Source organism: Erithacus rubecula, assembly GCF_903797595.1.
Source record: "Erithacus rubecula genome assembly, chromosome: 17".
Lineage (NCBI taxonomy): Eukaryota > Metazoa > Chordata > Aves > Passeriformes > Muscicapidae > Erithacus > Erithacus rubecula.
Window position 1 is genome coordinate 666,766 of NC_136669.1, and position 140,544 is coordinate 807,309.

Genomic DNA, 140,544 nt, shown 5'->3' on the forward strand with positions numbered 1-140,544 from the left:
TGCCTGAGGACCAAGGAAAAGTTCCTTTCTTTGTTACATGCTAAGTCAAAAACATCTTCCAGATTCTAGCACAAAGCTGAGAACTGGTCTGTCTGTGCTTGACTACATTCTCCTACTTCTTCCTGTATGTACAAGCAAGGTGCAGAATGTATTAAATTCAATCTTTTCCAAAGCAAGATCCATTTGGAAGGTGTATAAGGTGGAATGAACTTGGAAATACAGGTTCTTATTCCCTAGATCCAAACACCAGGACTAGTTTGAATATGGTAAGAATAGGTCACTTACAAGAACTAGTGAATAGACAGTGTGAGCTGGATCCCAGAACTCCTCTGAAACACAATGAGGAGAAAAATGTGGGTTTATATGAAAAGAACTTTTCAAAAGTGAACCTCTGGAATCTAAGGTTAAAGTTTTAGCAGCTTCTGACTAAGGAAAAAAAGGAAATGCAGTTATGAAGTGTGGATTAATGGTTATTAATAATTGAACTCATTTATTAATGTGCACTATTCATTTTCATTATAAAGGAAGGTCTTGCATCTGAATGGAAGGGATAGAATATAAGCTCCACAAGCTCAACTAAATTTGTCCTGGTGAGGACTAATGAGCTGCTAATGAGATGCTGAATCTTTCTGACTAATAATTGGCACAGTATCTTCTGGACCATCTCTGCTCAAGACTGCAGAATGGCACAAGAAAAGCAATCACAGAAACACTGTTGAGAGGAAGTTCCAGAGTTGTGCCAGTCCCACCTGTCCTGATCCATTTGTTGTATTTGTCTGACCTGCAGACCTGCAGGCTCCTTCCACTGCTCCCACTCTGGAGATATCTGGCTAATCTGCACTGTCTTTTCCCTTTTCATGTTCATGACAGAAGCTGAGTGCTGTCTTTATAACTGGGTTATCCTGAGTATATTATTTCAAGGATGAAATATAAATATTCCCAGGAAGTGTACTGTAATTAAAAGGTTATTGGCCAAGCAGAATTGCCTTCTGAGTCAGAGCTTGAGGGACCGATTTTCTCCTGAGGAAAAGATAAAAGACACTGCTCCCTTCCTCTGCAGGATGTGCATGTCAATATAAAACCTTATCACATCTGTACAGGGAATAATTATTGTAACAGAGGAACATGTAACTGATAATTTTCAAAAACCAAGTCCTGCTGTCATGAGCAGTTCCTATGAAGAGTGCAGCAGTAACCTGCTCTTGACTCAAACTGCATTTCTGGGGCTACAGTAATTCTTTATTATCATCTTCCCAGTTCCCTTTCTTTTACTTTTCCAGTACTTAACTGAATCACCCAACTGAGCACTGCTTGGAAAAAAACATAATCCAAAGATAATCTAGGGGTGAATCCTCACCTTGTGACCTTAACTGGAATTCCCCAGCATTGACAGCTCTGTTATAAGCACTGCTGTCAATCCCTCCTTCCACCTTTTTTTGGTAATGCATTCTCCATAAACTTCAATCAAATTGTCTGTAAGTGCCTCAATTTATAATAAAGTATTTTCACCTTTTTTAATGTGAGTCACTACATAACTCTGACTACACACTTGATCAGTTTCCTAATTTTCAAAAGAAATTGGCCCCAGTTATTGCCAGTGTTATAAACTGTAAAAATCAAAAAAAGAAGGGAAAAAAGGGATAAATTCTCTTTATCTGAAAAATACCAGCTATTTCAAATTCTTGCAGATGTCATTCTATTTACTAAATAAAATTCTGTATATTGATTATAATTCACAAAAAATCCATAATTTAACTGGACCTTGGAAAGCTGCCTCTAGCTCTTGGCTTCTCCTAAAATTAACATACTTAAAGCCACCAGATTTCCAGCTAGTGAGTCTCAGTGATTTCCAGAGCACTGGGATCTCTGCATCCATCCATCCCCACGCTGCCTTTTATGGAGATGTTCTGCTCAATACTCCCCGTTCCACAAAAATGTAATGATAACAAATTCAAAACAAATACCTTTTAGGGACTAGTGTGTCAATTGCAAATGAGATAATAAAACTGATTGTTTACACCCAGGGGCAGGGCACTAAGCTGCAGTGACAATTGACTCAGAGCTTTGCTCTGGGGTTCAGCAGCTCAGCCCTGCCTGGGTGGGGTTCAGCTCATCCCCCAGACAATCCTGACAGTGCCAGGGCACAGCTGGCACTGCAGGACAAGTGGGATGGTTTTCCAACAGGTGCATTTTAGAAAAGGTTCTGCTGATGTGTGTGTATCAGATCATGACAAGCCTGCTGATTCATACTGGAAATACCTCATGATGCTTCTTAATTCTGCAAAGCTATATGCCTGTCACATGAATACCAACATTTTTATAGGTGTGCATGCACACAGACACACACACACAGGTAAAAGAAGCCCATGAAGCTCTGGGATGGTGCTGGAGCTGCTTTCTGCACTGCCATCTACTGTCTTAATTTACTTATGGGATTGTCTCAGATGTTCATTGCTTTATTTTCCATTTAAAAAAAAAAGGCATGCCACCTTTGAAATTACTGCAGTTCAGTAAATTGCCAGATTAGTTTTGCTTCCAATTTGCTCCCAGCATATTAAAAACATATACATGTAATGCTGGGGCATATATGCAAAAGTGATTCCACTTCTTCTAATATTCAAGCATTTTTCCTGTTTGAAGAACAAATTACTGATGAACTGATTGTTTTATTTTTATTATTTTATATATTTTTTCCAACAGTCCTTTATTGGGACTGAGAGCTTAGGAGCACTTAAAGGAGATCAGCAGCTGGGGTTCTCCATTCCCAAATGCAGGAGAGATGGTTGTGTGCAGCAGGTAGCTGTGCCCACCTGCCCTGCCCTGGCTGGCTCAGAGCAGCACTCCCTCTCTGTCTGCCAGCAGTGACTGGCACAGCCCAGAACATCAGTCCCACTCTCAGGCATGCAGAGCCCAGCAGCAAGCACAAAGCAGGATAAATCTGAGCAGGCTGGCAGGTCTGTGCCCATCCCAGGTTAGTTCTGTGCCTGTGCCTGCAGAGCAGAGGGAGAGGGGACGTGCCAGGGTGCCCATCCCAGAGTGAGAGGCAGCAGGGAGCTCTGCCTGTACTTACAGGTGTCCAAGGGGAGCAGAGTGAGTGGAGACACAGCCACCAGCCGGGACAGCCCAGCCCTGCTGCTCTGCAGCCTCCCTATATAGAGGAGGAGAATCTTGCCAGGGGAGGGGCCCCAAACCACGTCCTGCTGGAGAATCCTTTTGGTACCTGGCTTAGAGAGCACAGCCTGAGCCAAGCACCCCGTCCCCAGCAGGGCCCAACCCTGGGCACGGCCCCTGCCCCAAGCCACTTTTTGGGGAAGCAGGCTGGTTCTGCCTTTCAAAAACATGTATGGAAGGGGTGCCCCTAAATCACAAGTTTCACCCTTTCCCCCTGCTGTTTGACCAGGCAAATGGAGCTTTAACTCCTTCCTGCCCTGGCAGTGTCCCTGCCCTCGTGGACCTGTCCTGGAAGGGCAAAGGACAGGTCACAGGCACAGGATGTGTCCCACCCACCTCCCTGCAGAGTCCCTGAGTTTGGGGGTCTCTTGGGCAAAGAGGGTTATTCCCAACAGCAGCACTGTGTGGGTGGGGGTGGCTCTGGGTGTCCCAGTGCTTGTGTCACATTCAGAGCTTGGGGCTGGTTTAAGCCTCCTCTGCCCCAGGGAAATGAGGGGCTTGTTTGTCCCTTCCAGCAGATTTGCCAAAGCTTATTTTGCAATCCAGTGTGCAGCTCAGCTCTTGAGAAAGGACTGTCACTACTTATAAAAAACACCCCCCTGTGCCTGTGGATGTAGAAGGGATGAGAGCTGGAGGGCACAGTCCCTGGGATGTAGGGACAGAGATTGGAATGGCAGCTGTGCTGGCAGGGACAGGGACAGGACAGGGACAGGGACAGGGACAGGGACAGGGACAGGGACAGGGACAGGGACAGGGACAGGAGCAGGGACAGGAGCAGGGACAGGGACAGGGACAGGGACAGGAGCAGGGACAGGACAGGGACAGGAGCAGGGACAGGGACAGGGACAGGGACAGGAGCAGGGACAGGACAGGACAGGGACAGGGACAGGGACAGGGACAGGACAGGGACAGGAGCAGGGACAGGAGCAGGGACAGGGACAGGGACAGGAGCAGGGACAGGACAGGACAGGGACAGGGACAGGGACAGGGACAGGACAGGGACAGGAGCAGGGACAGGAGCAGGGACAGGGACAGGACAGGGACAGGGACAGGGACAGGGACAGGGACAGGCTGCTGGGGGCCACACTGCCCGAGTTAGGGACTGATCTGCTCCTCATCAAACCCTCCTCACACCCCACAGACCTCCAGCCCCAGCTGTCCCCCCTCCCTCCCCCCAGTAGCCAGCAGCCTTGTGCAGTGGGACCTGTGGATGGAGATATCCCAAAAAGGGAAAGCTAGGATACTCCAGGAATTCCCATCAACGTGCCAAATACAAAATACCGAAACAACCCCCTCTCAGCAACAGACTAAATATGGTGTATACCCAAAGGATCTGAGCACAGGCCCCAGAGAAATTATTTCTCTTGACATCAACAGCTCTGTCCTCTCTGGAAAATAAACCCTCCTGGGGAAGATGGATGGAGCTCATATTGGTCTCATCATCCTAAAAAATACCTGTGAGGGGAGGCTGGCCGGAAACCTCTGCTCTCACTGGGTCAGGAATTTGCAGGTGTGATAGTCCTGTAGCCCCTTCTAGCTCCAGCCAGTGGTGAAAAAAAATGGACAAAGAGGAGAGAGGGAAAGAGCCCTGGGGTTTCTGCTCTGCAGCATTTCAGAAATACCAGATGCAGGGTCAAGTTTGGGTCTCAGATGGACAACACCACACTTGCCAGGGCAGTGACACAGCCCCAGAGGTGACAGACCATCCCGCCAGAGGGAAGGTGGGTGGGAAATTTTGGCCTCAAAATCCTGGAATACCCAGCCCTAAACCCTGGGAATTGCAGTCCCAAAAATGTGTGAATTTCAGCCCCAAAACCTGGGAATTCTAGCCACAAAATCCTGGGAATTTTGTGACCCAAACCCTTGGAATTGTGGCTCCAAAAATCTGAAAATTTTGACCTGAAAATCCTGGAATATTTAGCCCTGAACACTGGGAATTCCAGCCCCAAACCCCAGGAATTTCAGCCCTCACAATGTGCAGTGCTGTGGGGCTGCAGGGAGCTGTGCAGAGCCTTCCAGGACCCAGCAGCAAACCTGGCCATGTGTGACTTGGCTGGAGCAAAGCCAGGGAAATGATCACCTCGACATAAATCCTAGAAACTTGTCCTTGTTAGCAGAAAGTTCCTCACAGAGCAAGGTGGTTCACACTGTTTTACTTCAACCCCTCCCCCCCCCCCGCATTTTCTTGATTACCAACTTAGCTTTTAATTAGAAACACAGTGAAATGCAAGGGAACCCTCTGAAAAGTATGATCATTTCAACATTCATCAAAGTTATCCGAAGAAGTTCCTTTTAAACACATGCAGCTGTTTCACAAAACCAGACACATTATAATAGTAGCTTAAAAAGGAGTGGAAATTCTTCTGGCTGGTCTGCAAACCACTGCTCACTGCCCGAGGAGGGAGTTTAACAGCAGCAGTGCTGGGGGTGATAGATGATGTGACATTAAACCGAGCTGGGAAGTCCAAAAAAAAATATTCCTGCTGGGACTGAAAGAGTTTCACTCTCAAGCCAAGAGGGGTAGGAGCTGGTAAATGCAAGCACAGCTTCCAACCTTCACTTAAAGCTAATGTAAGAACATGCTAATCTGATAGTCGGGCTGGGGGATCCTGAAAGTAGAGGTGGTTGTTTTAAACCAAAGTTGCCTCAAAATGAAAGCTGTGGATTCCCAGTGGATGATGACTTTGTGACTAGAAAATAAGCTTTGTTTAAACCCCCTTGATTTGTTCATTTATTTGTTTTAATTACTTTTCTAGAAAAAAAAATAAAGTATCGAGAAGCCTACCCTTAAATATCTCCTTACTGAATTTGCACTGTAAATATTGTATTTGGGGAAAAGAAAAAGACCCAAGAAGGAAAGAAGTGAGTTTTTAACTGCCTCACCATGGTGTAACCTGAACATAAGAGAGGGAAAGGAAAAAAAAGCACAGATGGTGATGTTGGTTTGTTAAATAAAGCATCAGGTTTGTGCTCAGCCCTGGCTGGGGCTGGTCAGGTGGAGTGCAGGGCAGAATCAGCTGCTGCTGAAGGGTGAACAAACCTTTGGGGGTTTCTGTTCCTCAGGGTGATTAGCCAGCGCTAATCAGCCTCCGGAAAGGTGATCAGGGACACCGAGATTGGTGCCTGAGGCTCAGGAAGGAAAATGTAACCGAGTCCTCAGAGCGAGCTGATAAAGCTCCAAAAAACCTCCCCTGGGCAGGACAGAAACCAAAACCCTGGAACAGCACAGCTGCCCTGCAGTCCGCACACACAGTGTGCTCTCATTTCGGGGCAGAGCAAAAATTTGGTCTTAAAAGAATTTTTTATTTTTAAAAGTTGTGGGTTAAGTTCTTCCAAAGCACTTTCCAGATCTGATATCCACAGCAGACTGCACTGGCTCCTTGTCACCTTCACTTGTGATAACGTGCTCAGACAACTAACAGCCTCTTCTAATGGAATTCCCTCCATTATGCTCTTGGTTAATGTTCTGTCTCCGGCAAAATCCACAAATGCATTTTGCTCTTTAAAGATCTAAACTTCTATATGCTTGTATCTTTATTTTTGTTTTTCATTTTCTCTTGTCACTAGGAGTAAGGGCAGTTAATATAAGACATCCCCGGCTGTAATTATGCAGCTTCTGAAGTTCAGAAAATAATTGTTATGTATGCAATTTCTCCTAAAACCTGAACCTGTGAAATATTTTGATCTAAATATTGATCTCACCATAAAATTTTAAGGAATGCTAAGTGCATTCACCTGGGAAAGATTTTGCAATTCCTCTTTGCCCAGTGACAAGGCAGGCAGTGAACTTGCTATACGTCAGCATCTTGAAAGATATTCTCATATTTCATGTACTGTTCAGATAAATGCTAGACAATTAATACTAGGACTAGACCAGTATATTTTCACAGATATATTTCAAAGCTTTGTTGTAAATAAACATCACTGGAAATACACTGTAATTTGCCTCTAGTTTGCTTGTACAATGACTATACTTTGAAACAAGAGATGGTTTCTAACCCCAGATGTGGGCTGTGAGCTGTTGGAGAATTAGATGAAATGCAAGTTGCACCCAGAGCAAACAGGCCAAATTCCACCAACTGTCCCTACAGAGTGTCTGTACAATGGGTGAGTCCCCAGGGAAAATAGTCCAAAGATTCCTTTTGTTTGAAATGTCTTCTGTCTCTGATTTCAGACCCACCTTCAGCTCAAAGCCCAGGCAGGAGCCCTTTGCAGCTTTCCTGGCTGGGGATGGAGCAGCTCCCAAACATCCCTCTGCCTTCCTCAGCCTCAGAAAATATCTTTTAAATTTCTACCACTGAGAATTCATTTCCCAGGGAGCTCCATGGCACCTGGGCAGCATCTGAGTGATCTCTGGTGGGCAGACAGAAAGCAGAAGCAATGGCTGTTTACACTGAAACATTTACAGAGGTTTGAGCTCTTGTGTTTTCACAGCCTTTTCCTTTGCCCTTGAAAAGACAATCAGAATCCCAATCAGCACAACAATTTGATCCACTGCTTCACGGAAAGACGAGTCTAGCACTGAACTTGGGAAGCCAAATGAAATCTGAGGGGTGTGTGTGCAGCTGGAGTGGTGCAGGGGTGAGCACAGGGCTGGCCTGGGGCAGTGAGTGCTGCAGAGCCAGGGATGGGTTTGTGAGTTGTTTGAGGAGTCGATTTGCAGACACACATCCTGCCCTGGGATCAGCCCGGGGAGCTCCAGCACTGCCACTCACACAGAGATGAGCAAACCCTGCAATGCTAACTGCTCACATCAGGGCAGATCTCACTCTGCACAACCCGGGCTCTGCAGCTTCACAAACTGCAGCCTCTCTTCCTCTCCCCTCCACTCTAGCATCTATCTAACTAAGATTTTTATCGATCTGATCTAGAGATTTATTTATACAAAACTCCTCTCAGTATCACTGCATATATTTACCATTTATACATTTTGTTAAAATGAGAAGAGAAAAAAAATTGATGTTATTTTTTATGTACCCCTGCAAGTTTGGCTTTTAAAATAAATTACCATTTCAAAACATGTAAATACTTCAGCTAAAAAAGAGTTCTGGGAATCAGTAATCTACTATCAAATATATTTTTAGCTTTTCCAGACTGTGGGTTTTATGCTGTTTGGGAAAAAAACCCAGAAGTTCCTTCCCCTCCCATACACTCAGTGTTGCACCATACAATTTATAGCAACTCCAGATGGAAAAAACTTAACTCTTGTTTGTTTGCTGGCATGAAGATAAATATAGTCCCCATTTCTGGAGAATTAAAAACCACTGTCCCTCTAAATCACTTTGATTTTCTCTTAGAATTTCTTTTCCTTTACTTATCTGAAAGTTGCAGCCTCTTTTTAACAATAATGATTAAAACATATGCTTTGAACACCCTCAAAATAAGATACAGAATAAAACTGAAAACTTTTATTACACACAAAGACACACAAAGATACAAGTGCAGAGATGAGAAGTTATTATATAAACATTTATTGGATAAACTCAGTATGTTCAGGTGCAATTTCAGATTTAGGATTCACTAGTGTTAACTCTCTGTATGTTTCCCTTCTGTCAGGGGTAAGAGAAAGGCAAAGAGAGCTCTGCTAACCTTTTTAAAATTGACAGTAACTTGACCTTGTCATCCTGTCTCATGAGCAGATATTACAGGCTAAAATGGTCCCACTGGACTTATTGGAGAAATTTATGCAATAAAAAATGCCCTAAATTCAATCTGACAGACCTTGAAATGAGAAATTAGAAAACAAAAGATATCATCTCATTATACTTTGTAAAATAAGAGGCTCTTCAATGCTCATGCCAGCCATCCTTCCTGCTTCTGGAATTCTGTCTGAAAATGAAATACAAAAATATTCTCATCATCTGGAGGTCCACAATGTGTTATCTTCTACTATTAGCAACTTTGATCACAGTATCATCACAGGGAATTTAGGAAATTTTACAGATAAATGTTTCCATGCAGCTGTAGGAGATAAAAGCTTTACATCACTAAGATTAGATTTCAGACAAGTAGTGAATGAGGCAAAGAAAGATATTCCCAATCTTTTATCAGGATCCCCAGTCTGCTAGAAATCTCAAACATCTAAATAAACAAGATCATTTCTAAAATGAAAAGCAACTTAGATGTTAAATAAGAGACCTGGTAGGTTGAATTTATAAATGGACTTGATTACCTGAATATGCAGCCTAATGAAAAGAGTTGGGTAATTAGTATTTTAAACCCACTGCCTTTAGGTCCCAACTAACATACATGCAGAAAGTAATTTCAGAATATATTTACTTAGAGGTTCAAAGCCTTAAAACTTCTATGTTTTTGTTTAGTTCTAAAAATGCAATGTGCTGTTGTGTCTTATGATGGATACTGAGTTCTGTAACTAACTGTAACCAATTAAATCTCCATGTGAGGTTATATGTGAGTCAACAGGGCAGGGTGACCCTCTGGAGTCAGTAGAAACAAAAGTAACTTTAAAAACAATTCTCCTATACACTCAGTTTGTTTTAAAAATGGAGACATTTCTGATAGGAATAATTGTTTTCTAACAAAGAGGTAATTTACAGCAGTTTTGGTATGGAAATTTTGTTTCTTCAGCCCCCTCTTCTGGCAGAAGAAAAACATCATTGTCTCAATGAATTAACTTAAAAAACAGTTAGTACTTCTCACCCTTTTTAGACATCAGTAAGATCTCAGGCTCCATACTTCTGAAATTCTTGGATACAAACCAAACAGTTCATAGCATTAAAAGGAGAGTAATAAATTTTCACAGTACCAAATGCAGCAATATGCCAAGCTGACTCCTAGAAGGAAAAAGCTGGACCAATGAACCTTTTCATTCTCTAGCTGAGGTGCTGTTAATTGTAAGCAGTCCAAAAGCAGACCAGAAAAGGCAAGTAAGATTTAGCAGTGTTTACTATAGAGCAATGAACTTTGGGCTTAAGCTTTTGTGGCAAATAGGATATGAATTTCGTTCTCAGAAAAGATTTATGCCCATGTAAAGAACTGACAGCTAAAGAGTTAAGAACTTCCTATAGAAATGAGGTTAGACCAGATAAGAAACAGAGATATACCCATTATTTAATATATTTTATTGAGAATTTAGATTCAAATCTTGCATTGAATTCCCAGTATAGTGAGACTGTCTCTAGCTGACCCTTCTCAGTTTGGAACAATTCAAGGGAGTACAATTTGTGCAGTTGGACTTTCAGGGCAATGGCAAAGCCCCCTGGTGTCAGGTGAGAGCAGCCCCTGCACAGAGGAGGAGGTTCAGTGTCCAGCTGCATGGTCATGCAGGGCATAGCAAATCCAGTCACACAGAATTCAGCAAAAATGACATTGCACCCACCTTTTGCATTTCTCTCAGCAGGTGGTTTGCCCAAGTTCTGCTTTGGATAATTCAGTAAAGACACTTTTGGAAGGATGTTCTGGGTACCTTCTTCTTTACCACCATTTAAGAAATGAGAGAGAATTCCATACAGAAGAGGTCTGCTTAAGGGAGAAATTAAAAAATACTCTGTAAGGTCTATGAAATACTGAGCATTAAAAATACACCCTTCCCCCAGGACTTCTTAGATTTCAGTATTTACTTCTACAATATGTACAAATGTCTTTAATGACACAAACCACATCATTACATAAATAAGCACAGAGCTAAGCTCCCCCAGAACACCAACAGGGGGTTCTGAGACTAAAGACACTCTCCACTGAACTCCAGCTCTCCTGGCAGGTGAAGAAGGTGTGCATGTTTGGCACAGGAGCACATCCTCACCCATGGATCAGCAGGACCCCCACACTCACAGCACATCAGGCACTGGGGGGCTACAGGCCAGCCCACCATGGCACAGCTCAAACCTGGCTCTTCCTAAGCCAGGCTCAGACAGCACAAGCTACAGAGAATGCTGAATGTGTCTGAGCCTGCTTCAGCTTCAGCTCATTAATGCAGTTTTATTGGAGCACTCTGATTTTATATCTAATCTCACTGTAATATTTTTATTGCTCCACACAGCAACTCCCAGATATGCAAAGAGCAGATCTACTTTCTGTAGAAAGGCAGAATTCAGTGTTAGCCTGGAGTATGTCTGAACATGGCTCCATGTTTGGCACTGTGAAACTGAGTCCAGCATATTAGAACAGGCCTGGGATCAGCCACATTTCAGTTGGTGAGAACATTTACATGTGATTTATAATAACACCAAAGAGACAAATACATTGGTATACAGAATATAGAATATACAGAATATACTGTGCATTCCAAAATTCCTCCTTACACTGACTTTGCACTTGCATCTTCAACTATATTCAGCTCCTTGGCAAGAAACTGTCTATCCAAGGGGACTTCAGGCTGGCCAGATTCTGAAAAACAAAACCCCTGAATCTTAAGACCAGTAAGAAAAATGCCACAAATTAACAGATGACTTCAAAAGATGATGAGAGCACAAGCCTCCTTTTTGGATTATTAATAACTAACTATTAACAACTATTTTAATTCCAAGGAACCTATGTAAGCATTACTGTTTCATACTGGTATAATTTCCAATAGCATATCACAATACTTATCTTCAATATCTTAAGAAAATATTAAAGAAGTCTTACAGTATAAAGATAAATTCATCAGGCAAACAACTCTTTCTCTAAACTGGTACTCCCAGCCATTTCAAGAAATTTGAATTTGCAGCTGTTATCAAGTTTTCTTGCTCTTGCATCAACCACTGTGTCAAACAGTTTATCTAAAGGGTAAAGGAGCAGAGAGAGTAAGTTTCCTTAAAAATTAATGAAGTGATTAATGCTGCAAGTAGAGCTGTGGAGAGGTCGGTTGTACATGTTAATTCCCGAGGGAAGACAAGACGATGCATTTAGTCACGGTTACTATCTCCAGGATATCAAGGGAATTATTTAATGCCGATTCCATGGCAGCGGTACCTGCGGTGAGGACAGAGGCGCTGTATCTGTAGGCGTTGTACTCCAGGTACTCCCGAACGAGCTCGTTGATCAGCAGGTTCTCCCGGGACAGCGCCGGCCGCGGCTCGCCGCGCTCCTCCAGGGCACGGAACACCTCCGCTCGGATCCTCGCTCTGATCTGGCCAAGAGCGCCTCTTTTTTCCAGCGTGTCCTTTAAAACTGTCGCCACAAAAACCAGCCCGTGAATTTAAAGCCAAGCAGCATTAATTAGCCCCGATGCAAACAGAGTCTGGCGTACGCCACTGCCACAGCGATAAGGTATCAGCACCTGTGCACGCGCCGCCAGTCCAGGCGCCACACAGATAACCGTCCAGCCTCCACACAAGCCACAAACACAACTTTATTTTCAGTCGCCAACATGCGTCCTGGCAATTTAAGAAACAGGACGTTACTGCACCAAGATGCGTTTAATACTGAAGTATACTGAAATACAGCGCACGGTATATGAACGGGGCAGCGCCGGGGGACCGGGGGCAGCGCCGGGGGACCGGGGGCCCCCATTAGCGCCCGCGGCAGCTCTGAGACCCATCCCGGTGGCCGCGGAAGGCCGGGCCGCCCTACCACCCTCCTGGCAGCCCGAGACATCCCGAGACATCCCCAGCCCGGCCCCGGCTGCGGCCCCGACCTGCTTTGAGCTCCGCCACCGTCGCCATGGCCGCACCGCCACCCGAATGGAGCCGCGCGCACTGCGCAGGCGCGGGCGGGGCGGGAACGCTCTGAGGGGAGAGAGCGGAGCGGGGCGGGGCGGAGCGGGGCGGGGCGGGGCCGGGCCGGGCCGGGCCGGGCCGCTCTGAGGGAAGAGAGCGGAGCGGGGCGGGGCGGGGCCGCTCTGAGGGAAGAGAGCGGAGCGGGGCGGGGCGGGGCCGCTCTGAGGGAAGAGAGCGGAGCTGGGCGGGGCGGAGCTGGGCGGGGCGGGGCGGGGCGGGGCGGGGCGGAACGGGGCCGCTCTGAGGGAAGAGAACAGGGAGGGACAGAGCTGCTTGAAGGAACAGCCGGGGCTGGGGGAGAGCCCTGAGGGAAAAGCTCGGGCCGAGCGGTAGCTCCTTCAGGGGACACCGCGAGGCTGGGCACACAGGGAGCCCTGAGGGGACACCGCGAGGCTGGGCACACAGGGAGATCCCTGAGGGGACAGCGCCGCTCCCGCCCGGCCCCTGAGGGAGCGGCAGCCCCAGGGGATCCCTGTGCTGCCAGCGCCCTGCGGGAAGGGTCGTGCTGGGACACAACAAGCGGCACCAGCGGCGCCTCCGTGCTGCCCGTGGAGCTGCCCTCGGTGTCGCCCTCGGTGTCGCCCTCGGTGTCCTGCTGTGCCTGTCAGGGCTGCCGTGCTTTCTCCCTCTATAATTTCAGAGGTTGGCAAAGATCGAGAAGGGAAACGTGGAAAATGAGCGATAATTTCTCCCGTGTGTGTGGCGGAGGAGTTTTGCACAGTCCCTGACAGATGGACTGTTGATTAAAAGGACTGGCCAAAGCTGATCTCCTAATGGAAAGGCCTTGCCAAAATGTAACTGTATACGGGGTGTTTTGCAAGCCTGAGGATCCCTGGCGTGTCTGCAGGCTTGTGTGTGTGCTCCGTGTTGCTGGGATGAGTCAAGTGTTTATTTTGTCATTGCATTAAGTATTTCCCAAAGGAAATGCAGCCGGTGCGGGTGAAGGAGCTGCAGTTGCTATGGAACAGCCCGAAGGAAAATGTGAGTCGTCTCAGGCAGTAAAGCCTAAGACAAGACTTTAGTGTGGGGGTTAGGGAAGTTGTTAGGATTGCTTTCTTTTGTTTATTTTTTACATTTCCTCTCAAAGCAAATATTTACACGACAGTCTTCCAAAGCATCTCTGGTAGAGGCCAATAAATAAAATAAAATGTGGCAAAGTCAGTGGAGTCCGTGTGTTTCCGCAGCAGCCGCTGTCAGTGAGTCCCGGCGGTGCTCGCCCTGCCGCGGGGTGACTCCGGGGACAAACAGCTGCTTCTGTTCAAAGGTACATTTCGGCATTTTCAAGGCTAAACTTCTCCATGACCTTATGAGTCACTCTTCCATCACACCTGGTTTCCCGTTGATAAGTTGTTGCAGTTTTCCGCATTTCTCCAATTTCCTGTCCTGCTTCGACTAGTACCCTAGGAAAAAAAACCCCAACAAAACAAACAAGAAACATACAGAATTTTGTGTGGTTCTTTTTTTCTGCTTGCTAGGTAATCCCCTTTTAAAACAAGATTTCAGTTTATATTTCTTGTATTAATCTGTTTTAAAAGATGCTCTTACAACAATGGTTTGTGAAGTTCATGTTCAGTGACTTTCTGGTACTCTGAGACCTTGGTTCTGTATCTCTGCAAGCTTGGCCTTGTGTCAGCTCTGTTTGTTCTCCTCCATAATAAATATTTTGAATCAGTCACATTTTTCTTCTGAACTCTTTTGCTTCCTCTCACATTAATTATTTACTCTGTATTTTAACTGTGCTTTGTTTTGCAAGGAAATAGAATTAATTGGAAGAGAACTAGTTTGAGGTAGAAAGCCGGGAATCATTATTTGAGGCGAAACATCATTGACATGGAGCATGATGATTGGTGACAGTCTGAAAGAAAAGTATTTGGAATGTGAAATTTAAATTTTGTTAGTCTTTTAGCTTACATTAATATCTTGAGAAAAAATTGGGTTAAAATGTATCTAGATACTCCTTACTTCATGTTGCATATAAGAATAAAGGGAACCGTGTGAACATTTAGCTATTCTCTTGAAATAGTATGAGGATTTTAACATGATATTGATTAAAGTGTGGGTTAAACTGACAAACTCAGGACTTGTGACACCCACTGAGTGTGGTCTGCTCTTTCTGTGATGGTTCTGCTCCATTGCTCAATGCAGATGGGAGCTGGGCTGGGCTGGACTCTGCTGCTGCTGCTTTTCCACCTGACATCCTGAGAATGCAGGACCCAGGGGGACAGCCAGGAATGTCACACTCGGATGGACAATCTGACATCCTGAGAATGCAGGACCCAGGGGGACAGCCAGGAATGTCACACTCGGATGGACAATCTGACATCCTGAGAATGCAGGACCCAGGGGGACAGCCAGGAATGTCACACTCGGATGGACAATCTGGCCACCACTAGCACCGCTTGGAAAGTGCAGGTGTATAAAGAAACAGTCCGTGATATACTTTTTGTATGTGTGATGCCTGCTTTTAAGTTATATGTTAAAAAAACAAGACCTATCTCTTTTTAACCACTTTGTCTGTTACCATAATTGTCCTGGATGGGCAAGAGCATTTTAAAGTGTGGTTTGTGTGATTAAAGATTTCAGATGTTAGTGTAGAGTACTATGTAACCACCCTGCTATTTCCTGCAGCATGCAATGCCATTCCTACGTATGTCCCACCATTCTCCAGCTGGTCTATTCTGGTACAGTAGTCAGGCAAGCTCACTGTGGATTTATCTGGTGCATTTCAAATAGGATATGAAGAGCGCACTGTGAGACACAACCCAGTGCAACCACAGGGCTGTGCAGTTAGCTCAACTGCTGCACGTTTTGATGCAAATCTGGCTGTAGCTGAAGTTGCTTTGGCTCTGTTCGTGCTAGTCAACTTGAACTAGTTTAGGGCATTGAAACCAGTACGACTGGTTCACGCTGGAAGTGAGCTGCTGCAGGTAGCTTGGGCCTTCCAGGCCTTCCCCTAGGACCGTGCCTGGGCTCAGTCCCGCGGCGCTGCTGCGGTCGCTGGGTCCAGGTGCCCCGATCCCCGAGGAGCGGTGCCACGGCGCGGGAGATGCGTCACGGCCACCCGGGGCAGCGGCGGCAGGAGCGGTGCCGCAGGACCGGGCGCTGCAGGGGCGGCGGGGGGCGATCCCGCCGCTCAGCGGGCACGCTGCGGGGACGGCGGCGTTTCTGCGCCGAGCAAAGCAGGCGTCGCGCTCCGGCCGAGGCTCGGGCGGCGCCGGCAGCCCCGGGGACCCGGTGCCGCACGCGGCCGAGGCGGGGGCCGCGCAGCGCGGGCGGCGGCGGCGCCGGGCCGGCATCCCCGTGAGGCGGGGCCAATCGGGGCCGCGAGCCGCCGCCGCCGCTCGGGCCGGAGAGCCGCGCACGGGCAGCGCTGCCGCGGGAGCCCGCGGTCGCTTCGCCGCGCTCCATGGGGATCGAGAGCTTCTGCAGCGCGGACGCTTCCGAGCTCTTCTGGGTGAGCGGCGCCAGCGGGCCGCGGCGGCACGGAGGGATGGCGGGGAGCCGGGCGGGGCTGGGGCGGTGACGGAGCCCGAGGGGCAGCGCTGCCCGGTGCGGTGCGGGCCGGGCCGAGCCGGGCCGGGCCGGCTGCTCGCGGTCTCCCCCGGACGCGGTGTCCCCGCGGCTCGGCCGGGTCGCGGAGCGGGCGCCGGCGCGCCTCGTGGGCGCGTTCCCGGCAGGGAGATGCTCGGAGCGGGGAACGGCGAGGGGATACCTGCCCGGAGACCGGGAACGAGCTCCGGGCGGCCGCACACGGATCCGCCCAGGCTGCGGCCGCCGCGCCGCGTTCCGTGCGGGTAACAACAATAACGGTGCCTGGCGGCTGCCGCGCACCGGAGCCGCTTTGTGCGGCCCGGCCGGCTCTGCCCTGCCGTGCTCTGGCTCTGCCTCAGCCGCTCTGCGGCTGCAGGCGCGGCCTGGGCCGGCTCTGACCGGGAGAGACCGAGAGAAACGCACCTGCTTACATACCGCGGTGTGTAGAGTTTGGGTGGAGGGAGCTTAGGAAAATAAACATGGAGTGAGAGCTGCTGAAATCAACATAGGGGAAGGAACTACTTGCGTGTTCATCAGATGTTTGCCAAACAGTATTGAGCTAATGAGCTGCTTTACTAGTGGAAAAATAAAATGGAATCAGATGTCTCAATAATTACCATTGTATTATTTATCTCAAGAACCATTAAGATATTACTGAGTAGATATTTTTAAAATCATCAAGACGCAGACAGTTAGTTTATTCCAGCTGATCAAAAGTGACTCTGCTAACTTGCTTTTATATTGCTTGTACTAATATCTTTTTTCTGCTATTTCTCAGGTTTTTCAGAACTGGCTAAGTGATGAATTGTCATTGCACATATTTTTTTTTCTCTTCCCTAGAATGAGGCTTTTCATTTGAAGGGCTTAAGAGAATGCATATTTCAGAACGAGTTCATGGAGAAACTGACTTGCGAGATACTAGGATTGTGAAAAAGAGCTGCCAGCTCATTCTTTGAGCTGTGGAATTGTAACATCAGGTGGAAAGAAGAACTGCACATAGGATGTAGGGAGCAACTAGTTTATATAGGATTTCTGGCAGCAGATTCTTTTATTAGGAAAACTGTTCTCACATGTATTACAGACATTTTGGGTATTTTTGTAAAAACTACATACAATTTTTTCCACTAGTTGCATTGATTCCCAAAGTTTTGGGATTTATCATCCTCCAAATCACATGGACTCTGCCTTTCATTTCTTCCAGCTACAGATCCTATGGGTGTGGTTGTTTGATTTCTGGGTTCTTCTCATCCTGCAGAAGAATAATTGTGCATTTGAGTGAGAGATGTGCCTGGAAAAATCTTCGTGCTGAACTTGTTTTCATTAGTAACACTCTGTTTCCACTTTGTTGTTGCATCATTCCCAGTAGGGTAGAGTAGAAATGCCAATTTCTCTGACTTCTGCTTTTTCTGCCCTTTCCATTATTGCTGCTGTTTAAAGCTGAGGTTGCAGTGGATTTTCAGAAATTGCCTGTGTACAGGCAGTGCTTCTGGCTTTCAGAAAAGCCAGAATGTGCTCTGTGGTTGGGCTGTTCTCCTGGGCTGCACTCTGCTCCTCAGAGCTGATGGTGGATACACAGTGGCACGTGTTATTGGTGTTATTCCTGTTATTCCTGTTATTCCTTCTTGTGGTGCCTGCCTCGGCTGTTTTGGGTGCTCCTGAAGCCTTGCTGGGGGAGCAGAGGGATTTATGGCAAACTCGGATGTGATTTCTGCCAAAGGTGATCCTGAGTTTTGGGCAACTCCGTTTTAAATTGTGGGGGAGACTGGCTGAAAGGACCTAATGGACCCTTAAAAACTGTGTGCTAATCTTCTTAGGCTTTGCTGGCCAGGATTTTTCTTGTTTGCACACCGAAGGAATGTTATTGTTGCAAGTTCTTGTCTGAGTATTAAACAGTTTGGTTTTATTTAATACTTACTTTGAAAGGTCAGGGACGATTGCCATCTTCTTCACTCCATTTTTTTTTCCTTTATCACTGTCTAAGTTATCTCTGTGCCCCTATTCTGTGTGTTAACTTCATTGCAATCAGATTTTACTGCATATAGTTCTTTTATAGATTTTTTTCTGCATCTTGTTTCTCTTGAACTAGACTCCCTAGGCAGAGGGAGAGCAGGGTGAGAGCACTGAGCTTCCAGGTAAGCAGGATAAGTGTCACAGCAGATGTGGAACTCACTGCACACTCTGCCCTCCTGACCTTCCCGTCTGGAGATAGCTGCACATCGACAGGGCTCAGTGCATCTGCATTTTGAAATCATCTCCTGGTTTTTCTTTGGGTAAAATCTTGGTTTCAGTTTGGTTTTCTCAGAGCTTGAAAGCTCTGCAGTATCATGTTTGCAGGAGTCTTTTCATGTTTGAAATTGTTAAAGAAAGAGGTTAACAGTTTTTGTGACACTTGGAGATTTCAAAGCTCTCAGTAGGGTTTTATGAAAAAGTGGGAAATGTGCATCTAAAACTTTGGAGGTTCTTGTTTATACTTAAGGGAATGTGAGATAAATGGTTTATATTTATATAAGTTCCTATCATGTCGTTCACAGGCAGACACTGTGTCTTTTAAAGTTAATTTAGATAGAAGTCCTTTATTTCAATGGAAATGCAGATTTTTTTTTTTCCCACAGTTTTCTAGTTGGGTTTTTTGTTGTTGAGAAATGATTGAAAGCAAGTAATTGCATTCACTTCTAGGAGAAAAGCAAGTTGAGCTTCTGTTTTGTTTTGGAAGCTAGAGACCTGTAATGATTCAAGCTGTGTAAACCCTGGCGTGTTTCTTCCCTGCTTGCTCAGAAAGATTTTGTGAAGCCTCTTCACTGTCAGTAAAGAAATGGGATCCACACTCTGGGCTGGGTTTAGCACTTCTTTGTGTAAAAACAAACTGCAGGAGAAAGACTGGGTGAGGGAAGGTGAGGCAGAGCCTCACACAAAATCTGGGGACCAGCTTGGAGGGATTTGGCTTTGCTTCCTTTGCCATTGTGGAGAGTTCTGTCTGAGGCTTTGGGACATGTTTGTGTTCCTAAATAAATGTATTTTCTTAGTGTTTGTCCAAAGATGTTGTGTTTTGTATTTGGTTGGCATTGTAGTGGGAGAGACCCATAATGCAACTTGATAGACTTTTAGTAAGACAAACAATGTATTAATATTCTTGAATGCATTTGAATGATTAGCTGGCATTTGTGCAGTGATACTGTGTGACACAAACAGCTGCTGTGCTTATGTTATTTATGAGGACACTGGTAGTTTTACCGAAATAGACTTCTGAAGAAAAACCAGTCTTATGTAAGGGGCAATTCCATGTTTGAGATGAGTGGCTTGTGCTGTCACACAGCAGATAGGCAGCAAATGGGCACATCCCTGGCAGCTCTTTGCTTGAGATATGTCCTTTTTCTGTGCTGGGGCAGAGCTGGGAGCTGCTGTGGGAGGGCTCTGGCTGAGCTGGATAAAAGCTGTGAGTGCAGACCACAGAGCTGCTTGTGTTTGCTGACACAGGAAGGTCAGATGTGCACAGCGTTCGGAACAGTGTAGCAGCAGAGTGATAAACACGAAACCTTCCCACAAAATGGTGCTTTATTGGAATTAACAGCAGATTGCCTGATTCTCATGCCTTGGCTGTTGTGGTTTGTAGTGATGAAAAGCCAGAGGCTTATTTTTCAGCTTTCTTCCATTTATGAACCAGGGTCTAAATTTGCATAGAAAAATTAGATTAGAAATGAAACTGATATCCCTTGATCCAGAATAGATCAATTTAAGGGAAATACAGGGAAATTAAGTCAGATAATCAGTTGTTGATGGGGATTTTCTAAACAGATGACCTGTCATTGTACAGCTGGCAATTCAGAATTGCTCAGAAGAGTTCAAAGAGATGGCAAAACTCCCGAATAACTGGTGCCATTTCATGCAGTTACCGTGCAGTTCACCCTGAAAGCCTGTGCTATACTGGGAGCCAGTGCAGGTCAGCCCGGGCTGGCTGGAGTCACTCTGGGTCACGTCTCTGCAAAGCCTTGCAGGGCACTGACCTTTTGCTGACTCTATTAGAGTCACAGTTCCTTGCAGGGCTGTTTTCTCTCTCTGGTAGCTTCACATACAGTTTGTCCCAGCTGGAGCTGGTACCTGAGTCCCTTGGTGAGATTTTTACCCAAATTTGTCAGAGATTTGGGCTGAAGGTACAGGCTGTTGCATCATGAAGCAGAAGCCCTGTGAGATGGGAGCAGGAGTCTTTTCTTGTTTCCTTTTAGTGATTTCAGTGAAGAACTTTGCAGAAGGGTAAAGCCATCCTTATGTTCTGACACTAGAAGTGGTAAATAATTTGTTAAGTGGCCAAATGTTGTGTCATGGTACTTGCAGACGTGGCAGGGTATGGAAATGCAGTGTCTGTAGAGAGAGGCTAAATTTTAATTTTGCACGTGCTGATGTAATCTGCTGTATGTTTTCTGACACAAAAAATGAACCATAGTTTGGTGGCTTTTAGCTTCTTAGATTACAGAGCTTAGCTCTTGTAAATGCCACAGCTGCAGGTGCTCCTTTCTCTGGCAATTTGTCAGCACGTGCTTCTTGTTTTAGGATAATGGGGGAAAAAAAAAATCAAAATATGCTTTTTTTTTTTTTTTTCTTGGAATTTTACACACAGTTCCAGCTGATGCAGTGCTTTCTATAATAAAGGATCTCAACTTTTTGTAAACATTAGTTAAAAATTCACATGTGGGTTTGGGACAAGGAGGTACAGACACAGATTTAAGTTCAGGACCAGTTATTGGAAGGTGGAGGCTTTTTCCTGTCTGTGTTAACAAGTCATATCTGCATTATGTAGGTAATTACTGATGAGAACTTAAACCATTAAAATAATTTATAACTTGCTAAAACCATTTATAATAGAAAACATTATGAGAAATTAAGGGCATTTTCTCATCACTAGAAACATTGGTGTTGTTCCCCCCTAAATCTTTGTTATATAAATGATAAAAAAAATTTAGGACCCTTGTTTATTATGTGATTATTGTTTTTTTGTAGCTTTTCCACCTCCTGCTGTAGCAATCTTGTCTTTGACAACATTAAGATACTTCAAGAATAAAGCTTAGATTTCAGAATTTGAAATGAAGAAGAGCCATGGTGTCTTCAGTTTTCTGAGGTCTCAGTCTGCACATGATATTTTGGGAGGCTGGGCTAGAAAACTTGTGTAGGGATTCTGGAGTACTTTTCTTGTACAAATACCTGTTGCTTGTTTTACCATCCCTGTGGTGCAGCCTGGGCAGCAGAGCAGGTCTGATGCTGGTGGAGATTGTGCATGATTGTGCTTGTTGAGATGGAGAGCCTCAGCACAGTTTAATGATCTGACTCCAAAATGTGAATGGCAGAGCAAAGATGGCATATCAGGTATCAGGGACTTTCTACAGCCAGGTCAGAGTTCCTTCAGAGCAGCCTTAAAGGGAGAGGTCCTGTTGTGCACTTGCCTTACCCCCTCCCTCTTGCACTGATGCTGCTCATCTGAAGTGCAGGAGCAGGAAATTTGCAGTCTGAGATAGATGGGCTCAGCACAGCCTGAGAGAGGGAGTGCTTCAGGCAGCTCATGCTTCTATAGGTGCTGCACTGGGAAAATTTCACTCCTGTGTCTAGAGCTGGCAGACTGTACGACTTCCTATTTCAGTGGGAGAGTGATGAACCATTATAATGAAAGTAGTCAGCTGCAATTACAGTGTTAGTGCCTGAGAGAGCTAATTACTTTCACTCGACTAAATGTAAACATTGCATTAAACAGAAAGCCTTTTTTACTGTTGGGGAGATAAGACTGAGAAACTTTATCTTGGTATTACAAGGGAGGTGGTTCTTCTGTGGGTGATATTGAAGTAGTGGGTGCACAATGTCAGTGTCAAACTCCAGTTGGAGAATTGTTGATCATGGTGTTAAGATTCCGGTATGGTTTTGTAATTTCATTTTTTACATAGCTGTGTGGTAATATTTCAAGTCACTTTTCAGTCACAGTTTGGTTCATGCAGGTGGATTTAACAGTGTGGCTGTCAGCCTGCATCTTTAGCACACTTGCACACAGCAGGCATGAAACCCAGCAATTTGGGTCTCTCCATTTCTGCCAGTGAGAATTGTAAAATGTGCTGTGGGTCAAGAGGGATTATTGAGTGAGAACAAGCAGCCCCTGGCTGCTCCCTTGCCAGCCTTTCCTGGCTGGCACCAAATGCTCTGATTGCTCAGGTTAGCCCTGCTGGGGGCTTGCAGCTCTCCTTGCCCTGCCTGCCCTCAGCTAAGGCAGAGCAAATGGATTTTGTGTGGCAAACTTTGTCTTACACTTCTACTGCCAGTGCTGTTATCTTGCCTCTTCCTGGAATTTTAGATAGGAATTAGTATAGCTTGAAATTTTCCTAGGTTTTATGCACTCTTAAGTAAGTGGATTACCTGCGAATGGATCCACTTGGTTCTGGGGAGTGCCAAGGGTTTTTTGCACCCTTCTTGTAGACAGGTTTTCATTTCAGATGTGATAGAAAGTGTTTTTGTGCCATGAGAGAAAACATGCAACAGGGCACTGAAACTGTGGACTGGTATTTTTGAACCATAGTGCTGATGATAGAAATGAAAACTGAGAAGCAGGTCAGGTAAAGTTAAAAATACCCATCTGCTATTCTAGGAAACTTTAAAATTGTTAAGGAATTTTTGAAAAGAAAAACCAACCTGAAACTATTTAACATCTGAGATATGGTTCTTCTGGACTACACTAAAACTACACCAACATCCCTCCCAGCAGCTACCAAGAAAGGAACAAGGATCTGACTGATTCTGCTCCAGTGGGTTCCTGCAGTCACAGATTAAAATAAAGGCTGCTTCCAGATTATACAGTCCAACAGCTTTACCCCCTTTTTTCCTCCTCTTCTTTATGGCAGGAGGCTGCTAGTTTTTGGAGGCTTTCAGTGGTTATATCTGTCATTTGATGTGACTGCACAGTAGAAGAGTTAACTGATCAGTCATAGTGAAAATTGTTAATCTTTGAGCTGACAAAAATGGAGCAACTTCATGTTTTAGTGGAACTTGCTAAAACAGTATTTCTAAAACTTGAGTCAGAAAAAAAGTCATTAATTTGTTAATTAACGTCTGTTAAATACAAAGGTCTGCTTCAGTGAGTGTTTCTGCATTTTGTTTGTGATGAAGAAAAACCAAAACTGAAACTGGGTTAAGGCAAAGGAGAAGCGTGTACTTGTGCTGCCAGAACTCGTCTGGACTTGTGTAACTGAACCTGTAATTTCAGTGTGAGTGCATGCTGGTTGCATGATGAGAGTGACACGATTTCCAGCTGCAGGGAGTCTCCTGAAGCAGAATCTCCTCGGTGCAGAATTTAGGGTATGCCTGCCTTTTGTGGTGGGTTGAGTTCCTCCAGCTTTGCCCACTGAGGCTGATCACAGACTGAGTGAAGTGGCTCCTTCCTCTCACCTGTGTTTGCCATTTCTTCTGTGCAGAGAAGTGTTTGTAAAGCTCAGTGTGCTCCTGCTTGATAGCATCAGCCTCTGGATGAAACCCTGACAAGGTGAAAGAACTGATGTTGCTGTTGAATTCTAGCAATAGTCTGGCCCTAAACTGCCCTTTGTCCCATGTTTCTGTTCTGAACCTTGAAGTACCATTGCATTGTACAGCCCTGCCTTTTATGCAGAAACAAACACCTCCAGATATCTCATAAATATGACAGTCAAATGGAAGGCTGCATGTTTTGATTTTCAGAGTATCCTCCAGCCAGTGTGCGTAGCAGTCACACCTCCAGCACTTCTTGCTCTTGGTTTGCCACGTGGCAGTGACATGCATTACCTGCTCTGACCTTGCTGCTGTTTGCCAGACTCATTTTATAGCAAGCAGTTACAGAGAAAAAGGAGTGTGCAACTTTCTAAACAGCGTGTAGATCTCCTAAAGTTTACTCAGTAAAAAGATGTCAGTGCTTTTGTTTGTTTCTTGTAAAGCTGATCACATCCTGTTGATTTGCTTGTATAATCTTTCAACTATCTCAATTTGTGAATTGTAAACTGTTCTGCGGAGTCATGAGACTTTTCCTTGGCTGTTGTACTGGAGTGGAGCAGCTGGGGATCAGAAAGCCAAGAACGTTTGTGTGGTGGTGAAATGTAAGGATGACTCAGCTGAAATTTCTGATGAGTTATGCAGTCAGGAAATCCAATAAGTGTGTGGCTTGCCCAGAGTCACAGCTGCAGCCTTGTCACAAACAGCTTGTGACCCCTGCACAGACCCCCTCAAACAGACCTGGCCATGCTTATGTTCATCTTTGAATTTGCTGTAGTCAGCTCAGAGATTTCCTAAAAATGGAAAATTAAAAATGATACAAAGTGAGAAGAATTTTTAGACTGCTGGAGAATTAGAGGAGAAGAATAACAGCTGAGTATCCTGTGTATGCTGTCTGTCATATCAAATCCCAGATTCTGATAGAAATTGAGAGAAGTGGGGAAGGACAATTCCTCTTCAGATCTATGATCTCTTTGTAATTGTGTTTGAAGCTGTTTATTCAGTGGAACAAGGGGGCAAACAAGGATCAAAGTGTGGTGGTTCTGGGCAGTGGGATCTGCCTTTGGCTTTGATGTTGGAATAGAGGGAACAGGCACTACAGCTGCTTTTGGTTCTGTCTCCTCATCTATGAAATGTGGATAATAGCACCTGTTTCAGTGACCAGCTCAGGCTTTTATAAAGGAACAGCATTCTGTCCCAGGAGTGGTGCTGGTGTTTTGTGTAGTGTAAGCTGTGCAACTGCCTGAAAAAATGCTTTGCCCCTGAAAAGTTAACACTAGAGTCAACAAGCCTTTGGGCATGGCATGCTGCTCTTGGCTCAGTGACTTTTAAACAGCAGCCTGGGAGCAATGCTTTGACTGTTGAATAATTGCAGTCCATCTATAGCTGCAACACTGCATTACATTATTCTGTTGGAGAGTCAAAAATCTACAGCACTTGAGAGCAAGTGTTGCATGTGATAATTTTTCACCAAGGTCAGTGACTTAAAATTTGCTGCATGAGATTTTCCTAACTCAGAGCAATTGTAAATAAGGTATGAAAGCTCATGTTACTGCTAGTCTGTCATTGTGAATAGTCCTTGTGGCAGTAATTAGAATGGTCACGTTTTTATTACTGTGAACATCAGTTTTGGTTTGATCGTGTGGTGATTTACCTTGGGTTTGAAAGTTGTATTGAGAGAAGCAGGAAAACATTGAATTGTCAATTTACATTCTCTTCTTGTTGAGTAGGAATTGAGCTGCAAGGGTGAGCCTTGTACTTGGTTCTGTGCCTTGTTGTGGATTTTTTTATTCGGAGTTGCTGTTTTTATGGCTTTTTCTGTAACTCCCCCTGTTTTCCTGCCCCAGGACTGGAACCTGACCTGGCACACAGAAGATCCAGACTTCACCCCGTGCTTTCAGAACACAGTCCTGCTGTGGATCCCCTGTGCTTACCTGTGGCTGTGCCTGCCAGGGTACTGGCTGTACCTTCGCCACCATGACCGGGGCTACATCCAGCTCTCCACCCTGAGCAGAGCCAAAACGGTTTGTGCCTGTGCATCCCCCTGCCCTGCCCTGCCCTGACTGCCCTGCCCTGCCTGCCCTGCCCTGCCCTGCCCTGTACAGCCCTGCCCAGCCCAGCCCTGCCCTGCCCTGCCTGCCCTGCCCTGCCCTGCCCTGCCCTGCCCTGTACAGCCCTGCCCAGCCCAGCCCTGCCCTGCCTGCCCTGCCCTGCCCGCACTGCCTGCCCTGCCCTGCCCTGCCCTGTACAGCCCTGCCTGCCCTGCCCTGCCCTGCCCTGCCCTGCCCTGCCCTGTACAGCCCTGCCTGCCCTGCCCTGCCCTGCCTGCCCTGCCCTGCCCTGCCCTGTACAGCCCTGCCTGCCCTGCCCTGCCCTGCCCTGCCCTGCCCTGCCCTGCCTGCCCTGCCCTGCCTGCCCTGTACAGCCCTGCCTGCCCTGCCCTGCCCTGTACAGCCCTGCCTGTCCTGCCCTGCCTGCCCTGCCCTGCCCTGCCCTGCCTGCCCTGCCCTGCCCTGCCCTGCCCTGTACAGCCCTGTCCTGCCCTGCCTGCCCTGCCTGCCCTGCCCAGCCCTGCCCAGCCCTGCCCTGCCCTGCCTGCCCTGCCCTGCCCTGCCCTGCCCTGCCCTGCCCTGCCTGCCCTGCCCTGCCCTGCCCTGCCCTGCCCTGCCCTGCCCAGCCCTGCCCTGCCCTGCCCTGCCTGCCCTGCCCTGCCCTGCCCTGCCTGCCCTGCCCTGCCCTGCCTGCCCTGCCCTGCCCTGCCCTGCCCTGCCCTGCCCTGCCCTGCCCTGCCCTGTCCTGCCCTGCCCTGCCCTGCCCAGCCCTGCCTGCCCTGCCCTGCCCTGCCCAGCCCTGCCCTGCCCGCCCTGCCCGCCCTGCCCTGCCCTGCCCTCCCTGCCTGCCCTGTCCTGCCCTGCCCTGCCCTGCCCTCCCTGCCTGCCCTGCCCTGCCCTGCCCTGCCCTGCCTGCCCTGCCCTGCCCTGCCCTGCCTGCCCTGCCCTGCCCTGCCCAGCCCTGCCTGCCCTGCCCTGTCCTGTCCTGCCCTGCCTGCCCTGCCAGCTCTCAGCTCTGTCAATAATGCAGCTGTGCTCCAGCACCACTCTCAACCTGCGGCCACACTTCACACTTCATTTCTTTGTTCTGCCTGTGTTTGATTTCCCAGCCCTTCCTCTTTCCTTTGCCCTTTTATCAGCCTTCTGAAAGTTACCCTGGCGTAGCAACAAACATGCAAATCCTTTTAAAGACCAGTTGGAGACTATTTTAAGGCAGCTCAATCTCAGGGCCCTTATTTCTGTCATAAAAAGAATTTATTATCCTGTCAGCTTCTTTAGTTACACAGCATACATTTCTAGAGCTGCTGCAGGTGTTCTCTTATGAAATAGGTACTTAATGTTTCTGGGTTTTTTTCCTTCCCTGTAGAATAAGTGCAAACTTTTAAGAAGGGCTGTAATAACATGGTGTATTGGAGGGTTTTTTTCTCTGCAATTCAGGAGATCAGCCTTGTGCTGCATAATAGACTGAATTGCATGGTATTAAAAATCAGTTACCTTTTTTCTCCTAGTAGGAATTAATAATTAACACCAAATTGCTTTTCTTTTGTGTATGTGGTAGAATTGCCCAAATGATATGATCAGATTATGACTTCTGCTAACACATAACATCTAGTGTTCATCTATATATTGTGCTGCATTACCTTTGTGAATTGATGTATTAAAGACAATTCTTTTATTGCAGGCTTTGGGCTTAATACTCTGGATAGTCTGCTGGGCAGACCTTTTCTACTCTTTCTGGGAAAGAAGTCAAAATATTTTTCGAGCTCCATTTTTTCTCATTAGCCCTACAGTTTTGGGTATAACAATGGTAAGTTCTTCTGCATGGCCATTGTCCATGCAAAGCTGTCAGCAGTAACACCATCTTGTATTATTCACAGTGCTGTAATCCTTTCAGCTGCAGCCTTTACATAGAGACTTCTTCTGTAGCTGAGCTGTGAAATACTGATTGTGAAATACCTGCTTGCTTTTAATTAAAAAAAATAGAACAAACATCTAGCCTGAGCTAGAATCCATTCCATAGTTTGGCTCAGGCATGGGGTAGAGGAATCAACTCAAGAGATCTGATTCAACCTAGATAATACAAACCACTGAACTTGGGGGGAAACTGTTGAAATATCTCATTGCAAACTCTGATATAACATTCCTGTGTGTTATCTTTGATGGCACAGTGGGAAGTCTTGAAGGCCATAAGTCACACAGGTGTCCCCTTTGACCCAGATGTGCTGGGTTTTCTGATTTCACACCATATCCCTGCAACCTGCACTTCAGGGAAGATTTTTTCTTTTCACTTGCTGGCAGTTGCCTTAATGGTGGTGATTAAACATGATGCTCAACCCCAACAACAACCAAACAAAAACCCCAAACAGCCCTCAGACATACTGATAAATGCAAGAGCTGTTAAGCAGTTTGTGCTCATTTAATAATGCAACTGTCAAGCTTTTGTCAGGCTGATTGAAATTGAATGTTGCAGTAGATAAGTGAGACACACCAGCTTCCTAAAGGACTCTGGAAACACACAAAATACAGAAATAAACTTACACTTGTCAGTGTTTGGTGTTGGGGCTTGTATGGAAAGTAATGTATTTACTTTAAAAAGAACTAGTCAGGAAATGCTCTAATTCCATGTTGATTTGTGATGTAGAGATAGAAAAGTAAAGAAGGTTGGCAGCTTTTGACAGTACTTTTGTGTATGTGATCATTTATTTCTCTTTAATGCATATTCCTTTTTCCTTTTTTGTCCACTCCTTACCTTTAGTGATAAAGAGAATTTCCTATTTAAATTATTTTGGAATTACATTTAAAATTTAGAAAGGGTTTAGGGGTTTAAAAGGTGTGGGAGATACTGGATTAGAAATGTTAAATAAGCAGAATTTAGCACTATACCTTTGACATGTGCGTAACATCTTGTAAAACTTAATTTGTGAATATGTTTCCATCTCATTTATCTACAGTTGCTTGCCACATTTTTAATACAGTATGAAAGAATAAAAGGAGTCCAGTCTTCAGGTGTAATGACAATTTTCTGGTTCATCTCGTTGTTATGTGCCACAGTGATTTTTATATCCAAAATAAAACATGCCTTAAATATGGTAAGTGAATTTTAGCCTCACTCAGTTGAAAATAACCCCAAATGCTGCAGTGATAGAGCAGTTAATGATTCAGGTAGTGTACCTTCATTCCTTGGGCTGTAACAGCAAGGGAAGCAAGAATTGATGTGTGGTGTTTTGAGATGCTGCTGAGTTTCATAATGAGTTTAATGAGGTTGAGCAGCAGTTGCCAGAGAAGTGGGCTGGCTGCTGGAGGATGTGATGTGCACTGGAGTGCCCTGTGCTATCACACTGCTCTGGCTGCCTGCTCCCATCATCTTCCTGTTGACTCTGCAGTGCATTTCCTCAAACACTTGGTTCAGTGCTGCTGAGCTCTCACCTCCCTGGGCTAAACAAAGTGAAACATTTTCATGCAAACTTGCCCTGTATTGAGATCCCCTCAAATATCAGACTAATTGTGGAGCTGCCTGCAAGTGGCATTTTATTTCTTTAAGCTGCATTGGCAATTTTGAGAACTTCCAGCCAACTTTTGTCTTCAGCTGTTGAGAGTGGGATTTTACTGGGTGGGTGTGCCCATCTATACCTGTGCTCTGGTTTCTGTGGCTTGTGTTGTGCATCAGTCCCAGTCTAAAAAACTGAAAGAACCTCTGAATTTTACACACAGTGGAACAAAGTGTAATGTCAATTCTGCTCCTCTTCTGTGTGCATCCTCATTTTTAGAATTTGCTTTCAGTACTCCTTGCTACCCAGTGCATAAATGTCTTGCTCCTGTAAGGGATACACTGACTTCAAATTGGGGCTGTGTTGGCACAAACCCTGGATTAAAGAGAACTTTTTACATAAGAAATTCATGCTTGTATTTTAACGGTAGTGACTGAATAAAAATAAATGTCTTTCATATCCTCTCCCCTCTCATTACCTTCCCTTTACCAAAACAGCCATTGACTTTAATTTGCATGGGAGTGAGTAGTGTAGCACTTAGTTTGCAGAATTTACAGTAAGGAGCTGTTTTCTGTTTAACCATGTTATTTAAAATTAATTCTTCAAGGCTTCTAATTGGAATATTGCCTTCCTTTGCAGGGTGCTGATGAGGATGCATTTCGTTATGCCACCTTCTGCATCTACTTTGTCCTGGTATTAGTAGAGCTCATCCTGTGTTGTTTTCCAGAGCAACCACCTTTGTTTTCTGAAACAGTAAATGATCCTGTGAGTCTGTACAGTGCCAAGTATCATATGTGCAATATTCTGTGTAATGGGCTTCATAGTACCCCAGATGACAAATAATTAAAATTATGTTTTTTATTTGGTGATGCAAGAGAAGCCCTTAACATGTAAAACTGGGGGAAGGGAGGGGCTGTATGCAATAAAAAGCACAAAAGTTCTGTTGCAGTCACTGCTGAATAGCATTCCTGAAGGATAAGTTGCATGTATTTATGTTGTCATGCTGCTGGCAGTCAGTGGGAAATACTGGTTTGGAAGGCAGTGCTCCTGGTTATCTGATTTGTTCATAGGCTGTAACATGTGGGTTCATTTCATTGGGACATGGGGAAGAATTTAGACCTGAAAAGCTTTTGAACCTGGGCAGATGAGTTTGACTTCTGTTTTTACCTTTCTTATGTCAAGATTTAATCAGCTCAGATGCAAGAGCAGCTAATGTTAGGGGCTGATTTGGATGTAGATATTTAATTCTACCTAGGTGTGCCCTTTTTTGTGTGTGTTCTTAATTATCTGTGCCAGCTCTGTGGCCTGGATGTAAAGTGACCCAAGAGATGCTGGATCATCCTGTTCCAGCTGTGGGTTGGATGTTCTGGGTCACAGGGGGTGACACTGCCTGGAGTTTGGGCATGCTGAGTTCAGGAATTTTGTATTTCTACAAGGTCTGATTCTGGTTTGATGGCAGTTAAGTGACACTGGCTGATGAAGGAAGGTGTGAAATGTGTGAGGGGGAAATAAATGCTGCTGTCACTGTGGGAAGGGTCCATGGCTGCATTTCCTGAATGCCAGAGTTCCCTCTGCAGCAGTGCCAGTGTGTGTGTGTGTGCTGAGCCTTTGGTTCTTTCCATCTCACTCAGGAGTTAAATGTACTTCACAGGATGCTGTGGGTGTAAGGAAACCTTTTCTTCTTTGATCATGGTTGTAATAATTGTGAGGTGTTTTGAGACCACAGTGGTTTGTTTTTCTGTTCTGGGTATTTCTAGGAATTTAGAATGTCTTTTTCATTTGTGCATCTGTGTTGATGGAGTCCCAGCACTTCACTGCTAGAGCAGGAGAACTGAATTTTTCGTTCATAATTAATGAACTACCCAATTAAGATATTTGTGGCCTCCCATGGTGGCATACCTTGCACTGACCCTGACATCTGGAGGCCAGTCTGGCTGCCCTGGTCCAGCTGTTTGCTGTGTCCCAGAGCTGCAGCTGCTGGCAGCCCTGGGGCTCTGCCTGGAGCTGGACCAGCTCTCAGCAGCAGAATGGCAAGTTCTAGTAATGGGAAAAAATACTGTAAGCAAAAGGAGTTTCAAAAACATCTTTTCTTCTTTGCTTGTTTCTTTTGGCCCTGCAGTCACTTTGTGTGTGGATTCATTGCTTTTTCTCTCCTTTAGAACCCATGCCCAGAGTTCAGTGCTTCTTTCCTCTCAAGAATCACATTCTGGTGGATCACTGGGTAAGACTGAGCTGTTGCATAAAGAACCAGTTCAAGTTAGATGCCACTCTGGGATCCTGCTTTCAGAGTTACATTAACAAGAATTGTGCAACAATCATTCTGGTTGTTTTGGTTGGTTGTTTGGTATAGAGCTTAAATTATTATTATTTTTCCAACAACTTGTTTAATATTTTAAAATTTCCTTTGTAGGGTCTTTGTAATTTAAAATTTTGCCAGTCTGTATTTAATATGTTTGATGAAGGAATAAAATAAAAAAACATCCTTGGGAAATATAAGAAAGGAGAAATTGTCTGCTGTATTTAGAAATGAAGACATTGAAAACTGTGACCTCTTTTTGTCTAATAGACTCTTTTTTCCCATTAAATTAATTTTACTTGTGCTGTATGATTTGTGAGTTAAAACACAGAAGCATGTGAAATAATACTGGTGTATAGTTGTGGCTGGTACTTGGCCACAGTTCCAACAGAAAGCGAGATGAAAGGAATTGCCTTGTGAAATTAAAGGCTAATAAAGATTTTGAAACTTGCTAGGCATGGGAATATTAATTGCTTGGCTGATTTTCAAATGAGATCACATCATCCTTTCTTGTATTTTCCCTGGGATTTGAGTTCAGTGGCATGTCCTGGATCCTTAGAAGTTGTGGTGTCTAGTTCTCCCATTAAGGCAGGAGGATGTATGTGTTAGCATTGGACCTGTTTTGCTGCAGGCACTAATGCTTGCTTGCAGCTTTGTGCACAGCTGGCCCTGTTCTGGGGCTGGGTGCAGCTGTATCTATATTTATCTATTTTCTTTTGTGTGTGTGCACAAACATTTCTAGTGTTCTTAAAGTTGTGCTGATTCCTTCTGCTGCAGGTTGATGATCCGGGGTTACCGGAACCCTTTGGAGGCCAAGGATTTGTGGTCACTAAATAAAGAGGACAAATCAGAAGAAGTAGTGCCAGGTTTGGCCAGAAACTGGGCAAAAGAGTGGTCAAAGACCAAGAGGTGGGTTCAGCTATGCTGGCTTTCAGTTCTGCCAAAATGCAGAGGTTTAGGAGCTCAGGTGGCTCAGGCTCTCCCTGGAGGTGTTTGCCATTTGTTACCAGCCCTGCCTTTGTGGGGCTCTGTCTGTCCTGGGGGAGCAGGGACCAAGGAGGGCTCTGTGCTGCTGCTCTATGGACAGCTGGCTTTCCCTCAGTCTTTGATCTCAAACTCATTACTGGCACTTTTGATGTGTGGTTTTTTTCCCTGGGGAGGGAATGTTTGGACACAAAGTGATGTTGTGTAATTTAGGAGCTTGGGCTCCCTCTGTAGCTGGTGAAGCCTTGGGAGGGTATTTCAGGGTGTCAAAGGGAGCAGCTTATTCCTTTCTTTTGACTATATAGGGAGTCTGAGCATCTGAGCCAGATGGCTAAAATTAGAAAGACTGCATGCCTGCAGTCTCCATGCTGCTTTCATCATCCCTGGCTGCAGCAAACAGGAGCACCTTTTCATTGAAGGGGAACTGTGTGCTTGCTTACACAGTGTGTTTTACATACAGCTTGTCCTCAGAAGTTCAGAGCAGGGAGTTTAGCATAAGCCAGATGTAAGAAAAGAATGTGTCCAGTCCATTGGATGTGTCTTGGCATTAACCTGGCTCCAGTCTTTTAACTCTGGTGCTGCAGTGAAGCCTTGATGTCTGTTAAAGTTCAGCTCACTGGCTTCTAGAATAATAATGTCTCTGCTCTTCAAGCTTACAACTTACAGCTTTGTTCCTCATTCCCCAGGGCAGACTCGAGGGAGAGATGTACAGGAATGTTACCTATCCAAGCAAAGAAAGCCATTTCTGAACAGCCAGTTCATTTAATTATGTTGTATGATTAAAAATGTTTGACAGCAAAACTCAGCTAAACTGTTAAGAATCATGATAAGCAGCTCATTTACATCTCATTTGTGTAGTGTACATTTTGCCAGCTGGCTTTATGCTTGAATAAAGGCCACATTCTTTACCTAATCTTTTTTCAGGCAACCACTAAATATGGTATATGCACCCAAAAAGCAGCAAAAATCAGGAGACTCAAATGGTGATGTGACAGAAGAGGTTGAAGCTTTGATTATAAAACCATCTCAGAAGAGCTCTGAAGCATCTTTATTCAAGGTGTTATACAAAACCTTTGGGCCATATTTTTTCATGAGCTTCCTTTTTAAAGCTGCACATGATCTCTTGATGTTTGCAGGCCCAGAAATTCTGAGGTAAGCCCTATATACTTTATTACTGTATTAAAAGGATGTGAACAGGATTTAAAGCATGCTGGTATTTCACTCCCCAAGCTGCTTTGCCTTCAGCTGCTAAAATGAGGAAGAGTTGTCATACAAGGGAGAGACCATGGACAAACATGATTTCAGTCCATTGGTTTTCGAATTACAACATTCCTGCAATAAATGTTTGACTGCTTCTTTTCCTTTTCAGCAGCAGGAAGGCAGGGCAGGAACATCATCAGCAACAGCAGGAGAGTTTACTCAGTTCTGAGCTGATTATTCTGTGCTGCCCATCAGAGAGCTGAGGGCTGGGAGGGTTCTGTAGCTCTGAGCTAACAAGTCAAGGAGCTGCAGGTGGCTGTGTTTGAGTGGAGGGGACAGGAGGATTTTCAGTGCAGCTCCAGCAGAGTGCTGTGCATGCAGCTGTGTGTCACCTTGTGGTTCACATTGAGGAGGGAGTGATGGATGCTCACTCAAAATGATCTCCAGTTTCTGAGAAGTTGGTTCAAGTGTTTTATCTGAGTTTGGTCCATCAGGTGCTTGTGTGACCAGTACAATGTTTGCAATAACCTAAGGCTGCAACCATTGCATTTGGTTTTGTTTTCCATCTGTCAGAGGACTCATTTCTCTCCCCACAGATTGCTGCTCAACTTTGTGGACAACAGAGCTGCCCCAAACTGGCATGGCTACTTTTATACAGCACTGCTGTTTGTGTCTGCCTGTCTTCAGACACTGATTCTTCACCAGTATTTTCATATTTGCTTTGTGACTGGAATGAGGCTGAAAACAGCCATTGTTGGTGTAATTTACAGAAAGGTATGTGTTTCTTTAGTGTGCAACAATGCTGTCACTGCAAATATACACTCCCTGTGACTGTGAGAGTGCATCACTTAATTCTGAATCATGAGGTAGGTGACTCTGGTGTGCTGATTCCTGACTCTTCATAGGAGTAAGAGCATGTCTGTTTTAAAAATAAAAGCCTTTAAGCCACAGCAGTTTTTTAATTTGCTACGTAACATACTTCTCACTGCCAAGAAAACTTCCCTCATTTAGACTCAGAGAGTGTAGTGCTTCAGTTGGTGCAGAAATTAAAGATGCATCTGCATTTACAGCTTCATTTGGGATTTACCAGCAGTGCCATCTTAGAATAAGCTGGAACATTTTAGAAAGCTGAGGACTGATAGCTCTGTGTGAGGAAAATGTGTTGCAAGAAGTGAAGATTCCACTTCTACACTAAAACAAAAACACATAACAAACCAAGTAAAGGATACCCCCAAGCAATAAACCACCAGCCCATACCCCAAAGTTTGCTTATTGACTTTAATTCTGTATTAGCTTAAACCTGGCTGATTGATTCAAACTCTACTACTTGCATTTTGCAAGGGTAAACAGGGTGAACAGAATACAAAGGAGGAAAATGATTTCTTGTGATTTTAAAGAAGCAGTTCTGTAAAGTTCTTGAATTCTGTGGAGAAAATGCAAATGGCTAAGTGTATCCTCATGTTGTTCTAATTGTTTATTTTTCATCTACACATAGGCACTTGTTATCACAAATTCTGCCAGGAAAACCTCTACTGTGGGTGAGATTGTGAATCTGATGTCTGTGGATGCTCAGAGGTTCATGGACTTGACCACCTACATCAACATGATTTGGTCTGCCCCTTTCCAGGTGATAGTGGCCCTGTACCTGCTGTGGAGGGTGAGCATCCTGAGTTTGCTCCTCTGGCTTCTGTGGCTGCACAGAGCTGCTGCTCACACCACTGGGGTGTTGCAGCAGGGAGGGGAAGGTGCTGTTTGTCAAGAATCCATTCAGAGCTGCTTCTGTCCCTGCTGTCAGGAAGGAAGGCAGGAGGTTCTGAATTTGCACATCTGGGTTCAGATGGGGAGGCTGCAGAGGGGAACTGACCTGGGGGACTGAATATCCCACTGAATATCCCACTGAATATCTCATTGAATGTCCCACTGAATATCTCACTGAATATCCCACTGAACATCCCACTGAATATCCCACTGAACATCTCACTGAATATCTCACTGAACATCCCACTGAATATCCCACTGAATATCCCACTGAATATCCCACTGAACATCCCACTGAATATCCCACTGAACATCCCACTGAACATCCCACTGAACATCCCACTGAATATCCCACTGAACATCCCACTGAATATCCCACTGAACATCCCACTGAACATCCCACTGAACATCCCACTGAATATCTCACTTGTCCCTTGATTTGGATAAAAGTGGTCTTGGCTTTGTGCTCAGAGTAACCATCTGAGGTGTTTGTGTTACTGGCTCACACAGCACTGGGCTGACTCTTGGGAAGAACAGACAAATCAGCAAAATGGGAAAGTGTTGAAACATACTTGTGTGTGTTTAGAGATATTTGGAGAGAGATTTATCCATGTGTACTTCTCTATGGAATCTATATGTATGTTTGTTTCTAAAGTCAAAGTATATAGTTATTAATCTAAGCCCCTCCTTGATCCATCTCCCAAGCTGAAAACCTATTTCAGAATGATTTTAATGTATGCAGTGAGCCAAGATTTAAAAAAATTGCTGTGAATAAATTGCTTACAATTGTGTACTTTCCAGAATTTAGGTCCTTCTGTGCTGGCAGGTGTGGCTGTCATGGTCCTTCTGGTTCCCATAAATGCTGTGATGGCAATGAAGACAAAAACCTATCAGGTTGGCACCTCTGTGTAGTGTTTTTAAAAAACATCTCTTCTTTGACTTGTTCCTGGAGGTTTTTATTTATTTTTTCCCCCCATCCCTCTATTTATCCCTTAGAAATGGGAAGGAAAGGTCAGGTGTTGTGAATTCAGAATAAATCAACTCACATATTTTTCAGTCTTACAGCTTACTTGTAATGGTCTAAAAACCTGCAGTAGTGAAGACCAAGGTAGCACTTTAGCAGCTTCATGAGATGTTCAGTGGTTGAATTATTAGGAATTAGTTCAGTTTTTAACTTGCCAAAGAACTGAAATGCAAAGGTAAACTACTGTCTGCCTAATGACCCTAATGGCCACGAATGAAATATTCATGTTTCCAGGATGTGTGGCTTCCTCCTTTTTTTTTGTTTGTTTCCTGGAGAGATGAAGAAGTCTTTGAGTTGTTGGCTGTTTTTGATCCCTTGTTGATTTTATTCAGTGGGGATCAGTTTGTTGCAGAGGGTGAGGATAAGTCAGTGCAGACTCAAACTCAAGTTTTCTACTGCACTAAAACTACTTCCAGCAGCCTGACCACATGTGTTGTGGTACAGATTCACTCCTGAATGTCAGAGGAGAGTGATATCTCACAGTGAAACCTTCCAGCTCTAAAAGTTCCTTAAAGACACCCCAGCAGGGGAGAAGTTGGGCCACTTGCTCTGGGGCAGCTGTGCCAGTGCATTCTGCTGACTCAGCAGCAGCCCAGCTTTGCACTGCCCTCAGTGCAACATTTTGGGAAGATGGAAACTGAAGAATTGCTGGATGGAAAGCTTTTTGCCTTAGGACACCATCAGAAAGCCACTGATAGTGTTGAAAACAAAGCAAAATCAGGTTTGGTCTAAGGTTAGATGCAAACTGCACATCTTAGCCTGGCTTGTTTAACTGCACATTGTCCCTGCTGCAGGGTCAGTCTCTAAAACCAGTGCCACACTTGCTTGGTTTGGATTTATGGTTACGTGAGGCATTCTTTTAATTGGTTTAAATTTAATTCTGCATATTTGTTTGTTCAGATAGTATCTCAGATTTCCTGCTTGGGAAGCTAGTAAGCTTTTGATGATAATGAGGTAAATTTGCCATTGCAAAATACAAAGCTCTGAACTTTGAGGTTCTGCCAAGTATTGTGCTCTGTTAATTATTTTTTGCAATGTTGTTTTTAGGTGGCTCAAATGAAGAGCAAAGACAACAGAATTAAGCTGATGAATGAAATTCTCAATGGGATTAAAGTTCTGAAACTTTATGCTTGGGAATTAGCCTTTAGAGAGAAGGTATTAGAGATCAGACAGAAAGAACTCCAAGTCCTAAAAAAATCTGCTTACCTTGCTGCAATGGCAACCTTCACTTGGGTTTGTGCTCCATTTTTGGTAAGTGGAACAGATCTAGAAATCTTCTCTCCTTTTTGGGATTGTGCTTTCCAAGGCAGCACTTGAGGCCTTCTTTTGGTTTTGTGTTTTAATGAGTTGAACAAAATTGTGCTCCAGAAGGGTGAACACTGAGGGATACACTTCCCTATGGACAGGCACTGCTTTGCTTTGAAACTCAGTCACATCCAGTGTACTCTAGAAATTAATGATCAAAGTATGGGAGAATAAAAACCTCCTCTGCATCCTCTCCTATGAATAGAGTACTTGGGGAATCTAAGGTGCAATGTGTGGTCAGATTTAGGAGAATAAAAACTTGCCTCATTTCAAGGTGTTTGTGAGAGCAGCAGGTGCTTGCACAGTTCCTGACTGAATGGGATATTCCTGCAGTGCCTCTGGCTGGGACTCTCCCAGCATCTCTGTAGAGCAATGTGGGAGAGGCAAAATATTGCATAGCCTGAGATGGCTTCAGACTCTTACTTAAGAAAAAGAAAAATCCATGATATGCAAAACATCCCTGCTGTGTTTGTGGTTAGCTTACATTTCAGCTAATACAAGGGAGAGAAGAGTGAGATCATGTCAAAATTGCTTCAGACCCATCAGAACAAGGCAGCAGTGCTCTTGTCTGCAGAAACAATTAACAGCCATGACTAGATTAGGATAAAATATGTGCTGTTCCAGCTGAAGGTGTTTAAGTGTACTTTCCAGTCTCAGATTCCTTCCCTGCAAACATTTTCAGTGTTTACATTATGCCTGGGGCATGATGGAAGGCAGAGGAGCAGTGCCCTGGGAAGGAGGCATCAGCTGCATTCTTACATGAATGCTTTTCTAAAAGAAGTCTGAGATTATCTTTATATAAATACATTATTAAATGAAGTTTCTAAATAGAGCTCAGCAGGTGGACTGGCTGGTGTTTGGCCCCCTCCAAAGGCAAGGCTGCTCCTCAGCACCTGGTTGCTTGGATTTTTGGGGGATTTTTGTGTGTTCTGATGAAACAATTATTCCAAGTGCTTGCTTGAAAGCACTTTTGACCTTCAAAATTTTTATTTCCTGTGCTCCTTCCCATTTGCAAGGGCAGGGTTTCTGAGAGCCATGTCCAGCAGCAGTGTCTGTGCTCACAAGGTTCCTTTCAGGCTGATTGCTGCAGAGTGCAGACCTGCTGCTGGGGAGGTTGTTCTTTACACCCTGCCTTGTTTTTGGTCTCCATGGGAGGTTTCTCCCTGGGCTGGGCTTGTCCAAACTAAGGGCTGTGCAAACAAGCTACTGCACCAGGCACAGCTGAGTCAGCTGCTGCACCAAAGCAATACAAGTCTGCACATTTTAACAGAAATACTGATGTCTTCAATGTGCTTGGATGGTACTGTGGGGAAAAGCTGCTGGATCTTGTGACACACTGAGGTGTGAGGGTGTTATCATGGAAGAAAACACTATGAAGAAAGCAAACATCTGGTGTTACTTAGCTTGCTTTAATTTATAATTTATTCAACATGTTTAAAAATGAGTATATGGATTTTTTGGAGTTATTTTTATAGCTGATGATTAGTGGTAACTGGTTCAGTGGAGTTTTCTTGCTCAGTATGAAACTGAAACAGTTCATGACAGAGAAGGCACCATCTTGGTAATGCAATAGCATTTCAGGTTTCTTGTCCATGGTAAAGTATATTTGGAAATCTAGGGCTGTGGTAGTCTCTCCAAACTATAAAATAGGTTAGTATTGGGGTACTTCTAACTTTTCTGTCAATAGATGTTACTGCTGCAATACCTGGTGCTTTGAGGAGTGTCTTAGAACTGAAAGAGATCAGGAAAAAAGACCAGTGATGATCTCTATTTCCCTTTTCCTGACCACAAATAGCCTGGGACATTTGTGCTTTCCCCTTTGCCATGGGAGGAAAATGAGCACTTATCTCTTTTTAAAGAGGAGCCATCAACTCCTTTTGACAACAGCAGATTTTAATCATATGTTTGTTTTGCAAAAAGTGTTGTCAGGAAGGAAGAGTTATCAGAACATTGCTCTTTCTTTGATTTATGGTCTGATTCCAGTTGTCACACTGTACCTGGCTTGGCTTTAAGGCCTGACCCTCACCTGTGCATTGTTTTCAGGTTGCCCTGTCCACGTTTTCTGTGTATGTCCTGACAGACAAGAGCCACGTCTTGGATGCTGAGAAGGCTTTTGTTTCTCTGGCATTATTCAACATCCTCAGGTTTCCACTGAACATGCTTCCTATGGTCATCAGCAACATGGTGGAAGTAAGCCTTGAGCCATTCAGGGTGTTTTGGGTGCAGGAGGAGGCCCTGGCTGGGAAGATCCCATTCCCTGCCTGGGGAATGGCCCCTGGAATGTGGCACCTTGGAAGGGACCCTGTGCTAGGGGACAATCCCAGCTGTGCTGGGAGGGGTTCCTGACATCACCCAGATTCCCTGTGGGCTGGGAAGTGGAAGTTTGCCTATCTAACAACTGTGCCATGGATTTAAGCAGAGCATAAATAGCTTTTTGTCCTTTTTCCTGCAGGCCAGTGTCTCCCTGAAGCGCCTCAGGGTGTTCCTGTCCCATGAGGAGCTGGACCCAGACAGCATTGTCAGGGGGCCCAGCAAAGAGGGTGAGATCAGTGGCTGCAGCTTTGGGGTGGGCCCTTTGCTTTCTGAAACAAATTCACTGCATTTCTGGTGGGTTTTGCTGATAAATTTGAGCCAGAAAACAGGAGTTTGTAAATGAAAATTATCAAAAGGCTCTTCCTTCTCAGATGGTGTTTAGACTGCTTTGAATTGTGACAGCACAATTGAGCTGCTTGCATTGATGCTTTTATAAACATGAGTTTTTTCTTTACAGCTGAAGGATGCATTGTTGTGAAGAATGCAACTTTTAGCTGGGCCAAAACTGATCCTCCTTTGCTGAGCAGGTAAAGAGTGGTGCCCTTTATTCCACTCTGTAATCTTACTGCATCATAAATTATCTGTATTCTAATTATAAAGTACATATGGAGAAGAGTTTGTTGCCATAAAGAAAGAGAACAAATCATGTCAGTTCCATATATTTTTAAAAATTGTTTATTTATGAAGTAGAGATTTTTGCAGTTTAGTTTACAGTGTGCCCATGTCCCATTTCACAGCCTGATCCCCACTGTGCTCTGCTGGCCTGGATCCTGGGCTGCAGAAAGCAGCAATGCAGCCACAAGCTGAGCCTTCCCTGTGCCCTGTTCCCTTCCTTATTTTGGCTGCTTTTTCTTGGGCCTTAAATGGCAAAATGGGATAAAAATGCTGCATTTACATCTGTGTTCATAGAGCCCTTGAGAGAAATCTTGCAAAGATTGGGTCACAGTGGTTTTTTTCTTTATATTTTCATCCCCTTTTGAATAATTACTTTATGTTCTGAGTTCTAAGCATGGGGAGAACTAGGTGCTTTGGGAGTGAGAGGTTTGGATTTTCAAACAGCTCCATTTCAGTGCTGAGTCACTGTTTGCAGTGGGTGTTCACATTGCACCTGCTTTTGGACTGGTTCAGTTGACTGTTTAACTGCTGGGTGTGCCAGCAAGCAAGGCTGAATTCTGTGCACTTTATTTCAGCATTAATTTCACTGTTCCTGAAGGCTCCCTGGTGGCTGTTGTTGGTCAGGTTGGCTGTGGAAAGTCCTCACTGCTGTCTGCACTGCTGGGGGAGATGGACAAAAAGGAAGGCTACGTGCTTGTCAAGGTGTGACACGTGGAGAACTGTTCAGCTGTCTGTGGGTATTGCCAGAGGGACTCTGGATTCCAGGTGCTCTGAAAAGGGAGCAGCAGCCTCTCACATGGATCACTTTTTAGGCTGCTTTCCTGGCAAACCATGTACAGGGTTATCCTGCACTCTGTTAACCTGGACCCAGCAGCATCCCAGTCTGGGTATGAGGAGGGGAGACCCTGTCACATATTGTCACAGAACACACAGAGTTGTGTTTTACCTGCTCAGAGAATTGCAGGAGGGAGGTGGGAGAACATGTCCAGCTGCTCTTGCAGTTTGTTCTGTTTTAGACATCAGAGCTGCATGAAGCTAACAGAGAAAATCACCTGGAAGGAAAGTTACTTTAAGAGCAGAACAAATCTGCCACATTTAAAAGTCTGTAGATCTGGCCACCTTCAGAATTATTGTGGAAAAATAAACGAATCGAATGACTAATTATTAGTGCAGAAAGAGAAGGCAGAACTGATACTCAAATAAAAATCCTGTGCATTATCTCAGTGTCCTCCTTTGAAGTGACTTTGATATGGAAACCACTTCCTTTGCTTTCTGCAGAAACCTCTTGGCAGGGTGGGTTTGTTAAACACTGCATTCCAGATTAAACTCTTTTGTGCAGAACATAGTTTATAATTATATGAAAGAAGTAATGACTTTTGACATGCAGTAATTGTGCAAACGTTCTCTAAACAAATGTTTCCTCCAGGTTTATATTAATCGCATTTTGTTTGAAGTCCTTTATTTTCCACCAATGTACTTTGTTACATTCACTCGTAGAGAGGATTACAAAAATAACAGTTGGGAGGAGGCGGGAGCCCAGGAACTGCTTTGTTTGGAGTGCCCTGGGTGATTTGAGAGGCGATTAGCACTGCCTGGCTCACTGAGCCTGCTGGGCCTTGACTGCAAACTCTTAGTTTATACTGAACTTTCTTTTTCTTGCAGAGCTCTGTAGCAAACTCTTAGTTTATACTGAACTTTATTTTCCTTGCAGAGCTCTGTAGCAAACTCTTAATCTCAATACTGAACTTTATTTTTCTTGTAGGGCTCTATAGTAAACTCTTAGTCTCAATACTGAACTTTATTTTTCTTGCAGAGCTCTGTAGCAAACTCTTAGTCTCAGTACTGAACTTTCCTTTTCTTGCAGGCTCTGTAGCAAACTGTTAAGTCTCAGTACTGACCTTTTTTCCTTGCAGGGCTCTGTAGCAAGCTCTTGGTGTCAAACCTGACCTTTTTTCCTTGCAGGGCTCTGTAACAAGCTCTTAATCTCAAACCTGACCTTTTTTCCTTGCAGGGCTCTGTGGCCTACGTTCCCCAGCAGGCCTGGCTGCAGAATGCCACTCTGCAGGATAACATTGTCTTTGGGAGGGATTTGAGCGAGAGCCGCTACAAGCGGGTGGTCGAGGCTTGTGCCCTGCTGCCTGACATTGAGATTCTTCCTTCAGGGGACAAAACTGAAATAGGAGAAAAGGTATCTCAGTGCCCACTCCAAACAGGGCTCTTGGTGTGCTTGAGGCTGTGGGACTCTCACTGTGCTCTGTCTTGAAGCTGTATTGAATTTGAGACACTCAGAGCAGAAATCCTCTGGAATAAGAGGCAGATCTGAACAGTTTGTTTTCCTTCTCTCTAAGTCTCAAAGGGGAAGAACCCTGACCTCAGTTACAAATATAAAACCATCTTGTAGTGACAGTTTTTAATTGTTTCTAAGTTGCCACGGTTATAGAGCAGAAAAATAGAAACAGGAAGAGAAAAATCTTCTGAACACTTCAAAGCAAGCAAACCCTCCTCCAAAAACTGAAATAAACCCCCTGTGACTCATGTCTTTCATAAACTATAGGAGGCCATCTTTCAGCTGTAGATAAAGATTGTGTTTTCTTGTTTCCCCAGGGTGTGAATTTGTCTGGAGGACAGAAGCAGCGAGTCAGTCTTGCTCGGGCAGTTTACTACAATGCAGATGTTTATTTACTTGATGATCCTTTATCAGCTGTTGATGCTCACGTTGGAAAACATATTTTTGAAAAAGTTATTGGACCAAAAGGAATCCTGAGAAATAAAGTATGTTACAATGTCTCTGGAGAATGCTTTTTCTTGGCTGAGTTCAAATGATTCCAAGTTTGTCAAGTTGCATATTTAGACTTTTGTTTCTAACATCTGAGAAATGAAAGGATCCCTCTGCAATTTTAGAGGACTTTTATAAAGCACTGGTATTTTTGTAGTGAAGGATGCTTTGGTTTCTGTAATTGAAAATTATTTGCTGGAACAATCAAGACAATGTTCTCTTAAAAATGCTGCATGCCTGTCCCTCATTACTCTTCTGTTACATACAGAATTCAGGCAGTAAAGAGCTGCAGCCCAGCCATGGTATTCACTAACCTGAGATGACAGAAACCCTTTCTTTTCCTTTTTCCTTTTAGACTCGGGTTTTGGTAACCCATGCAATCAACTATCTGCCTCAGATGGACACAATTCTGGTGATGACTGATGGAGAAATCTCTGAGATGGGCTCTTACCAGGAGCTGCTGGAGCAGGATGGGGCTTTTGCTGAGTTTCTTCGTACCTATGCTACTGCTGAGCAAGCCATGGAGAGCAGTGGTGAGCAAATAAACAAATCACCTCTCCTGCTGTCTGCCATGTCAGTAAGGGAGCCCTGGTACAGGAAAAACAGCAGTACTGGTAGGAAAGTTAAAAGAAATCACTATTTCTTGTGATTGCCTGTATAGGTAGAGGTGCTTATTCCTTGGGGGTGTTGCAGGTTGTGAGGTTAAACACACATTATTTCTTAAAATCAGGAAAATGTGTTGCAGATCTGCAGTAAAATCTCCTGTCAGATGGCAGTGAGGCTGCTAAAGGCCAGCTGGGGTTTATACACCTCCTGTCTCTGTTGGGATGAGTCTTCCTTATGCAACTAATTCCTTGGGGGATGGGGGGAGGAAGCAGCTCAGTCTCCAGCTGCTGTCCTTGACTCCTGCTTTACAAAACAGCTGTGGAGCTGCACTGCTGCAGGAGTGCACTGCAGGTTTATTCTCCTTTTATCTGAAGACAGTTGCAGTATTGGATTTCAGCAGAACTCTAGTCTTGGCCTCCAGCCTGTTTCCTTCACTGGGTTACCTGTGGTGATTTCCTGATGCTCCTGCTGGGAAGTGCAAGGGTTGGGTTGGTGCTGCCTGGGGTTAAGGTGGTGACACAAGTTTGGGAGCAGATGCAGAGAATGTTTTGGGAACTAGGAAGGGCCTGAGCCTCCTTTTGCTTTATCTTCCATTTGGAAAACCACTGGTTCCTTCCCATATCCTGGAGTTTTTTGGTGTGCATGGGTGGGTGCCTCACTGTGGGAAGAGATTCTGTGCAGGTTCACTTCTGTGTATTTTCTGTGGCCCCTTGGGGCACAGTCAGACTTCCTGCAATCCTCAGTGTATGTGAAATTCCTAGGCAAATTGACTTTCTCTGTGCTTCCCTAGGCAGTTCACAAGTTAACTTTAATGTGAAGATTGCCCTCATTTAATAGCCCTTCAGCTCTTTGTCTCCTCCCATTTTCAAATGTGGAAAAGTAGGTTTTGAAATCCTTTTCATTAAACTAAATTACTTTATTTTTCCATATAATTACTGAATTTTCTTTTGGAAAGTGAGCCAGTGCTTTATCTTTTGCCATGATTCTCTGCAGTTTTCTAATGAGAGGCTCTTCAGTACCACCCTGGTGATCTGGAGGGGATTGCTGTATCACAGGCTTGGCCTGCTTGCAGCAGATTTGTTCATCTGTTCTAGTCAAGTGATCTTCTGCCAGGGTAAAAAGTGAAAAGTAGAGGCATTGTTTGTCTGATTCACAGGGATGCTATTAATGTTTATTGGATGTGTAAAAGGTCAGTGTTGCTGAGGATCACAGGCTGCTGGCTGAGCTGTGCCTGCACCCCCAGTTTTGGGGGAGGCTCCCCTGCCTGAGGCTGTGCTGGCAGCACAGGGAGCTGCTGCCTTCAGGCTGCAATAATAATAATCTGTGCAGACTGCAGTAATAATCTGTGCAGGCTGCAATAATAATAATCTGTGCAGGCTGCAGTAATAATCTGTGCAGGCTGCAATAATAATAATCTGTGCAGGCTGCAGTAATAATCTGTGCAGGCTGCAATAATAATCTGTACAGGCTCAATAATAATCTGTGCAGGCTCCATAATAATCTGTATAGGCTCAATAATAATCTGTGCAGGCTGCAATAATAATCTGTATAGGCTCAATAATAATCTGTACAGGCTGCAATAATAATCTGTGCAGGCTCAATAATAATCTGTACAGGCTCAATAATAATCTGTGCAGGCTGCAATAATAATCTGTGCAGGCTCAATAATAATCTGTGCAGGTTGTAATAATAATCTGTATAGGCTCAATAATAATCTGTGCAGGCTGCAATAATAATCTGTGCAGGCTGCAATAATAATCTGTATAGGCTCAATAATAATCTGTACAGGCTCAATAATAATCTGTACAGGCTCAATAATAATCTGTATAGGCTCAATAATAATCTGTATAGGCTCAATAATAATCTGTGCAGGCTGCAATAATAATCTGTGCAGGCTGCAATAATAATCTGTACAGGCTCAATAATAATCTGTACAGGCTCAATAATAATCTGTGCAGGCTGCAATAATAATCTGTGCAGGCTGCAATAATAATCTGTACAGGCTCAATAATAATATGTGCAGGCTCAATAATAATATGTGCAGGCTCAATAATAATCTGTGCAGGCTGCAATAATAATCTGTACAGGCTCAATAATAATCTGTGTAGGCTGCAATAATAATCTGTACAGGCTCAATAATAATATGTGCAGGCTCAATAATAATCTGTGCAGGCTGCAATAATAATCTGTGCAGGCTGCAATAATAATCTGTACAGGCTCAATAATAATATGTGCAGGCTCAATAATAATCTGTGCAGCCTGCAATAATAATCTGTGCAGGCTGCAATAATAATAATCTGTGCAGGCTCAATAATAATCTGTGCAGCCTGCAATAATAATCTGTGCAGGCTGCAATAATAATCTGTACAGGCTCAATAATAATCTGTGCAGGCTCAATAATAATCTGTGCAGGCTCAATAATAATCTGTATAGGCTCAATAATAATCTGTACAGGCTGCAATAATAATCTGTGCAGGCTGCAATAATAATCTGTGCAGGCTGCAATAATAATCTGTACAGGCTCAATAATAATCTGTACAGGCTGGGAGAGCCTCTCCTGCCCAGCCCTGAGCTCTGAGCTCTGCTCCCTCCCTCCCTCCCTCCCTCCCTCCCTCCCTTTGGGTTGGTGCCTCTGCCCTGCTGCCTGCCCCATCCTCAGCTTCATGGCCTTCTCTGGAGGGGAAACTCTGTTTGTGGCTTGGGGTTAAAACAGCATTTCAGCAAATCTGGTTTTGCCTTGGGTTTTGTATGTGAGGATGCAAAGATTGAAAATGGTAGAGTATGTTTTGGGAAAAACATTAATTATCTGTGCTTTTAGAGTCAGATTCATTAGAAGGACCCATCCAAGCTCTGGAAACAGGTAACTGCCATGTGGCTTTGCATTAGTGCTTGCCTTGCAGTAATGAGAGTAGCTGCAGTTTATTTGCAAGACACTGAGTCATTATCAGAAGATTTTTTCTGCACAGTAGGAGGTGTTTGCATGGTTTGCATGTCCTTAGTTGGTGAGTGGCAGCTTGTAGGTGACAGAGCAGCAGTTCTGCATCTCAGAGGAGGAAACTGCATCTTCCAGGAGGAAACTGGAACTTCACAGGCACACCTGGAGCCAGGAATGTGCTGGGTGTGCCAGGAGAGGCATCACTCAGGATTGAGCCCTCAGGTCCCTTTTCTTCTCAGATGTCTATTCAGTACTCACAGCTGTTCCCTTCTATAATTTTGGGTACTTTTTTTTTTCAGCAGAACCCTCATTAGGGGGGATTATACCTGCAAATGTCAGATTTACTGAGTCTTGAGCTTTTGCTCTCAGAGCTAAATGCAGTATAAGCAAGAAATCTTTAGTCTACAGAAAGAAATCAAATTTGAGCTTTTAGGGGAGGATGGTTTATTTGTGGTTTTGTTTTCTTCAGCAATGTTCTAGAGCAGAATGTGGCTGGAATACTTGTTGTTTTTCATGTGGGAACCTTTCAAAACAATGCAGTCCCATCTTGGTTTGATCTTATTCATGTAAATAAGAACTATGTAATCAAACTCTTTCACATTTTATGCTTTGTCTTTTTAAGGCCATGCTGAACAATTTATTTTTGGGTTTTTAGAGTAATGAACCAATATTCAGTTTGCAGATACAGAAGGGAGAGCAATCCACACTTAAGGTGCTGATGATCTGTTTTATGCATATATTTTGCTTTCATATAAAAACATGAAAATGTCAGACTCTAGATTTACACAAATTTTCCTGAATATATTTTGAGTATATTTAGGTTTATACCTTTGTATAAACTATGCATAGATCGTTCAAAAATGCAAAAATCCTTGTTGCAAACTCCAAAATAACTTCCATACATGAAAATAGATTTCCATTTACTGACAGCTAACTTTTTGGGAGTCAGACATTTGGTTTTTATAAGGAAAATTAACATAACCTGGACCTAGAAGTTTTGCTCATGGCAAAATTAAATGGTGCAGAAAAGGTGAATATTTCAAGCTGACAGGTTTTGTGGAGTGTTTTAGACACTTGTCTTGTGTGTGCTGCATCTTGGTGCAAGTGGGATGTTGTGGGATAACAATTCATGCAAAGATCTCTTGCTTAAAGTCATCAACATAAAATATCTCCTCATAATTATATTACATTATTACTGACCTACATTTGCTGGAAAAAGAAATGTTCCCTGTCTTGGCAATTAACTCTCTTGGGGGTTTTAGGGAACTAAACTGATTTGTTCAGCTGGTCAGTTTTCTGTTAGTATCTGTAAATACTTGTGCTCCCTGCTTTGTTTACATGTTAAGACTGCAGCTGACAATTAGGATTGAAATGAAATGTTTGTGTCTCTCTGCCTAACCATTTCCATATTTATTTTTCACCCCCTCAGACACAAACAGTCCATCTGCAAAGGAAGGGAAGCCTGTGGAAAATGGAAGCCTTGTGAATGAAGCCCCTGGAAGGCTGATGCATAGGTGTGTGTGTTCTCTTTTCCTTGTTTTATTTTTCCCTCTTGTCCCCCATCCAGCCACCCAGATGTGGATGAACAGCAGTGGGATGTTTATGGTGTTTGAGTGCCTGGGAGTTAAATGCCTTTTTGGGGGGTGGGTGCCCTTTTTGCACTCCAGCAGCTGCTGTGCTGGTGATGGGGTGTGGAAGGGCTGGTCTGGATGGTCACAGAGCATTTTCCTTTCTGGAGTGTGATTGTGCAAGCAAGACCTCTTTCCTGGGGACTGTTGTTGCCCCTGCCACGGGTGCCTGGAACCCAAAGCACCCAGGGAGGGCTGGGGACCCTCTGCCCCACAGTGGCAGCTCAGCAATCCCCTGGGACTGAGAGCCACTGGCCTGGAGCTGTCACTGCCCAGCCCGGGTGTGAGCTGGCACTCCTGCTGTGTCTAGCTGAGGTTAAAAAGGAAATATCTTCACACAGGCAGCTCAGCAACTCTTCAACATACAGCAGAGACACTGGGAGGCCCCAGCAGCAGAGCAGCACAGCAGAGCTGCAGAAGCCACTTGCTGAGAAGAATTCCTGGAAGCTGACAGAGGCTGACACAGCTAAGACTGGGAGGGTAAGGTCTCCAGTTCCCACTTCTGTGCCCTCTTGCAGCTTTGCAAAAATGTATTTCAGAAGAAAATAACTTCTGAAGCCCGTGTAACTGGTGTGAGAATGGGCTGAGGGAATTCTTGACCTTGCTTGTGTAACAGTTGATGGAAGTGTTGCTGTGCCCTCTGCTCCCAAACCTGAGCCCCATGCTTGCCTGTGGAAGGAATGTTGACACAAACTTCTGTGGGAGAGGATGGGCCTGGCCACAACAAAGTGCAGAGGGAGAGATGCAAACCTGCAGCTGTTTCTTGGAGAGGGGTTGCAATGAAAAGTGCCCTTCCTTGTGAGGATCTGCAGTTGACACAGATGAATTTCAGCCAAGTTTCCACTGTAGACATAAGTGTCTAATCCCAGGATATCCAGGGTTTTTTGGGAAACCTCAGACTGGGGTTCCTGGGAAAGGGGCAGTTATCCCTCCTAGAAATGCTGCTCAGATCCAGGCTGGATTGCTTGTTGTTGGTTCAAGATAGATCACAGGATGGAATCATGTGGAGCAAGGCTTGGTTTAAAGCTTTGCAATCTTGTGGTACAGGGAGCCAGAAGCTGGAGCTCCTCAGTGGAGTTCTTGGCTCTGCTGCTGATGCTCTGTGCTGCTCCAGGCAGCTCCCTGCTGCTCCTCCCTTGCCTGGGATGCCATGGAAGGATGATGTGTGCCTGCCCTGGGGCACTGCTGGCTTTGGCTTGTCTCCATGGAATGCTCTGCAGCACCAGTTCCCAAGCAGAGGCTCCCTGGAGTGCAGCTGCTGTGTGTCCATGGCCCACACAGGGATACTGACTTTAACTAGCTGTGGGACAAGGGGCAGCTGCTGGTTTTGAAACTGAGCTGCAAAATGAATGTTTCTTTTTGTCTTTTCAGGTAAAGGCATCAGTGTACTGGGAGTACATGAAATCCATCGGACTCTTTATGTCTTTCTTGGCCATTTTCCTCTTTATCTGTAATCACGTGGCCTCCTTGGCTTCCAACTACTGGCTGAGTTTATGGACAGATGATCCCGTGATCAATGGGACACAGCAGAACACAACTCTCAGGCTGGGAGTATATGGAGTACTGGGAATTTCTCAAGGTTTGCTTGCTCTTGTGAATTTTAAGATTTGCCAGCTCAGTGTTCCTAATACTCTTGGTGCCTGCAGCAGCATTTTGCAAAAGATTTGAGTGTGGGTTTTTATAGAAAAATGAAAAACTTGAATTTAAAAAAAGCAACATATACAATTAGCCAGTTACAGAATGTGTTTTTCCTTTCATTTGTAAATGAAATTTCTCAAAGTGAGAAGTATTTTGCTCTCTGATGAGCCAGAATTGTCACAAAATATCTGATTTGAAAGTGTGTCCTTGGCCTGTCAGCAGGCTGCTGTGGCTGCTCTGCAGGGGCAGATTGTGGCTGTGCTGCCTCCCTGCAGCCCCAGCCTGCCCTGGCTCTCTGTGGCTCCATCCAGGGGCAGGCTGCTTCAGGGATGTTTTGTTTTGTCTCCTCTTTGTGGTTTAGAGTTTGTTTGTCATGAAACCAAACACCCCAAGAACCCCACTTCAAAAGTGCCATGAAAATCCCACAATAAAAAACAAACACCAGGAGCAAAATCAGTGACGTTTGCTCAGGGAAAATGTTCAAATTCTACACCAGTTTTTATGATGGAGAAGCAATGAAAAGAAATGTGATGTTTTCACTGGTTTCTTTGTTTAATTCCTTGCTGAGTCTACCTGAAGTGAGCACGATGAGAGAATGAGGGAAATGCTTTGTGGGAGGGGTGGCAGCAGCTGACAGCGAGTCTCCTCCCCAGGCATTGCAGTGTTTGGCTACTCCATGGTGGTGTCAGTGGGAGGGATCCTTGCATCTCGTTACCTGCACCTGGACCTGCTGCACAACGTGCTCAGGTGCCCCATGAGCTTCTTTGAGCGCACGCCCAGCGGGAACCTGGTGAACCGTTTCTCCAAGGAGCTGGACACCATCGACTCTGCCATCCCCCCCATCATCAAGATGTTCATGGGCTCCACCTTCAATGTCATTGGGGCTTGTATCATCATTCTGCTGGCCACACCCATAGCTGCTGTCATCATCCCACCCCTGGGGCTGCTCTACTTGCTTGTGCAGGTAAAGGGTGATGCTTGGGGGGGCAGGAGCAGTGGTCACCTCCTCTGTCAGCTGGGAGAATTCTTGCCCTGCCCAAGGAAGGATTTTAATGTGTTACATTTGAGTCATGCTTGACTGGCTGTGCTTTGCATGGTTTACTGATAATCTGACGTTAGCACAGCATTTCCTTCCTTTGTCAAGTGTAAAATAACTTCTGTGCAGAAGTTAATCCTTTAATGCCTACTTTATAAAAATGGCATTAGATTTTGTGGCAAATTTTGCACAGCTTGTTGCTCAGAACTCAAATATGGAAATGGGCTTTTTCAAGACTTCTTTCCAAACATGAGAGTAGCCTTTGGAGGGGTATGTGTGCATTGCTCCTGTGCCTGTTTCATCAGAATATTGTTGACAGAGCAGGAGAGTGGATGGCAGCCTTTCACTCCTGTCCTGTGTGTGGGCAGGGTGTGCTTGATTCACTCTGGCTTTACTCCTGGAAACTGGTAGAGCCAGCACAGATGGAAGAGAAGCAGCTGGGGTTTGACTTTGGCCCTTGAATTTGTAAATCCTTTTGGCTCCATTAGTAAACCATCAAGTGGTGATATGTGTGTTTTATACTGTAGAGCTAAACTTGCTGATAAAAGAAAGAGGAGAACATGGCTGTGGCATGAGATGGGTTGATTTGCAGTTATTTAAAAGCAGCAGTGTATGTAATGGTCCTTTAGGCCTGAAAGTGTTGGGGAAGGTGTGTGTTCCCATGTGTGAGTTATTCTCTGTCTCTAGCAGCCCAGGTGGCAGGGAGCTGTTATGATTCCCTTGTCTCCCCAGCCCCAATCTGGCTGTAGGCACAGATTCCCCTCTCTGTCCCCATCCTGGTGATCCCAGTCCCCCTGTCCCCATCCCCATGCTGCTGATCCCAGTTCCCCATCCCCATGCTGCTGATCCCAGTCCCCCTGTCCCCATGCTGCTGATCCCAGTTCCCCATGCTGCTGATCCCAGTTCCCCAGTTCCCCATGCTGCTGATCCCAGTCCCCCTGTCCCCATGCTGCTGATCCCAGTCCCCCTGTCCCCATGCTGCTGATGCCCATCCCCATCCCCTGGCTGAGCAGGGTGCTGTCCCTGCAGAGGTTTTACGTGGCCAGCTCGCGGCAGCTGCGGCGCCTGGAGTCCGTCAGCCGCTCTCCCGTGTACTCGCACTTCAACGAGACCCTGCTGGGGGTCGGGGTCATCAGAGCCTTCCAGGAGCAGGCACGCTTCATCAGGCACAACGACAGCAAGGTGGATGAGAATCAGAAAGCTTACTACCCAAGCATTGTTGCAAACAGGTACCGGTGGGGCTGCAGCCACCCGGGGGGACGGGGATCTTGTCACTCACAGCTCCTGGCTTCTCCAGGGCAGGGAGTGTGTGGGGAAGTTAAAATTACTCCTGAATCTCTCACCTTTCTGAGAGTTCCTGCCTTGTTTCTGGGTTGTATTCTTTTAGAAGCTTTGATTTATTGATCCCTATGTTCAGAAAGCAGTTGTAGTTAAGACAGGATTTCTGCACCATTCATTCTGGATGCCTCTAAGTGCACATGCTGCTGGGGCAGAGCCTCACGTATCTTGCAGTCCTGTGTCGCCAGCAGGACACAGATGCCATATTATCAATCTTGCAAAAAGAAGGGTGTGTAGCAGCTGCTGCTGCCTCACCCTGCTGTGGGTGGGTGTCTGTGCCCTGCAGGTGGCTGGCTGTGCGCCTGGAGTTCGTGGGGAACTGCATCGTGCTCTTTGCCGCGCTCTTCGCGGTCATCGCGCGCACCAAGCTCAGCGCGGGGCTGGTCGGCCTCTCCGTGTCCTACTCGCTGCAGGTAACCCTGCCTCCCCTAAACCCTCTGAGCTGCTAGACTGCATTGCCTTTCTGGGAAAACAAACACAAGGAACGTGGCAAATAACAATTGCAAACAGTATCTGAGAAGATGCTGGGAGGTTGTTCTGTGCGTTCCCTGTGTGAGGGGATGTGGCCAAGGTGTCTCTTCCCATGTATCTCAACAGCATTTGGGCTTTCCCCCTGTCCAGCACTGATTAACCAAGGTATTGTCTGTGTTTGTGCATCCCATGAAATTGCAATGCTTTGCTTGTTCCATGTTTTTCATTTATTGCAGGTGACCTATTTAGTGTAAGCTGCTCTCTGACTCCTTTTCTCCTTGCAGATCACAGCATACTTGAACTGGCTGGTCCGTATGTCCTCCGAGCTGGAAACCAACATTGTTGCTGTTGAGAGAGTCAAAGAATACTCTGAGATGGAGAAGGAGGTACACTGAGCTGCCCAGCTCCCTTTGGGAGCCAGTGCCCTGTCCTGGGGTCTCAGCTGCCCTGAGTGGGCTGCAGGGTGGGACAGAGCTCAGGACCCAGTGCCTGCCAGGGAAGGGCTGGGGCTCAGTGGGAAGTTCCTGTTGGTGCTTTTTGTGGAGCATCCACTGGTGTTTACACAGGGCTGTTTAGGAAATGGGCTCTTAGTTCTGAGAAGTTCCTACTGCTAGGTTCAAGGCTAAGCAGTAGGGCAGCACAAATGTTTTGGTTTCCTAAGGCTTTAAACATCATGGTTTTATTTGTTTCTCTTTTTGCACTCAGTATGGGGAATAAAAAGGTTTTACTTTGTTTTGATTGAAATCACATAACTCATGTGCAGTTGTTCCCTTTATGGTTACAGAGTTCCCTGAGTCTTCTCCTTGCCTGCCTGTCACTTGAACCTTTCCTGGGTCACTACTTTTGCATCCAAACATGATGAAGACCCCTCCTAGAATTTTTTCTTAAGTTCTAGTAGCAGACCAGTATTTATACATGTAAAAGCCTTTTTATTTGGCAGTGGCAGGGAATGCAGTGGGGTGTGTTCTTCCCTTTCTCACCTCTGTGGGAGGCTGAGGCAGCAGCTTTTTAGCAGCTTATTAATGTTTTAGTCTCTAGTTTCACGTGAAGCTGCCCCAGAGGTTTCCTTGCCATGGTGGGCTGTACAGACAGGCTGTGTGATTCTGCCACTGGCAAGAGGAAAGTGTATCCAGCAAGTGGGGCTTGAGATAGCCAAGCCCTTGGCTACTGACACCATTTCATCTGTCCTGAGACAACTCTCTTCTCATGACAGTTCCTTTTGCACATGACCCCTGATAAGGATTGTTCCGAGTTGCAGAGTCCCGTGGGGCTGTGCAGGCTGGAGCAGCAGGTGATGATGTTTGTGTGGCTCTTGCAGGCTGAGTGGAGCATTGAGCAGACAGCCCCCCCCAGCAGCTGGCCCCAGCAGGGCAGGGTGGAGTTCAGGGGCTTCGGGCTGCGCTACCGCCAGGACACGGAGCTGGTGCTGAGAAACATCAACCTCACCATCCAGGGGGGGGAGAAGGTAATGCCTCCACCACTGAGCCCACAGCTCTGCAGGCAGCAGCAGAGGGTTTAACCCTGCTCTGTTCTGTGTCTGGGGCCCTTCTGGGATCAGCCCTGCTGCCAGTGCAGCTGCTGTGGGCTCTGTGTTCTGCATCCTGGGTACAGAGACACCTCTCTGGGGCTGCCACCTGTCATTTGCCTGGTTTCACTGGGAGCTGAGGTTTATCCTGTCTTGTCTCCCCTTCCCAGGGAATTTTGCTAATTTGTTTGCCATAAGCAAAGAGGAGTAGGTTGTAGAGAGATTGTTAATTATAATCTCAGGAAAATAGCCCACAGCAGAGGAGGGAAGCCTGATCTAGTGAGGCAGAAGTTGCAAGATGAGACTGCAGGGGAAAATGGGACTTTAGAGCAGATCCTCTGGATCTGGCCCAGCTGATCTGTGTGTTTCTCCTCCTGCTGCCTTGCCCATGCACTCACACATGTCCCACCCCTGTTGTGAGTGGATTCTCTGATGTCTGTTAATAGTGGGATCTTGCACAGCAGCATAAAAGGTACCTATGGCAGACCAGCTGTCCAGCTTCCTGACTTGTGGTACCAAACTGGGCATTTGTTTCCTCCTGAGTCCACACTTCTGCCTACAAATATGGGCAGAATGCCACCTCAGGTGGTTAGAATGGGCAGATGGCAAGAGATGTATCAGCCAACTAAGGCAGCAATGTTTTATATTTGAGAAGAATTGATCAAGACTTCAGTCTAAGTGGGAAGTAAAACATACAGTGTGAGACTGAATGCTTTTGGTGTGTGGATAAATTATGACAATATGTTGGTTTGAGGTGGAAATGCTTGGAAATACTTTTAACTCTTTCCCAGAATAAGTTGTTCTTGTGTTTCTTCCCAACAGATTGGAATAGTTGGAAGAACTGGAGCTGGAAAATCCTCTCTCACTTTGGGTTTGTTTCGGATTAATGAAGCAGCTGAAGGTGAAATTATTATTGATGGGATTAATATTGCAAAGATTGGGCTCCATGACTTGAGGTTCAAGATCACCATCATCCCTCAGGTAGGTGCCAAATGCTGCCAGAACTCCTGTGCTCTTTGCACTCCAGTGCTCTTTCCATAAAGTACTGAGGAGAAAATTGTTATTCCTCCTCTGATCTGTGCTCTGGAATTCACTCATTTCAGCTGGCTCTTTCATGTACTTGAAACCAAGCTTTTCTCCCTAGGCTGGTTTCAATTCACCTGTGCCAGGTAACAAGTAGGAGCTTGGCTGTGGCTGAGCCCTGTTGTGGGAGCACAGCCCTGGCCTCTGGATTGAGGAGCTGATCACTCACCAGCAGAGACAGCTCAGCCTGAGTGGGCAGGGCTGGTCCAGCCTGGGGTCCCTCTGGGACTGGGCAGCCTGGGGTCCAGCCTGGGGTCCCTCTGGGACTGGGCAGGGCTGGTCCAGCCTGGGGTCCCTCTGGGAGTGGGCAGGGCTGTCCAGCCTGGGGTCCCTCTGGGACTGGGCAGGGCTGTCCAGCCTGGGGTCCCTCTGGGAGTGGGCAGGGCTGTCCAGCCTGGGGTCCCTCTGGGACTGGGCAGGGTGGGCTGTCAGTGCTGCTCTTGCACACAAACCTGTGCATGACCATCCCAGTCTAGCCCAGCAGCTCTGGGTTTGAGTCCTGGATATTTGGGAATACAGCTCCATAAGCATTGGATTTAGTCCCAAGTGTTTTAGTTCTTCCTGTGTAGCCTTTATTGCCTGTTCTGATTCAGAGCAAAACTATAAAATGTGATGTTTTGAATTACCATTGCAGCACACTGGCAAAAACAAGTGATCTCACTGTAAATGGTTTTCTGCACCATCTCTTTTAGATATCCTGCAGGGAGGGAGCACTTTACTTTTCTTCTTTTGCTTGTTTTGCATCAGTATTTCCAAAACAGTATTTCTTCCTGTCTGAGGAAAAAAAGAGTAATACTGCAGCTGAAGAGTTTTGAAATATTTGCAGATGGTTAATTCCTTAAGAAGTGAAAATTTGACCTTATAGTCCCTGCTGACAGAAGGTTGAGCAGGGAGGGCTTCTTTTTTAGCCTAGAGGTTCAATATAAAGAAAGCTGGTTGGGGTTTGGGTGTTTTTGTTGGTTTGTTTGTTTTGTTGGGTTTTTTTCTGAATTCATGAAGTTCTGACTAATGGAAAGGTTGGGACTGCAGTAATCTGCAAAGGGAAGAGCTCAGGCCCCCCAAGAAGAGCAAGGAGTAAGAGTGAGGCAGAATAATATTAATTGGAAAAAAAATGAGCCTTCACTCCTAAATTCTGTGTATTAGCTTGCTTGCAAGTGCATCTTGTTTCCTTTTGTTATCTAACCCATATTTTTGGAGCACTTGCCCTGCCCTGTGCCCATTGTCAGTGACCTCTTTCCATGACAGGATCCAATATTGTTCTCTGGCTCTCTGAGAATGAATCTTGATCCTTTTGACCAACACTCTGATGAAGACATTTGGAGGTCTTTGGAACTGGCTCACCTGAAGAACTTTGTGTCATCCCTTCCTGATAAACTGAATCATGAGTGTGCAGAGGGTGGTGAGAACCTCAGGTAGGTCAGGGGGTGCTGAGCTGAACCATGAGTGTGCTTGTGGAAGTTCTGCTGCCCCAGCCCTGTGTGAGAATTCTTAGTGTGTGACCAGGCAATCAACCAGCTAGGTTTTATTCAACATGTTTTCAGCTCTTGAGTTGGGGAATTTCAAATAATTTAAGAAATACTTTGAATGCTGGGAGGTTTGTCAGCTTGGGCAGCCTTGGAAAGCATTTAAGCAGCAGCAGTTATTCTAAGGAAGCTGTTCACTTGCTATTTGCACCTTTATCAGTTTTATACATTCAGTTTGTGGGAACCAGTCAAAGGCCAGCCCTCAACACTGCAGTAATTCAGTGAATCAGCCTGATGCAGTTATGCTGAAACCACTTGTATTCTCTTACCACATTGCCAGGACCTCATTGGAGGGGATGTAGTTTCAGATGCTGTTGGATATTCTGCAGGGAAATAGCAAGACACACCTTAATTGCCAGGAATTGCCAGGTTTCCAAATGAACACTAATAAACCTGTCCTGACTTTTCTCCCATCCCAGTGTGGGACAGCGCCAGCTGGTGTGCCTGGCACGAGCTCTGCTCAGGAAATCCAAAATCCTGGTTCTGGATGAAGCCACAGCTGCTGTTGATCTTGAGACAGACAAGCTGATACAGTCAACTATCAAGTCTCAGTTTGAAGGCTGTACTGTGCTAACTATAGCCCATAGGCTGAACACAATCATGGACTACACCAGGTAAAATCTGCTTTTATCCTGCTGCTGTCACCTGCTCTGTGCTCCACTCACATGGCAACCTTTGTGTTGGATGTTTACTGGTTTGCTTTTAGCTGCCTCTGCACAGAGCTGCTGCAATCCCTGCTTTGGTGTTGTGTTCTGGCCTGGGGGCTCCCCTGTCCCTCTGTCACTGCTGCTGCCTGGGCAAGCTGGCAAGGGGAGAGAGGGGCAAGGACAGGAGTCTGTCCCTGGGTCCTGCCCTTGCTTAGGCACACACAGCATAGGGAGAGATCCTGCCCTCTGAAGTTTATTTGGTGTTTCACTTTCCATCCTTCTGGTTATAGTTCATACAGCCTCCCTCATGCTTGGCTGCCTGGCTAAGGTGTGGTTGAGAACAAGTTGTCTCATATTTCAGTTTTAGGCTCTCTTGTCCCTTTTCTGACAGGAGGCAGTGATCCCTGGGAACCCCCAGCTCAGCTGAGGCAGTGGTGCCACCTGCCAGGGGCTTGGTGACTCTCTGCAGTGCCTTGCATCCCTGGGGGCAGCTGGAACATGTTCTAGCACTGAGCTGAGCACTGCCTTGTGCCAGTGGCATGTTTCTGTTTTGTCACAGAAGCTGTGTGACAGCACTTGGGGTGGAGAGGTGTTAAGGGAAGGTTATCCCAGCTCCTGCAGGGTCTTGCTGCCCTCCCACACCTTGACAAGAAGTGCTGCCAGCTCACTCCTGGCTGGCTCAGAGCACAGTCTGCAGGAGGAGATGGGGAACGTGTGCTGCATGAACAGTGAGCACAGACCCTCTGCAGAGGGGTGGGCAGGACAGACCCTCAGCCCGTTCACACACTCAGCTCTGCCCTCACTTGCAATAGTGGCTGCTCACATGGATCCTTGTTCACTGCCTTTCTGGATCTTCTTGTGACTTCTTTCTTTCATCTCCTTGTTTTACAGAGTTTTAGTCCTGGAGAGAGGAGAAATGGTGGAGTGTGGTACCCCAGACCAGTTACTTCAGGAAAAAGGCATTTTCTATAGCATGGCCAAAGATTCAGGCTTGGTGTAGCACCTGGACTTGGCTGATTACTGTGGGGAAGAGGGAGGTGATGCATTTGCAGCAGTGTAACTTCCCCTGAGCTGGACTGAACCTGAACCATCCCACTGAGCTTCAGGCACAGTGAAGTTAACCAGAGCATGGCAATGGAAGCAACATAAAGATGCAATTTTTTTCTTATTTTTTTATTTCTCCTTAGTATTGATTTTAGCCACCTTTAGGAGAAGCTCATACACTGTGCAAGACACTTCAGAGACTCCTATTTTTGCCTGAAATCTGTCATTATACACTCCAATGTACGGTGGAGTGATTCATCAGAGAAATTCAGAAAAGCTTTTTCTTCTCATCTGCTCTTATGTTCTGAAGTTCCCTCCCCCCTTTTTGTTTTTTTGTTTTGTTATTTTTTCTTTTTTTTTTTTTTTTTTTTTGTTTAAAACATTTTTGCAAATGCTAATTATTTGCTTGTTTGCAGATTCCTCATTTCATGAGCCATCTATTGTGGGATGCACTTGGAACATTTTGTGGCAAATAGTACTAGAGTCCAAAGATTTTTCTTCTTGTGAAATAAAATGTGTGCCAGACTTTCTCATGATGGCATTTACTGTACATGGTTAATGCTTTATGCATTGTCCTACAGGTTTCATGTGTTTACAGCATGTGTTAGAGCAGCAAGTTCACAGTCAGTGAAAAAGCACAGTCAAGTTCCAGGCAGTATTTCAGCATGTCTAGAATGACAATCATTCCAGAAGCAAACAGTGCAGCAGCTGTGTGTGCAGTGCCTGATCTCACCCCAGCTCACTCAGGAGCTCCAGCTGGGTGCCAGTGCTGGTGACACTGTGGGGACAGGCTGGGCAGAGCTGCAGGCTCAGGGGGACAGTGGTGGTGTCACTTGGCTCTGGCAGGTCTGTGCTTCCATAGCAGCTCTGCCACATCAAGGACCATTAGCCTTATATCCAAGAAACATGCCCTTCATGCTGCTGCTGTTGACTATTAAATTTTGTGGGGAAATGTTCTGTTGCAGTTGTTTAATAAGAATAATTAGTGTTTTTAAAGTTGTGTGTCAGAAGGGTCTAACAATTAAAATGGCAGCACAGTCTGGTTTGCAAGATCCATGTTAAACTTTCATCTTTTTGTGGTAAGAAAAAAGTTACTTTTAAATGTTCTGATTAGTCTTATTTTAAAGGAAAATGCTGGAAGAAAGCAAACAAAGTCAGATGGATCCAGATACTCAGCACTGAGAATGTGGACTTCTGTGATTGATATTGCTGACCTTAATACTAGACAATTGTTGTCCTTAGAGTAAAGCTATTTATTTTTTTGTAAATTATGACTCTCTGAAATTGAATAGAATGAAAATTTCTTTGGTATTTTTTGTAATGACAATGCAAATATTTGCAAAGAACTTGCAGTAAAAAAAATTGTTTGAAAGAAAATGTGTTATTTCTTGCCTTGGGTTTGACAAAGGGTTTGCTTTGTCAGTTCAGGTTTTTGCCTTGAAAGTAGAAATTCTTGGTTCTGCTTGGCCTGATGTCTGGGGTTTAGGGTGGTGGGTAAGAAGCCACGAGTGCAGATAACTGTGTGGATGGATTTGTGGTTTGCTGAGCAGAGCAGGTGATGATGATGATGATGGATCAGCAGAGCAGGAGGTCAGAGCTGGTGGCCAGGTGCAGTTTGGACATGTTGTGTCAGTGTTTGGACACCCCTGCAGTGAGCAGCTGGCAGTGGCAATGCTGCAAGCCTGGCTGGCAGTGCTGGATGCTCTGCTGCCTGTCCAGCTGCCTCTGCTCCTGCACAGGAGGGGGTGGATCTGATCCTGGCACTGCAGCAGCCTCTGCTCTCCTGCCTCTCCTTCCCTCCTCCCCAGTGTTTGTGCACTTTGGATGATGAGCTGCAGCTGCTGCCTTGAGTCCACAGCTGTGTAAGAGCAGTGCTGGGGTGAGCAATCCTCACATACTGACAAAGATAATACAAAATACAACAGTGAAATTCTTTCTTGCTGTCCATGAAATCTTTCTGGCTTTTAAAAATAACTTGTGTAATCTTGAAGTATGATGGATATTTGGGCTACACGTCAGTATAAATTTGGAATGCTGTGATCTTTCTCTTTTGGCTTGTTTGCTTTTATACCAGAGAAGTATTTAAGTCCTGACTGTCTCATTTTCAGCAGTCAAATGAGGTTTTGGTATCTGGAAACATAATGAAAGTGGAATTGCTGAGTTTCCTATGGAAATAATGTGTATCCCAAGTTACCCCTTTCCATCTACTCACTGCAGTTCTGGCTCAAACCAGCTTTGGTTGAATGTCAGGCACTTTAGAGAGAATTCAATACTCAATTTTGAGGTCAATTGCTCCTGATGGTGGTGGTTCTGCTTTGGGATGCTCCATGAGTGAGTCATGCAAGGCCTGATTCTTCCATCAGTCTGTAGAACAGTCCCTTCTGAGCTATTAAGTGTTCTGGAGTATCAAATTCTGCTACCCGGCCATTTTCCAAGACTAAAATCCTGTGAATATGAAAAGAAGTGTAAGTTTGGGGTACACAGCACCTATAATAAATGTAGCAATTTCTGCTTAAAGTAGGTTTCAGTACTTGATGGTTATTCAGCCAAGCTTTCCAACAGCTTTTCAGCTGGGGAACACTGCTGGGATAGAAAGGGCTCCTGATGAGTGACTGTTCAAGTGCTGAGTTTGGGAGGAGAGGTTTTTGGCAGCTGAGGCTGGAGTGAGATTTGGAACAGAGTACTGGGGATTTCAGTTTCACAACTCTCAGGTGATGAAAGGAGCTGTAGTCATGGTTCTGCTGTCAGTGGGGGGAGAGGGCTGTGACTCAGCAGTGTGTGGGAGTAAAGGAACTCTGATTAACCTGCTGGTGCCCTGCTGGTTTAAGAGAGATCCTGCAAACTCTAAAGCAAAGCCTGGAGGTTTAGGCAGGAAAAGGGCAGAAATGGAATTGCTGTTCACACTGTGTCAGTGCCCCACTGCTCAGACATGCTGTACCTGTCACAGTCCAGGATGGAATTGCTGTTCACACTGTGTGTGTCAGTGTCAGTTCCTCTCTCCCCAGTCCTGCTGTACCTGTCACAGTCCAGGATGGAATTGCTGTTCACCCTGTGTGTGTCAGTGTCTCTCCCCAGTCCTGCTGTACCTGTCACAGTCCAGGATGGAATTGCTGTTTACACTGTCAGTTCCTCTCTTCCCAGTCCTGCTGTACCTGTCACAGGGCAGGATGGAATTGCTGTTCACCCTGTGTGTGTCAGTGTCTCTCCCCAGTCCTGCTGTACCTGTCACAGTCCAGGATGGAATTGCTGTTCACCCTGTGTGTGTCAGTGTCAGTTCCTCTTTCCCCAGTCCTGCTGTACCTGTCACAGTCCAGGATGGAATTGCTGTTCACCCTGTGTGTGTCAGTTCCTCTCTCCCCAGTCCTGCTGTACCTGTCACAGTCCAGGATGGAATTGCTGTTCACCCTGTGTGTGTCAGTGTCAGTTCCTCTCTCCCCAGTCCTGCTGTACCTGTCACAGTCCAGGATGGAATTGCTGTTCACCCTGTGTGTGTCAGTTCCTCTCTCCCCAGTCCTGCTGTACCTGTCACAGTCCAGGATGCTGCTCACACGGTGAGCGATGGTCAGCACGGTGCTGTCTCTGAACTGAGCTCTCAGCATGGACTGGATCTGCACATCAGTTTCTAAATCCACTGCTGCTGTGGCCTCATCCAGAATGAGGATCTTGGCTTTTCTCAGCAGTGCTCTGGCAAGGCAAACCAGCTGTTTCTGACCAGTGCTGCAAGGAGGAAGAGGGATGGTAAACTGAGGGCAGTACTCACCTTTCCTTGGGGTCAGAACAGATGATTCATTTGAAATCTCTAATGGATCACCCTTTCTCTGAAAGGGCGATTGGATTGAGGCTGGTGGCACTGCAGGTGGGTAACAACATGAACAGCCTAGGGAGGGGAGGGGAAGGTGTTGCTGTGGCACCCAAAAGAGCTACACCTGGAAAAAATGGCAACTGCACAAATGCAAACCACCACCATGACTAAGTCTGAAAGGTCTTAGTGTCTTATGATTTGATTTCATACTTCTAAACAGGATAGTAATGCAGCAGTTTGCAGTATGGGCATCATTAATTTTTTTTTTTTTTTTTTTTTTTTTTTTAAGGAATTGTCCTCCTTATCCCAGTTCTCCTAGGCCAGGGGCTGGCACTGCCCTGCCACTGTCTTTCTGCAGATAAAGGTACCTTAGGTTTTCCCCTTGGTCAGTGCATTTATATTCCAGCTGCTCTGGCAAATCTGCCACAAAGTTCTTGAGCTGAGTAAGTTCCAAAGCTGTCCAGATGTCTGCATCAGTGTGTTGGTTTAATGGGTCGAGATTCATTCTTAGGGAGCCAGAAAACAAAACTGGATCCTGAGCACAGAGACAGTACAAACAACTCCTGAAATTAATTATAAAAATGAGCTCTTGGGTCCTGCCTGCTGGGTGAGAATGTGTTGAATGGCAGATAAACATGGTATAGAGGTTATTTCCAGTTTGGAAACTGCTGAATGTCCCTTCTCTCACAGAATCTTTATAAACCCTTCCCAGGTGTTCAAGACCCTGCTCAAGGATTTTGGAAGTGGGTTTCATACCTGGGGAATGACAGTGATCTTGGTTCTGAGGTCATGGAGGCCTAACTGGGCAATATCCTGTCCATCAATTAGGATGGATCCTTCTGCAGCCTCCACCAGTCTCAGCAGCCCCGCTGCAAGGCTGGATTTCCCAGCTCCTGTTCTGCCAGTTATGCCAATCTGCAAAGTGCAATGGAAGGAGTTTGGGTTTTATTGTTTTCTCACAGCTGGACAAACATGTCATGTAGCTCCTCTTGGCCTTTTGATGAGAGACAGCTTTGCACAGACCAGATCCTTAGGGTTGTTTGTGGTTCACACAGGCTGGCACTGCTTTCTTAAATGGAAGCATTTACAGTTTGTAAATGTTTTGTATGAAAAGGAATCACAAAAGCCTTTGGGAAGAATAATTACAAGACTTAACAGTTTGAACTGAGCCTTCCTTTAGAACCAGAGTGCAAAAATGGAATTGCTGTGCTGCAATAAGCTGGACAGGGTGTGCAGTGTGGGAGCTGCCAGGCTGCTGTGCTGGGTGCAGGCAGGGCTGTGTCCCTGGCTCTGGTCAGTGCCCAGCACTGCTCACACTGCTGGAGTGGGTTTTTACCTTCTCATGCCCATTGATGCTCACAGTGACACCCCTCAGTGCTGACTCCAAACCTGGCCTGTAGCACAGGCTGTAGTTTCTGAATTCAATCCTTCCCTCAGTGGGCCAAACTTGAAGTTTGCTACTCAGAGTCCCAGGTGCCTGGAGAGATGGAAGCAAACAGCAGAGCTGAAGGCTGAGTTGAATTAACCCAATCAAGTGGCAATACCTGAATGGGAAGTTCATGAAGACATCTGTGCCAACTGCCCCCCAATCTCTTTGCTGTTTCCAAACCAGGAAAAGGCCTTTAACTTTTATACTGCAGATGTTGGCTTTTTACTTTATCTGAAGGTGCCAGTCAGATTTTCTTTACTGAAAATGGGGATGAATGTTTGCTTGCATGTCAGAGTTCTGACACTGAGTAGTTCAATAACAAAAATTTATATGCCTCTGTAAACAGGACTGTGAAAGCCTCCTCTCTCAGGGCAGCATATGGAAATACAATTTTAATGATTGCAGAACAAAAATTACTGCACTGGAGACTTTTAGCAGCTAAAAGGTTATCTAGGAGCCATTAGTCATCAGAGAGTTGCATCTGAAGTCACATAATAAATACTCCAAATATGGGCAGGAAATGTCTCATTCCATGAGTGTTAACAAGTGAAGCTATTTTAATGGCAATCCAGTGCATAACTATCTTAAGGAAATAATGATCAGAGGCTATAAAACAAGTCTAGTCAGTTGGATAAAACTCAAATGCTGCAATTCTTTAAAGGAAACATGACTGGCCTTTTAGAAAGGGAAAATGAGGGGAACAGAAGAGTTACTAATTGAGTTTGCAGAGATGCTCAGCCCCTTCTAGTAAGGTCAATAGTGGATGAGGTACCTCCTTAGGAGTGCTCAGGTATTCTCTCACTCTCTCCACAGAAACAATGTTGTTCTCTACGTCTGTCCAGGAGCGAACCATCCAGTTCAGAACACCAGTGATCTGACACATGGGGGAAGAAGCATTAGGGCACAGAAAACCAGCCCTGAGCTGCTCAGGAGTTACCTGCTCCTTTGTCTTACTGTTTATTTCTAAAGATCTCCTCATCAGCTAATTATAGCAGAAATTAGATGACATCAGAAAACCTTAAAATGCTAAAGTGAAAGCCAGGTCCTCCTATGGCCCCTTCCACATATTAATAGAGAATGAAATGCTATTGACTTGGATGCTACAACATAGTGTAGGTATTTTTTAGGCTCCTGTGCAACTGGGGTACAAGCAGGTAAGACAGGTACTGAAGACCTTGCTTCAGCTGCCCAGGGCTTGCTTTGACTTATATTTAGATTCAGGTGCAGGAGGAAGAAGATGGCCCATACATGTGTTAATGAGGTTCATTCCCTAAGGGGCCATGTGCTCTGGATTTCAGCAATAACAGCAGCATTTGGTAGGAAAAGACATCTAGAAAGGCACAAAAATAGTTCATAATAGAAATTAGAATGCAGCTGCTTTTGGTAAAGGCAAGGATGGTATTGTGGCCACACTGGATTACCTGGAGAGCACAGGAGATGGAGAAGCCAGCAGCTGCTGGGCTGAGCTGTGTCCTGCTCAGGGCTGCAGACAAGGCTGCAAACAGCACCAGGCCATTGCCCAGGAACTCCAGGTTGGTAGCAAGCCACCTGCAGGAGGAGGGACAGAGCTGTGCTGGGTGCCCTCTCTCTCCCTCCCTCCCAACACATGATGATTGTACAGATTGGTACCTGTCAGCAACAGCTCCAGGGAAGCAAAGGCGCTGGTTCTCATCCACGAGGGAATCACTCCTTGAGATAAACCTCTGCTGCTCTTTGTGAGCACGGATCACACTGCTGCCTTGGAAAGTTTCTGAGATGTGGGAATAGATGGGGGACCTGCTGGCAGCCTCCATGTGCCTCAGCTGGCAGGAGGTGCTGACATAGAAGTGCTGGCACAAGGGAGAAGGGAGAGTCATTAGAGGGCTCGTGCCTCTGTGGAGGTACTGGACAGGAAATTTGGAAGTGCTACAGTACATTTATCCTCATGTCACAAAACCTTATGTGCATGTAGGAGATAGCCCTAAAGATGAGGCAGTGTTCTTACCTCTGTCATGTCCTGTCTTTATTAGGAATAACCCTGTGGCTGGGGCAAAGGAGCTGTGAACCCACAAAGCTCTACACTCAGTTTCTCCTGCAGCTCAGGCCTGCTCCATGGAGAACAGAGATACAGCTGCCCTTCCCTAGTGCTCAGTCTTGGCTGGCTAACATGGATATATTAAAAGGTAGTGTAGGAATTCTGCAGGAAAGGAAAAATGCCTTAGTATTCATGTGATTTACACTAAAGGACATGAGGAATAGCCCTAGGTAGGATTTCTTTTAGACATCAAAAATGCACAAATCTCTTTTTGATGTCTCTGGGGTCCTTTGGGAGGTTGAGGTGATGTGGGAAAGGGACTGACATTACTCCTGCTCAGATGCAACATGAGATGATGAAACTAATTTCTGCCTGCCTTGACTGCTAAGAAATGGAAGGAGGCTTTCTGCAGGGACACGGCAGTGCTGCTGCAGCCTCTGCTGGAGCTGTGAGCTCCTACCTGGAATGCTGCATAAAGAACAGTCAAGGGCACTATGGCCACTGCTGCCCACGGTGTAGCCACCACAATCACCAGGTAGATCTCCAGCAGGTTGAACAAGAATCCCAGCACAGACTTGACCTTGTCAGGGATGACAGAATCCACAGCATCCATGTCCCTGGAGAAGCGGTTCAGCAGGTGCCCAGTGGGTGTTTGCTCAAAGAAGAGCATGGGGGATCTCATGACACTGCTCAGCAGCTGCAGGAACAGCTGCTGTGAGGCTGACACCCCCCCCAGCAGCACTGCTGCTGTGCAGGCAAACCTGCCAAGGGCTGCAAGAGGAAAGAAATCATTAGTACTGGGTCTGAACAAAGCCACCTTGGAGCTCTCCTTTGCAAGACTCTGATTTCCACTTAGTCCTGTGAATGCTGCATCTCTGTGCATTCAGGAAGGTGGATCAGGAATGAAACCTCTCTTCAGCAGGAATCAAACCAAGCCTCAGAGGTGCAGGGTAAGCTGCCCTTTCTGCAGGGTACAGAGTGACCAAAGACCTTCTAAGCCAGCTTGATGGGAGACATGGATCCAGGAACTTAAACATGCAGGACAAATTATTCATTCATCACAAAAGAAGCTTGACTTGGGATACTTTAAATTTCTCAGTGATATTTTTTTCTTTTTAAATAGAGTGACCAAAAGAATTGTGGAAAGAAAAGAATTTTAAAACAAGATAAAGAAAGGTGAAAGTTTACAAGTTTCTCTTCTGTTTTGCATGACCTAAGCCAAGATTTCATTCAGCATGGAGAAGAGCCTTGCACTTTGATAGAATTAATTTATACTGGAAGGATGAAAAGAGATAAAGAAAAACCTTTAGGGGTGGGGCCAAAAGCCCAGGAAGCTGAAAGCCCAAGGGTATGCACTTGTTTATATTCTGAGAAAACAGCCTGGATATGGAAAGGGAGGTGGGAATGGAGAGAAGAATGAAGTGAGCAAGTGAAGCAAACCTTGCAGCACTCCTAGTGCAGCAAAGACTGTCACTCTGAGCTGGGTGTGCTGCTGTGTCCCGTTGAGCACAGGGTCACCTGCCCAGAGGCTGAGCCAGTAGCCCCTGGAGAAGGCCAGGACCTGCTGGCACGTGAAGGACAGGATGGTGCACACACACAGGGCTGGGCCTGCTGCCTGCAGGTAGGCTCTATGCACCCCAGCACTGACCTGGAGACAGGAACATGGGCAGAGAAAGAGCAGAGCTTGTCAGCAAAAAAAAAATACATTTATTATGGCATTTCTGTTATATGCCCCAGCCACAGCAACAATGTTGATTCTTGTTTTGTTTTCCTCATGGATGAATAATGAAGGCATAATTAAAGAAATCATTAATGAATGATTTTTATCAACTGATGAATGTTATGCAAGAGGCTCATATTACTTTTGGAATGCATGTAAGGCTTTCTTTATGTCAGGCAGTGGTTTCCTGTGTTGTTGGAGTGAGAGATGACTGTCCTGCTCACACTGGCTGCTTGTGTGGGGTCTGCTGACCAGGAGAGGTGAGAGATGCCAGCCTGGACAGTGCTGGGCTTCCCTAAAGAAAAGCTGCCTCTTTTGGGGTTTCTGGCTTACTGCTCTCATTTATTCTCATATGACATGTCCTTGTCTCAGAGCTCAGCTGTGACTGCCTGGCTCTGGTTTAGCTGAGGCAGGGAGCTGACCTGCCTGCCAGGGGTGTTATCCCATGGAATGTGTCCTTGCTGTGCTTACCCTGCTGTGCTGAGTTCTCTCTGCCTTGCTGAATCCTCCACTGGTACAGTCTTGACTCACAGGAATGGTTTCCTTTCTCACAGCAGATTTTACTGACTCACCACTTCATGAAGAAAACAAAAATCCTTTCAATTTTTAGCCACCCACCCACCCCTAAATCCATGCCTGTTTTGAGGGCTGCAGTTTTCAGGGTTCTCCAGAGTGACCCAGGCATTGTCCATGTTTGCACAGGGACTGGGCTCTGGCACACCAGTGAGGAGCAGAGGCTTGAGGCTGGTCTGGGATGAGTCTGACCCTACAGCCCCCAGGGAAGTGATCACACCCAGCTGGATCAGGGAGCCTGGACCTGAGCTCTGCTCTGCCTCCTTGTGAAATACAGAAGTGTCAGTCAACTTCCACATTCAGGAGCAGGTTTTTACCTATTCTTGAGTTTTGCTTGTTTGCTCTTGTTATTCATTTGCAGATCAATCTCAAACCTGTATCATACTCAGTAAGAGCTTCCCTGTAGGCTTGTATGGGTTTCTGGAGTCAATTCTTCAGTGTCTCAGACTGCTTTAGCCTTACCTGAGGGGTTTCTCCTGAGATGGACCATTTCCAGTGGTGACAGTGCCTTTGGTGTCTCCCATTGCTGTGAAATAATGTATTTTTTTCTAAATGCTTTAGAATCCTTTTTTTTTTGTTCTATATAGCCTTTGAAAGACAGGTAATATGGAGGAAAGATCCACTTAGAAATTGTTTCTAAAGGTAGAAATATCAAGGTGAGGCTTGAAGATTAGCACATATAGTGGGTAATACTTTACTGCAGGATTATTGTCTGCTCCTATGGAGTCAAGAACCAATTTTGAGGTGATGAGTCAGCTGATTTGACAGGAATATTTTTCCCCACACAAAACAACAACCTTACTGTGATTGGACCTCTGCTTTAAATGTCCATAATACACCAGATATGATATGGGAACAATTGACTGATAGACCTAGGAAGAATGATTCCAGCACATCTGGGTTACCTGGAACACCAGCACGTGGCTTCTCCTCTTCACTGACATGGGAATGGAGAAATTCTGCAAAGGCCCCATTTTTCTGTAGAAGTTCTTGGTAGGAACCAGTTTCTGAGATCATTCCATCCACCAGAAAAACAATGTTGTCCACTTGAGGCAAAATGTTTATTGTGTGAGTCACCAGCACTCGAGTCTGCTTAAATAAAGAGGGAACAGTTACAATTGTTCTCCTGTCAGCACTTCAGTATTCCAGGATCAAATTTAGGCCTCAAAAATTCATCAGCTTGAATGGAATGGAAGGGAATTTCCTTTTATTTACATTTCTGAACATATTTGCACAGATAATTGGAAGAAAGGACAAAAGAAAAGTAATTTTTCCCTAGATAAATTGCAGTATTTTGCATTTCTAATATACAATCAAACCCTTTCAGTACACCTTAAATCTGACACATTCTTCTTAGCCAGCCATTCTGTTTCAATACAATAATTACATTCTGATACTTGCAACCAATCCTCATGGAGAGAAAGATATTTATAATCAGATATGTCTTTTTAAATTAGATTTTTAATGAAATAAATTGCCTGCTTCCTGTTTTCCTTCTATAATGGGAAACTGAATCATGTATTTCTAGGCAATTTATAGTATGAATCCCATAGAGCTGCCCTAACATCCCTTTCCATGTAACCATGTTTATTATCTATATTGCTTGACAGCAGAGGAATACCAAGGAAAAACAAAACATAACCAGTGTGAAAAGAATGGAGGAGAAGTGTTTAAGAACATTTGGGTGAAGTGTAAAGGTGCTACTGAACTATTCAAAAGTGACCAGGATCAGACTGATCATGGATCAGACAAAAAAGAATCAGAAATCATGGTGACAGAATTTGGAAGAGATCAGGCACATTCTGGGGGCTCTGCTAATTAGTGACTTTAGGGAATTATTTGCAGTTCAGGTCTATAGCACACCTTGTCTCTCAGTAAACCACTGGGTCCAAGCACATGTTCAAAGATGTGCTGGCCAACGTGGGCATCCAGAGCTGCAAGGGGATCATCCAGCAGGTAAACTGAGGCCTGCTGGTACACAGCCCGAGCAAGGGCCACCCTCTGCTTCTGCCCTCCAGACAGGGTGATTCCCTGGAAAAGAGATTGACTCATTCCAAAGCTACACCACATTTCCCAGCTGCTGACTCTCTTTTGCACTGAGGCTTTATGACTTCCTTGTTTTGAAATCAGATATCTCCCTCCCTCCCTCCAACCAGGGCTCTTGCAGAGGCAGAGTCTCTTGAACAACTCCTGTCTCCTGCAAAAGAGCACCCAAGAATGACTGGCTTAAATTAAATTAAACCATGGCCAAACTTTCCAGAAATTCCTGAGCACCTACCTCTTGTGAGTTCAGCTTTTTGTGTTTTCATCACAGCTCCCAGAGCTGTACTTACTCAGGGATAGATGTTTGAAGCAGGACACCTGAAGCTGTAGCTACTCTGGCCAAAGCTGGCCAAACCATAACCCCAAGGCAGTACCTTTTCTCCTATTTCACTCTTCTGCCCTGCAGGGAAGGTCTCCAAATCAGGGAGCAGTGCACAAGCCTCTGTCACTCTATTGAACCACGTTTCATCCATCTCCTTTCCAAATAGAATATTATCTTCCACTGAAGCATTTAGAACCCAAGCTTGCTGGGGAACATAAGCTGCAGTGCCCTATAAAAGTGGAAGAACGTTAGCAAACTTTTCCATGAGCTCAACTTGACACTGTGGGAACCCATTTTGAAGAAAAGCTCAGTTGTGGAGATCTGGAATGCTCATTGCCACTGACAGTTCTCAGGAGGCTTTGCAAAGTACAAGTCTGCACTGTTGCTGCCTTACAGAGGAGTAAAGAGAGGTGCAAGTGCAGGATGCAGGTTACCAGGATGGCACTTCAGCTCACTGGCAGAGGGGAAACAGAACTGCACCTTTGAAGTACTATTCCAGCTCCTACTCCCAAAGTTCAGGCTCACCTGAGAGGTCTGCAGCACCTGCATATAATGAAATGTGATAACACAGCCTGTGCTCAAATTCAGCAGTGAGTGGGTTTGGCTGAGGTACCTGATGGTGTGTTAATGCTTTTCAGCTCCTGCAAACAGCCTAATTAGCAGCCAGTCTGGGGGGGAATTCACCTGGAGGGTGGCAGAGCCATGGGTGGCCTGCAGCTCGCCCAGCAGTGCTGCCAGCAGGGAGGACTTGCCAGCAGCCACCTGCCCAACCACAGCCAGCAGAGAGCCCTGGGCCACGCTCAGGTCTATGCTGTAGGGAAAAGATCAGCCTCTTACACACCTTACATCACTTTCTGGAAAGAAAACAACTGTAATAGTATCAAAACTCTTGCTGGTGTTGGGTATGTATCAAGTAAATCCCCTAATTTCATCCCTTCAGACACCCCCAACCAGAGTCTTCATCCACATTCCCATCTCAGTTTATACCCAGATCCTCACTCTGGAGATAGGCTAGCCCAAAGCACTGGATCGAGAACATTCCTGAATATCAGAATTTTTCAAAGCTTTTCTAAAATATCAATGCCTTTAGAAATAAGCATGTAATGATGTCATATATAATATCTTTATTCCATCTATTCTACTTTTTTGCTTTGAATCACTGTAATTTCATACTTGGACAAGAAAAGTTAAAAAAAAAAACCCAGTCTCCATATAATAAAGCAACATCCAGATACAGGCACCTTCCCATTTATGTGCTCTTCAACATAATAGCAAAATTATGTTTTATCTGATTCTATAATTTTCAGAATTCAACATTGAAGATGAAGCAAACTTATAAGCCTCTGGATATTCTGCCCCGGTTTCACTTAGGTCCTGTGGAATTAGTTTATCCAGCATCCACCCTGACCTAGAGTACTGAGAGATGACTAAGGGTAAGTCTGTACCTTCTAAGACAAGGAGAAGTTTCTTTGCTCCAGCAAAAAGTTCCATTTCTTATGGTGATACCTGCCTGTACTAAAACATGAAGAGAGACAGACCACTCATAAATGCAGAGATGCTACAGAAATGTCACAATTTATATGATTTTATGTTTCAGTGTGTATTTAAAAATCAACTTTTGTTATGAAAAGAAGGGGTAAATCACCAGATGAGATTTCATTGTTAGAAATAATGAGGCCAGAGAAATAAAGTGACAGTAATTTGCAAATATTTTTCTCTTGACTATGGTAGACACTCTGAGTAGAAGCTGAACAATAGAAATTACTCCCCTTAGAAGATGAAAGTGCTAACATAAAAGCTCACCACGGGCAGAAGTGTTTTTGCCTGAGCTCTCAGGATTCAGCTCTTCCAGACTCAGGAAAGCTGCCAAGCGATTTAAGGAAACTCTGGCCTGAAATGGAGCAGCACAGAGAAAGAAGATTTAGAGTAGAAAGGAGCAAAAACCCAAAGTGAAGACTCAGCCTGAAGACCCACTTAGAATGTTGGCTAATGCTGTGCTGCAGATGATGCAGGCTTAGATGGCCAGGGGCAGCTCTTCCTTATGTTACCTGCCTGTATTTCTGCTTAGCTTAGAAAAACCTGCACATCCTTCCCTGTGCCTCTGCTTCAGTGAAATTGGTACTTGTCCATCCAATTCTTCCTGCAATCTTTCCAGTGATTGCTTCTGTACATGAAAATTTGTGACAGTCTTGGAGTGTAAGAAGGAAATGAATTTCCTCATTTCTTACTGAATAATGAATTGCTTTTCTCTCTGGCCTGGACTAGCAGCATCTCCCCTATGGAGATTTTGCTCCACTTATTCTGACTTCTGTGAGTAGAAACAGAACTGGAAGCCCCTCTGAGATCTAATGGTGCTTGTGCTGAGCTACAAAAGACTTAGGAGTAATTCTTGTTGACTATTTTGTCAATATAAAGGAGCCTTTCTGAACAGCAGTGCCACAAAGGACCTTCAGCTGCAAACCCTTGCAGTTCACTGTTTCACAGTGGCAATTAAATAGCTGGTGTGCAGGGCCCTGAGAAACCCCCACCTTACTTGTTAATGGGGATATGAAAGAACCCTGATGGCCAAAGGAACTGCAGCTAACCTGGACAGCAGCATTGATGGAGAAGGGCAGGAAGGAGTGGGCAGTGTTGAGGATGTTGATCAGTGTTAAGGACACAAAGGCCTTCTCAGCATCCAGCACATGTGTGTTATCCACCAGGGTATAGACAGCAAACATGACAAATGTGACCTGAAAGGGAACAAAAGACAACCAGACCACTTGCTTCACAGTGGTTCAAGGGTGACAGGCCCTTCAAGACTCTGGACCCATTTGGTTCAATGCAGGCTATCACCTCTGGGTGCCTGCCCTGCAGGTACCACAGGCACAGGTCTGCTGTGCTGGCAGCAGAACCAGTTTGGTCATTGGATCTTCTGCTTTAAGGAGGTTTTGGTGCAGCAGCCACAGCAACTCCTGTGACTTCCAGCTCCCCCAGGCAGATATGATCTTTAGCTGTCCATAGGAAAAATCTGTCCAGGCATGAGTACAAAGACAAAGGCAAGTAACAGCACAGGTTTATGCAGGAAGGTGATCCACTCACCAGGAAAGTTGATGAATGGAAAGAAACTAGGGATGCTGAGAAGAGAATCTGAGATCTTTTTAAGGCCTGAAGTTCTTGCTTTCTGATTTTGTGCACTTTCTCCATGAAGGTTTTCTCCCAGCCATACAGTTTGATTACTTTAATGTTGCTGAGAATGGCATTGGTGAGTTTGGCTCTCTCATCCTTATGTTTCATCTGGATTTCCTGTAATATGTTTGAGTTTTATCATTTAATAGGTTGACTGTTTAATAATGCAATTATTCTGAAGAAAAATACCTTATTCCTGCCTCCAAGTCCTGAATAAATTTCCCTGCAGTTGAGCTGTGTATACTGTTTTGCTTATGAATCTTCCAGGCTGGGAAATATTTTACTTTTCATCTTCAGAGCTTTACTTTTACTGGCAGTACATAAAAACAACAGAAAGTAGGGCAAATATAGTAAAAGGCTGAACATGGAAGAGCTTACTCTAAATTTCAAGAAACTTTGCAGGCTTCAAATCCTTCTATGTTACTTCAGACAGTCACGGTAAGCATGAATAATAAATATAACTAATCACATAACTTTGTTTTTATGAAGCAAAATGTACCTGAAACTGACTCCTCTTCTTGGTGATCACAAAATTCAGAGGCAAAAGAAGAAGAAATACAGCAATTGCAGTCAAAGCAGATGGCCCTAGAAGCTGCCAGGAGAGAAAAGGAAAGAGAAGGAGCTTCTGGTGATGACAGGAAAGACTGGTTTTTGTTCACTTAACTCTGTTCCCTCTCGTTAGAGCTCGTGCATCGCCTGCCTTGGCTGAGCCTGTCCCCTGCCCTTGCCCTTGCCTTTTCCAGGAGCTGTGCTCCAAGCCCTGCACTGCAACTCTCCAGGCAGGGGCACTGCTGTCACCAGGCTGAGCTGAACCTGTCTGCTCCCTTGTTAGGAGCTGGATCCTGCTGGAGGCACGCTGGCAATCCCAGCCACTGCCAAAATTCCCTGGCTGTGCTCACAAGGACATCTTGTGGCTGCCCTGAGTTAGTGACCCCAGACAGCACCAGCCTTTCCTTAAAAAACAAACCCAAACCCTCCACAAAGCACTCCTGCAGCAGAACTAACCCAGCGTGTCTGCATGAGATGAAATGGTGGCATTATCCTTGTCATTATCTTGGGACAGCTCTTGGATCCAAGGCCCATAACAATTATGTATCATCACTTGATTCTCATGGTTACATCCCCCTAGGGCTGGCTGGAGGGGAGAGTGCTGGTGGGCACAGACAGTTACAGGCACAAACAGTCTGTGAACACCAGCAAACAAAGTGCAGTTATGCTCCAACCACATTCAACTTGTCAACATCACTGGAATGGGATGATGACTTTTCACAGCCACAGCATCTTTCCAGGCACAAGGCACAATCCATCCTGGCAGTAAAGAGAGGCCTCAGAGGGCTCTGGAAAGCTCCTGTGAATCACTTGTCTCTACTGCTCATACTTCCATTGGCCAAAACCAGGGACTCAACCATAGGGCTCTGTATTGCTGAGAATACCCTACCTTGATAAGAAATTAGAGAAAATTCCATTATTTCTAATTCAGGTTTTGCTCTCTCCTTGCTAAACTCCTTGATACCTATGAAATTCTAATATCCACTACTCTTTCTGAATGGCATGTAACTTTGCTTCAAGCTGTTTCACTGATCTTGTGGTAATCAGGCTGCAGGATGAAGTATGTCAAGTTGCTGTTTCAGACCATTTTCCATTATGCTCTGGGACTATGCCAAGGAGCTGGAATTGGACTTTCAGCCTCCACTGTGTCACCACCTTTTGGTTGTGAAGAGAGGTGACAGGCAAACTTGAAGCAGAAGTTTATCAGTTAGCTCACAATAACCATATTCAGTCTCCTAAAAGGGAGTGAATGCTGGATACACAGGGGAGAAGATGAACTGAAGGATCAGACAAGGATTCTACATCAATAAAAAGATCTTTCAGAAAGAAAAGTGAATAGACCATGCTACAGACCTAAGAAAAACATGGCAATTTCATGTAATTCAAACCAGTAAGTGGAATTTTGAAACTTCCCTTTTCCTCCGGTGTTTAGAATGGAAAGGGATTGATAAATAGTGTCATATTTTACCTGCCACAAGAAGACAAAGCAGATAATAATCCGAATAGGAGCCAGCCAGGTCCCATTAAAATAGATAATCAGATCCATTAGCTTCTGCACATCAACAGACACCAGATTAACAATTTCACCTGTGGTTGCTTCTTTCCTTGAGGCATTTGACATAACTAGGATCTAGACAGGGCAGAGAAGAAGGAAAAGACATCAAACAACAGCTTTGGTCCAAAAGTCAAACAACATTCTTTTCCTCAAAGGGAACAAAGAGAGGGAGAAAAATGTCAAATCCCAGGTATTAAAACCATGCTGCTACCTGGGCCATGTGACTTCACTTTGAGATGAAGCATTTACTCCTTTTACCAACCATCATCTACAGCACAAGAGAGTTCATGTTGAATTTTGCTTTAACCTTTTTTTGGCTTTTCCTTCTTAAAAAAAAAAAATCTCTGAAAAATGCACTGCCATGTACTGCTAAGAGATGAATACAGCACAGCTACATCCTAACCCTGGTTTCTAATGCCATCTCCCCTGAGACTGCCATGAACAGTGTACATCATTACTGCTAAGGCAGGGCTGGAAAAAGGCCAAGCTAACAAGAGCTGCAGCCTCACCTTCCTGTACACCAGGCCTGTCAGTGCAGTTCTCAGCCTCAGCCCCAGAACAAGGCACCTGTACATGTAGTGCTGCTCAAACAGAGTCTGCAGGCAGCCCAGCAGGAACATGCTGAAGGCATAGAAATAGCCAAGCCAGCTTGGGGCTGCCTCATCTTCAATGAACTTCAGGAAAAGCCTGCAAGACAGGAGCAAAATGTTGCTGAGTCCACACAGAAAGGATGAAGTATCAGACAAACACAAAAATAAGCTGGCAGAAATACTGGTCATTTTTCTGTATTCTCTCTGGCTGAGGTTTATCAGTAAATAGCAGAAGAATTGGAACATATACTATCCTGATTTTTGAATCCAGCCACTCGTGGTTTTGAAGCAGTCTCTGATCTCAGCATCCTCTCTGGGTAGACCTCATTTTCAGTGTTAAAGGGGGCTCTTGATTTTCATGAATTTGTCAGAAATATGCAGAGTGGTAGCTGTAATCCAAGGGAGTCACTGACATTTCCAGAACTTCTCCTAATCTTAATGACTGAGAAAGGATTTTGGCCATGAAAATATAACATAATGCAGGTTGGTGTTGTACCAACAGAAACCACAAAGCACTTTATCAAACTGACAAAGCTGTTTGTGTAGGATGCACAGCTGTGCTCTTCATTAGCCAAGGTAAGTGATGTGACACATAAACCATCAAATAACTCCTGCTCCAGTGAAGCTGCCACAGGGCTTGGTGCACCCTGTCCTTCCCACTGTGGAGCACAGCAGTGCAGACAGTGTGCACAGCTTCACACAGTGGCTTTTATCTTTTCCTCCTGACCTGGCAGTGGGGTTAGCACAAATGACACCTGAACTCCTTTTGTCAGCAATAGATAATTTCAAAAGGTTTTTTGTGTGTCTGTGCTGACATACACATCTCTGAGCTCATGCACACTGCAATCCTACACAGGTGACAGAAATACTTTATAAATGTGCACATACCTCAGTACCCTTGGGGTGGAGAACAAGAAGACATCACAGATAACTAAGCAGACAGTGCTGAGAAGGAAGTAAGTTCCAAACATGCTCCAAAACATTCTCAGTAAGGGCCCACTCTGACTGTGCTTTGATTGCAGTAGAGCCTCTGTCTCTTCAGCTTCTGCTATGCCAGTTTCGGTTTTCTGACTCTTTTTAAATGTAGCAGACCCCATTTTCCTGAAGGAAGAAACAATGAGAAAGTTACCTACAACTGGAGAAAGCTTGGGAATTAATTACCTTCAAAAAAACCACTAAACATCTCACACTAGGTCTCATACCATATCCAATATAAAAGCTCATCACAAGCTGACCCCTCTCACAGAAAGTTACTTCTGTGCTTCCAGGAGTGGAAGGATGTTCTCCAGCAGATTTTAGCACTTCAAATCAGATTTTGCACAAAGGGACTCACACACTAGTACCTGTAAGTGTATTTGTTTAGATCATCTAGAACTTCCCATCATGAGCCCATGATGATCAAATACTCACTGCTGGGTTCTGCTCTGACACTTCTTCCACTCTCTTTCTGCCCAGGCAACAATTTCTTCAGAGGAGTCCTGTTTCCTCACTGGCCACAAGTCATCCACCCCCAGGGGCTGCTGAGAGCCTTTCCAGAGAAGCCTGGAGGGACAGAGTCAGGGCAGCACAGCAGGATCTGTGCTGTGTGGGACAATTCCAGAACAGGGGCATCAAGACAGTGCTCCAGAGAGAGCACAGGCACTGACATCACACACTGCTCAGGGCTGCCCTTCCCACAGTGAACAATAAATAATGCCCAGGAACAGCAGTTTTCTGTGAATCCCTGGGCTACCTTCTGTCAGCACAATGGGGTTTGCAAGTCAGCCCTAATTCCTAGTCCACACTGAGAGTCTTGGGTAGTGGAGAAGAAAGTTCAGTTTAACTTTCTCTGGGCTCCATGAAAGGCAGATGAGACCTGGTTACAGTGGACATTAAGGAATGTAATTGTTTTATTTCTGACTGCTCAGCAGCACTCTGGGCCTATGACCTCTTCAGTTTTCCCCCTCCCCAGCACTTGTTACAGCAAAGTCTGGCAGAGAGCTGTGGCTGGTGTACAGTGATGATGAGAGCTTGATGGGATCTATTTCAGGACTGGGTGGGCACTGGAGGGGTAGCTGGGAGGCAGAAGAGAATTACCTACAATCACAAATTTGCATTTTAAGCTATTTTGAGAAATGTAAATTGAATTTTTATAATTTGAACTTGTGAGAATACCTCACAAGAGAAATAATTTATAGAAATAATTTAAATCTTCCCTCCATAAGCTAACTCAGGCTGAGATATTTCCTACTGACTGCCAGCTATGCCCTCTCTGATCTCTGATGCTGTTGCTTTTTTCTGACACTGTAGCAAAACCACATCTTCTGTTTTCTTACCCAGAGAACCACCAGTATGTGATTTTGGAAAGAAAAGAGCTGCTGGCTTCTGGACACTGATTCTGATGGGAGAGAAAACACGTGTGATACTTACAGATAGAAAATGGCATGTGTCAGATGAATATAATTCCTTTGTGTGCTTCCCCAGGAAAAGCAATCAGAGTTACCCCCTCCCCATTCATTGAACCAGAGCAAGTGTATTGTGAAAGCTCAGTGGGATTGGGAGATTTTGGAGAATTTGACTTTGCATAACACCTCAGATGGAAGAAAAAGGAGTATAATTCTTCATACCCAAAGACATTTATTTTCTTAAGCACAGAGCATCTTACATCACCCAGATACTCATGTGCCTGTGTATCCCCATATACTTAAAATCCTGCAATGAAACAAAGCTTTAGGAAAAGCCACCTTATACTTACAGGATTGTTGTCAGCTTTAGAGAAGAAGGGAGGGTGATCAACTAAGCAGAATAACACAAGCTGTCCTAGCACCAGGCCAGTATAAAGGTAAGTTGTAACATGGTGGAAATGGTCTTCCAGGAAGCCCTAAGGGACAGAACACTGGTGAAAATGAGGTAAGAGCTTCTCTTGTTCTGGCTCTGCAAATAAGCATAGGCCACAAATATAAAGTGCCATGAATCATTTTTCTCAGCACATATTGAGCAGTCAGTGAGACAAAAACAGCCCTGTTGTTTAGAGACTGTGTAGTCTGCACATTAAAGATATGTGATCTCACTTACTTTTTCCAGGGCACGCTGAATTTTGGAACTAAGCATCACGAGTGCAGCCACAAATGAGAGCAGCCAGTAAATCAGTAGGACCCCTGAAGTCCTGATGCCCCTCATTCTTTCTACTTGTGTAAGAAACAAGGCAAGGACCTGTGAGGAAGTACAAATTTGTCCAAATAAATACTTGGTAAAAGAATGCCAAACATTATCAAATTAATGAACACAATAGAGAAAAATCAGTTAGCTTCTTGCCCAGACATTTCAACTGCTCAGAGTTGCAGTATGGTTCCTAAGAGGCTAATACTGAAAAGCTTTATGTGCAGTTTTGCACTCAAGAATGTCTACAGAGAAGGCAAGTAATACAATTACAATTGGGCCAACAGGCTGGAAGGGTTTAGGCTATGGAGATGCAATGACAGAAGGGGAGAATAGGCACTTATTTATTGAACAGAAATCACATTTCCTTCTCAACAATACTAAATCACATACTGTGGTGATGAGAAATGAAATCCTGTCTCGTTGTTGAGAGACCTGTTTCTAAACCCTGCTGAAGCCTCAGCTCCTGGCAGGTGTGCTCAGCCCAGAGTCTGCCCCAACTCCAAGCCCCTGATGTGTCACACAGCAGAGAGGCACAAAGTGCATCCCCAGCCCTCTACTCCCAAATCTGTGCTCAGGGACAGTGAGAAGCAGGGGAAATACAAGCTCTGTCCCAGGAGGGCTGAGCTTGGCCACGTGCAGACAAACAGAGGAATTACCATTGTGATTCCCTGCACTGCAGGGCTAATGAAGAATGCTGGAGTCCGTGGGATTCCCTGGCTTTTCTCCCACACCATGAAGAAGACATCAGAAAAACACAGTATTACCAGGATCAATCCAAGGACCTGGGGCAGAGAGAGAAAACTGGAATGAACTGAAATGCAGGGACAAGCTACCCAACTGAATGATCCAAGCTGCCTGGGCAGAAAGACTGGAGGGGTGGAAGATTAGGTTTGGCACACAGAATGTTACAGGAAGTTTCTGGGAATCAAATGGAAGCACAGGGGAGAAGCTCTCATGACATATCTTCCCAAAACTTTACTTGATTTATACTGGCCTGAGCCAGTAAATGTCAAAAAACCCCACAGAGGTGGATGATCAGGAAATAACTAATAATTTAGAAAAGTTAAGCTCTGCATCAAAGCTGAGATAACTTTAGGACCAAACCCCATGCTCTACCCTCACCATTTTGGCTTTGAAGATGCAGGACATCCTGATGTAGCCTTGGTTTCTGTGCCGGAGGTAGCAGTAGTAGAAAGGAAAAGAGATCCAAAGGTAGGCACAAGGGATGCAGGCAATGGTGGGGCTGTCGAGGCACCAGGGCAGTCCCGGGACGTGTGCGTGCCATGTCTGGTTCCAGCCCTGAAACAAACGAGGAGAAGTGAGCGCCAGGATGCAGAGCAGGGCTGGGGACAGGAGCCCCGTGATGGAGACCATCAGTTTATCAGCCCTGGGGATGGAATCTGCGAGTCGGGAGCGACCGGCTCACGGGCCCTTGGGAAGGTGTTTGTGCAGTGGGTCCGGCCCCGTGCTACTCGCAGCTCACCGCTTGCTGCAGCTGAGCATAGACTGCACATTTACCGTGCATTTACTGCACATTTACTGCAGCTGAGCACTTACCGCGCATTTACCGTGCATTTACTGCACATTTACTGCAAACTTACCGCACATTTACCGCGCATTTACCGTGCATTTACTGCACATTTACTGCAAACTTACCGCACATTTACCGCGCATTTACCGTGCATTTACTGCACATTTACTGCAAACTTACCGCACATTTACCGCGCATTTACTGCAGCTGGGCACTTACTGCACATTTACCGTGCATTTACTGCACATTTACTGCAGCTGAGCACTTACTGCACATTTACCGTGCATTTACTGCAGCTGGGCACTTACTGCACATTTACTGCAAACTTACTGCACATTTACCGCGCATTTACTGCAGCTGAGCATTTACCGCGCATTTACCGCACACTTACCGCAGCCTATTCAGCATTTGGGTAACAGTGCCGCCCGCCCGCCCCCAGTGTCACCCTCCCTCGGTGTCACCCTCCCTCGGTGTCACCCTCCCTCGGTGTCACCCTCTCTCAGTTCCATTCCCCTTCAGTGTTGCCTTCCCTCAGTGCCACCCTCCTTCAGTTTCACCCTCCCTCAATTTCACCCTCCTTCAGTTTCACCCTCCTTCAGTTTCACCCTCCCTCAGCGCCGCCTGCCCCGGTGCTGCAGCCCGCCCTGCGGCGCTCGGGCCCGCTCCGTGCCCGGCCCGGCTCCCTCACCGTGTCCCGGGTCCCGCACAGCGCCCTGCCCGCACCCATGGGCTCTCCCGGCTCCCTCACCGTGTCCCGGTCCCGCACAGCGCCCTGCCCGCACCCATGGGCTCTCCCGGCTCCCTCACCGTGTCCCGGGTCCCGCACAGCGCCCTGCCCGCACCCATGGGCTCTCCCGGTTCCCTCACCGTGTCCCGGGTCCCGCACAGCGCCCTGCCCGCACCCATGGGCTCTCCCGGCTCCCTCACCGTGTCCCGGGTCCCGCACAGCGCCCTGCCCGCACCCATGGGCTCTCCCGGCTCCCTCACCGTGTCCCGCACAGCGCCCTGCCCGCACCCATGGGCTCTCCCGGCTCTGCCGGCCTGCGGGGAGCCCGGCCCGGTCCAAAGTCCGGCCCCGGAGCGGCAGCGCTGCGAGGCGGAGCTCCGGGAGTGCGGGGACGGGAGCGCTCCGAGCTCGGACACGGAGCGGCTTGGAGACGAGACGCTCTTTATTCTTTCCGCAATTCAGCACGCCAAGGGGATAACACCAATACTTTTAAATACTGTAACATTTACATGAACACGCCAATCTAAGGCATATTCTCTACCTACCTAATGCATAACTATACAAATGACATAACTTTACGCAACGCTTGAAATACAAAATTCTTTTTTTTTCGCAACTTCTGCAGAAGTTATCTGACCTTACGTTCACAAAAGGTGAGGACATACAGGTTGAAGGCGACAACCCCTTTTATCGAAGTGATTTTACACCAGCTACGCCTACAAAGTGTGCCAAGGTGAAGGGAAGGATAATCCCGGCTGGAAGCATCGCCGGGACGGGCAGGCTGTGAGAGAAATGTCACATTTGTCTTTACCAACAAGCTGTAGATCTGCTGGGAGGTAAGGTTAGCACTCAGAGATAAAAGACACAATGGGAGGGATTCCACTGATCGATGAATGCGAAAAGATGTTTGCCTTTACAAACAAACTGTAGGTTTGCTGATCAATGAAACTGGATATTGGAAGATGAAAGAAGCAACGGGAAAAACTATGAAATCTACAAGAATTAAAAATTAAAAGGGAGGGTTGTACATTAGAGGGGAATCTCAGGTATCGGGTGTTTGGGAAGTCTGTGCCTCTCCTCAGCCCACGGGGAAAGAGAGAGGGAATTGCGGCCTGGAAATTGGGATGAAAGGAGGCAGCATCCTCCAAAAATCTGAGAGATCCCAGGGGAATGCCCCATGGCCTCTCCCTTTATTGGAATAAAGCAAAAGGGACTCCTCTGTCTCCTTTTAGGACACAAACCCCTGGTGTTTGTGGATGAATTTTCCTGCCACCCGGGACCGGGACCGGAGCGGGCCGTGTCCCGCGGGGTGTCCCGGCAGTGGCCGGGTCCTCCGGGCCGGCAGGCGGCGCTGTGCGCGGTGTGGCCCGCGGTGTGTCCCGGCAGTGGCCGTGTCCTCCGGGCCGGCAGGCGGCGCTGTCGCGGGGTGTCCCGGCTGCGGCGCGGCCCTTCCGGCGGCGCTGGCTGCGGGCGGTGGCGGCGCTGAGGCGATGCGGCCCCGGCCGGCGGCCGCGCTGCTCTGCGCGCTGTGCTGCGCCCTGGCGCGGGGCTCCGAGGACATCGTCGTGGGCTGCGGCGGGTTCGTCAAGTCCGACGTGGAGATCAACTACTCCCTGATCGAGGTGGGCGCCGCCGTGCCGAGCGCTGCCCCGGGCCGGTCACGGCTGCGGCTCCTCTCGCCCTGGCACTCGCAGCCTGCTCGCCATAAACCTGTCCTGCTGCTGCTCTAGGACAGCACTGGGTGTGAGTGCCTGCTTCCAGCGCTCCTCACCTTTAAAAAAAATATCTTTGTGTCTGTTTTGTTTGCTTCTTTTAGATTAAGCTATATACAAAACACGGTACTCTGAAATACCAGACAGACTGTGCTCCGAACAATGGGTATTTCATGATTCCCCTGTATGACAAGGTAAGGCGCACACACCTGGCTGTCCCCTCCGCCTCCCTCTGCCGGCACATTCAACCTCAGAGCAACACCACCCGTGAAACATTTCAATCAGGACATCCTTGAGTCTGGTTTGCATCAGAGTCTCACCCGTTCCTTTTTATAATTCATTTTCCTATGCTAATTATTCAGAGGAAAGCCAGCTGACTGTAGCTGCAGTGTTCCATGCATGTTTATTGGAATGACATTGGGAGTCTGAATTCCTGCCAGCAGCTGTGTGCTGTGGCTGTACAAATACTGCACTAAAAGTACAGGCTCATGCAGAGTGCAGATAAAGCTTTCAGATTTTTTACCTGGGGAAATGGAAATAAATATATATGAGAAGGTGTTTTGGTATGGCTGAATTGAAAATAATCTGAATGGTTAATTGCAGATATAAAAATGTTTTAAGGAAGTAATGATCCAGGAAGCTCAGAATGTATCAGTAATTTGATTCTACTTAGACTGGAAAGGTGGTTATCTTCAAATTTAATTAAATACAAGCTACACTTAGTCAGGGGTCAAGGTGTTTTGTTCTTTTAAGGAGCTGGTTAACTCAGGGTTCAGAAGTAGAAACACAAAATGGTTTGGGTTGGAAGGCAGCTTTAGACATCAACTAGTCCAGCCACCAAATAATTCCTTCCCTTCCCCAGTTTAGGAATGTAGCATGCTCTCTGGTCCTGGTGATTTCATTCCTAGGCCTTTGAGTCTTTCCAGAGATGAACTTCTCTGAAGTGTGACAGAACAGATGTGCTTCTCTGATACAAAGAGGGTCCCTGTATTGATTAGTACTCTTTTGGAGCAGAGCTTTGAAAAGGATTGGAATTTTGTTACCCTGTGTTTCGTGGTGTGTGGAGTGTGACCCAGTGCAGAATCAGAGGCTGGTTTAGAGCCCATCTCTTGGGGCAGGTGGAGATAGATTGGAACATTTGCTGGCACTGAGCTGTTTGACTGTGAGCCAGGTTTGGAAGCAGGATAAATGTGGTGATACTGAATTTCTGCCCGTGGCTGGGTGTGGGCCCAGCATCCCAGCCTGGCTGGGTAGGCAGGAGGAGAGGAGAGTGGTGGAGAATTCTGCACTTGAGCCTTGTGCTCCTCTCTGCAGCATGTTCTTGTGTTCTGACTTCCTTTTTCATCCTTTAGCTAAACTGAATTTAGATCAATGAAACAATTACTGCTTTTTATTTTTTAGGGGGATTTCATTCTTAAAATTGAGCCTCCCCTAGGGTGGAGTTTTGGTAAGTGCTTGTGTGTCTTCTCACAGTAGAACACTGTATCTGTAGTGTGGGACTTATCTCTAACCTGCAGCTGGCAGGGAAAGTGGGGCACTTTTCCAAACCTATAAACCATACTGCAGGGTTTAATAACTGAAATGTACTTATTGTACCAGGGGAGAGTAAAGCTGGGTGGTAGACACTGACAGAGTAACCCTTGAACTGATTTGAAGGAATGTGGTTTTTTTAAAAAAATGGCCACAGCTGGAGGAGGGAAAGAGGATTTTTAGCATCAGGATTTGGGACTGCTTTAACTTTACTGAAAAAAGCCTTCCAGAGCAACACTTGCCATGCTTGAATTAATACATTTTTGTGACAGTTGTGAAAAGCTGAAGCAGAGTTTCTTTGTGATTGCTCTCTCACTAACTATCATGCTGTTCCATCATTCTTCTCTTTCAGAACCAACCAGTGTAGACATCCATGTGGATGGCATTAATGACATTTGCACAAAGGGAGGTGATATTAACTTTGTGTTCACAGGATTTTCTGTGAATGGAAAGGTTAGACTCCTTTATCTTTATTTATTCTACCTTATGCTAATTCAGCCTTCAGAAAAACATTCAGATTCAGCTGTACACTTTATTTTCATTCATGTACACTTCTGTTTCTTTTTATTTTGGCAGGTTCTCAGCAAAGGTCAGACATTAGGTCCTGCTGGAGTTCAGGTTGTACTGAGAAATGCTGGCAGTGACATAAACATACAAGAAACTGTTACACAGCCTGGAGGAAAGTGAGTGTGGGTGGTGCATACTTATTTACCCATTCATTTGCACAAGATCCTTTCAATTCTTCCATACTGACTGGGACTGTAAGAGCTCTGAAATATTTTTTCTAACATGAACAGAGTCTGAATTGTTTTTCTGTGAACAAGTATTTGTGGCTGTTTCTGAAGAGTCATAATCCTTTTCTTGTCTTGCAGATTTGCTTTCTTTAAAGTGCTTCCTGGTGAATATGAAATCTTTGCATCACATCCTACCTGGATGTTGAAAGAGGTTAGAACCTACAGAAGTTCTGGTTTGCCTGTGTAGAGAGGATGATCTGCTAGGCCTTGTCTGGATCAGTTAGTGTGAGGAAGGGGCTTTGTGGGTGCACAGGGTTACTGGAGTTTTTGTACATCCAATTCAGGCAGTCAGGAATCTGCCTTGTACAGACCCAGTTTGGAGGTAGTGAAACCAGCCAGGGAAGGGCTGGCAAATGAACTTTTGCTTTCCATCTTCTGATCCTGTACATTTTGAAATAATATTGTAGCTCAAATCCTTCCCTCTGTCTCCTTGGTTTTTGAGGAGCTGTGGTATCCTGACCATTTCCCAAATCAGTGAAGCAGGAAAAATACTGTTTTAGAAAATATCTTTGCTTTAGTGTCCTGGTGTTTTGAGTAGCCTGGGGACCCCCTTTGAGTTCTGCTGCTCTGGCTTCTGTTCCTGTTGAGTGTTGTTGAATGTGCAGTCTCTGGTTGTTCTTATGTGCTGTAAATGAGACCTGATGGCTGCTGCTGTTGAGAAGTTTGTTTCTGTGTTTCAGTCGAGGACAGTGGTGAGGGTGACCAGTTCCAATGCCCATGCTGCCACCCCCCTGGTTGTTGCAGGCTACAACGTCTCTGGCTCTGTCAGGAGTGATGGAGAGCCCATGAAAGGAGTCATGTTTCTCCTTTTCTCTTCTTCTGTCTCTAAAGAGGTAATGCTTCATCAGTACCTACTCAATATGAGGATGGCTTTAAATGAGTACCAAACAGCTTCTAGATCCATATTGCCCTGATGCTCATCTCTCCCTCAGTGGCTTGTACAATCCCTTGAACTGTGTTTTTGGTTCTTTTGTGTGCTTTCTTTTTTTTTCCCCAAACAAGGCCCTTGTCATCCAACAGGACCTTCATGGAATTATTTCATAATTCACTGTACAGTAGCTGTAATTTGTCTTTCAGCATGATATCTTAATTACTCTTTGCCCTTTTGATGGGGAGACAAAGTTCAACAGCTTTTATTGCCACCATACAAGTGTGTTAAAAATGAGTGTGAAACATTTGTGTAGAGCTGAGCTCTGTTCTGCACTGCTAGCCCTGTCCACAGAGCTGAAGTTACTTAAGACACATGGTGGAGTTTTGGGGATGTTGAATTTCCCAGTGTTGTGGCTTTGTTACCATAAGGTTGATGATTTGCTTCTTTTTCCTGTTTTACCTATATATAAATTTTAAGCCATGTCATCAAACTTTGCCTCTAAAATGGTTTTATACTTCCCATCACTCAATCACAGCTGAGTTTTTGAACCCTCCTGTATCCATCCTCCCCCCACAATTGCTTTCTATATTCTTCTTTGAGACCAAAAGTTGTATTGCATTTATTACTACAGGATGTTCTGGGCTGCAATATTTCTCCTGTGGATGGATTCCAATCAAAAGATGAGTCTTTATCCTATTTGTGCAATGTTGTATCCAAAGAAGATGGATCTTTCAGCTTTCTTTCTCTGCCAAGTGGGAAATACACTGTGGTAAGTGACTAGAAATGCACTGCTTGTTTGTTCAGTGGGTTGTTAACTTTTGCTTTCTAAACCACAGTGTGCTGTTGCCACCTGCTCTCCTTTAAACTGTTTCTTTTTTTCCCATTCTCTTTCTTACATCTGGATGTGTGGGAACATGTTCTCTGTGCACTGCCTGGGGTGATGGTCCTGCATTCTCAGACTGTGTGCTCTACAAATGGGATTCAGGCTTCTCTCCTTCCTTTAATCCTTCTAGCAATTATACAATCTCCTGTCTGTAAGCTCTTGCCCATCCAAGTATGTTGTATTCTGACTAGGGTGATATTTCTTTTCTGGTAATGTCCTGGTTTCCATTAGGATTGAAGTATTGCCCATATTTGTGTCTCCATGCCTTGGAGTGATTTTTTCCAGGAGGTTTGCAGCTCATTTGACCCTTGGTAGAGTTGTCTGATAAGAACATGGAAAGTGGTAGGGGGAAACCATTCTGTCATCACAACTCAGGAGTCAAAGCCATGTGTCTTCTTTCAGATACCATTCTACAGGGGAGAGAGAATCACCTTTGATGTTGCTCCATCTAGACTGGACTTCCTTGTAGAGCATGACAGTTTACAGATTGAGGTAAGGCCTGCAGAGGGAATAATCCTTTTGTGCCACTCAGCCCTGTAGAAGCCTAACTGATTTTAGCAGAAAGCAGCTGAATTGTGGAAAAGCTTTGTGAGAAGTTGAAGACACTTGTTAATGCACAGGTAGAAGGCAGTTTCTAGTTCTGTGCTGTGTTTCTATACTTTGGTCCCTTTTACCAGGAAGAAACAAAACAGGGCAAAGCTGTGTGCTGTGTTCCCTTCCATGTCCATGTTGCAAGCAGGCACTAATCCTCCTGCTTGCTTATACTTCCTTGTTGAGATTGTCACATCTCTGCAGAAGGGCCTGTGGGTTTTTCTGGTTTGCAGAGTGCCTTGTGCAATGGCAATGTGCTCTGTGACTGCAGCCCTCTGAGCTGTACCAGTGCAGATAAATTGAGAATGTGTTTTGTACTTGGGGGAACAGTGTGACTGGAGATCAGTTTGTACTTTCACTGTGATTATCCTGGTACATTTTTTCCTAGAGCTGTAAATAAGTTTTCTTTATGTGTCTGTGGAGAAAAAACAGTTGGTACTGATTGCTGTGGGTGTGTGTTTGCATTTCCTGAGTAATGACTGATGTTAATTTTTTCCCATTTCAGCCTGTTTTCCATGTGATGGGTTTCTCTGTCAAAGGCAGGGTATTGAATGGCCCTGAGGGAGAAGGAGTTGCTGATGCCACTGTGACTCTGAACAATCAGATTAAAGGTATGCAGTGCTCTTGATCATTTTTGCTACAGGGAAGTCTTTATTAAACTCAAGTACAGAACTAGGGTATGATGTAGAATTAACCCTTCAGGATAATACCCTGCTTTTGTTGCAATTTATTTGAAATATTAAAGTGGATTTCATGCAGTTGATAAATTCTGCATTTTCTAGTTTAGATGAGAGCATTAAATGTTCATTTGTTTGGCAGCTGAAAATTTCTTAATTGCTTTCAACCATATGCCAGATTGTACTTTGAAATACAGAAATGAAGGTTCATCTAGTAAAAAACCATACAACTGTTTGGTATGTAATATGAATTAAAAATAGCCCAAAGCAGTGCATGCCCTCTGGACCTGTTGATACATAAGGTTAACATATGCTCTGGTTCTTGACTCCTGTTATTTTTTGCAGTGAAGACAAAAGCTGATGGCTCTTTCAGACTTGAGAACATAACAACAGGTACATACACCATTCATGCCAGGAAGGAACACCTGTTCTTTGATACTGTTACTGTGAAGATTGCACCCAATACACCTCAGCTGGCAAACATCATTGCAACAGGGTAAGGGCTTGTGTCAGGATGAAAATGCAATTTGATGTGTGGATGAGGCTGTGGAAATGGGTTATCCTTTCCCATGCCATGCCCAGACTTGGGCAGTGTTGTCAGGAACTGAAAAATGCTGAAGAAATTCAAGGTAAATGGGGCAGCATGAGTGCATGTTTTGTGCACAGTATTTTGCTCAATAATAGTTAAGGTTTAGAGCATCCTCTTAATAAGCTCTCCCTTGCAAATGAAGACACTAAGGCATGGGTAAATTAAGAATTTATGTGAACCAAAAAGCAACAGAGAAGCTTTCTACCACTTCACTTTTGCACAGGAGGAGGATATCTGGAGTCACACACTGGTGCAGTGTTGTACCAAACCTCTGCATTTTACTGCTCACTTTCAAGGTCATTGCTGCATTACCTGAATTGTCTTTATCTTGTGTGATGCCTTGACTGTGAGTCTGAGGCTGTGCAGTGGAGGGAGTTGAAAGGGCCATGGTTCTGTGTCCAGGACTTCAGAGGAGGAAATAGTGGCAGTGTTCTGGAGAAGTAAAACTTGGATTTTACTGAGTCAAATAGCAGTCAGCTCCTACAGACATAGCCAGCCAGTTAGAGAGGAACCTGTGTGCTGCTAAATGATGGGGTACAATTTGTTCAGTAGCTAAATACGTTGTGCTGTTGAAGGCAAAACTTACCAGCTTCTAATTTGTCACCTTGTCTTGTGCTTTCACAAGTGTAGGTGTACCAAGGTTGTGTTCCAGTGGATTACCTATCATATTTGAGGTTTTTGGCACAAAACATTTGAAACTATTTAAAAGCTGAGGGGAGAAAGTCCTAAATCCATTGCCTGCTTAGCACAAAGGAAAAGAAAAGTGATTGGGTTGGTGGCAGGGAAGAGTGAGCAAGTTGCTTGCAAATCTCTCTTTCAGGAGAAATCCTTTCCAATTCAGGTGTCATTACCTCAGCATAGTGAGGTTAACCTTTTAAAGAAGTTCTAAAACAAGTGGTTTTTTATGATCTTAGTCAAATCAAGGTATTTGTTCTGATGACTGGCTTTTATTTGACAGGTTCAGTGTGTGTGGCCACATCTCAGTGACTCGGTTCCCTGACACAGTCAAACAGATCAGTAAGTTCAAGGTAACCATGGTACCTGAAGACAAAGACAAAGCATCACTGCTCACAACAGAAACTGACCCTCATGGAGCATTTTGTTTCAAGGCAAAATCGGGTTCATACAATGTTCAGGTAAGAATGAGCTTTCATTTCTTCACTGTAGGACTGTCATGGTGTTTTGGAAGATTTTGAAATTTTGGGAAGCCTGTTGGAGAGGCTGATTGTGCTTTGCCTGAGATTTACAGTAGATTTCCATTTTCTAATTTCTGATAAATGCATTGAAGACAGCAGAGTGGGTTGTTGGACTGGTGTCTGCAAGGTGGTGATGCCTTGATGTCCTGTACTTACAGGTAATTATTCCAGAGGCTGAGAGCAGAGCAGGGTTGGCTTTGAAACCCAAAGTGTTCCCTGTTACTGTTACTGACAGACCAGTGATGGATGTGACCTTCTCTCAGTTTCTGGCATCTGTCTCAGGGAAGATCTCTTGTTTGGGTAAGTCCATTGTGAAAGTGCAGTGGCAGTGGGATGCAGAACTTCAGCACTGCATGTGTGAGTGAGTGTTGATGACATCAAGACACTTACTGTGGTTAGTCCCATCAGCAGATAAATAAATGTAACTTGCAGCATATGGAAAAAGAAACTCTTCTTGGAAGATGTGGCCTAGTAAGGTACTTTAATGAAATTTGGAGTAAAGTTATGTACCTACTTTTAATACTTGCTGGGGATAAGCAAGTCTTCCTAACTCAGAAGATGGGTGGCTTCTGGAGGGAAATGGTCCTGACTGCTACTTGGGATACTGTACATTAATCAGAGAAGTACTGAAGATGGAAAAGAAGTTTACCAAAAAAAGGGGAAAAAAGCAGTGCAGTGAAAACTGTAGGATAGATGCTCAAGCTGTTGGCAGGAGCTTTTGACCTCTATTCTTTTGTCTTTATTTTAGTCTAATGTTCCTGTTTCCTGCTATTTTCCTTGATTACCCACTGATTGTAGCAGATGATGATTGCTGCCTCATTTCTGTCATTTTTACCCTTCCCTTTTCCTCTGAATTCTCCCTGCACTTTGTGTTCTGCCTCTCGGGTGTTACTCATGTTTCAAATCTCTGCGGAGTGATTTAACGTTGCTATTGAGCTTTTTCAGTCCGGAGTGCTTTAGGCAGCGTGCCAGGAGTGGCGTTGGGAGCGTTGGGAGCGTTGGGAGCGTTGTGTGCGTTCCGTGCCGCGGGGCTCACGCCGTGTCTCCGCAGACGCCTGCGGGGAGCTGCTGGTGACGCTGCAGCCCGGCGGCCGCCAGGGGGACAAGCGCAGCCTGCAGCTGGCCGCCCGCCGCGCCGCGCTGCCCTTCGCCTTCCCGGCCGTGCTCCCGGGCAGGTACCGAGGTACGGGCGGGCAGGGCAGCCGCGGGGCACCGCCGGGAGAGTACAGCGCTGCCGCGGGTTTAGTTAATGCTGGGTGTTCAGCCCAAACCGAGGGGCACCGCCGGGAGAGTACAGCGCTGCCGCGGGTTTAATTAATGCTGGGTGTTCAGCCCAAACCGAGGGGCACCGCCGGGAGAGTACAGCGCTGCCGCGGGTTTAGTTAATGCTGGGTGTTCGGCCCAAACTGAGGGGCACCGCCGGGAGAGTACAGCGCTGCAGCGGGTTTAGTTAATGCTGGGTGTTCGGCCCAAACTGAGGGGCACCGCCGGGAGAGTACAGCGCTGCAGCGGGTTTAGTTAATGCTGGGTGTTCGACCCAAACTGAGGGGCACCGCCGGGAGAATACAGCGCTGCAGCGGGTTTAGTTAATGCTGGGTGTTCGACCCAAACTGAGGGGCACCGCCGGGAGAATACAGCGCTGCAGCGGGTTTAGTTAATGCTGGGTGTTCAGCCCAAAGGCTGCTCCCCTCACTTTAGGGTTCTCTAGTTCTGCTTCCAGAGTGCTGCTCCCAATAACAATGTGTGTTTTGGCCAGCCTGCCTTGGCCTGGGGAAGTAAATTATTTTCCAGGGAAAGGTGTATAAGGAGTGTATAGATTGTGCTCTTTGTCCATCTTTCCGCCAGGTTAAATTAAATAAGAAATATTTATCGCAATTTAGGTTGTGATATCTGCTAGGCTGCTTTGCCTGTCACAGTGGTAGTGCCCACTGAGGAGCCTTCCTGGCTGGCCAGGCTTCATTATTCCTTTTCACAGCACAGCTTTCCTGATACATGTGTTGGGTTCCTGGTGATGCTGCAGCTCTGTTACTGCAGGCATTGTCATGTATTTATATTTGAAGATTACTGTCAGGGAAGCTAGAGAGACACAAATGTTTTGTATCACAAAACTTGCTCTCATTTATGCAGTTTTATGTTACTAACATGCTTTGTGTGATGTATATTCTAGTCAGCATTGTACATGAAGACTGGTGCTGGAAGAATAAGTCTATGGAGTTGGAAGTCTTGGAGGAAGATGTGTCAGGAGTAGAATTCAGGCAGACTGGATATATGCTGAGGTGTTCTCTTTCTCATGCAATCACACTGGTAGGTGGGAAACAAATGTTCTTGTATGTTTTTAATGACCTTGTGTGGGTGGGTAGGATTTTGCTTGCAGTCAAGGCTTTCTCCTGTGTCTGGAGGCTCACAGAGCATGGGAACATTGATATTTACAGTGCTTTGAGATTTGTCTGTGAAGTTTGGTAAAATGGGCTTGTGTTACCTGTTACAAAAGAGATGGCATTTGTGTATCTTTAGGCAAATGCTGGTTTTGTTTTGTTGTTTGGTAGTGGCTGATAGTGAATTGTGCTTTGGCTTCACAGGAATTTTATCAGGATGGAAATGGACCAGAGAATGTTGGTGTTTATAATCTGTCCAAAGGAGTTAATAGATTTTGTCTTTCAAAACCAGGTAACAGCTTTAAAATGTTAGTTTAAGAAATGAAAAATAACCAGTTAGCTAATACTGCTGGGAACTAAAAATTTTGTAGTTATTTCTGTATCTGTGCTCTCATGAAATCTTGAGGATTCAGCCAATTTGGATTTCTCATGGCTCATTCTTTGCCTTGCTGTTGGTAGGTGTGTATGAGGTGACCCCACGCTCCTGCCACCAGTTTGAACATGAGTATTACACCTATGACACGTGAGTGTGTGACTCTTCTCACCTTACACTGGCATTTTCCACAGAGCTCCCTTCTGCTTTCAGCAGCACTGGGTGTGCAGAGGGAAGCTCTAGCAAGGTGTATCACATGTGTTCTCTGCCTTTTCTATCTTAAAAGTCATAAAAATCAACTAATGGTAGGGTTTGAAGATGCTTTAGTTATTTTAGATGAGTATTTTTGTCTGCTTGCTGTCTGTTTAGTGTTGGGTTTGATTTGTAACAGAGAAGAGTTATTTCAGTGAAAACTGGTCGCTTCTGAGAGCTGAAAGGAAAAAGGATAGTAAGATTACTGAGAGACACTTAGCACTATTGCATGTCACTGGTGCCATGACCCTCTGGTGATTTGATTCTGCTCACCCCCTTTCTTGCAAGCTGAATAAATGTTCACCCATTATAACAAATAAGCAGTGCTGATCTTCCTTGGTCAGGCAAGTTTAATTAGTTATTTATAGATTATGCTCTGGTGATGTGCTTAGTGACATTTTGAAATGTGAGTATGAAATATGAAATCAATCAAATCAGCTTCAGCTTGAGAGGAAGCAGAAGGCACAAAGGAAGGAATTGCTTTGGGGTTCAAGTTGGGAAATGCTCCTTTTCCAATAGATGACCATCCCAGCACTACAGCTTTGCTGTGTTATTTCTGTATCATCATTTATAAAGCATTTCAATCAGACTCTGCTAAATAAGATTTGCTTATTTAGCAAGGGGACCTTGAATTCCTGTCTCTGTCCCTTTGCTCTGCAGGTCCTCTCCCAGTATCCTGACTCTCACTGCAGTTCGCCACCATGTCCTTGGCACGATTGTAACTGATAAACTGATGGATGTAACTGTTACCATTAAGTAAGTACAAAGAAACTGTGGGGCTGTAAAACGTGGAGGAAAAAGACATTTCTCTCATAAAGCTTTACTCCAGAACTCAGAGCTTTTCCTGGGAATTGCTGGCTCTTGGAAGTATTTATTTGAGTTTTTTCTGGGCACTGCTGGCTCTTGGAAATATTTATATGTGATAGAAGTTATTTTCTTCTTGCATACTCTGCTCCTGAGAGGTGGGTTTTGAGACAAAAGTTCCTAGTTCTGGAAAAAAAAAAAGAAGCAAGCTTAGCAATTTTAAAATTTATTTTGTACAACTCATCCTTTCTGTGTTAAGCTTGTTCTGAGGTTTGATATTCCAGCCTTTCTCTTTTAGTTCAAGTCTTTGCAAGAGGTATTCTTGAAAACTGATCTTTTTGCCTAAAAATTTGCCATTTCTGTGCCCTTACCAGAATAAACAGGGCAGTTAAAGAGGGATGGGTTTAAAAAATATCCTGTGGCTTGTAAGTGGTGTAAGGGCAGTAATGAACAGATACAACAAACTCTTATCTCTGCATATGGAAGGAGATGATGTTGTTTTTTCTCCATGCTTTCAGGTCCTCCATTGACAGTGAACCTGCCTTGGTTTTAGGGCCCCTGGAGTCAGCCCAGGAGCTGCGGCGGGAGCAGCAGCTGGCAGAGATCCAGAGCCGGCGGCAGGAGAGGGAGAGGAGGGGCCAGGAGGAGGAGGGAGCAAAGCCCCCCGTGCAGGAAATGGTGGAGGAGCTGCAGGGACCATTCCTCTATGAGTTCTCATACTGGGCAAGGTAAAGCCAGGCTCCAGGGACCATTCCTGTGTGAGTGTTCATACTGGACAAGGACCATTCCTGTGTGAGTGTTCATACTGGGCAAGGTAATGCCAGGCTCCAGGGACCATTCCTATGTGAGTTCTCATACTGGGCAGGGTAGTACCAAGCTCCAATGGACATGGATGTTCTTTGTACTTTGTGTTCTTTGTACATTGTGTGGTGTTTCTGTCAAACAGAACTGTGATACAATTCCAGGCTGGGTGCCTTTGGTGAGCTACAAGGAAACTTAGTACTGCATAGTAAGAATTTTGCTTAGGTTGTTGTTGATAGTTTTTTCTTGGAGTGTTTAGATGCGTTCTTGCACTCTGTTCTGCATGAGGGCTGCTAATTCAATTTTCTTCTAATTATATCTTGTGTTTTATAGGTCTGGAGAGAAAATTACTGTAACACCATCATCAAAAGAGCTGCTCTTCTACCCACCTTATGTGGAAGCAGTTGTTAGTGGAGGTAAATATAAATAATTTATTGTTTGAAAGGATTAGATTTCTATGGTTGAAATGTATCAATGTAGATAAACATATGAATAACTTAAAAAGTAATATTAGGGAAGTTTCACTTGCAGCTGTTTCTTTGAGCCAGTTTAATTCTGGAATTTGGAAGTTATTTGATAGAGGATACAAGTACAGTTTTTACCAGCAGAATATTCTTCCAAGTGTTAAAAATCCACCTGGCACAAGAGGAAGGACAGGTTTCTGGGTACTACACCAGATTCTCAGAATTGGTCATAGTACTATTGCCTAGGAAAAGAGTTGTGAAAAACAAGGTTTCTATTTTGAATTTGGTTACAATTTCAAGTTTCTGTTAAAGTTTTTTTTTTCCCCACTAGATCCCAGTAATAAAAATATTCCCAAAAAAAGATTTCAGAATTGTTAGGGTTATCATCAGTTATTGATGCTGATTGTTGATGCATCTTATCATCAGGTTCTTAAGTGAAGATATTTTGTTTGCAATCACTAGGAAATGTTAAGTGCCTCTTTTCATGTGACTCTGTTTGCATGTTCTAAATGGATTTGAGGGAGGGAAATAAAATTTTGCTCAATGTCATTATACATGGCATATGTAGTTACTCATTTTGGTACTGTTCAGTTGTGAAATGTGTTGAGAACCATGAAATTGTGTGGATTGATCTTTGTTCTAAGATAAAAGGCCACCAGCTCTTTGGAAGTAGTGAAACTGTTGTAAACCAGTGTCAGGTGTATTTTTGACCTTTTCCTTTGTCTTAAATCCCCTTCACCATGACCAAGAGAGTTGTCCTGGGAAGCTGATAGAGATTCATGGAAAAGCAGGCTTATTTCTGGAAGGGCAAATTCATCCTGAATTGGAAGGGGTTGAGATTGCCATTAGTGAGAAGGGAGCAACTTCTGCACTCATCACAGTTTTCACTGATGCCAAAGGCACTTACAGGTAATGATCAGATTTGTTTTGAACCTTTGGATTCTTTAGTTAAAATGCAGTGGTTTCTTGACAATGTGTGTGTGATATCCAAGTGTTTTTTTTTTTTTTTTAACAAGTTCTGTTCTTTTATTTGAAGTGTTGGGCCACTCCACAGTGACTTGGAGTACACAATCACTGCTCAGAAGGAAGGTTTTGTTTTGACTGCAGTAGAAGGAACAGTTGGAGACTTCAAAGCTTTTGCTCTTGCTGGGGTGACATTTGAGGTAATGTTCTGAACATTTTGTGTTCTAAATGAACACTGTGTGCAGTTGGAGCTGGACAAAAGTTAATCTGTGTCTTCAAAGACAAATGGCTGTGGGAGTTTGGGGTAATTTATTATTATTTGGATAATAATTTTTGTCATGAGAAGGCAAATCTCAGTGGATGAGCTCAGTTGTAGAGCATGACTTGCCATACAGAAGATACTTTGCATGGTTTATGGAGTGAAAGTTAGAGCCTTCAGTCCAGAAGACTGGCTTTGTTTGCTTCTGTAGAGTTGTCTCACGCTGTTTTCATGAGTTTTATCCCTCAAAGTGTAGGTGTAGTCTGTGCCTGCTTCCAGTCTTTGGGCTGCTTTGTTCTGCCTCCCTGTGTGCTCCTGGAGTGGTGGAGGGTGGCTGCAGTGGTGGCTCATGGTGTGACTGTACAGATCTGCACACAGCTGAGTGCTCAGAGCCAGCCCACCTGTGCACCCTGCAGGGGCTTTTCAGCAGGATCCTTCTCTGTGAAGAGACCCTCACACTTCAAATTCTGGTTTTCCAAAACAGATCAAGTCAGAGGATGAGCAGGCTCTTGCTGGAGTTCTCCTGTCCCTCAGTGGAGGGGTGTTTAGGTCCAACCTGCTCACACAGGATGATGGGATGCTGACCTTTTCCAATCTGGTGAGTGGAAATGATTTTTCTCTGCAGGACTGTGTTACTTTGCTGTCCCAAACAGAGCTGTCTGGAGTGGCAGGTGTCCTTTGAAACCTAACCCATGATGAGAGATGCTGATCCCTGAGAACAAACAGCACTTAAAATCTTTGCAAGTGAAAGATGTGGAATCTCACATGGCAAGAGGTTTCTGCCCAGCAGGTCATAGATGATGTTGATTGATCTGAGTTACTAATTTGCAGTCTGTAAACATGGAACAAGACAATTTGTTGATGATCATTGGAGAGTCTTTAGGGGGAAGGAAATCTAATTACATTATTGATCTATATGTGTGTAGCCATGCTTGAATAGTTTCTTTGCAGACATCCTTCTTTTGTGGTCACTTCCCTGTCCTTGAGGTCTTGTGGTAAGGTTTTAGGGCTGTAGTTTCCTTTCTCTCTTAGCACTTTGTCTCCAGGTGGAATTCCATCAGTTTATTGTCCAATGTGCTCTCTGTTTTTCACTGCTCACATTTTGTGGCAGGTTTAACCTTGGAAGAAAGAGGAATTCAGCTCTTCATAGACTCTTGTTTGGAGTTGGTGAGGTTTTGCATCACTGTGAGTAAACAGCTCATTTTGTGCCTTTTTTGCAGAGCCCAGGGCAATACTACTTTAAACCCATGATGAAAGAATTTCGGTTTGAACCATCATCACAAATGATTGAAGTGCAGGAAGGACAAAATCTGAAAATCCAGATAATTGGTTACAGAACAGCTTACAGGTCAGTGGAACTGGAATCCATGGAGAATGCTATGGCTGTATCAGGATGTGTTGTGCCAAAATGTGTTTGCTCCCAGCACACCTCTGTTCTTGCAGGTCTGGAGGAGACTTTCCAAGTCTCAGTGTAACTTAAATGTGCTGTGTATAAATACTGTTTTTTGCTTTTGTTCATGGATGTGGATATATAGCTAAGCCCAGATGGCAGAGCTGTAGGAAGAACATGGCTCTCTCAGTGGCACTGGAAGTGTTTTTTGCTGTGTCCAGTGGGAGAGGAGAGGACTATCCTAGGTGTGGTAGACTAATTCAGATATTTGACTTCAAGATCCTTCCTTTCCTTGCCCTCAGGGATAAGAAAGAACTGCTGTCCATGGAGTTTAGGGAACTTGGATTCCTAAAGTTGTGCTGTGAGCTGCAGCAAATTCTGGTGATCTAAACTGTTTTACACATACATTTTAAATATCCCTTTTATTCTCCATGCTATGGTAAATTCATTGAGTACTTTTCCCATCAGTTATAACAATAAAATGCCTTCAAAATCTACATTAAACCACCATCTGCACACCTGTAGCAACTGGTTCTCTTTCTGCCTTTAGCTGCTATGGCACAGTCTCCTCTTTAAATGGAGAGCCTGAGCAGGGAGTGTCAGTGGAAGCTGTGGGCCAGAAGGATTGCAGCATCTATGGAGAGGACACAGTAACTGATGAGGAGGGCAGGTTCAGGCTCCGTGGCCTTCGGGTAAGTGCAGGGGGATCTCTGGCACTGAGCCATGGAGCTCTGGGAGGGCTTCTCTTCTGTGCCCTCTGGCTTCTGTTTGCCCATGCTGTTTGCTGGCTCAGACTCCCTTGGCTCTGGTCATGCAGTGAACATGGTCATGCAGTGAGCATCCCCTTGATAAAAGGGGAAAAGAACAGCTTGTGGTGTGACTGTGACCTGGCTGGCCACAGACACTGAGCAGTTGGTGTGACATGGCACAATCCCCTGGGCACTGCTTGGGTGAGCAGCAGGGAATTTCCACAGGCAAAAGAACTCAGGGAGGTGTTCAGTTTCTCTTTAATTTCTCTGTTTCCAGCAGGATATTGGGGGGCTGTGAGGATGTTGGTTGCACAGCATGTGTGTGAAGTAAGCTGTTCTCCTGGGAATGGGGAAGCTGAATTTATGATACCATTATGTAAGGAGTCAACAATTTCCTGAAGTAAAGGGCACTGTTTGATCAGGTTTTGATCCTGTGTTTTCCTTCATCACAGCAGATGATTATTTTTAATACTGTGATGCAACAAACTAATGAAAGTTCTATATAGCATTTTCTTATTTTCTGACAGTAAACACTCCTAATAGCGTTACTGAATTTTCTATTTGAGATAAGGAAAACTTTAACTGCATGGAGTTAAATCTGTTTGGGTTGTGTATCTTAAATGGAGTGTTAGAAAATTTTCTTTACTGCTTTCTAAAATTGAGGTTTGTATTATTCAGTATTGGGATTTATCATCTGAATGTTGCTTTCAGCCTGGCTGTGTGTATCATGTCCAACTCAAAGCTGAAGGCAATGATCACATTGAAAGAGCTTTACCACAGCATCGGGCAATTGAGGTAATTTTTTCTCTCTTTTTTTGTAGCAATGCTTAAATATGAAATGGGTCTGTCTAGGCATTCTGTCTGTTCTGTCAGCAGCAGTGCAGTGAAGGCATTCTGTTTAGACAAGTGCCTTTCAGCAAGTTAACTCCCTGAAAACAGCCTCATATTGTGTGTCAGCACCAAAGCTGAAAACTGAAGTGAGATAAAGCCCAAACAGTAAACAAGTGAAAAGGAAAGGATTCTTTCACAGTCATGAAAACTATGCATCCAGAAACAAGAGAATAAATGGATGGAATACCTTTCAACATTTCTCTATCAAGTGGAACAAGGCAGTGGTAGCTTGAGTATGACATCAATTGTCAAATTGTCCTACAGTTATATTTAGGTATGGACAGAGAGATACTGTTATGTTTTATTGGGTCCAGTCATGCAGTCTTGATGTAGGTGAAATTGTAATTTGGACTAGCACTTCTATCTTTATAAAATAAAGATAAAACTTTGCACTGAAAACTGTTGGAATCTTGTTAACTATTCCACATTAACCAACTGTATAAACATCCCTGTGCATCTCTCAGCACAGGTGCACAATACTGAGACCAGTGTTCTGAGATCAGGCAATCCTGTGGATGTACCTCAGCCTTTTCCAGAATAGTTTGTGCTTTTGAGGCTTCCATTTTTAGTTTAGCTCAGTGTCATGAGCCTCATGCTGATAATGCCCAAGTCTGCACTTGCAAGCTGTGCACTCTGGAGAACTCTGGGGAAGCTTTCAATCTTCATGTGCTTAGTATAGAACAAAATCCACTTTTCATTTCAAATGATCAGCAGTATCTGTGTGTCTCAACAGTTGTGTTGCTGTCCTTTGTTAACTGTTGCTCTGTTGGTAGCAGCCTGGGTCTGTTTTCCATTGCAGGTTGGGAACAGTGACATTGATGATGTCAATATTATTGCATTCCGACAAATTAATCAGTTTGATTTAAGTGGAAATGTCATTACAGCCTCTGAGTATCTCTCCACATTATGTGTAAGTTCAAGCCTTTCATCTTTGTCAAGTGTATTTGCTATTGCTTTTACAATGATTTTTTTTGCAGGGTCACTGGAAATGGTGCAGTAGCCAAAGCACACATTTAATTCAAATTAGAACTAATAGTTTAATGAAGGTGAATTTGAATTCCAGATAGATTGAAGATTGCAGTGCTTTGCTTTAATGTTTCCATTTTTCATGGGAATATGTTTAAGAAATACCTTCTCTGGTTTGCCTGTACATTTTGGGATATAATTCCCTGATTAGGGATGCTCTGTCTGTAGAGGGTGAAAAGGATCCTTTGTATCAGAGAACTGCATTAATTCCTGAAATTTTTGACTTATATGTCAAAAACCTGAAGATGTAGAGTTTATGTGAGTTTAAAAGTACATCATAATAGACAGTATGAGACAAACAGGAAAGCTGAAATTTTCAAAATTGAAAGCACTGTGCTGTGATCTGAAAAAGCTTGCTAAACCTCTGATCCTTTTGCTTGGGGCTCAAATGCTGAAAGTGTCTGCAAGAGGTGTTAGTGGGGTAGGATTTATGTATCATTTCTCAGGTTTCAAAGCTCCATAAAGTGTTACCTGCAAATATGAATGCAGTGCTTGGATTTCTTTCACACAGTTTGTTATGCATCTCACCTGCCAAGATCTCTTTGCTAAGCTGTTGGGTTTTTTGGGAGACATCCAGAGGATCCAACACTCAGAGCAGGTGTGAAGGGAAAATGAGTCACCTTACTGAAGAGCCCCTGAGCTTGTGTCCCATCTTTCTGGGGAATTTAAACCCTTGCAGTTTTGCCTAAATAGGAAATGATGTTAAAATTTGATTCTGTGGGAGTTGTCCAAACCTGTGCCTTCTTCATATTAGGTGGGGTCTTGTGCTGCATGTCCTGCACCTGGGCTGTTGATGGGTGCATGTCACCACCAGTGCAGACATTCTTGTTTCTGGAAGATGTGTCCAGGCTGGTGCAGGCACAAGTGAGAGCAGTTCTGTGCTCCACAGCACAGGCTGCTTTTCCTACACTGGGTGTGTGAAAATGTCAGGCAGCAGCTGTTCCTAAATTATTTCAAATTCTATAAAAAGATTCTTTCTGTGACTTTTCACATCCCAGATTAGAACATTCCCAGGTGTTCTTACTTGACAACTTTCTGTTTATATAAACACATGATGAATTTTGAAGTGCTTTTATCCCTGAAGATGTGGGATGTCTGAAGTATCTCTTGTGGTGCAGGCTTGGAAAAACCTGGTTTGTGTTTCTTCAATTACAGGTGAAGCTCTACAAAAGTGAAAATCTTGACAACCCAATTCATACAGTCAACTTAGGCCTATCTCTGTTTTTTCATTTCCCACCTCTACTCCGAGATGGAGAGGTAAGAATATTGCCTGAAAATTAGCTTAGATCACTTTCTTTTTTTCCCTAATGACACTGAAGTGCAATTTGTGCCTGCAGACCTGTGTTCATGCTGGACTAAGCAGTGTCTTGGAAGATTTGAAGCCTGTTTAACTGATCTTTGCTTTAAATGTGATTTTGTGTCTGGCTGCTCCTGGTGCTGTAGCCTGAGTGTATTTTTTACCCACAGAATTATGTGGTGCTCCTGGATTCTACATTGTCTAAATCACAGTATGACTACACCCTGCCTCAAGTTTCTTTCACTGCCATTGGGTATCATAAACACATTACACTGGTCTTCAGTCCCACTGTAAGTAGTAAATATTTCCATGTTCCAGTGTTCACCCTGGGAGCAGTATTTGGTGTTACAACCTGCATGGATTTTGTGCTCTCAGCCAAGCTTTCTATTAGTGTAAATCCAGTGAGGTTTCTGAGTGGCATTAGAGTGACAATTAATTAAGATTTGCTGTGTGTTCATTGCCAGTGGAACAGGGGGAGACGTGAAACAGCAGTAGGAACTGAAGGGTGCAGGTGTGCCTGAAAGGTTCTGTGCTGGCATGGCTGCTCTAGGGGGTGACAGGTGTGGCAGCATGGGACAGGTGAATGAAAGGACACCAGGCTGACCATCAGAGAATGGGCTCTGCACAGCAGCACACCTCAGGAGGGGAGTGCAGGAGTGACTGATCCAGAGAGTGGCTTTGAAGTGGAAAGTGAAGCAAATCCTAGAACAGCACTTGGAGGGAAGTCAGATGAGAATGGCTGGATGTGCCTCATGATCCTATTGCTGATACTTCTTAGAGCTGGGGGATTTCACAGTCAACTGGTAAAAAAAAAGCTGAAATCCCTGATGTGCACTGTTTGCAGAGAAAGCTGCCTGAACAAGACATTGCCCAGGGCTCTTACATTGCACTGCCTCTGACCCTGCTGCTGCTGCTGGCTGGCTACAACCACGACAAGGTGGGTCAGGGGGCTCTGCTCTCACCCAGATGTTCCTGTCCTGTCAGTGATACTGCACTGTGCTGGGGGGGGGTTATCCAAAGAGAGGTGCAGTCACAGCCCCCTTATGTGACATAAGAAGAGCCATGATGTAACCATGGTTTGGGACAATTACCTTCTTTGAAAAAACTTAGTGTGGAGGTGAATTCCTGTGGCTGAATTTTGGCTTCTCATTTAATTGCTCTGAGAAAAAAACAATGCAGCATCATTAAAATTCAGATAAACAGACTCAGTGATAATAGGAATGAAAACAATTATTTTATTGGCTTCAGGCACAGTCAGACTGGGAAAAGTCTTGCAAGTCTTCAAGCCTGGTGTCTTTAGCTTTATGCCCTCCCTAGTTCAGTGTCTCAAGAGGAATACAAATACCTGCTATACAACCCCCTCTGTTGTCAAACTGTGCTCTTCTGCTCTTTTCTGATATGAGAGGATTTCTCTTTCACCAAGAAGAGAAATTCATTTTGTCTGTGCAGTGTGATTTCCTCTCAAACAATCGCTGTAGGTTTTGCTGATCAGCATTTCCCATCAGTTTGGTTCGATCCATCCCAAGGTTTGCAGCCATATTCTGATATCTTTGTAGCCATGCCACCATGGGTTGGATGAAGAGGCATGCCATGCAGCCCATGGTAACCCCAGTTTCTCTCTCTCAGCTGCTGCCTGTGCTGCTGCAGCTGGCAGCTCGGCTGCAGGGCGTGCGCCTGGGCCAGGCAGCCGCCGACGCCGGCCCCGAGGAGGCCAAGAGGCAGAGCAAGAAACAGAAAACCAGGAGGACATGACACAGCCTGGCCTGCAGCTGGGGAGGCACAGCCACCACCACACTCTCCTCTTGAATTTCCAGCCTGGTTTTGCCATGTGAGCTCCATTTTGGTTGTAAATTTTCGATGGAGTCTCTGGATTTCCTTGTTATAAAGTGATTAAATGGATCTGCTGTCACTCTGAGTGCATCTCTCATACTTGAAGATAATTAATGCTTTTTTTTTTTTATTGGAACAGATCATGCTGTCCTTATTAATGATTTATAAAAGCAGTGGTAATAGATAATACTTGATTACAGTTTCAATCTCTAGATTCTGGAATGATTTTTCCTTACCCACTTTACAGAAGCAGCACAGAGGGATTCTGCTGAATCACTGTTTGAAACAGAATTGTAGGGGACATATCTGGGCTGGTGAATTATATCATTGTCACTTCCTGTTCAGCAACTTGACTGAAGAGTCTGATTTCAGTTCTTGTCCAGTAATTGTTATCTTTTTTAAGTTCTTGCCCAGTGAATTCTCAGTGTCAGGCAAGGTTAGTTATTAATATCAGGTAAGTTCTGATGTTCCCACAGCAATAGCAGTTTCAGCCTCAGTTTCCTGTCCAGTGTGATCTCTTTAGAGCTCCAGTATTCCTGAGGTGGCTCCAGCTGGCTGCACTCCTCTTTCCAAAGCTGTGCTGTGTCTTGGGGTCACCATTTACCCATCATGGTCACACCTCCTGCTCAGGCCATGCTCAGCCTTTTTCCCAATTAATGATTAATTTTTTTTTTTTACCTTTTTTTACCTTTTGGGTTTTTTAACTATAAGGAATGTGTATTTTTTGAAATCTCCAGCATGTACAGTCCCAGTAATGTAGTCTGTAATAAATAACTATTTCTTACAGGTTCTCTTTTGATTCCTGCTTGAAGTAGGTAGTTGGACATACACAGTTTAAATGTTAATGGGGCTTTTTATTGACAAATACTATAAAGGTTAACAGAGCATTTGAAGATGCACATAAATGCCTACAAACATTGCAAAGACATTGGTACTGCCAGTAAGTGGCAATGTTTCTCTTTTGCAGTGCTTGAAATAAAATTCCCATTTCAATGTTTAAGCTTACAAACCCTGCCATTTTTAGAAATTTGGATGCTGAAGGTTTTATGCTGTTTTGGTTGCACTTTGCAAGAATTTGGGCTGAAGTAATTATAACTTTGTTTGGTGATGATTCTAATCTCTCAGAGGGAAATTCTGTCAGGACCATAACAAGAATGTAGAATGTTGAAAAAGCATTATTGGTAGAGCTTGAGATGAAGCTCTAAATTATCCTGCTCTGCTTAATGACTTTGAATTTCATATTGCTGTGGTGAAATATGTGGGGAAAAGACAAGGTGTTCTAAGACTTACAATAAATTGTATGTTTTCAGTACATTTTTATTTTAAGCTGGTGAATGTTAAGAAAGTTATTGCTGCTTTGGGGAATGTATGAGAAAGAAATTCATGTATCCTTGTGCCTCAAGGGAGTTCAGATACTCTGAACTGTGAGACTGACTGATGATTGAATTAAACATTGGAACTGCCATTAATAAAAAGGAAAAAAAGAAAAGTGACAATTCTTGCTAATTCAGTGTTTTCTTCTGAATCTAGAATTTTCCCAGTGTCTCATCTCAGAATTGTCTTCTCTTTGCCTTCTGCCTCACACTTGGGACTGACTATGAGCCCCAAGTTTTAAGGTTTATTCTGCTGTTGAGATGAATGAAAAGACTCAGTGTTTATTATTCATTTTTGCAGGCACAGTAGTGAAAAAATGGTTAATTAATTTGCTTGATGAGCTAAATATGGGCAAATGGCTGAATTCTGTGGGAAATAAGAGAAAGCCCCTTTGCATAAAGATAGCATTGCATGTTACTTATTTTTTTGTCAAAAGTAATAGTGAATATTCCATATATTTGGCTGATTCATCAGAGATGCCCAAAACTCTATTGTTTAAGATTGAAATGGATCATTAATACTGAGTATTATAATTTCTTTATAGATGGCTCAGCTTAATTTCTATATTTCTTTATTAGATGTGTGTGTCTGTCTGACTCAAAGAACAAGAGTTTTTGATTAGCATGAGCACCAGTGTTAAACATATAGCAAGTTTAAAAAAACCCCCAATTTTTTCTTCTTTCCTTGCTTTGTATAGCATCTGTATTTTATTTCTGTCCACTCTGAAAGTAATATAAACTGGGCTCTTGCAAAGGTGATTCACTAATTTTTTTTTTTTCCTTTTTTTTTTCTTCTTACTTTGAAAAGAACATCAGTGAGTTGAATCTCTGTCATTCAGTCATTATTTAAACCTGGAATGGGCCCATATGGCCTTGTACAAATGAAGAACAGCTCAAGGCTGATTAGTATTCCCTGAGCCTTCCTGGATTATTATTAGCAACTTTTCCCCCTTGAATGTTTACAGAGCTTTTGTGAGCTTTTTACATCAGTTAGCTTGTCCTTTCAATTTTCTATTATACCTTTTGTAATTGCTTTCTGTCTATATTTGATATGTTGTTGCTTTACTCCAGTAACTCCCATTATCACTTTTAGCTTTGCTGTTGCTGGGATCAGCCTGATTGCATTATTTACTCTGTTTGCTTTAAATATCACTTTACCTTGTTCTCCCCCTCCTCTCCCAGCATCTTTCTGGGAATTTTTGAGCCCAGCAGTATAATGCTGTCTGAAGTGTTATTTGTTAGCTCCATAGCCTAGGACCATGACTGCTTGTGCCAAGTGATGTTATCACAGAGCACTGCACATTATTGAATTCATCATAGCTGTGAGTCAATTCACACTGAAAGATAAACTTGTTTTTATTGCCTGTGGAAGTCTGCAGGTTGATTCCTCCTTTAATTCTCATTTTTGTCAATACCAGAATAATTAAATCCCCATCCCTAAGACCAGTTTATTCACAGCTCTCTCACCACAGGGAGCCCAACTATTTTTATTTTTTGAGCATAGGGTTGTGGTAAAACACAACAAATTCCCACCCCATTCCTCTTTGCAGACAAACTCCAGAGTTCAACCTCTGAGGCTGTGGTGGGGGAATGTTGCCTGCAGATGTTTGTTAGTTTCTGGTTCCTTCTAATTTCCTTCTGCCTGAAAGAAGAAGACAGACCAGGCCATCTGCATATTTGTACTTCTCAGATGAGGATTATTTAATTTGCAAGGAGCTTCATAGAATTCCAAAGAATCAGCTTTGTTTGTAATCTTAGGGAATGGGACAACATTTATATTTAAAAAATAATTACTAGAACATAACACAGTTGTGAGACCTTGTCAGGATTGAGAAAAGCCCCATATTCCCAGGAGAGCTATTGGTCCTTTTGTCATTTGTAAAACTGACTTTAAAATGATAGCATTAGTGATTAAAGACAGGAAGTAAGAAGTCTCAGAATAACCAATGAAATCTCTGGCATATGTTAATATATTCTATTTGGAAAGGTTACTTCCATTTGTATTTCAGATGAAAATACTTGGTGATTCTATTGCATGTAATCACCTCCTACAGAAGCTGAATACTCTGGTTAGCACTGGGAATATTAATCCAAAAAAATGGTGATGAATTAAATTAATAAAGAAGTGTTGATTTCAATAAAAACACATTTTAAAAGATTGGAAACAAACATACTGATAGAGTAATTTAGTGATAGCCCAAGTGGGAATATCTTTAAACTGACAGAGGGTAGACTTAGATTAAATATTAGGAAAAAAATTCTTCCCTATGAAATTGGTGAGGCCCTGGCACAGGTTGCTCAGAGAAGCTGCCCCATCCCTGCAATTTTCCAGATCTGTGTAGTGGTTTGAAACTTAGAATGTTTTTATTCCTTTTCTAGGTTAGGACATAAATGAGACCTTTCTCAGTTTTTCCCTGAATTATTTTGCACTCCTTTACATTCAGTCTCACCTTTGTCACTTGGAGCACTCATTTGAGAGGAGGACATCATTCAGATTCCAGTCACTGCTCCCTGCTGGATTGGGTGGAGGGGATCTCAGCATCTCAAAAAGGTGTTTAAAACATAAAAATAGGAGATCTGGGCTGTGGATCAGCTGCTGCAGCATTTAACTCAGCACAGAAAAACCTCAATAAACAAACTGGGGACAGCAGCTTCAGAGCACCCTGCTAAAAATCTCACAGCACTGAAGGGAGGTGGTTTTGGGGAGCTCAGGCACAGCCAGGGCTGTGACATCCTCTGTGGTTACAACAACCCCAGGCAGGGTTTGCAGCTGGGTAGGACCAGCAACCCCCAAATCTCTGAACTGCCCAAGCAGCTGGAGCCACATTACCTGGGAAGAAGGAAATGGCCAGGTGGATTTCTTGCAGCTGGGAACACGACAGGCTGCTCCTGAGAGTGGGATTCTCCTGAGGAATGAGGAATGGTGGCAGGCTGTGTGCACAGGCAGCAGGGAGAGCCAGCACTGCAAGGACAGCACACTGAAAATCCCTGATTATTGATCAATATCTCAGAGAGCCACCACCTGTACCCTCCTCTTCCTCTCTCCTGAAATAACCTGATTTATGGCTTCACATCAAACTGATGCTGGCAGCAGCAGCTTTGCTGGGCTGCTCAGGGCAGGGCTCCCAGGCTGGCTCAGCAGTGGGATGAAGGGCTGGGATAACAGGGTCAGAGCTTGCAGGGGAGGTGATGGGGAATGGGGTTTGCTGGAGGGACCAGCCATGGCCAGAATCCCTGCACAAAGAGGTGCTGGGGGCTCCACTCTTAGAGCAGCAGACTCTGCTTGAGCCTCTAGAAACATAAAGCAAAACAATCCCTTATAGCCAAGATGGTAAATCTTGTGAGATGAGAGGTGTCCATTGTGTCTCCTGAAGAAAAGCTTTACCCTGGAAGGCTGCAATGCCAACTGAGTTTGTAGAGCAGGAGGCAGAGAGGAGACAGAGCCACAAACCTGCTCAGCAAGGGCAGAGACCCACGAGGAGCTGAGTGCTCATGGTGTCCACTGGCTCTGCCTGCTGTGCACACTGACTTACAGACCTCTGAACTTGCCCTGTTCACAGTGTCTGGCTGGAGACTCATTGGGAAGCAAGGAAGAGCCTCTAGCAAACTCCTGGCTTTGGAATCCTGGAAAAGCTCCCTCAGAGCAAACGTGTTGTGAGAGCTCCTGGGCTCAGCCTGGGCTCCTCGGGTGCTGCTCCTGCTGTGCTGCTCTGAATTCTGACTGGGGATCTAATTATTGCTAAACTGAAAATGTGCTTGCAAGGGAAGTGTTCGAGCTTGTAGACTGCTTTGGAGTTGAAAAATCACTTTTCTCCCCTGGTATTTTTTTGTTTTAATATTCTTGTTCCTTTCCAAGTCTTTCTGTTCCTGGGAGGGCTGAGGAATAGATTGTTTTCATTATCATTATTTCAGAACGGGGGGCAGGAGTGGATAATGATCCCATTTCACACTCCATGAGTTGCCATGTGGAGATGACATATGCCCTCCAGCAGGAAGTAACAAGTGGCTCTCAATTTGCATTGAGCCATTCTGCCATTCCCAAAACTTTGCATGTTTTCTGCAGTGTGTGTAACCTGGTACTCCCTAGACCTTTGTAAATATTGCTATTCAAAATTGCAATGCAGTAACTTGGGGATTTTTACTGACATCTCTCAGATGTTCTGCCTTCGACCTCCTCCCTCTTCTTTTGGTCTCAAAGCAGAAGAGGTGTTTTAATTGGCACCCCAATAATACATACCCCAAAACAGACAACGAGGTCTACATGGCAGTTTAGAGGACTTTTATTAGGATATAATTATGGATAAATCCCAGACAGCACACTAGAATTAAAATGTAAATTTTAAATGAAAGTTAATATTTCATCTTGTGTGTGATCTAGAGCATCTGGATCTAGAACTTGGTCTCTTTTTCTGAATAATCCTTAGTGTGCCCATGTTCCCTCCCAGGACTGAGATCTGAGAAGGTGGGAGCCAAGCAGGATATTGGGGTTGGCTGCTTTCAAGGAAGGAGAGTAAAGCTTTGCTGATACAGTGGGAACTGAAGTGCTCAAACACATCTGATCCTTGCTGAAGCAGGAGGAAGAGCTGTGGGATACTGGAGTAGGAGTGCTGGAGCTGTGCAGAGTTTGAGGGCTTGCTGTTGATGTGGGCAGAGCAGAGGATCAGTGCAATGAGCCAAAGGATGGATTAACTTGGAGGCAAAGCAAAACTTGCATCACTGAATTCCTGTTGGATGTCTCCATTGCAGCTGTAGTGGAACATCTCTGCAGACAGCACTGGAATTACTCATTACTCTGAATGTTGACTGAAAGCTCTGAGCCTTTAAAGGATGATAAATGTGGCTTTTAATTTTTTTTTCAGAGCTGTTAGAATTTCTCCTACTCTTACACTTTTCAACAGGGGCGAAAAGTGCAATCAGAAATAATGCAGAGTTACTGGAATGCATCCTTTGAAATGATGGAGACAAACAGGAAAAGAGCTCAGAACTGCCAGCTGGTGCTGTTTTCTTCTTCTTCTAGAGCTAAAGGACAGAGTTGAAAAAAGAGAGTCAGGTTCATTAAGAGTTTAGGATAGGGACACAGATTTTTTAATAAGATCTTGGCTTGTATTTCTGCTCTCCCATATAACCTGAATTGGCACCTTCACTTCTGTCTCTGCTTGCCCTTCATGTGCTTTCCCTTCTCTGAGTTTTGTCTCACTATGTTGGATAATATTCCTTTTGCTTTATTTCACTTTCTGCTCTGAGGCACTTCAATATTGCAGTCTTTCATCAAAAAACATAAACAAAAATGTCTTCAGTTTATTAAAAATAAATTATTAATTGTATGGAAAGTTGACAAGAAACCTGGAAACTTGGCTATTACACCAATCATCAGCTGGATGTAGTGTTAGAACCATTTTGAGGATGGGGTGAAACTCCCAGGTGTGGATCAGGTTTTTTAAGACATTTTCCTGTGGCTCAGAGTGTGAGAGCTCCTTCAGAGGTCCCTGCTCCTGACCTTTTGGTGAAGGTCACTCATTTCCAGCTTGGTGGTGAGGTGTGTTCTGCTGTGGTGCAGGATCTGATCTCACCAACCCCTTTGCTGGTTGGGTCTGCTCTGCAAGCAGGGCTGGGGCAGCAGTGTCTCTGCAGGCTGAGAAGCCCCTCTCTGTGAAAACTGGGGAAAAAAAAAATAATCTGTCTTGCAGGAGTGGAGTTAATGTGCAAAACTGTCCTATTAGTTCACTGATGGATTTGCTTCTGCAGAATGGATAACTGGAAACACATCCAATTTGTTTAATGGGGACACGGGAAGAAGATAAATCCTGAAGTGGGATCTCAATGACTACAGTAATGAATGGTTTAATCTGCAGCCCTTTGAGGGTGCTGAGTGTCCCAGTGTCACACTCTGGCTGTGGCAGCAGGCTGGGGTGACAATAACAGGTTTGGATTCAGATGAGCTCTGCAGGGAGAGGGGGGAGCTCTGGCTGCACCCACAGCTGGAGCTGGGTCTGTGAGCTTTGCCTCATGAAAATCAGAATTGCAGGATGCTCTGGGGGGGCTCTCAGCCCTCCACGGGACACCCCAAGCTCATTTTCCTCAGTTTTCACCCTCCCACACTCGGGCTCTGCTGCTCCCCACGGGATGTGCCTCCAGTTCTCCCTGGGGATGTGGCTGCCAACCCTCTGCACATCCCTTTTGCTGACCCTTCTGGCTTTGCAAATAGGGCAAATATTGTGTGTTATTTTCCTTAACCTACCCCTAAAACTGTGCTTTTATTGCTAAGAATATTTAAGTTGGTTGGAGAATTCCTGCGTAATCCTGACATTTGCTCCTCAGCATCCTGTGCATCCTGCCAGGCTGCAAACATTTATCTCATGGATTTTTGGAAGTTTGTGGTGTTTTCCCTCCCATTCTTTCCTTGTGGGCTGCACCAGTGCAATCCAGTCCCAGCCAGGTTTTCTGTGCTTGCTCACCAAACCTGTTCATCACTGAGCAAAACTCTGTAACAGGATTTTTGATATCCCTCCCTACTGAAGGTTCCTTCAGTGGGCTGAATCTGGGGAGCTCCTACCTGGAAGGTTTCTGTGCTGCTGGTTCTCAGGGTGCTTGCACAAGGTCACATCTCCATCGGGGTGGAGCTCTCCTGGAAGAAAGCACCACTTAAAATCAAAGGACTTTATCTATGTAAATCTATTTTACTATTGCACATTAAAGAAGCAGTTAACCTTAAGTCGTCCTTCTGCTTGGAGAGAGCTACTGTTAAGTTTTTTTTAGTTTTTTTTTTAACCTGTGGGCTTTCAGAAGTTTTAAGCAGATATTAACACAATGTGTTCTGAAGAGGAGAGTGAGCAAGCTGCCAGTCATTGCTGTCATGAAAACCAGGCTGAAGCAGCAGCAGCTGGCAGCTTGAAGAATCTCTGACAGAGTGATGATAACCTGTCTGTGCTGTCATCATTTGGGCTCAGCAGGACCAGAAGAAATCCTGATGATCTAGGGATATGGAAAAGCTGGGAGTTTGTTTCCTACTTTATCAAGGCATGGTTGTTTTCCTGCAGTATGAAGGGTTGTTTTGGCATCTGCAGAAATAAAGTTGGAGCATCTTGTCTGCCCTCTAAGGCCACCCTGACCTTGGTTTTACAGCTGTGTTCTTAGTGGGAAAATAGAATTGAGTTTGAGCATGAAGTTTCTGTCAGAAATCTGGAGCTGCAATGAGAACTGTGAGGTGTTCATTGGGAGAGGAGCACGCCAGACAAACCCATTTCTGCATTTAATATGGAGAGAAGACACACATTGTATTTATCCTGAAAAATGAATGAAGCCTGTCTTTTTTCTGGTGACTGTGGGAGGTGCACCAGAGAGATTTATATATTCATACCCACAGCACTGAAATGTTTGTGGGGCTAATCAATCCCAATACAGGATATTGTCCTAAAAAAAAAAAAAAAAAGGCATGTGTATGGCAGAGCTCTTGTATCTTGGAAATCTTGACAATCTTCACAAGAATCAAAAGTTTTGGGGTTAAAGACACTCTTGGGAATCATGGGCACCTCTTGAATTCTGGAGCAAAGCTTTGTATTTCAGCTCAGTCCCGTGCTTTGCTCAGACAACTATTATTTCTCATTAGCAGGTACCTAAAATTGCTCTGGAAGCTGTCTTGTACAAATGCAATAAAGTATGTTCTGAGTATTTATACAGTGCCAAGTATTAATTAACATGAAAGATACCAGCAATTGACTGAACCCTCTGCAAGTAATTTTATTAATGTTTAATCCTTATTACTGGCATATTATAATTATTTGGGTGCATGTTTTCCTAGCACATTTAGCACTCTCAGGCTCCATCATTTCCTTCACAATAGAGATAATCCAAACCTCAGGAACAAAGCTGAGCTCCACTTTTCCAGCCTGCAAATTCTCCTTAGAAGGAGCTGCTGCAAAGGAACAGCAGAAAAAACCTCAAAAGTCCCCAGGGAGCTCCTGAGTGCAGCTGTGGATTTGGAGCTGGGGAGGGAGGCCAGGGCTTTTCTAATAAAAATAAATCCTGTTTCAAGGTGTATGTCTGACTCCTTGGAGCCTTAAAATGCTGTCTGGGAAATCTGCCTTGGATTGTTTTTAGCCAGATTTGATATTCCAGCACCTTGATTATAATTTTCATGGTGGAATGAAAGGATTCCCAGCCCCTGATGAGAACTGGGACTCTGGGACTCTCTGGGGCTGCAGCTGGGCTGCAACAAACACCTGAGCTACAGCTTGGGCTGCTGTGCCATTAATTCTATTTCCAAGGGCACAGTTCCTTTTCTAGCCCCCCAGTCCTTAGGTGGAGAGATGGAATCTTCACTGAGTGTGTTATCAGCAATCTCTGAATGGGGGTGATAACAATGGGATCATCTAACAGTGATAAGAGTTGCAAAGACAAAAACAAAGGGGCAAAGAAGGTAATTTGCACTTGCAAGGAGAAAATGTACAAATCATATCAGAATAAAGAAATGCTCAGCTTTATGAGGATGCTGTTTGTTCTATTGGTGTTATCACAAGATGCTGTAGCTACTTGATCTTGCATCTAATATACAACTAGATGTGACTATTAAAAAAAAATCCAAATCAAAAGAGCTTGTGGGAATTAATTCTGCTGTGGGCTTTCTTCTTTTCTTGGATGAAAACAGTGAGGGCTGAATCAGAGCAGTGAACACTCTGCAGCCTGTTGGCAGCTGCTGCCTTCCTGGTGTTTTTTTATTTTTTCTTTTTGTCCTTCTTGGCTGTTGAGGCAGGACCAGCAAATTTCAAGCAGTTATTAGCAATATTATTATTATTAAATTAAATATTATATATATATATAAATAATATTATTTAATTAAATATTAAATAAATAAAATTAAATCAGCCTTTGAGAGTGTGCAGCTCTCCAAATACCTGAGTATCATTGCAGTAAGTGTTAAGGGTTGCACACACTGATAGAATATTTTATTTTGGTTCTAGAATAATGGCTTGTTAATTTATGGAGTGAATAGAAGTGGAAACAATAAATGAGCAATGAGTTTGGTTCCTGAAGCAATGTTTCATTAACTGGGGGAAAACCTAACCCTGCTTAGCTGCAAAGTTTGCCAGTGCAAGCAAATAATTGCTTTCTACCCGATACATTTTGATTTTCAATAATTACAGGAAACACAAATGTTTCTTCTAGGAATTGTTATTTTTTCCCCATTACTGTATTAGTTGAAAATATTTACTAATGGCTAAATATAATGAATATTACTTTTGACTATCTTAATTTTCTTTAAAAGGAGCTTGCTGAAGGCACTTTTCTAATTCATCCCAATTACTGTATCACACAGCTCCTGCTAAATTCCTAATTAGCCAGGATGATTTCAGAGTGCAGAGCAAGCAGCTTGCTTTGCTAATAAGGTGTGATTTCCCCAGCCACCTTTTCAGTGATAAATGTTTATTAGCACAAGATCTGCAGAGCAGAGGAGTTAAAGGAGTTATTTCTGTAGGGCAGGGGGCTCCTGGCAGCCACTGGTGGCAGGAACCAAAGTTCTGGCTCATCAAAGAATATCCAGGGTCTCATGCAGTGGGCACCAATCTAAATTAAATCGGCCCAACAACCTGAAATACTCAGAATAACAAATATCCCTGGCCACAAGAGGCTTGTTTTGCTTAATTCAGAAATATTAAGCAGTTTGTATAATTGTTCTTGGAGCACATTATGAAGGATCCACTGGAAATGAGAATAACACCCTGTCACACTTCAGAGAGCAGCATCTTCTCCTTGCCCACAGAACTCACCTCTGAGTCCCTATTCCACTCCTATTTATGTATTTCACTGCTATTTATGTATTTCACTGCTATTTATTTATTCCACTCCTATTTATTTATTCCACTCCTCTTTATTCCACTCCTATTTATTTATTCCACTCCTATTTATTTATTCCTCTCCTATTTATTCCACTCCTATTTATTCCACTCCTATTTCTATTCAGTCTTTTGCTGTATTTTTCTTAAGGTTTGATAAAACCTTTGGAATTCTAAAAGTGAGCATCGTTTCTCACACCCTTAATTGTATGGATGAGATTAACTGGTAATTAAAAAGCTATCAAATTTGAGTTAAGAGGTGGATTAATTAGATAAGACACTAGGAAATCTAATTTGCTCAGCCATTTATTTTATATTATTTATTTTTATTCCAAGAAGATTTTATTGTGGCTTCTATGAACCTTAGAGGAGCCCAGTCAGATTTAACTATACTCCTGTGTAATGAACTACATCTTTTAAATTTTCTATGTGTTATAATTTATTTTATTTGTAAATAAAAGTACACTAAAACTCTAAAGAGAATATCAAGACAATTCCATTGGCAGTTTTGGTGCATTAATGTGAAGCTGTAGAAGGAGGCAGAGTTTCAGGTCTCATCCCTGAAAATACAGCTGGTGACCTAAAGTGGTTCATTTTCATAGTTCCCCCCATTTGTAAAAAATATATTTCTCTGTTCATGACATTTCAACTGTCCTTTTACCACTGGGTACTGAATTCTTTACAGAATGTGTCAGGATGCAAATGCAGCTGCCCTGTCTGGTTAAATATGCTTTGAAAGGCAATTATTGGCTTAAGCACCTTAACACACACCTTAGAAAATCCAAATACCCAAAATTCAAATTGCTTGGACTGGAGCAGGGAGGCATTGAAGGCTCTGCTGAAAACCAGATTTGTGAGGGATGAGATGGAGCTGGGCAAAGCTGGAGCTTGGCAAGGCTGAGTTTTACTGAGTGCCCTGTACCTGGAAATGAATTTAATTCCTTGTGCTGATCTGGAAATAGGAATTCAGCTTTGTGTTATTTCATACAAGGACATGAATATTTTATTAATGAGGGTTCCAGGCTGGGGAAGGGTTTGGGCATTTCTCCCCATCCATCCCCACCCAGCCTGGGGCTGGCACTGAAAGCAGGATCCAGATCTGTGCAATTGGAACTGGGGCATTTTTATAGAAAATGAATTCGCTGGATTTTTTTAGGGGACATACCTTAAACTTGGGTTGTATCCTTTTCTTTTTTTCTGGTATTCTATAAGTGGCAAAAAGCATTTCAGGAGTGCTGGCTGTTAAACCTTTGAAATGGGTATTTGCAATTAGGCTCTTCTTAAACTTCTGGTCCTCAAAAATCCTTCAGAGTTTCAAGGGAAAATTCTGCTTCTGAAGAGGGAATTTACTTTTGAAATCCTTTAAAAAACCTTAACATTCTACTTTCTGCATGAGTCAAATAAAGTTTTAATAGATATTTTGGTTCTGTTACCAACCCAATATATACATTATTCATGCAGATCTGGGATTCCTTTTGCCCTTTACCAGCAGAGGGGATGTTTTAACCCAGCCTCTCCTGGAAACATTTTGGGCACTGAGCTTTCTGCTGCATGCAGCCCTCCTGGTTCCTCAGGTGCATTTGGCTGGTCCTGCCTGGCTGTGGGTGCTGAGCTGAGAGTCCTGAACCCCAGATCCCAAAAGGATGAAACACTGCACAGTGTTTCACCCTGCAGGGATGGATTTCTCCAATCCCCCTGTGCGTGGATTAAATCAGGGAAACCTGGCAAAGCTGAAGCACCAAGCTCCTCCCAACAGTGACTGCTCTGCTTCTACAATTATTCAATTCCTTTGCTCACTCTGATTTCACTTTACTCCAGTAATGGCATAGATTGGATGGAAAGTCAAATGCTAATTAGCAAGTTTACTGATCACTGCAGCACATTAATTGTTTGTAATTGTAATGCTGCTGGGCAAAACCCACATGGGAAGAGGGTTCCCTATGTCATCATTTTTGTTTGTTTGTTTTTGTTTTTGTTTTTTTTTTATCCTGTCTGTGCAGCACTTTCAACACTGGCAGTCAGGCTGACTCCAAAAACCTACAGTTTTAAGTCTGTATACTAAAATAAATGCAGAAGTTTCACTCTGAATTTAGGACACTTATTCCTGAATGTCTGCCTATAAGAAAATTTTATCTGTGCATTTGTGTCCAATATTTGATGTTAGGATTTTATAGAAATAGGTGTTATAAATATTTTTAAGTAATCTCATCTTATTGCTAAAGTAGGTAGGGTAAAATCTACCAAGGGTATGTGGGAGAACAGGAGAAAAAGCATTTTCCAGGCTGCTGAGCTTATTTTCTGTTAGTTTGCTTCCTTTCATTTGATGGGAAAGTGGTGTGAGTGGAAAAGAATCAGATCCATTTAGGGAAACCAAATACTTCATGTTGCCCTGTGGGACAAAGGAATAATTTTTTTAAGCAGAGAGGAAGTTCAAAAGTTCTGTCAAGTCCCACACTAAGAATTTAGAGCATTCTTGCTCATCTCTCCTACTTTTGCTCGAGAGCTGATTTGTGTTTCATGTGCTTGTAATTGAAATTTGATGTTGTTCATATTATAATATCGTTGGTATGCAAAAAGGCACACACTGACTGTTTGATTTGTAAATGGCTGCTTTAAAATGGATGATCTTGAATATTAATGAAGTAGGCTTTCAAACAAATTGCCATTTTCTTCTCCTTCTCTTGTCCCTTTTCTTGATGTAGGTGCAAAGGGTTTGACAGTATGGAAATTATGAAAATAAGCAAATCCATTTCATCAAGTGCACCATCAATTATTCATTAACTATTTGAAAAGCAACATCTCAGCTCTGTGTGTGTGTAAATATATATTGTGTCATTCACCATCTACTCTATATCAAGTTCTCTGCCTTGGTTTCATTAGGTGTTCGTTATTAATTTTTATCATAACTTAGTCAAAAGACTCTGGTTCCCTTCATCAGATGCTTTGAACTGATAAAACCATTGCTGCTCCTGTTCCAGGGGCATTTCCAGGGATGTACTGTGTGCAGTGCAAGCCTTTTATCAAAGCAGGATACAACACAGCTTTACAGATAAATGAGAGTTGCCTTCACACTTAAACTGAACATTCAGTTCATCTTGTGCACCCTGTTCTGTAGAGCAGATTTGTTTCATTCCACATTGATTTATATTCTCAGAAATCTGTATTCCAACCCTGAAGATGAGATTAAAAATTGCCTTGCAATGAACTTCTTCAAAAACACCAAGTTCTGTCAACTAACGGAGTAAAAGAAGAAGATGAAGTAGAATTTGTTTAAAAGAAAATTATTAAATAGTCATGAAGGTTATCCTGTCATTACTAACAAGGTATAAAATGAAAAAACCAGCACAGCAAATGACTTTCAGCCCCTGGATGGAACCAGTGTTGTTTTGACTGTAAATCCAGGTGTGAGATCTGGGGTGTCATTCTGAGAACCTATGTGAGCTGATTTGCTTTACTTGGAGCACTAAAATATTATGTACATATAAGACTGATGGAAGTGGGTTTTTCTGACTTTTGTTGGACTTTCAACATTATTATTTTGACCTCATCTCACAGAATATAAAACTTCTTACCTGCAGGTTCTGGGTGTCATGCAATTAGATACAACTGAAAATCAATAATGTCTGAATAAGTGATGTTGAAAAATTATTATCCAACAACCCATCAGCTGGACAATGGAATCAGACACTGTACTAAGCAGGAGGAGGGGAGGCCAATATCACCAAAAGTTGTGCAGCTTTCAAAGAGAACAGATGCCCAAAGACAAAGTTAATAAATCAGAAGCATCCCAATCCATGTAATTTATTCACTTTACTAAGCTCTTGATCCAATTTGCCATATGCTGTGGGGTATAAATTTTCAGTGTGTGTTCTGTTTTCTCCTATCCACTTGCACAAAACCACGAAAAGCTTCACCAGGAGAATGTCAAGGACCTGGAGAGAGCAAGGGCATTGCAGAGGTTCCTCCTTTGGTTGAGTTTGGGCTCTAGGGCTGTGAGTGGTTCATCATTTGCCAGCAAAATGCTCTGTCTGGAATCTGAGAGCAGCAAAGGGGAAGGAGTGCAATTCTTCAGGTGCTAACTGGGGACAGCAGAGCTGCTTTGTGGTTTGTGTCCTGAAGGGACTTTCCTGTCACAGGATTTTGGAAGGTGGGAGAATCATGTAGGGATGGCAGGGAAATAGTGAAACATGTTTATTTTCAAATAAACACTCACCCAAAGTCAGACAGTCTAGAGGTGTGTTCAGAATGCACAACTCAGCAGACACTAAGGAATAAGACTTGAAATATGAAGAAACAAAGGCTGCAGTTAAGTTAAATATCCAATTAAGCTATCTGCTTGGCTGCAGAACATCATCCTGACAGACAATTTGTTCTGGGCAAGTCAAAACATTTCAGCTATGAATTTATACAGGGCAATTAAAGAAACTAATCTATATTTGATGTGAAGAAGTGGTAAATTGGAAAGCTGCAGAATTAATGTGGAAGTTTAGGCTGTGTGGACTTCCCTGCAGCCTTGGCACAGCATGGGGAAGGAAATTGTGATTTTCTAGATGAACCCATGGAAAGCAAGATTGTGCTGAGGGAGGATCCCAGAGCCAACTTTGCACCTCCAGCTGCTTCTAAGGAGCAGGAGAGAGGAACAACTGGAGAAATGAGAAATGACAGTATCTGCTCCTGTAGGACTCATTTCAAAGGCCTGGAACTTATCAAATGTTCAGCCTGAATGAATGTGCTACCACTGCATGCTAAGTGTTACAGAATGCTCCTGACTTTCTCTTGAAAAAATGTCTGTTATTAATTTTTATGAGATTACTGTTTATATGCAGTTTCTGAGATAGGGCTGAGAGCCTATTGGTGCTTTTAAGATTTTTTTTTCTGCTTCATTTACCTTCTATTTCACTTAAAAAGCTGCTTTCAATTCCTCAACTTCTAGTGAATAAAATTTTGCACATATGGGAAATTCAGGGCATGGCCTCCCTGTCTAAGCTGTAAAATCATGGTACAGTTTTATTCCCAGTACATAAATAACTGGGCTCATCTCTTCCCCACTGCCCCTACTTTTGGCTCCATGGGTTTTGCTCTAACCAGCCTAAGGATCTGTTCCATTCCTTATCCCTGCAATGCCAGAAACACTGAGAACCTTGGAAAGGCTGTGATATTTCCATTGCTAATATTATCTTTATAATTTATTATTATTTATTATTATGGTTCACGTGCTCCTGGAAGCAAACCTTCCACTCTGATTCCCTCTCCCCAAATATATCCTGATCCTAAAAATGAGTTTTAGCCATTTGAGGCATGGAGAACTGTATTTGTGCTGATAACTTGTCGATAAGGCAAATTTTAGCTCAACACAAGCTGGAATTGCTGAACTCTATGAAGGTCTTGAAAAGCAGAATTTATAATGGAAGTGACAACTGACCAATAGGTAGTGAGGTTATTGGGGTATTGCTATAATAAATTGTTTTGACTCTATGAAAGGGTGACATAAAGAAAGCCCATTTGGTTTTAGAGCATAATTATCCCATTATTCTACTCCCTAAATTTTGTTTTACTGCTTTCTCCTAAAATAAATTTTATGACAACCATGAGCATATTAAGCCATAAAGCAGCCTGTCCCAGGGGCAAGTGTTTGCAGTGCTGGTGTGTGTGAGACAAGCCATAGATTGTGGGACATGTGCAAGGACCATAAATTCCACAGTGACTGAAAACCTTTATGAACCACCACAGTCACAGCAAAAGCTTGTACAGGTTTCCCCATTAATCCATTGCTGAACAAGCATATTCAAAGCACAGCTGGGAGATCTCTTTCCTTGAAGTCTGGAAAAGGAAAGAACTGGAGGGTTGGTTTGGTGGCTTTTTTTTTGGGTTTGTTTTGTTTTTTTTCATTTTTAGTTCATTGAATTAATTATCTACATTCTGGTTTTTTGTAACTTCAAAATACCATGTTTATTGAGGAAACATTTTCCATTCCTGTGCATCTTGTAGCAGAAATATTACCCATTTCTGAGAAAATGCATAGGTAGTGTAACTTGTTTAGTCAATGTGAATCTCCACCAGGTTTCCTGATTTTCAGCTGTGTTTTTTTTCACAGATATGGTTTAACAGCTGCAGGTGCCAGGGAGGGTTGAATCCCTATTGTGACTGGAGATGTGCCATTAGCAAACATGGCTTGTCACTTCTTTCTGTTTATTAATTTCTGACTCATTGAAATAATCTCTCTGTGGGTAAGGATTATTGGAAGACAATCCTCTTTATGCTCATCCAAGCAGGGAATGCCAGATAAAGAACAATAAGGCTCTGCTGGAGCAAGGTGCAGAGGGTTGTGATGAGCTTGGCCACTCAGGAGCTCTCAGGTTCTGCCTCTGTTTGCCACCAGGCTCTGAGCCCTGTGCAGGGATGAGATTAATTATTGCTTTCCCCACAGAGCTCTGCCTCTGGAAAATACTGGTGTTAAATGTTATTTTGCAGCAGCAGCTTCTCATTGCAAATCTGCCTGTTTTTCTTTGTGAGGGGGTGAAGGGCCATGAATCTCTGGCTGCCCCCTGCCTTGGATCTCATTTTCCATCCCATGCTGGTTTCATCTCTGCACATGCCCCCCTCCCATGTGCTGCCTGCCCTGAGTGTGGCTCTGGACTCCTCCTGCCCTGCAGGGATCCCCTGAAATCCCTCCTGCCTGTGTGTGAGCACTCCTATTGATCAGACAAAATGATGGAGCAGGTAGAAAAAAGGAGAGAGGCATGAGTGATACCAGCTGTCTCCTGTGTGATGGAACACAGCTCTTCCCCTCTCCCTGATCTCCAAATATATCAATTGAGAGACAAATCACAGCTCCTGTACTGCCCCATCTACTGAAAAACTTATGCTTGTGAAAAATGTTTATTCACAGTTCTGGTGGTTATGAATTCATATTGTGATGATGTCCATCTGAGGAGTTGAGGTACACTGATATTAAGTGTGTGTTTAAAGCCACTATTGAAAACAAGCAGTAAAATCTTTGTAACTCACAAAAAAAATGAAAAGGGAGAAGATTGAGGTGTTATGGAACATCAAAGAAGATAAGCCCCCTTCCTTCTGTGTTTTGTGTAAATAGATCCTACCTAAAGCTTGTTTGCTTAAGTTAATTCCTGAGAGGTGGGAGGGAACTGCCAGTGGCCCAGCTCACAAGACAAATCCATTATTCATGGGCAGGTATTGACTTGTGTACTGCCCTGCATGTGCTCTGCCTTACATCTGGAGAGCCATCATTTATCAGTCTGACATTTTCTAAATCTTACCAAGCACTCTAATCACTGCCTGCCTGCTCTCTTTGGGGTTCAGCTGGGCATTTGACCTTGCCAGCATTCCTGACCTTCTCAATCAGGCAAATGGTGTTTGAAAGGGGTAATCTGCTGTAGGTATCCTTCAATGATGAATGCAATGGAAGAAAAAATAGTGGAAGGTTCTAGGGAATGTGTTCAACATTTTTCAATTAGGGAACATCTTAAACTGTTTCATCCACTATCTGTTTGGGTGTGTTGTCATCTCTTAATATTGTAAAAATTAATATAAGATTTTTTTTTTTTAATGCATGCATTTACACATATGTAAAAGGTTTCTGCTAGGGGTGCCCTTTTCTCACTTATGTCTCATGTTTTATCTTGAACAGAAACATTTGTCTGATACACACTTGGAAGTGAAACACTGCTTGCTTTGTTCCCCTCCATTTGGTTGCTTAAGGGGAAAAGTGTGCCAAGATGATCTATTGTGGGCAGTTAAGTAAATCCAGCACCAATTTGTATTCTGCACTTTTATCAATAGAACATTTCTCATGGCCTTATCAGGGCAATTTAAAAATATGCAAACTATTGTCAGGTTCCATGGAGAAGAACAAAGGGATTGCTGAATAATTCAGAGTGAAGCTCTGGTGGTGGTTCTGTCATTTTTCACCATGCTGTGCATAAATGAATTCTGCTCAGTCCTACTCTCAGATCTTGACCTTCCTGTACTGACAAAGAGATTCCTCACTCCTCTGACAGTAACCTTTCCAGTGTGATCACTTCTGGGCCATGCAGTATTAATGGAGCCACAATGAATAATAAATGCTTTCCAAGCCAGCCTGCTTGTTTCAATTAGATCACTGGATTTCCCAGGAGTGGCTCCCATTTCTTGTCAGGTGTGATGTGGCTGCTCCTGCTGCCAAGAGCAGCCTGCTGCTGTAAGAAGAAAAGGTAAATGGCTTTGCTTGAGCATCAAAGGACCCTGTGTGACAGATAACAAAGATTTTATGGATTGGTGCTTGCCATGCAGGGGTACATTTGTGTGCTGTGGTATGTGAAATAGAGCAGGGCTTTGGACCAAATGTATGTGGAATCTCCCTCTAAACAGTGTCAACCTTTGTGCAAAGGTAGCTTGGACCTGAACCTCTGGCATGTGTTGAACATGATAAACACAGAGTTGGGTTTTTTTAAATTTTTAGCACTGCAAATATCATTTCAGTAGACAGCAGCAATGTGATATTTGGTTAGGAACCAAAAGGATTCATAACAGGATGTGGTTCCATGCAGGACTGGGCTGCCTTGGAGGAGCTCAGCCCTGCATTTCCCCCAGGGCTTGGCAGAGGTTTTGTGTTCCTGGGCAGCTCCCTGGGGAATCCCTGGGGATTCAGCAGGTGAGAAGCTGCACAGAGCCAAACAACTGAGGTTTAGCTGAAATGATGGGTGGGGGCTGTCAAATGGGATCCAGCACTTCAGACTCCACACTGATGTGGCTCCACACCAAAATAAGTGATGTCTGGGAGAATAGCTGCCTGTTCTGTCCACAGAAAGGAATTCCTTGTGATGTTTCCATCAACAGACATTGGGCACAAGGGTGAAAATCTGTGCATCCCTTACCTTGCTTTAATTTTGGTTTGACTTAGATTTATTTATGTATTCCTATTAAACTGCAATAAGGGGAAAAAATTCTCTCTTGTTTAAGTAGCTGAATGAACTATGGCCATTTATGATTATTTTTTTTAGCTGATTATAAAATCTGGCAAACCAATTAAGTGGAAATTTAAAATGAAGTCCCTCTGCTGATAGCTAAAGTAATGTATTGTTAACAAAACCTTCTGCAGGATTCCTGTAGGCATTTCTCACAGGGTAATAAGCAACCCTGAATCTCCTCCTGTGCAGCAGAACAAAAGCTCTGCTTTTATAGCCTCGTGCAGGGTTTTATGCTTGGTAATAACATGAATTTGTTTCCATTGATGAATTATGTGAGAAGAAAAATCCTGTTTTCTGGTATATCTTGCCTAAATACCTTGGCTGGCTGACTGCCCTGCAGGCTGCCTTGTAGGGCAGGAGAGTCTGAAAATAGACTAATCACAGTATTTTAGTGAATCTGAAATTATTTATTTCCCTTTTTTTTTTTTTTTTTTTTCTTCTCAAAAATGTCTTGCAAATGCAGTGCATTTCTTGTGGCTCCATGTGGGGTTTGTTCAGCCTTTTCATGCTTCAGAGAGGGAATTGCATGTTTTTCCTAGAAAGGAGAAAGAGCCATGGTGCTGAAGCAGAGGGAACACACAGGCTGGTGACTGAGCTCCTCTCTTTATCTCTGCCCTTCCTGAGGCTGAATTAAACTGAGCACACATGTCCCAGCTGAGGCAGTGCTACCTGTGTGAGTGGCACATCAACTCTGGAGTGAGTCTGTACTTCTGGGACAGCACACCCTGTTCCAGCCCAGATCCTGGTGTTAAATACACAGAATGTCCCTGTCCAGGGCTGGTCCTGCCCAGACATTGGTGTTAAATACAGAATATCACTGTCCAGGGCTGTTCTTGCCCAGATCCTGGAGTTAAACACAGAATATCACTGTCCAGGGCTGTTCTTGCCCAGACATTGGTGTTAAATACAGAATATCACTGTCCAGGGCTGTTCTTGCCCAGATCCTGCTGTTAAATACAGAATATCACTGTCCAGGGCTGTTCTTGCCCAGATCCTGCTGTTAAATACAGAATGTCCCTGTTCAGGGCTGTTCTTGAGCTTGGAGACATGAGTGCTTTAAGTGAATATGAGAATGTTTTAAGGTGAGTATGTTTGAATAACTGCACCTGTTATAGTGGGGAGTGCAGCTGGATTGTGAAAACACAGATTTTCCCGAGGAAATCCTTGGAAATCTTGGATCCTGCTCCTTCAGCTGCTGTCCAGGGGATCCAACGAGAGATTTTTTTTATTTTTTAATGGTTGGCAGTGCAGGACAGGTCCCAGCAGCACCCCTTTGATAACATACTGCCACTTATGCACCTGTGGCCTGTGATTACCTGTGATGACATCACATATTCCCTGCAGGTGTGATTCTGCAAGGCAGATCCAGCAGCCATGGAAACACCCTGGCACAGCCAGGGAAACATCCCCTGGGGCTGCTCTGCCCCAGGGATCAAACATGAGTGCCTTCCATCACCCCTAACCTGGGACCTGGGGTTGTAGTGGAACAGCTCCAGGCTGAGCACAGCAGGAATTCTGAAGGATCCACAGGGATAACAGAGGACAGACTTGGCGTGTAATTTTCCTTTCAGTGGTAGCAGGGCTGAAGTGATTGACATAAACTTATTGCTCTCCAAAAAGGTGTCTTAAATTTACACTGAAATTGTTACAGAAGAAAAAAAATTAAAATATGGGCATAGAATAGTTTGAATTTTGCTTTATCTTTGTCACCCCTCTTCTTCCTCTTTCCATGTGTCTTCTTATGACTATTCTTTTCTTTCTGGAATTTCTCCCAAATTCACTTTAGCCTGTTAAGTTTGTAAACATTTACCTAAAGGGGTTTTGCAGCTTTGCTGGGAGGAAGGGAAGTGCCAGGACTGTTTGCAAGGTTGTTTTTGATCCAACCAGCCTCATGTTTGTGTAATGAAAAAAAGGGCAACCAAACAGAAATAAAATCCAAAATGGAGTGGTTTTAATTATGTTGCACATAGTAATTTGGCAGGGAAATAATTTTTGGGGAAAATCTATTCCCAGAGTGACAGTGAACCAAAAAAACAGGTAATGAAGGAAGAAGATTAAAAATGAACATTGTTGGGAATATTCTTCATCTCCTGCATGACAAAACCAAAGTGATGAAATATAGATATACAGCAGGTAAAGGCAGTTCACAGCATCTTTAGCTATACATCAGGCAGTCTTTGCCATAAATTTTACAGCACCTTTTGCCACTGTGGATATTTAACTTGCAGATGAATTACTTTTGCTTGCATCAAATGCATCATATGTGGGTAATATTTATGCAAATCACAAGCTGGTTAAATATTTGAAATAATGTCTTTGTATGGGCTTGATTTTCTGCCTTTGACTTGACAGCATTCTTCTGGGGGAGAGGGGATTGGATGCATTTTGATAAACAATGCTGAAATGACAGATTTAGGCTTTAGATGAAATTGTGTTCCATAAACTGTGAAACAAAGAGCCATAATTTACCCTTAGCTACATACATTTCAGGGAAAATTATCTTTCATGCTTTAATCTGCACTGTATCATTTTACTGAGTGGCCTCATGTGCTGTATCAATCAAATCCACTGAAGATGGGCGAGATATCATTTAGAATCAGAGAATACAAATCACAGATTCATCTGCCTGGTGGAAAGGAAAATGTTCCATGAATCCCAGCTTCTCCAATTACGGCTGAATTATTTTTGTAAAACTCCAGAGAAGAAAATCCTGCAGTCTGGGTTCTCGTGTGTTTATCTGTTTGCTTTGGCTGCTGCTGAGAGCCCTTGGCTCCTGTCCTGAGCACCTCCCAGCCTTGCTTGTCCTGCTCCTGAACTCCTGAGCTGGGAAAAGCAGGATGGCAATGCTTCACTTTCCAGTGGGGTGGGTGTTTTCAACAGCCTTTGCCCCAGGATGGTTCTCATGTGTCCTGGTTTGGAGGGCAGGTGTCTGCTAATAAAAGCAGAAGCTTCTCTTTGAAATGGAGAATGTAAACCCCCTCCCTCCAAATTATTGTAGTTTTGAAATTAAGAGGCTCTCAGGCAAAGATATGGGAATTAGGAATAACAGTTCTTTACTAGGAAAATGAAAATAGAAATGCAGTATTACCAAGAACAATCCCAACCCTGCCAGAGTCAGAATCCAAGCTGGCACAGTCAGTCAGTCAGGGTGGTGGCACAGTCCCATTCCATGGTGCTGCATCCTCCTGCAGGGGCAGATGTGGCTCAGCTGGAGCAGTGCTCCTGGAGAAGGGGCAGTTTCCTCTGAAGCTCCAGGGATGATGTGGAAGGGTCTGGTTTTCCTCTGGAATCCAGTGGAAAGAAGGTCCCTTGGTGTCCAAATCTCAGTTTTTATCTGGGTAGGAAAGGCTTGGCTCCTGCCCTGGCTGGAGCATCTCCCAGTGGGATGATGGAATTTTATCAGCCATGCACTGGGACTCAGTGGCCATGAACAGGAGATATCTCCTGGAGGGAGGATGGGCTGTGGGAAGATAAAGATGATTGCCCAGCTGGTTTAAAGCTGGCCCATTAGCAGATAATGTGTGCCAGGAGATCAGGGTCACTGCCACACCCAGTTTAAACAATGGCCCATTAACAGGAGATATCTCCCACAGGGATAAGAATCACTGCCACACCCAGTTTTAAACAATGGCCCATTAACAGGTGATACCTCCTGGATGAAGGGTGGGTCATGGGAAAGGTAAAGATGATTGCCCAGCTGGTTTAAAGATGGTGATAGGATACATACCTCTAGTTATATCATGCATTCTCACCTAACACATCATGCCAGGTCACACCTGGAGAGTTCACACCTGACTCTGTGTCAGATCCTTTAATTATTATCACTCACGCCCTGGTCAGGGGCTGGATCCATTGGTAAGACTGGAGAAGGCCAGTGAATGAGGGATGTTCTCCTTTCCAAACCCACCCCTTTTACTTCCAAGTGCTGCTGCCAGGGAATTCATCCAGGGCTCTGGATGCTGAAGGACTGAGCAGTAGACTCCCCAGATAAATAATTTCAGGTTGCCAGTTCCCAAATTGCAATGCATCTGCCAGTCTATGCAGAGGGGAAAATACAGGAACAACATTTGTCTCACAGAACAGTTTTTAGAGCTGGAGTGAGAGATGTGTTTCAGATGGGGAATCTTCATGCAGGGCAATGCTCTCTAAGTACAGGTCTCTTTTCCAGTAATCACTTATTGTCTCTTGCTTGATATTTGTAGCTCTGTCAGGGTGTTGACAGGGCAGTAAGGCTTCTGATGTGATAAATTTCAGGCTGGAACTTCAGTCCCAGGATAAATGAGATCATAGACTTGAGAGGAAAACACTATTTTTATAAGCCAAAGGAGGTGCTAATAGGAAACTGGAGAAGACTTAACTCCTGCAGGCAAGCTCTGATTTTAGAAAAACATACAAGGCTACCCTTAAACAGTTTTCATTTATTTATATTTTTTAAGAGAAAGTTTGGAGAGTTTTCCACATTCCCCCTCTACTCCTGTCCTTGATTTTGGACTTTGATGAAGAAGGCTGTTCTACCCCTTCTGCTCTATCATGTCTCAAAATCTCATTTTCTTTTCTTCTTTAGTGTGCAAGGGCAGTAAGGGAGGGCAGTGTGATGCTGATTAGCAATGGCTCTGATATTGGCATTAAGTCAACACTAAAGTTTCCAACCTCAGACCTTTTCCATTAGTTATAAGTGAACTTGTAACTGGTGCGTGATAATTTTGTCTCTTCAGTTGGGTAATGACTGCTAACAAATGAAAAAAGAAAAGTTAAATGAAAATTTGAGCTCTCTTTTTGTTTGTGCAAAACAATTTATAACCAAAATTTTTCCCTGTACATCCCAAGGTGATTGGAAAGTGGGGCACACAGAGCCATGCGTGATTAACTGATGGAAAAACTGAGTTGCTGCAGTTCTCTCCTGTGTTTTAGCAGCCATACATTTACAGGGTTTGGTTGTTTCCTCAGTCTGGGGGAGACAGAGATTGCTGTGAACAGATGACAGGGTGTCACACTTGGTTTTGTATGTGAAGTACAATGCATTTTTAAAATTATGTCTTTAACCTTTCTCTGTCTCTGCTTGTAACCATAAATTTCAATTATCTTACAAACACTGCTCTTTGTGCAGCTTATTCTGTCAGATGGAGATACGTGTGAAAATGCTCCTCTTCCAGGAGAGACAAGAATTGTCTTTTCCTTGCAAACAAAACAATTCTTTCCACCTCCCAGCATCAGCCTTTCTTCATGAGAGGCACTGCTGAAGGTCAAACCTGAGAGTTTCACTCAGGCTGGTGTTACCCAGAGATTCACCAGCTTCAGCTGCCTCTAAAATGTTCTGGCAGTGGGGGCAGAGCTCTCACTTTGTGTGCACGAGGGAGAAAAGGTATTTTCACATTTCCCTGGGACACAGTGATTGCTGCCTGTGCTCTGAAATCCTCACTTGGTGAATTTTTGGATTTCAAAGGAAAATTTTCCCAGGCATCCTTGCTTGGTAGGATTTTCTCTTGGAGAGAAGTTATTATTGCAAGCTTCTCTTGCAAATGCATTTCTCTAAATCATCTGGCATTTTTTTATCCTACTGTCAAAATACAAAAGCTTAATATAGATCTATCAATCTTACTTGTCTGCAGTCATTATATCTATATATCTATGTATGCTAATTCATTTCTAGCAGCTTAGCTTTCATCTTGAAAGTTGCTCCTGTGTTTCTGCATCTACCATTGCATTTATTTTGAAAATGTGGCAACTGTTTCATCTGCTTGCTGCACCTAAAAAAGCACTTCAGTCTGGTCAGGGTAAGGTGTGGACTTTATAATTATGAAATGTATCTTCATAGAGAATAAACCAAATATTTGAAAATGGTGTTCTCTGCAGAAAAGGCAAAACTTTGCATCTTCCCTAATGTGGAACAAATTCACAGAGTCTGTCACTGGCAAAACCTGTAATTGAAGTTTTTTAAGCACTGTCAGAGTACCTCTGCTGGCATTCTGGCTTCATTGAAGAGATGGAAATATCACCTCCATATCCACTCTTCTATTATATTTATGAAATTGTGGGCTAATACACAGAATTCCCATTTGTAGCTTTATTGGTTGTTTTTCAAGATGTCTTTTAATCCTGCCAGTAGGAAGTCATAAAAGGTGCACTTTCCCTCATGCCATGAGAATTCCTGCAGCTTTAGTTTTAATAAAATGTATAAAACTAGAACAATATCAACAATATTGGTAGATTTAGTATCCCAGCACACATTTAAAGTGAACATGCTAGGTATGAAAGGCATAAACTTCATGTACATTTATTTGTATTTTCAATGTCCTTGGAATACAACCTTAGAGGAAAAAGTTGTTTGTGCAGTGATTGAGATGCAGCCTGACTTTATCACAATGACTCTTGATAAAATTACTTTTTGCACAACACAGTGAACAGAAACCTAATTTTATTTGTTTTATGATGCATAGAGATGAGCTGGAAGTATTTGTTTATTTCCTTTCCTGGTTGTTGACCATAGATGCATTTGGAGCAGTTAATCTTCCTTAGTTTTGCTGGGCTTGTCCCTTGAACATGGGAAAGCTTTTTAATATAATTTTTCTGTTTTTTACTTCAGAGACTTGTGTGTATCTTCATTTTATGCAGAAGTCTTTTTTTCCTATTCTGTTTCAATTTTTTCATGAAAAAGAAAAAAGTGAAATAGAATTACAATGTTGTGTCAGAAGCTTCCTCCTTATTTCACTGTTTGCACAGGAATAGAGAACATTTATGTATGGCTATTGCTGTCCTAAATCATCCATTTGCATTTTCTTGGAAAGATATGCATTTTTCAGGTTAAAAATCTTATCCTTTAACTGTTGGTGGTTTCCCATATCTGATCATCAGAAGGAAATAAGGTTCCTTAAATCAGTTTCCTAATTCCCAAATCACAGCTTTATCCTTTTTGTCACATTTTCAGATGGAACAGGACAAATTTGCCCAAACCCTGATCATTTCTGGGTGCAGATGCCTGCATGCTCCAGCCATTACCTACATCACCATCAGTCAGGCTTTAAAAATGTTATTCCACAGGCACTCATTAATCTGGCACCGAGCTAGAGATGTTATAATTAAGGTGGTGGCAGGATTTCCATTAGTGACTGTTTTCTTCAGCAGAAGGAACAGTTAGTGCTTGCCAGCAAAGGAAATAAATTCTGATGTGGGCTGCCATCAATTGTGACTCCTGCCTCACTGACCAGCCAGGGAGAGCTCATTAATTATCATTAATTAATTATCACGAGTGGCCTAGGGGGTGTGGGTGGTTTGGGATGGACACACAGGCACTGACCCATTCACCCTCCTGTCCTTCCCCTGCTCTGGGGGGTTCAGGGGGCTGATCCTGTGTCAGGACAAATCATTCAACAGGTGTTTTTAGTTGGTTATAGCTCAGCCCTTCAGGGAAATACTTGTAATATTCAAAGGAAGTAAATTGTGCTCAGATTTTAAAGGAAAAACTTATGGCATCCACCATCAATATAGCAAAACACAGATGAGCTGAACAAATCCCCCCTGTTGGAATTATTTTCTTGTAGTGAATTATGCAGAGGGAGTAGAGGGTATTGATGAGTGACTTTTTGCCCACTACATAAACCAGTAAATCAAGACATGAAAATTTGGTGTTTGAAGCATCCTTCTCTTGGATTTGGTGTTTTCCCTGGCTGGGTGTCTCAGTTTTTTGTGCAGATAATAATATTTGAGTGCCAAAGCTTTGTGGCTGCTCAAAATTCAGTTAAATGGGAATTCCCAGAGCTGTGATGGGCTTTGCTTTTTCTTTAAAGCCCAGAAAATCCCCACCTTTGTCTGTGAGAGTGTTGTACCTTTCCCAAATACCGTTTTGATTTTTTTATCTTGCCTTAATGACTGAAATGATTGAATCAGTTTTTTTAAAGAAGAAAAGTGTAAGAGAGGGATACTTAAACACAATTAAAATATCCACCCCATTGCTATTTTAATTTAGCTTACCATGTAGTGACTTTCATGCTGGAGGATCAGCAAACAGCTGACAAACAATGTGCAGTGATGATTTTTGCAGGTTTTTTTTTGCAGAGAAATATTGTGAAAGAGGAACTTTGGGTAATATAGGATAACAGCCAAGAGCTTTGAGAGTAAATGACCTTCATTTTTGTAGGTGAACCTGGAGAGCTGGATCTTGATTTTAATGATTGGTACCAAGAGGTGTCTGGCAGATCAGGGTTTGTGTGGAAATGAGGGAACAGGAGCTGCTGAGGATGTTGGCATCACTTAGAAATTAATCTGATTTTAATTAGAGAAGCCTAGAGGGATTAAAATTCTAAATAAAGCTACTGGGAGCTGTGGAATTCTCTAACCAAAGAGTTTTTATTTGCCCTCAGTTTGCACTATTTGGCAGCTGAGTTTTCTACTGGGATCACAGTTTTTGCCATGTGTCAGTGCAGGCTAAAGCATCTTTTAATCTGAAGGAAAGTGTCTAGGGGAAAAAAAAAAAAGATTTCTTGCCTTGTTTCGTTGGGTTCCTGCATGCCACACCATGCAATGGGAAGTTTCAGAGTTTTCATGACCTTGTTCATCTGGAAGGTGAGAACTCTGCCCTGCCATGGGCTATTGAGCTGTTTTTTCAGTCAGGCATGGAAAAGCCACACATTCTGAAATTCTGCATTGCTTTCTGTCTCTCTTGGCTTCAGAGCAGCTTTTTGAAGCAACTATAGACCTGGGCACCTGTTACTTAGTCTGGGAAATTGTTTTTTAATTTATTATGCTACAATTACATTCAAACCTATGGCAGCTTGTGGATCTTACATAAAGACTGAGTTTTATAAGAAATAAATACCTGAAAAATCATTTTCAAGCCAAGAGGGGCTTTGCACCCACCCATTGATTTGTCTGTGCAAGTGAAATATTCAGTATTTTTCCAGCAGATGTGTGCAGAGAAGTTCATTAATTGGCCAGTTCTTCACCCATTCTTGCCAGCACTCTCTGGTGAGCAGACATAGATTTTGGCAGATGGATGCAATAATGTCACAATTTGGAAATAACTCCTGTGCTCCTTGGTCCTGCTGCAAGTTTATTCATGCATCAGCTCAATGCCTGTGGTGGGATTCAGCCTGCAGGATGAGCTTTTAAAAAAAATTCAGAGTGGGACTGAATTTAATCACTTAAAATAAAAAAGTGGTTAAATCTCTTCAATAGAAAAGAGAATCTTTCAGACCTTAACTCTTGTTTGTGAGTTGCTAGAAGTGAAATCCTGTGTAAATCAGAGGTCTGGGAAGTTTTTGATGAATACCATTCAATGAAATGTTGGAAAATTTTACAGCTGGAGCTCAGCAGGGGGATACACAGAAAAATGGAATAACAAGTAGAGATAGGGGTGATTCATGCTTGGACTTCAACTGGGAAGAAAAAACTTTATAAAATAGAGTCCAGAAGTGGCTGCAGGTGTGATCCTAAGCAGGAAAATCAAGAAATACTTGTGGAGACTCATGAAAGGGATGGTGCAGAGGATTTAAATTACTTCATGTTTGACTGGAATAATAATTGCTTAATGCTTGAGAAAAGATACATGTGTTAGTGTAAGGGTTTTTTCACTTGCTTATACAAATTATAAGAGAAAACAATCTCAGAGGCTATTTTGGACATAATCCCAGGAATTGAAGCAGGACCTGTGTGATAAATAAGATAGATGCTGGTGAGCTTTTATAAGGTTGGGTGATCATACTGCTCTTGGATTTGAAATATTCATGAGGATACAATATGTACAAAGAGTAATGGCACACAAATATTAAACTTTGAAAAGTCAGTATTCAAAGAAATATGTAATGAATTGGAGAAAATTGATGGTGATGTAATTATTGTCCCCAAAAATGTATTGTGAGAGAATGGAGGGAATGTTTTAGGAACAGATAAGAAAGATGCAATCTGTGTTCTTTCCAATAAAATGTAAATGTCAAACATGTCATCAGTCATCTCAAGGCAACATTTTACCAGTGAAATAGGAGACTGCAGAGAGATTAGAAAGAAGAATCAGCCTTGGTAAATTACATAAAAAAGAAAATAACGTAGGAGCAAAAACTGTGGAGTATACAGTGTGAGACCTGCAATAGCACAGGAAACAGCAAGGCAATTGTGTTTGGAAAATGAAACCTTTTTCTGCCTAAAAATAATAATGGGAATTAGAGAGATTAGAACTAAGTGAAGTTTAGTTCAAAATAACATCAATGTTCCTGCCACTTCATGGTTTCCTCATCTTTTTTATCCCCACATCCATCAGCTCTTGCTCTTCAGTGAGAGTTTGCACAGATTTGTTCATTTACATTTCTGACTTGAGGGATTCCTGATGAAGACCCTGCTTCATTTATATTCCTGTATAAATTACCAGCCAATTCCTGGAATTCCCCTATTCCCTTTGAGAACACACTGCCTTTGAATTTATTGGTATCATTCACAATTTATCAGTGTTATAAAATTCCAGATTGGGCTGAGCTACCTGCTCGAGGGTTAAATGGAAACAATCATTTTTCCTCATGCTAAGCAGGAATATTCAGTCAGTGGGTGACCTCAGTGACCCTTATATTTATATAAGGGTATATGTATGTATATATATATATGTGTGTGTCTGTGTGTGTGTATATATATATATAGATATATATATAGATATATATGTATATATCCCTTATATATTCACTTGTAGGAATCAGGGTCAGACTTGGCTCCCCAGAGCTCGTGTCCTTGCTCTGATAATCCTGATACCCTGGTGGGTCCCCCAGGTTTGGGGTTAGCCCCAAAACAGCTGCTGGAGCTTCTCTCCATTCATATTCTCCTGGGTTTTCAATATTTTTACTCAACAGGTGCTTGGTTTTTTATCCTCCCCTCTTTTCTCAATGGAGAAAAAACTTTGTTTTTGGAGAGGAATAGAGACCAGAATTTATGGCTAAGCATCCCAAAGCTGCTTTAGATAGACAATAATACCCCAGGCTGTTCTCTTCTGTTAATGTGTACACAAACATGGTCATCAAAAGAATCTTCTCTAATTGAAGTTTTTAGTCGAAATTAAATCTTTCCATAATAAACAATGAGGATTGTTTTCCAACCCATTTATACCTCCAGTAATGAAATCCAAGAATTTGCTGCCTGTGGGAGTGTTGGGAGGATTGGAAGCTTTGATTGTCTTTCTTGAGACCACATTATGTTAATTTTTCTGCCCAGACTATGGAAGCACAAAAAGCAATAACTCACTCATATGAAGACAAAATTCTCAGGGTTGTTGTCATGGAAACAAAGTGGAAGCAGCTCCTTTTCCCTGGATAAATCAAATATCCAGGCTAAGAATGATTGAGCACAGCACCTGAGTGCAGGCTCTGCCTGAGCCTGGGGAACCCAAACCTGCTCAGCCTCTCCCAGGAGAGCTGAAAACTCACCTGGGGATGATGGGGAGTGTGAACAGCACAATGGGGGTTTGTTTGGACAGGGAATTACAGACAGGTTGCTTTTTTCTGTATTTTATGTTGGCTGGACTCAAAGTTCAAGTTCATTAACCCTGCTAGTCTGTGGCTCCTGACTCAGAGAGGCTTCAAGAGCTTCTGCTCACTGGCACAAATCTTGTTTGTGCTCACAAAGTGGGTAATTACATCTGAGGAAATGAACCAGGAGCTCAAGAGGATTGGCTTCTCTGCCCTAAAAAGTAGATCTTGTTTTTTTTTTTCTATGTAGAGAGAAGCCAGCAGCTTTCTAACCTTGATGCACACTCTGCACTTGAAATATTTTGCTGCTAAAAAATGATCACGGTCCAGCTTTGTTCTCCTTTTAAGTGCTTGTATGGCTTTGGCTCTGTCAAGGAGGAAGAGTTTGCTACCACATTTTAATCCTGAGAGCTGCAGGACTGCAGGGAGTAGAAGGAAGAGAATTGGGAGGGAGATGGGAGGATAAGAAATTATTTTATTTTAGTGAAATATAGTGAAATTACAATCCCCCTGTTGGGCCTGACCCAAAGTATATTCAACACCAATGGGAAAAGCTCTGCTGAAGTGTAAATGTCCTTTAGGATGGTGATTTCATGTTCCCATGAAACAGTTCAGGAGTGTAGCCACCCTGCTCTAATATAACATATCTGAGCTCTGAAATAAACTATGGAATCTGTGAATCTGCTCTAATATACCATATCTGAGTGTCTGAAATAAATGATGGAATCTGTGAATCTTCAAACAGAGACTGCAGGGGTACAGACAATCTGGGGAGAGCTGAGGTGGCCAAGCTGAAAGGATTGTGTGGAATTGTGCTACCTGAAAGTGAATTTTGTTTTTCCCAGGTAAAATGGTGTCTGCTCTCATTCCCCTCTCACATTAAACGTGGGAAGGGCAGGAGCTGCCCCTGCAGACCCTCCTGAAGGCTGAGCTGTGCTTTGTGCCACTTTCTGCACAATTTAAAGAAAGTTGGCAGCAAGTTCCTTCTGCCAGCAGATGCAAATGCTGTGGAGCTCAGGGAGCCTGATCAAGGTTCATTGTCAGAGCAATTCATTTAATTTGGTTAATCTCAGTCATGAGATGTGTTTTCTGAGGTTCATGTCCATTTTATGTGGGTGCAGTGGGAAGCACAGGATGGTCCAGGAGCAGAAATTCTCTATTTCTGTTGATGTCCAAGAAGATATTTACTGTCTCAGAGCACACAGGTCAGTCCAGCTGCAGAGCTGGCATGTCATGTCCACTGAAGATTATATTTAAATTTTAAAAACAGCTAGAAGAGTCAATCCCTAATTCAATTAAAAAAAAAAAAACCCAGTCTCACAAAAATTTGTATTTGAATCTGATTTGAGTTTACTTCAGTTCAGCTTGGATTCTTCAGATTCTTCAGATATTCACTAAGTTTTAAGTGTATTTGCTGTCTGGTGTTTATGTGGCAGGTGGAGTCCATTCCTGATTAGCATATGCCTTTTAAAAGAGAAAAATCACTTCTTTTGGTGTTTTTTTGTTTGGTGGGTTTTTTTTTTGGTTTTTTTTTGGTTATTGCTTCTTGCTGTAAACCTTGTGTTTATTGATCTGTTCTTATCCTGGAGTTCCCCATAACAGTTTTTCTATAATGCAGGTATGTCTGTGTGCTATAGGGATTTTAAAAACCCCACTGTTTTACATACTGGGTAAAACTTGAGTTTCTTGATCTCTCTTCATACCTTCCACACCTCTGTGTTGCAAAGGCAAATCCAAATACTGCAGCTGAACAAAACAATCTCAAATTAAATGCTGTAATTAGCTAATATCTGTGTATGGCCACACAATATCTGTTTGCTGCATTATAGAAGGTGCTCCTGACTGTGTTTTTCCTCTTTGACAGAAAATTAAAAACAAAATGTTACAGAGAAGTGAAGCAGGAGGGTTCAGGAAGAGCTGGAAAATATAAAATATCTGGCTGTACATTGTGTTGAATCTGCAGTTATAGCTTGTGCCATGTCCCTGCTCATTTATAAATGAGAAATTCAGGTGTCCAGGCTGTGTTTGGTTATGGGCTGCACTTGATCCCAACCTGGCTGATTCTGTGAAATATTTACAAATGTGACTGTGTGTCCTTGAGCTGAGCACTGATAATTCAGAGTGTTTGAATCCAGGCTGGTGTGAGCCCTTTTCACATCTGGGGCTTTAAATCTGAGCTGGCAAAATGCAAATGTTACAAATAACTTTCAAGGAAAAGAATGGAGTATTTTTTATTTTTTAGATACTGCTTAATGACGTTTAAAAATTCATTTTCCTTGTGTATTTATGGTATGTTATAAATGAGTTTTACTCTTCACAGTAATCACTGAATGCTGTTAACAGCACAAGCTTGTTTGACAGTGCTGAAAATCTATGGCAGTAATTCTAAATAAAGGCAGTTTATGCATTGCCAGAAGAAAGGAAATATTTTTCCTATTTCATCTTAGTTTTTATAGTCCTAACTGCTAGCATACTCTACAGAAAAGCTCATAGAACTTTTCAAATAAATTTCTTAAATACCTTATTTTAGCTATTTGTTTCTGCAGTCATTATTCTTTACAAATTCTATGTTATTTTAAAAATACAGCAATTCTTGCAAGTACAACTCATTAATTTTTTGAGACCTAATTTGAATTGAGGGTTTCCCTCTGGGGGACTTGTGAAACCAGTGAAAAGTGATAGATTTTGCTAAATGCAGCTGTTGCTAGCGTATACCAGAGGAAAAATGAGGTTTTCAAATTACAAGATTTTTTCTCCCTTTTACCATCAAATATTATTAAATACCTTTCACCACGTGTTCAGAAAATTCTGACATGGCAAAAAAAATTAATTCTCACCTACTGCACAGAACTCATTGCCATGAGAGTTAACTAGGATCCAAAAATTCAGGGTGGAACTGGGAATCTACAAAAGTAAGAGGACTGTTTAATCACTAGTCTTTGGAAAAAATATTTAAAAAAGCTCTTTTGCTTCAGAGTTCAACTCACTTTGACCTAATGAGAGCTGGGAACTGCCTCCTGAGCACCTGATTCTCTGAATCCTCCCTGGAGATCAGGTAAGAGATATTCTGTGTCTGGGAGAGAGTTGTGGCTCTCCCTGCCCTGCCAGGAGAAGGGATCTGGGGCTTCTGCTGCCTCTGTGTGAGTGGGAAATGTTTTATCTGTTTTATCTGTTTGAGGGCAGGTCTGTGCCAGGGCTCAGCTCCTGCCCTGTTTCTCAAGGGCTGAGCTGGAGTGGCTGCTGTGGCTCTGCAGACTCAGCATTGTTTATAAACCTCAGAGCAGAGCAGCTCACTGAAAACTGAGACATTCCAACCGTAAAAATGATTCCAGTGCATTCTCTGACTCGACAGAGACTTGTATTCATTTCTCAGGTAGCTTTAGTGCTGGTTCTTCCTTTAGTAGATCTTGCTCTGGCACTTGGGGTTGCTGCAGATTATTTTTATCCTTCCAGAAGAGAGGCTCTTTAGGAAGTCCTGTGAGCAGAAGAATCTGCATGCTCACACCAAAACCTCATCTCTGGAGGGCTGAACTCCATCAGATGCCATCTGTGAGTATGGGGTGTGGGGGCTTGCTGGAGGAACTTTGCAAGAATCTGTTGTGAGGTTGGAATGTGACCCACTCACAGGATTGATGCTGTGAGATATTTTTATGTAATAACAAATTGATAACAGCTTTTCACTGCCAGGCAGTCAGAAATGCCTTCATTCCTCAGGGTCACATTGCAGAGCCAGAGTGATAAGTTGTTAAGAATAAGGTCACTGCAGGGTCATGAACCATGCACTCTAGAGAACAAGAATATTTGAAATTTAGGGGTTTTTTTAGGCTATACTTGGATTCCTAAAGGGCAAATGTTGCTGGAAGAGGCCAAATTATACCCAGCCAAGATGCCATTCAGGCCTTGTCCTGTTTTTCAAAAATAATTGGTGCTGCCACAGGGAACACTGTTTGTATCACTAGGAACTGAGTGCTTATTCCATTCTGTTTTTTCACAATGTTCCACGTGTGCATAATTGATGTTTTAGCACTTTGCACTGCCTGCATGTCTTTATCTCTTTGTTAATAAGACAAATACTCTTAGGCTCATAGAAAACAGCTGACATGAGCTAAATTGGGATGTTCTGACTAAAGACCTTAAGTAAATAAACACTTGAATGTGGGCAAGTAGTGCAAACTGTAATTACCTGGGGCTGTGTGCCACAGAACTGCAACTGGAGTCAAACAAGCTAATTTCATTATTTCGATGGAAGTTTGCATCCCATTCATTAGACTGACATATGACTTGTCATTAGTAACAGTTCATTTCAAAGCTATGGTGGGTAAAGGT

At 43.9% G+C, this 140,544-nt stretch overlaps 5 protein-coding genes across 11 annotated transcripts in view; 2 read left to right on the top strand and 3 right to left on the bottom strand.

Annotated features, from left to right (window-relative positions):
- Window positions 1–3,122, bottom strand: part of MYH11 (myosin heavy chain 11) — a 57,160-nt gene extending 54,038 nt beyond the window's left edge. The window contains 1 exon segment of the mRNA XM_079320541.1: window positions 3,067–3,122. The gene's annotated coding sequence lies outside the window, so the exon portion shown is untranslated.
- A 5,443-nt stretch (window positions 3,123–8,565) lies between these two features.
- CEP20 (centrosomal protein 20) lies at window positions 8,566–12,861 on the bottom strand. 3 transcript variants are annotated; one of them, XM_079320840.1, is made up of 5 exons: window positions 12,749–12,861; window positions 12,085–12,282; window positions 11,433–11,517; window positions 10,511–10,650; window positions 8,566–9,000 (listed from the first exon to the last, which is right to left on the bottom strand). In XM_079320840.1, the coding sequence occupies exons 1-5, from the start codon at window positions 12,774–12,776 to the stop codon at window positions 8,924–8,926; spliced, it is 528 nt and encodes a 175-aa protein (XP_079176966.1). In that variant the 5' UTR covers window positions 12,777–12,861; the 3' UTR covers window positions 8,566–8,923. The 3 variants fall into 3 exon arrangements, with proteins under 3 accessions (XP_079176966.1, XP_079176967.1, XP_079176965.1); XM_079320841.1 differs by having other exon boundaries at window positions 8,701–9,000; window positions 11,439–11,517; XM_079320839.1 differs by having other exon boundaries at window positions 8,701–9,000; window positions 10,511–10,653.
- A 3,306-nt stretch (window positions 12,862–16,167) lies between these two features.
- LOC306809411 (multidrug resistance-associated protein 1) lies at window positions 16,168–60,507 on the top strand. 4 transcript variants are annotated; one of them, XM_079320897.1, is made up of 32 exons: window positions 16,168–16,284; window positions 25,694–25,870; window positions 27,579–27,704; window positions 28,849–28,986; window positions 30,025–30,150; window positions 31,545–31,606; window positions 32,459–32,590; window positions 33,590–33,817; window positions 34,462–34,639; window positions 35,361–35,522; window positions 36,425–36,517; window positions 37,695–37,898; window positions 39,996–40,142; window positions 40,405–40,492; window positions 40,723–40,792; window positions 41,456–41,582; window positions 42,892–43,068; window positions 43,485–43,652; window positions 44,012–44,189; window positions 47,081–47,122; window positions 48,627–48,711; window positions 49,167–49,305; window positions 50,197–50,404; window positions 51,117–51,427; window positions 52,529–52,728; window positions 53,124–53,250; window positions 53,593–53,694; window positions 54,627–54,773; window positions 55,656–55,814; window positions 57,162–57,328; window positions 57,859–58,053; window positions 58,978–60,507. In XM_079320897.1, the coding sequence occupies exons 1-32, from the start codon at window positions 16,237–16,239 to the stop codon at window positions 59,084–59,086; spliced, it is 4,620 nt and encodes a 1,539-aa protein (XP_079177023.1). In that variant the 5' UTR covers window positions 16,168–16,236; the 3' UTR covers window positions 59,087–60,507. The 4 variants fall into 4 exon arrangements, with proteins under 4 accessions (XP_079177023.1, XP_079177024.1, XP_079177025.1 ...); XM_079320898.1 differs by lacking the exon at window positions 47,081–47,122; XM_079320899.1 differs by lacking the exon at window positions 28,849–28,986.
- A 223-nt stretch (window positions 60,508–60,730) lies between these two features.
- Window positions 60,731–82,298, bottom strand: ABCC6 (ATP binding cassette subfamily C member 6). Of its 2 annotated transcripts, XM_079320910.1 has the most exons (31): window positions 82,256–82,298; window positions 81,159–81,335; window positions 80,693–80,818; window positions 79,950–80,087; window positions 79,630–79,755; window positions 79,211–79,272; window positions 78,306–78,437; window positions 77,784–77,996; window positions 76,815–76,992; window positions 76,219–76,380; window positions 74,701–74,793; window positions 74,115–74,318; window positions 73,619–73,765; window positions 72,837–72,924; window positions 72,479–72,548; window positions 71,718–71,844; window positions 71,086–71,262; window positions 70,532–70,699; window positions 69,574–69,757; window positions 69,131–69,194; window positions 68,567–68,669; window positions 67,816–68,023; window positions 66,836–67,146; window positions 65,991–66,190; window positions 65,783–65,909; window positions 65,134–65,235; window positions 64,269–64,409; window positions 63,689–63,847; window positions 63,301–63,467; window positions 62,653–62,847; window positions 60,731–61,575 (listed from the first exon to the last, which is right to left on the bottom strand). In XM_079320910.1, the coding sequence occupies exons 1-31, from the start codon at window positions 82,292–82,294 to the stop codon at window positions 61,467–61,469; spliced, it is 4,497 nt and encodes a 1,498-aa protein (XP_079177036.1). In that variant the 5' UTR covers window positions 82,295–82,298; the 3' UTR covers window positions 60,731–61,466. The 2 variants fall into 2 exon arrangements, with proteins under 2 accessions (XP_079177036.1, XP_079177037.1); XM_079320911.1 differs by lacking the exon at window positions 70,532–70,699.
- A 1,436-nt stretch (window positions 82,299–83,734) lies between these two features.
- Window positions 83,735–105,937, top strand: LOC306809289 (BOS complex subunit NOMO1-like). The gene is made up of 31 exons (XM_079320638.1): window positions 83,735–83,916; window positions 84,111–84,200; window positions 85,408–85,453; window positions 85,889–85,989; window positions 86,113–86,219; window positions 86,409–86,481; window positions 87,011–87,163; window positions 87,833–87,970; window positions 88,487–88,576; window positions 89,181–89,286; window positions 89,698–89,848; window positions 90,900–91,077; window positions 91,296–91,437; window positions 92,189–92,320; window positions 93,305–93,441; window positions 93,717–93,804; window positions 93,972–94,035; window positions 94,798–94,893; window positions 95,460–95,669; window positions 96,076–96,158; window positions 96,956–97,115; window positions 97,243–97,369; window positions 97,913–98,026; window positions 98,649–98,776; window positions 99,369–99,510; window positions 100,279–100,362; window positions 101,258–101,368; window positions 102,640–102,741; window positions 102,952–103,071; window positions 103,626–103,718; window positions 104,408–105,937. The coding sequence occupies exons 1-31, from the start codon at window positions 83,785–83,787 to the stop codon at window positions 104,531–104,533; spliced, it is 3,624 nt and encodes a 1,207-aa protein (XP_079176764.1). The 5' UTR covers window positions 83,735–83,784; the 3' UTR covers window positions 104,534–105,937.
- Window positions 105,938–140,544: the final 34,607 nt, after the last annotated feature.

Excerpts from the sequence above, each read along its gene's own strand:
- LOC306809289 (XM_079320638.1), top strand. The coding sequence starts at position 83,785 with ATGCGGCCCCGGCCGGCGGCCGCGCTGCTCTGCGCGCTGTGCTGCGCC. Across the intron at positions 91,078-91,295 it reads CGGGTTCATACAATGTTCAG|GTAATTATTCCAGAGGCTGA; the intron begins GTAAGAATGAGC and ends CTGTACTTACAG. Across the intron at positions 94,894-95,459 it reads GATGTAACTGTTACCATTAA|GTCCTCCATTGACAGTGAAC; the intron begins GTAAGTACAAAG and ends CCATGCTTTCAG.
- ABCC6 (XM_079320910.1), bottom strand. The coding sequence starts at position 82,294 with ATGGGTGCGGGCAGGGCGCTGTGCGGGACCCGGGACACG. Across the intron at positions 78,438-79,210 it reads ACATACTGGTGGTTCTCTGG|GCTTCTCTGGAAAGGCTCTC; the intron begins GTAAGAAAACAG and ends CTGTCCCTCCAG. Across the intron at positions 74,794-76,218 it reads GCTTTGTCTTCTTGTGGCAG|CTTCTAGGGCCATCTGCTTT; the intron begins GTAAAATATGAC and ends CTCTCCTGGCAG.
- LOC306809411 (XM_079320897.1), top strand. The coding sequence starts at position 16,237 with ATGGGGATCGAGAGCTTCTGCAGCGCGGACGCTTCCGAGCTCTTCTGG. Across the intron at positions 25,871-27,578 it reads CCCTGAGCAGAGCCAAAACG|GCTTTGGGCTTAATACTCTG; the intron begins GTTTGTGCCTGT and ends CTTTTATTGCAG. Across the intron at positions 58,054-58,977 it reads ACAATCATGGACTACACCAG|AGTTTTAGTCCTGGAGAGAG; the intron begins GTAAAATCTGCT and ends CTTGTTTTACAG.
- CEP20 (XM_079320839.1), bottom strand. The coding sequence starts at position 12,776 with ATGGCGACGGTGGCGGAGCTCAAAGCAG. Across the intron at positions 12,283-12,748 it reads GGTGGCGGAGCTCAAAGCAG|TTTTAAAGGACACGCTGGAA; the intron begins GTCGGGGCCGCA and ends TTGTGGCGACAG. Across the intron at positions 9,001-10,510 it reads TGCTGAGAGAAATGCAAAAG|ACAGAATTCCAGAAGCAGGA; the intron begins GTGGGTGCAATG and ends TTTCATTTTCAG.